This window comes from Accipiter gentilis, chromosome 19 (genome assembly GCF_929443795.1).
Source record: "Accipiter gentilis chromosome 19, bAccGen1.1, whole genome shotgun sequence".
In the NCBI taxonomy this organism is placed as follows: Eukaryota; Metazoa; Chordata; class Aves; order Accipitriformes; family Accipitridae; genus Astur; species Astur gentilis.
In genome coordinates this window covers 5119576-5237262 of record NC_064898.1, presented here as the reverse complement: position 1 = coordinate 5237262, position 117687 = coordinate 5119576, and the positions used below count along the sequence as shown (strand labels likewise).

At 43.8% G+C, this 117687-nt stretch overlaps 1 protein-coding gene across 2 annotated transcripts; it reads right to left on the bottom strand.

Annotated features, from left to right (window-relative positions):
- Window positions 1-412: 412 nt before the first annotated feature.
- On the bottom strand, window positions 413-116672 carry FLT1 (fms related receptor tyrosine kinase 1). 2 transcript variants are annotated; one of them, XM_049823257.1, is made up of 30 exons: window positions 116431-116672; window positions 100613-100709; window positions 100097-100317; window positions 90611-90735; window positions 84438-84600; window positions 84213-84349; window positions 82500-82674; window positions 80411-80528; window positions 78241-78410; window positions 77671-77830; window positions 62422-62536; window positions 53415-53523; window positions 43320-43610; window positions 38119-38265; window positions 36074-36205; window positions 30266-30372; window positions 27273-27411; window positions 20954-21058; window positions 17690-17803; window positions 16840-16928; window positions 14722-14881; window positions 14209-14306; window positions 13552-13674; window positions 12307-12418; window positions 10513-10612; window positions 9127-9232; window positions 8908-9038; window positions 8440-8524; window positions 7478-7569; window positions 413-2488 (listed from the first exon to the last, which is right to left on the bottom strand). In XM_049823257.1, the coding sequence occupies exons 1-30, from the start codon at window positions 116486-116488 to the stop codon at window positions 2284-2286; spliced, it is 3984 nt and encodes a 1327-aa protein (XP_049679214.1). In that variant the 5' UTR covers window positions 116489-116672; the 3' UTR covers window positions 413-2283. The 2 variants fall into 2 exon arrangements, with proteins under 2 accessions (XP_049679214.1, XP_049679215.1); XM_049823258.1 differs by lacking the exons at window positions 413-2488; window positions 7478-7569; window positions 8440-8524; ... (12 more) ...; window positions 36074-36205; window positions 38119-38265 and adding an exon at window positions 42156-43156.
- Window positions 116673-117687: the final 1015 nt, after the last annotated feature.

Below are 117687 nucleotides of genomic sequence, written 5' to 3'. Positions count from 1 at the left end.
TACCAGGCTTAAGGTGCTAATGGGTGTCACGGTTCAGAGCAGGCTTTGTTGGGGACACCTCGGCTCTGTTTGCTGTCCTTTGGTCTGTACCAGATCTTCTAGCTGCAGAAGTAACCGGCCATGGGGGACAGTGGAATGGATGTTCGTCAGTGGGCTGCTTTGTCTTCCCCCACCGTGAAACCTTGCCTCTTCTAGAGGCAGAGCTGAATTTTTTGCCTCTAGACAGCAGTCAGCACTTCTTAGATAAGCTGACTCCTGGGGATGGCACTCACACGGGGAGCAGTACAAGTGTCCATCGCTGTATCTGCTTTGCTGTGTGAGAAGTGTGCCTTCCGTGCAATTATTCCATGTTCTCCTTTGCTCACAAAAGTGACCCATGGGATGGATTGTTCGCCAGATGTGTTAGTGCTGCCCAGTGCTGAATCATCTGCTGCAGCAAGTGTCTGACACTGGACTAAGTCATTTGGCAGAACTCTTTGAATTCTTTCAAAAGCAAACTTTATTATGTGAATTTAGCAGTCAAATACATTATAAGAAGACAGAAAATGCAAGACAAAAGAAGAGTTATTCACATCTGAAGAAACTTATGGGATTCATATAAAAGTAATCTTTGTAGTCCATTTTCTTAAATATTTATGCACAAAAAACCATATTTATATATTTACACTGTGCAAACGTTTCCTTTGAGATGCATCATCCCATAACTATTTTTGCTCAATTGGAGTTAAGAAACAGTTAAACTTTCCTTTTGTTTTGATGAAGATCAAATATACTTTACCAGCAAGAGACAGTGCAATAGATACTTAAAACTGATGATTTCTTGGCCAGGAAGATCTGGAATTGATACTTAGCTTAGAAGTAGCAGAACATATTTCTTTTACTTGCATATCCAACAGCGTTCTTTGTAAATACATAAAAGGTCATTTACCTTCACGTCGATTAGTGGGTTAAATTCACAGCTCCTAAGCTGGGTTTTAAGAGTTCAGAACCATATTATATGTAGCATTTTAGTGAATATATATTTATATTGGACCACAAGAAACCGAGATTGGGCAGTAGTTGATTTGGAAGATGTCAGTGCTACTGTGTTAAATGGCCAACTCGTTTTAATGTTGCATTCAAAGCTGAAAGGGGATGGTGCATCCTTACATTTCTTGAACAAAGAACGCTCATGCCCTTTCTGAGACGCTATACAAAAGGTGGTTGCAAGTGAATGATACATTTTTATTCCTGTACGTATAGTGGTAACTAACCTGGAAATTCAACTGTCTTCATAGAAAAGCTGCCCTAAATTTCCAAGGAGATTGTCTTCTCGTTTCTAACTAATCTCTTCAAACTCTCTAGTGATCAATTCCTTTAAAGTATATGCAGTTTAGTAGCCATCCTGTCTTTTCAGACAGATTCCCATAAATAAAATATAATCAGTGCAGTGTTAGAAGGTCCACGAGGTTTTGTGGACAGAGCTTGGCTTTAACATATCTAGCTTGTGGTTTGGTTCCAGTGTGTGTGTGTTGGCATACTGACAAAGTGCAAAACTTCAAGAACATTTACTTGATTTCAGCAGGCTTGTCCAAACTGAATTGATATGTATTCCCTGTTGTTGCAGCTCTGGCTCTGATCTTAGTTCTCCTCTATCCTTGCCAATTATGTTTTGCAACACGCGTTTGAAATTCTTGCCTCGCAAGACTCCTTACCGTGTTCGCCATCCAAAGCGGTAGGAGCCGTGTAATGCCCCATCCCCAGCTAGCTAACCCAGCTTCCCCGGAGCATTATCCTTCCCTCAAGTTTCTCAAAGTAGAGTTTTCGCTACAAACCACAGAGCGTGGTCTGTTTCTTGTTTCTCTCTTCTTGGAGAGTCCTTTATTTTCCAGCACTACGCAGGCCCCAGCAATAGGCTGCAAATTCACCTGGTACCTGACACGGGGGGTTGAGCGGAGGCTGGGTGACCAGAGCATGAAATACCACCCTGCTGCCAGGGACCAAACAGCAAACTGGTTTTCTCCGTCGTGATGACCATTCAGGTTTTCAGAAGCACGGAGCAATTTTAGTGGCAGCTGTTGACGGTCAGCATTGGGAAAGGTAAGGCCTAAGCATTAGTATTTTGCTATATTTTGTATACGCTTGATGCAGTCTGTAGAAAAGCAGATCATTGAGATTAAGCCAATGATATCTTTTTAAATTTTAGGATAATTAAAACGGTTTGGGTCAAAGTTTTTAAACTGTCAGTGTTTCGGAAGAACCTTTTTGTATTAAATGCATATTTAATTCTTGCCCTAGAACTACTTAAACGGGTGGCTGAGAATAAAGGACGACAGAGTTGTAGTCAGGAGGGGGAGAATGGCACGCTTTCATTTTCTCCAGCACCGCATTACCGTATGTGTATCTTTGCTTGGCGTCACTGAGCTGGTCACAGCTGAAACTGCAGAAGCTTCTTGGCTTGGTTATTCCAGAAAGCACCGACTCCTTGCTCCTGCTGGCACCTTTCACGCTGTAACAGAGCAGCATCACTGTGAGCGTATTTAATATGTACGGGCATTTGTTTTAATGACTTGAGCAAAGCCACATCACAACGAGCAGCTTTGTTTATTCTCAGATGATGGGAATGGCATCGATGCAGACGGGATTGCTCAATGGGAGAGCAGAACGGAGGGCTGAAAGAGCCCTCCTGTGTCTCCCTCGAGTCCCCTTCTGACCAGAGATGCTGTGACTGAACATCTCATACTAAAGCGCTGTTTAAGTATTGAGCCTTCGCGCTTACAGGGAATATTTGATCACTCAGCCTAAGATCTATTGCTCGCTTGTAGCAGGTGCTAGGGAGTGAAATGTCATTGCAGGGCAAAGGCGGTGTGGAGCGTCTGGCATCTCTGCTGCTGCTGGGCTGTGGGTCCTCACCCTTAAATGTTCTTCCTAAGGCAACTGGGGTTTTTTTGAGCAGGAGTGAAGTAATAAAAGGTCTCAAGCCTTGGTGCAAAAGCTGCTAGCGTAGGTGTTCCCAAAGCCTAGTGCTGGGATGCATTTTTAAGATAAGTGGCTGTTGTTTGTGAGGAAGGGCACAACGTCTGGGTATCTCTTTTAGCCTTCTCTTAGCAGTAGACGTGAACTGCTGGTTTGAATTAGAGTTTTTCTTTCCCACAAAGGGCCAGTTATCCTGTAGGCTGCCTTTTATAAGATGCCCTTTACGAAAGGGGTTTAATGTCATCTCAGCTGAGCCACTCTTAAGACACTGATCGCCTCGCAGCACTTTCTCACCCGTATTCAAAGAGTGCACTGCTTGAAAGGGCTCTTTCAATAATGACGAAAGTTAAGGCAAAAAGAACTTTCACACCATTGAACTTAGATACCAAAGACTGATCTCTAGACAAAGGGCAGGCCAGAGCATTTTCCATCATCAATTATGTGTGAAATCCTAGTGTAAATATATGTTAGACCACAACACCTAAAATTAGATTCTCTCCCCTTTATTTTTCTAAGTTCATGGACGCTCCACCCCTCTCCGTTTATAAGGTCAGGAACGTTGGCAGCACTAGTCTGGAATTCCAGAGGAGACAGTCAGAACATCTGTTGAGGCTTTTGGAGCCCAGGGTTTTGTTGCTTTTCATTTTAATTTGCACTGTTAGAACTTTAAGTGAAGTGCACAGGGCCTTTCCTGATTAAGAAATGGAGAAGTAACAGCTTCTCTTAGATTTCACAGTTTCTTGAATCTTTAACTCACAAGCCTGTGTGCTTTTTAAGGAGCGTGGTGTCTGTCCTACCGTAGGAAATTAGAGGGTCCTCCCAAGACCAGCCCATTACATTTGTTTGCGGATGGATGGAGTTCATGAGGAGCCCTCATGATGAGAATTGCAGATGCATCCCATAATTCTATACTGCATCTATTGGCAGATGGACAAGTAACTGCCTTGGGATAAATTCCGTAACTATGTGACAAGGTTAGTCACAGACTCAATGGACTTTTTGCGATGGGTTTAAAGAGAACCGCTTCTGTGATGTATATTGTAGTTTTGAGTCATAGGGAGCGGTGGGCTGGCAAAAGTGGAGTGTGCATGCGAAGTCATGAGCCTTAAAATCATCATGCTTTGATCCTTTTATTCATCATCAGGCTTTTTCTTTCTGAGAATTTTCTTGTGAGCTAGACTTGGCTTCTACTTTAATTAATAAACCTTTATACCAGTAGAGCTGCATCTATTAATTTTTACCTTGAGGGCACTGGGCATACACTCCCACAGAGAGGTTTGAGGGAGCCCATGGGGCTTCATAGTCAGGCTTCATTTTGAGACTGAGCTTACAGTCAGTAAAGGCTTCTCTAGCTGTGGATTATCTCCTTTGCACTCTAAGAATGTAAATTGTCTAGTTGGTTTTTAATTGGGCTCGTTTCTTGAAGGGAACGGCTGCTGCTTTCCTGACAGATTCCAGAACTGAGTGAGGTTAGAGGCTGGCTGCAGCTCTTGAGATGCTTGTTCCAGCTCACAAGTGGTGCAGTTCTTGGCCATTTTTCTGGCTTAGCAATTTGCTTTGACTCAGAGTCAAAGATTTTGGCTTACTTGGCTTGGGCTTTTTCGCCAATACTGAAAAGCTAGAAGAGAGTTGCAACTGGGATCCTTTTGGCTTGCAAAGGAGCAGAGCTCGGAAGGTTGTTCTTTCTCTGCCCCCAAACCTTTCCCTTGGGATCTTGGGATCTTGTTACCTGAGGCCTTACGTTAGTAAAGACTCATCTCTATGCCAGTGACAGTATCACTTGTTTTCATCTCAATGGCAGTAGCAAGTCGGAGACATGCAGCAACCATTTCTGTTGTGCTCCTGGCCACCGCCTGTGCCTGAGGGGCTCCCCAAGGTTTGGGGTGATGCTCATGTCCCATAGTGAAACCAAGGGTGAGCTTCGTGTGTTGGTCTTTCCCTCCACAGCAGTGGAAATCCAAGGGGAGGGGAGTCGCCTGGGTCGGGGGGGTTACTCCTGCACTTTCAGGTAGGCTGGCTCCCCGCGCCGCTTTCCCCAGGGCTTGGCTCTTGGGTTGGTCACGTTGAGTAAGGACCGGTGCACGCACTGGCTGTCTCCTGGGCTCAACCGATTATTTTCCTCTGAAACAAAACCCTGGGTGCGCTTCTGGGGATGGGTAAGATGCACCAGCAGATGTGGCCCCGCCAAGTCCGAATCCTCTAACGCCAGGCTGCAGGGCACGCATGCACCCTTCTGCTGGTCCGAAAGCATCCCCCCTGCCTGGCTGGCTTGTGTGGGGTTTCAGATGCTTCGAAGTGAGAAAAAAACCTCAGTCATTCTGCCCTGGGCAGCAGGGAAATGCAGGAGCCCCTGGGAAGGCAGGTGAGCCAGAGGCGGGGGGGGGGAACCAGCATGGGCACAGCCCCGCAGCACCCTCAGCCTCAGCTCAGGACCCAGGCGCTGGTGCAAGGGCACGCATCTGCGTGTCTGTCCTAAACTGCAGCATTGAGGTTTGCTCAGAACCTATTTTGGGGCCGTTCTGTCGATAATCCAGTGACCTGAACCAGCTCTCCGCAAGGCAAGCCGAGCAGAAATGTCAGCGCAAGAGAGGGGGCAGGACCACAGAGAATGATGCTTGAGATGCAAGGGAGGAAGCAGGATTATGCATCTGGTTAGACCAGCTTACATGTGTCAAACCCTGCCAGGGTCTACCTTTCTACTGCTACTTTCAGGGGTATTTATTTACTGCTCCGATTTAGCCTAAGGATGCTTAGCTAAGAAGCTACCAATTTTAGCAATGTGCGCAGACTAAAGGGTCACTGCGTGCGTTCACGGACGTGAGTGCTTTTTGCTTTTTGGCATAGCGGTACAGTACCACTTGTTTAGCTTGCAACCGGATGACCTTGTATGTTCTCAGCCAACTGCTCTGTTTCCCCAAGGATTTACATTCTAGCAGCCACTGTTGAGTTTAATTTTTTTTCCTATCTAAGCATTCCTTTTCCTCCTGCAGCTGAAAATGCTCCTTAAAGTAGTTCCAGAGTGATGCTTGGGCTAGACTCCATGTATTCCATGCCACACAAAGAAAAAAAGGCATTTCATACATTTCAGTTGGGGAGATTTTGCCGTGTTGTCTCTGAGGCTAACAGCAGCCTTCAGAAATGTCACATTTACACAAAAAAAACCAGGTTAAACCACTTGCAGGAAGCATCGCATCCTTTGGAGCCATCTAATATCCACACTCATTCCAAGCTCTGTAATACCCGGCTCTTCAAAAGAGAGTATGGAAAACCGTCTCGATAAAGTCAAAGTACCAAGAAATGGCTCACAAGCCTCTTTTCTGAAATGTGAGTCGTCAAGGCAGGAGAAAGGGTTTTCCAGCACTTGTTTGGAGTGGCTTGAATCGCCCTGGCTTTGCCACGCATGAGCAGTGCTCCATTGCAGCCTCCTGCCAGCAGCACGTTTACCCCGCGCGCCGTGTATCTTGGCCGTGTGAGCGTGCACGCTCTCGTAGATGTATTTCTGCGCGTTCAACCAACGCCCTCTTAGTCACTGGAATTTTTCTCGAAGCGAGCCCTCTCTGCCTTGACCACACGTTTCAGCCAGCTCCGATTGTTCATCGAGACAATACTACACCTCCCAGCTTGCCCAGCTGCGAGTTGCTGACAAGTCCGGCACGGGCAGGATGGCGGGATGGCCTTGACCTTCTGCCAGGGTTAAGATGAACGACGGGTTGGGTCGGGCAGTCCCCGGGCTGGCTGAGAGCCGTGAGCCGAAACCAGCCACGGATGCTGCCAGCTTCACAGCGGCTGGGAACTGAGACACCGCCAGCGTTTAGAAAATAAACATTTCCCATTTACAGAGAGTTCATGTCAGTGCAACGTATTTCTTCGAGCAGCCCTAGTTCCCTGCTTGGGCAGCTGTCAGGAATTAGGTGGAGGAAGGTGGCCAATATATTACAGTGCTTAAAGGCAGGAAGAGAAGCGAGGCTCTCACATCCATCTATTGTAAAGTTGCCACTTTAGCATCCTGAGCCCATGGGTGTTAAATGGGCCGTGCTTAGCTGAGTCATGGAAAAGAAGGGCAAAAACAAGCACGGGGAGCCTTGTCTCAGCTGGGGTGCCCTTGGGGACTTGCAGAAACAACTGCAAATCCTTCACAGCCACACGTTCCTCCTCCCCCTTGCCAAGGGCTGGTTTCCTACACTTACCTACCTCTACCTCGGTTTAGTGCTCTCTGGCACTCACTTGTCCAGCCTGGCATTAAGCTGAGGATCAGGCTGATCAACAGAGCGCTAATGAGTCCTATCGGTGATGTGCCTTGAAGGGGTTGAGTGTTATTTGTTTCCTCAAAGGCATATGGAGGGTTAGGTGTGGGAGATGACTGATTGCTGACTCAACCCATCAGGGCACACCTCAGCAAGAGTGTTTGCAGGGACTGGGGACGCCTCAGCTACTTTCATTAGGCATGACTGAGCACAAGGACCTTGAATCTTCCTTCGCCCTCTAAAACATGAAGCAGAAGAAGGGAACATAAAGTACAGACCCAAAGAGCGTCCGTTTCTGCTTGCTGCCCGTCCACGTGAAGCGTTTCAGTTCTTCTGGAGGCAGCACCATCCCACTGTCTGCTTGATAATCCTTGAAGAAAAAAGAAAGATGCAATCCTGTTAGGTGCTGATTGTAGAAAGTTGCTTTTACAATGGACTCAATTCCTCCCCGGTCTGATTCCCAGCGTTCGTTTGGTCATTTATACTCGGAGAGCTCTAGGAGACAGCGGCTCCGTGCTGCTGGAGGTGCTGCAGTGCCCAGGTATTTAATGGTGCCTTTCCAAACTGTCCTTGCTTTGGGGTGCAGCAAAGACACATGCTGTTAACACAGATAGAGAGTGCAAAAAAAAAAGTGTCTACCTGCAAGGTGAAGTTCTGGCCAGCCTCTAATTCAACCCTACAAGCACAACCGTGCCTTTCCCGCCTTGTACCGCTTAATGCGTACAACTGGGTCGCTAAAAGCTTCCCCCAACCTCTCACCCGTGCGTGCCCCCACCAGGACAGTATGTGTGCCCCGTTAGTAGACATTTCCCCAGCTCGTCCACCTGATAACAGGACTTGTTCCTACTGGGGACCTCCGATGGAAACGTGACTCACAATTCTCATTTGCGCACTACTATTCAGATGAAAACACAAATCCAAGGGATTTTAAGTGGCTCTCCCACACCAGTGGGACTCAGGTGGGACTCTGGCAGCTGTACCTCGTAGGCCTACTGCCACCGGCCATTTCTTATCAGGGAAGGAGTGTTCATAGCCCATGGCACGGTTGGTCAGCAAGGATCTGCTGACCCCAGTTTGTAGGACAGTGGGATAACACTATGCTGCAAGCACAGCTAATCTTCCACCTCTTATCAGTAGAGCTGACGAAGCAGTAAAACCTCATCTTGATTCTCTCTGTATAAATCTGTCACACAAATAAAAAGAAATGAATGGTGTACCATTTGGCCCAGGAGTCACTTACATTAAATATAAGCGTTTCCTTGATGGGAAGCTCCTCAAAGGTCTTTATGCGCTGGGGTGGTTTTATTTTGAAAGTGTTTATGTATCTGTTGAACAAGAAAAGCAGGACAGTTTTCGGTGAGAGTGTGAAGTGCGTAAGCACTGGGTATTTCTCTGTTTCTTTAAGCAGTTGCCTAACTCTCGTGAGGTGGTTTACACAAAAGGGACTTGTTAACCAGACTCCACCCAAAACCTCATTCCCCAGCCCTGGGGCACGCACAGCCCCTCTCACAGCACCCAAACCCCGAGACCTGGTGGTCCCCCTGGGCTGTCCCAGCCCAACGGGATGACGGTGGTGGTGGCGGCTGGAGGGATGCTCAAGCCACGTGGGGTGTCTCTGAGGGTTTTCTCCCATCCAGGTGCAAACCAGGCTGTGCGGCAAGCTACAGTATCCAACAAACAAACTCGGTCTTAGCCTTGCTCATCTCACCTGATGTTTTCAGTGCTTCCACAACTTGAGCTTGTAACAGAAAAATTTTCATTGCACAAAGGATCAGATGCAGGGGGAAACCCGCTTTCCGTTGTAAATATCGTATTGAGGGGTATGTAGTCTTTGCCTTCCTAAATGCAAACAAGAAAGCGTTATTCCTGGGACCGTGTGGCCGGTCGCCCCAGCCATGGTTGCAGCACGTGGTCGTGATATTAGTACCTGCTGGACATTTGCCTGCAGCAGGTCGCCCAGCTTTTTCACCAGCTCGGAGAACCTTGGTCTGTCATTGGGATTGCTTCGCCAGCAGTCCAGCATGATTTGGTAGCTGTGAGGACAAAAGCAGAACGAGCACGTGGTGGGGTTACAGCTCGCTTTGATCCAAGGCAGCGCGGTCTCTGGCGGCTTGTCATCGCTAGAGTTAACTCCTGAGCCTGCCTCGTTTTACAAAGATGCTCTCCAGCACCACAGAGGCCTCTTGCTAAAAGTAGACGAGTAAACTTTCACAGAAAAAGAAAAAAACTTTCTTCCCGCAAGACACTGGGAAGACCACATCAAAGGAATAATTTAGCCAACTAGTCATACTTTCTTTTTTTATTCCTAATTAAGCATTAAACCTTTGTATTAAACATCTATTAACTGGCAATGTTTAAGTTAAGGCATCCTAAGATGACTTATATGAGTGTGTCACTTCCTTGTATTAGTTGAGTCAAGCTTTCCTTCCTGCAATAAAATATGTGGAAGAGAGAAAAAAAAAAAAAAGCTCCTATCTACTGTCACTAGGATAATAAAATTAGCCAGTGGGTAATACTCCCAGATAGGCATGGCTGGCTCGCATCCTTTTTCTTCTTCCAGAACTACTTTTTTTGGTAAGTGTTGCTATTTAGAGTCGTGACGTAGCACTCAAAAAAGCACCAAAGACACCTACACGTACTTGATTTTGCCTCCAGAGGTAAAATACCCTGGATACGTTCACGCTCCTGAATGATTTGTGCCACGGGCCGCACGTTTGCCGTCCTGCAGGTGCCTCCCCGGGCAGGGCGCTCCGTCCTGCTCCCAGGGCAGAGGGGCTGCAAACTGGGGGTCTCCTTCGGACACCCCCCCCGCCCCCAAGCCTCCAAAAAGGTGTTGGCCCTGCAGCAGCACCTGAAGACAGGGGACCGGGGAGGAACAGCTGACGTTGAGGTGGAAGGACTGAGACAAACCCTGCGGGCGACACGGGCTGGGAGGCTGCGGGTCCCCGTCACCTTCCTCTGCCATCAGACACCGTCTCCGGGAAAGGGTGGACCCGCGTCACCCCAGTGTTTGCGAGGAAGCCTCCGCCACCGCTTCCTAAGTCAAGACGATGTGAATAATGTCACATTCCTCCAGCACTTATCTGTGCGAGCGTCAGTAAATATTAAAGCCGGAGAGGAACGAATGACCTTCCTCCTCCAGGCTGCTCGCTCAGCTCCCCTCGGAGCCCAGCCCCGGTGATGCCCTGGGCTCGGGTCCACGTCCCCCCTCACCCTCTCCTACCCCACGGTGGGGCCAAGGGTCGGCGGGTGGGATGCGAGAAATGCTGACGACGGCAAGAAGATACAAGGCAAGCAGAGAAAGGCATCTTACATCTCCTCGGTCGCTTGCTCCGGGGCTCGCATTCTTGTGCCTTCCTTTAGTCTGCTGCAGAAATCCTCATCGATTTGGACGCCGGGGTAAGGAGAGGCACCTGAAGGCGACATCGGGAGAAGAGGGTCGTACGTGCCTTCGGTTGGGTACCCGTGGCCTAGCCTTGGCCCTTCGCGCCCCCCTCAAACATTTGGGGGGTGCAGCATCTGCTTGCAGAGCTGGGAGTCTGGGGTCGTGTGTGTGTCCCCCTGTAGGGTCTGGCCCCTGCCAGATGCCACAGGCAGGGAGCTGCTGCTGCTACTCCAAGCCCTGTCCTTAGAGGGGGGGGGCCAGGATCAAACCTGGCAGTATTGGTGGTCCTTACCTGGCCTGAATGCAAAAAACACACATGCATTTGACTTGAAAAGTATCCCTCAAGAAAAGCCAACCGTCGATTGGTTTGGAAGACCCCAAATTCTAGTAAGCAGAATATTAACAAACCCCAAATGCTCAAAACACCTTGAAAATAGTAAAATCATGGTTTTAAATCAGATCACAGTACATTTGCATTATTTTTCTAGTTTCTGTGTTTTTAAGATGCAGCCTGATCGTGCTGTTGGTCTTTTTTTCTGTAGGCAAAAAAAAAACATAAGGGAAAGGGAAAATGAAAGAAAGGGGGGAAAAAAAAAAAAAAAAAAAAGACCTTTCAGAGAGTCAGACAGTTGCCAGGTTCAAGGAGCTGGGGCTTTAAGAAAAAAATAGCAGGTATTATGAGGCTGACCATAAAATTACAAGAGTTGGCAGGCTGACCAGTAACACGTATTTGAACTAATAAATGATTGATTGTCCTCAGAATTGTATAGTATTGTTTCCTCTGCTGTTCGCCTCTTTTGTCAGCCTCTATGTTGAACCCAATTAAGATTCTTCTATTCTGATGGTCATTGTTGTTTCCACTCAGTGTACATCTTGTATCCTGCCTTTTCCACGTGAAAGAAAGGGGGAGGGGAGGGAAAAAAAAAAAAGCTTCACTGGGTTTTAATTTTGGATTGCATGCTCTAGTTCATCCTGTGGCATCTGTGCAGATGCTTGTTCGTCTGCTGCATCCAGCGGCCCGGGGTGAGGGGGGTGCTGGGTCCCTCTTGGACTGGGGGGACCCCCTGGTCTCAGGCTGGAAATGGGGTGACACATTCCGAGACATGCAAAAACCTCTCTGTATGTTCAGCTTCCTTGCTCCCACAAGAGAAGTAAGAAGCTTTTGAGGGAGCACCCAGCCCATGGCGCTCGGTGTCTGGACTGCGATCTGCGGCACAGGAGGCGATGCCACGGTCCCTGGCAGCTGCCAACCCAGGCCCACAGCTCCGGGTTATCCTACAGGGTTCCACATTTAATGAAAACACTTAAATATTTGCTTGATTTTCCCAGTTTGCACCATCGGTCAGACAGAACACTGTGACTGCTCTGGCTGCGCTGCCCTGCATCTCTACGAAGGGTTTCTACAAGGAAAAGAGGGAAGCCTAGGTTTTGCCCATGGCAGAAATAGGTGGTAAAGTTCTCAGATAGCTCTGCTATCCCTTAAGGCTTTCAGCCTGGCCGGTCAGCTTTCAGTGCCCTTACAAGCACCAAAATTTCCATTTCACAGGTGTGTGACACACACAGTTCTCCCCTCTACCCTCACGCCCAACCTCTGCCTGATTTAGGTCTTTTCTTATTAAAGACCTGGCAAAAGCTCATTGAAGGTAATGGATTTCTTCCCCCCGCCCCCCGACTGAAGTCCCCGCTGCTGAGTCCAGCTCCCAGGGTGCAGAGTTAACATACCCAAGGAAAATATCTCCCACAGCAAGACTCCGTAGGACCACACGTCGCTTTTTGTATTGTAGATTTTATCAAATATGGATTCTGGAGCCATCCACTTGAGAGGAAGTCGAGCCTGGAGTAAAAGGGACAAACCTGACTATTATTTTCAAAGCCTAAAAGAATTTAATCATAGATGAATCAACTATATATTGTTATGTAAATAATTACCATTCAAACAGGAACGTGTGGGATTTCCTTACAGGCAGTCAAGATAAACCCACACTCATTCAGACACTTTCTTAACAAATTGCCGGAGTAAAAGGCTGTTCTTAAAATATGTGTGGCACAAAACACCAGACATTGGAAACCTGTGACCAGGTCTTTTCTTTATGGGGATGTGGGAACAAGCAAGAGCAGAAGTATCTTGCCAGCATCGTAGAGACAGGGGAGAAAACCCTACATCCAAGCGCAAATCATTGTGTGATGGTGCCGGGAGATGTTCTCCCGGAAATTTTCAGAGCCTGAATTGCAGGAGTATATCAGCAACCCTTGAAGTCCCCTCAGCGCAGCCTGTTAGGGTCTTCTGAGTGGTACCCAAATTATGTGAACAACGTTTCCCAGCTAGTGTGTAGTGCTGTAAGTCTTGAAAGCTATTTTTGGCCAAGGGAATAGCTGGCAGGTGGGTGAGGCCTCCAGAAGGAGACTCTCTGTGTGACCCCAATGCCCACACCAAATTCCCACAGCATCGGTGGGCACAGGCACGGTTTGCTGACCCATCCTTCACGGCAGGGCTGGCAGGGGGCTTACTGCCTGCTGTTTGCAGCAGAATAAAAAAAAACAACCCAAAAAACCCAATGAGTAGGTGCTGGAGGCAGCGAGTCCAGGTCGGCTGCTTGAGGGACCACAAGTGGTGCTTGGTCCTGGCGTGGGGACATGCACCTTGTTTCGGAGGGACTGGTTTCCTTGAAGGAAATTTACTGAGTAAGGGTGTTATGCTGAGCCAGCCAAGAAACATGCCTAAAAAATATCTAAAGTCTTAACAGGGCAGAGCTGTGAAACCGTTAGCGTGTCCAAGCCTTATGCTTGAGGATAGAGATGCCTCCCAGCTCTACAACGCATCTGGATAGCTCATCTTCACATAAAAACTGTGACAGCTTTCAAGCTCTTTTAAGTTCAGGAAACGTGAATGTCTACAGAACATTCTGGTGGACAGTTTGAAATGATATGTTATAAACATTTGGGTAAATAAACAGCATCTTGACTTACATCTCCTTTTCTCACATAATCAGGATTCTTATAAATATCTCTTGCGAGGCCAAAATCACAGATCTTCACGACATTGTTCTCAGATAAAAGGATGTTTCTGGCTGCCAGGTCACGATGAATGCACTATAACAAAACAGTTTCACAATCAAACTGCATTTCCTTAATCCTGCCCACAAATTTCCTGACTGTCTCCCATATCCTTTTAAAAATTATTATTTGAGAGATCAATTTAATATTTTTTTAGGGAAGTTGACTATCGTTTACATGAAATTACTGTAAACAGTGGCAGTTCTTTTAAAAAAAAAATAAATTCCTCAGTCCAGAAATGATAAATTTTTAAGATCCTTGACATTTGCAGGGAAAGCGCTGATTCATTTGGAGCTCCCTACCTAATATATATTGAAATGAAGAAAAAACCCCACCACACCCAGAAGATCTTCCCTGAATGAATGAGCTTGACCCACTGCCTTCAGCCATGATCCTGTGTTTATGGACTATGGTGACTTGGATAAACACGCCGTTATATTTATAACGCCAAGAGGAAAGCAGCTCTTCCTTTGGGAGCTCTCCCAAGGAAGGTGTCACTAAAACATAGACGTGATTTCACCTCTGAATCCCATCCTTCTGCAGGGAAAAAATCCCCAGCGCGAAACTCACCTTTCTGGAGGAGAGAAATTCCATGCCTCTGGCCACCTGAAAGCTGTAAGAGATCAGGTCCTCCATAGTGAGGGGCAACTTGTAGAGCTCGTCAGCATCTGCAAAGGTGCAAAATGCGGTTTGTTGAGAACGCTCACAAAGCAGTTATTTTCCCCATCTCTTACTGACCCTATTACTCCCATAAATTCAGTCTTCATAGAGTAGTATTCGAAGGTCAACTCACTGTCACTGGAAACAAAAATAATGCTTGCTTTATACCCCGCGCTTTGGACACTGCTGTGTTTTCCCCAAAGATAAGGAGCAGTCAGAAGAAACAATCACACATTTTCCTGTCAGATTTAGTAACCCTGGAAATAATCTTTTTTTAAATCTTCTACCCTCTGGACATGACCCTGTGAGCGTCTCCCACGGATGTTTATTAGGGTGATAAATGAGGAAAAAAATTTCAGGGATGCACAGTATGTTGTAAAAATATCACAGACCGTGTAGGGACAGGAAGGAATTAATACCTACCCTCCTCATCCTCCTCCACATCACTCAGACTTTTATCTTCCTGGAACCCAGAGCTCGCGAAGCTCTCGCTGCTGGTGACACTGGCCAGCCTTTGTTTTTTGCCTTCCACTGGCTCAATATCCTTTTTCTCTTTCATTGGCTCTCCGTGCAGAGGGGAGTCCTTCAAACAAACAGAGGAGAAGAGGTGCTACATCAGAGCGATGGAGGGGGGTGGAAGAGGAACCGAGACAGACTTCTGTCGCCTTTCCGCCGGGAGAAGATGCTGGTCCGTGGCACGTGCGGTCACGTCTCCCATGGGTGCGGGTGTCCGGTGCCGCTGAGGCAGCCGGGGGTCGGTGGCTGGGCTGCGCTCCACCGAGGTTGCCATCCCCAGAGGGCAGAAATAAGGTGGCTTGGGAAGACCAGCACGTGATTTTGGGGCAAGCTGGGGGGTGGGCTACCTCTGATGTGGTGAGGATTTGCAGGGTCCGTGGAAGGACACGTCCGCTGGGCTGTGGCTCATCTCAGCCTGAAATGAGACATCTGAAAAGGCCTATTTCTCTCCGGTGGCCAGAGAAGGAGCACGGTGGGATGAGTTGAGAATGACGTGCCCACAGTGCAGGTGTCGCAGCCCTCTCAAACTAAAGCGTCAGATTTTTGTCCCAGGCTGCCTCTATGTCCCTGCAGAGTGCCTGGCGTGGGGCTGTAAGCCCTTCCAACGAGGAGCAAGGGCACTTCGTGTTTGAAATACAGCTCCTGTTGGAAGCAACTGCCTCTCTTTCCCAATGTCTTTATTCAATGTTTTCATGGTACGGCCAACGGCGGTTTAATGGGACACACGCAACGCTGTTTGGAAAATGCTTTCCCACTGCTACCTGGAGAGCAGCCTAGCTGCCTTGCCATGCTCTTGCCCCCTCTTCCCTTCCCTCTTGTCCTGCAGCCATCCCTCTCCCCTGTGTGTGCTGGTACAGAGCCGGGCTCCCTCCCTCCGGCCTGGGTGCCCTTCCCAAGGGTGCTGGACCACCGGGGAGAATGGGACCGACCACCCCGAGGGTGGACCCCGCACGGCCATGCTCCCCGCTGAGCCTCCTACGCCAAGAACCGCACGCTGGAGTCCAACATGGACAGTCTTGGGAACTGTAGGGATTGGCGCTCGGAAGATCTCGCGATGTACGGAAAGAGAAGGGTTAAAGGAGGCGGGATGACCGACAGACAGTATGTAAGGGCGTGACGCAGTTGAATAAACGCCATTTGCAGCATCCTCATATTGGTGTCAGTGCTCTGTGGCCCAGGGTATGGTGGACCCTGTGCCGAGTCCCACGGGGTGATCAGACGAATGTCTACAGGAACAAAGACTCAGCCAAAGGTCCTGCCAAGCATGCCCTCCTGCAGAGCCCTCCCCAAAAAACCCCCGAGATGCTGCTGAGCTTTTGGCACAGCTGAGCGGGGGTTTTAAGAACTGCCGTTCTGGGACCAGGCTCCTAAATCCCACTTCAGAGGCCTTAATCCTTTAGGGGATTTCGCTGAAAATGCAAAAGCGGGGATATAATTGGCATATTTGGGTTCAGGTTTGTAATAAGAAACACACTGTAGATTTGATTCAGAGGGCTGTGGGATTTGAGGACAAGACTCTAATCTCTTTTCCTCTTGATAGCCCTTGTCCTCACACAATAATAAGATTATTTGCAAATCTCGGAATATTAGGGTGTCTTGGAACATGAGCTGTAAATGGCATTATCTCAGTTGCGTTCCCAGCAGTACTGAAATCAGTGGGCAAAACCACTTCCTTCGGCTTCGCTGACACCAGCCTCTGAAGTGACCCCAAGCTCACGAGGAATGGGTTTGTCAGCAGTGGGGCGAGAGCATGTGGGGACACTTTGGATAGGATTCACTTCCTCTCGCTGTAGATGGCTCCATCCAAATTACTCCCAGCAGTCTCCTTGCACAGTCGGGGGAGAGAAATGAGTCCTTTCTCGGTATAACACATCCCACACCAAATATTAAAATAGGTCAAGTGAACTGCACCCAAAAGCTGTTTGTCTCCTTTGGTAGAAGGAGACTAGCTCAGAGGCTGACATCTACGTTACCGACACTTACGTTAGGTAAGATGAACCCTACCAGAGGCATCTGCCGCCTCACCTTGTTAGGGCAGAAAAAATTCCTCTTGCTCTTCAGGTAGTTTGATAAATTCCCATACTTGCAGTATTCAACAATCACCATCAGAGGCCCTGGGCAAAAGGAAAGTGCATTATGAACAGCATAAAGGACTACAAGGTGGCATCAGTTCTGAGAAGAACAGTTGTTCGTGCCTGCAGCTATAACTCGAGACCAGAATAACTAACGACGTGTCCTAATGAAGGAGAAGGCTGCTTGAAGGACACTGGACATGGTAGCAAAACAATACTGTTTCTGGAAAACAGGGAAGGGCCTAATTTTTGAAAGCTGGGTCATGAACCTGAGTCCTGAGGGACCCTCCGTTTCCTCTTCGGGCAGTCTGCGTTCAGACTGGAGTCCCGCAGCCCACACACACTTGTTGAACTAAAATAGGTGACATGTCTAAACCAAACAAGCGCTCATGCTGGCCCTTTGATTTTCTTAGTGGAATATCATGAAGGATTTTACAACAGTTGCCTTGTGATTCATTGTTCAGGCCCAGCAGTTGATATCCCTTGTTCCCAGCCTTTCCAGTTCATGTTTAACTTGAGCTTGAGCAGTGAAGTGAGTGAGATAAAGGGCAACAAGTGGCATGGTCCTAAAATCACACTTCTCGTATTAATACCAAAAGAGAGTTTAAGTAAAGAAAATGTTTAATCACTTCATTAAGTGACTAAAAATCTCTTTTTCTCTTCCTCTCTTTTTCACCAAGCACAGGACGAGCTCAAATATTTCAAGTTAATAACTTGACCTCTGGATGAAAAACAACACGGCCAACTGACTGTTATTGGGAGGTGATCCAAACCCGTTTTCAGTGCAGTGTAGATGTTTTTACCTCCATTTTTTGTGCAAGCTCCCAACAAATTCACAATATTGAGATGATGACCAATGTGGATCAGGATTTTCAGCTCAGTCATCAGTGCTTTGTACTCACTTGCAGTGGCCCCTTCTGTAAATGCAAAATAAAGTCAATGTGAAATGGTAAAGAATTGGTCCTGCTGGGCTTTACCACTTCTTGCTACTTTCCATTGAAATAAACTCCATTACTGGATGTACTTCGTGTGTTGATGCTCTTTGTCTATTCCTCCCTGCTCAGCATCCTCTTACTCGCAATAAAACCCATAAAGAGTTAGGCACTAAACTTCCTCCCAGTAGACTCTGTTATATTTAGAACGGAGAGGAATTTTTTTCACATGAATAGTTTTGTCGTTTCAGCCAAAAAATGAAAGAACAAATAAAAAGGGATTTCAAGACTATAATTAACTCTATCTAGAGTAGGTTTCAGCTGACCTGACTTCAGCTGTCTAAGGGTTATGTACTAGCCTGAACTAATCAACGTCTCAAGGAGTCAGTGGCGAGAGCAAAGCATTTCGGGAGGCTGATGCAGCCGTCAGCTTTAGCCATCTGTATAGGGAAGAGATGAGCCACCCCTTGTCGATGCTTGTCTGGTTCCGTTCAGTATAGAGGAAGCCTGGAGTAGTAAGATAGACTGGGGAGGCATATTTTAATTGGTTAAAGTTGAATGACTGCATCACACCCTTACTAGTTATGATCAATAGTAATAATAATAGTAATGATATAAGAATCCCACAACTAAACCCAAAAGATTCTACTTAGTGTTGAGTGAAACTTACAATTCCCTCTGAGAAAATGTTTTACTGCAGAGTTTTATTTTGGTATGAAAGCAAGAAAAAAACATATTGCTTTGTGTAGACCCAAAAGGACTTTTGCAGTTTAGTGACACCAAGAGTAAGAAGAACAGTCCGGTGGAAAGAACCTAGAGCTAGGTCTTAAAGGGCTTGGTTTCAACATCTGAATGGAAACGGATTTCCTTGGTGGCCCCACACAAACCTTGCCATCTACCCAGTGACCCACTATTCATCTGTATAGGTGGTGACACTTTCCCTCCACCTCTTGAGAACTCTGTGAGGACAAAGCCCGTGAATGACTGCAAAGTTCCTGGGTAATCTAATAAGGATACAAGGAGTGGGGCAGATCTCCCCTAACTTTAGGTGTCCATAGTGAAGATACCTACAGAGGGTCTTGTCACCATAGTCAGCACAGCTAAACAAGCGCTTAGCTCACCATACGCAGGGATCTGCCTTAGGATGGCATGAAATGTTGTTTCTCACCACTGACAACAAAGGGAATTTGAGCGACTATCTCAGATACAAGCATCTACCCTGCACACGCACACGTGAATTCCACCATGAAGACTTCTTGTAGCTGCCATCTGCTCCCAGCTATTCCAGGAGCAACGCCTGGTGCCTTGGTAGTGCTGGCTGGCACAAGAAGCCTGCTGATGTACATAAAGAAACATTGAATCTGGCACACCACTCTGCCAGCATGTATGTCTGCGTGTTGGCAAAACAGCTCAGTTAACCAGGGGTTAGGCAATGACCCAGGTGACAGGCCATCCACTGAACCCAGTGACACAGATGGCTATTGGCCCACTGCTGCAGAAGGTCTGGACAGGGACCAAAGCTCTAGTTTCCTCCCGTTTCCCAGCCATGCTTGCTGCAGGGTAGTTTTTCATTTTGCATTGGCCAAAGGGGTATTTCTGGTGCTTCTGGAACAAGAGAGAGGAGGAAGGTTCACAACTCTCTCAGATGCAAATTCCCTCCTTGGAGATGATCCTGGATATCACAGTAGGATGTACCACCCCCCGCAAAAGCATTTGACGTTATATTGCAGAACAAGCCTGTTGAGAACAATATCAAGAGGGCACATCCTACATGGACTACAGCTGCCAGGTCATTGCTGGCGAGAAATGGAAGCTATTTCAGGTTGAGTGTTGCAGGGACAGCCTGTAGGTCTGAAAGTATCGCACATGCCCCTCTAAGAGCTGGAAATGACATGTACAGATCTCCCGATAACTGATAAGTAAGCAGCTGTGGAGCTAGAAGCCACTGGGTAAGAGGGATGTATTCAAACTATGCCTGAACAGAGCCAACTGAGAGCATCAGGGATCCAAGCCTTGCTGGGGATGTGTCCTGGCAGAGAATGACACGGAGAAGGATTCGGGGATTAAGAGAGAGAAGCAATTCAGCATAAGTTCCCAGGGCAATGCAAAAAAAAGCCTGCTATGATCCTTAGATATATAAACATGGAAAAGCTAAGTACATAGGAAGGGATACCACCAGGACTCTGGGTTAGGGAATTCAGCCACAGCTGCTGCAGGCTAAGACTGAATATCATCGTGCCTGCTAACTTCCCAAGCGCCCTCTTCAAATTGATGAGGGTCTTTGTCCTTTCTGCTCCGATGAGAAAAGCGGCAGTGAATAGCTGGGAGATGATTTCACTTTGGGAAGAGCGCTGGTGTATGAACAGCGCTGGCAAATCCATTACACAACCCGGGTGTCAGCATCCTAAGCACCGTGTGATGAGCCTTCAGATGGTTCAGAGAGGACACACCTGCACGACAACTCCAAGATTTATACTGCTCAATCTGTTTAGCTTAATAAAAGGGCCTTTATGAAAAAAAAAAAAAAAAATCATTACATAATCTAATGGAAAGGGTTAGAATGAAAAGTGAAAGTCAGAAAAATGCAAATTAGACATAAGGCATTTGTTTTTAACAATGAGATGATCAACCATTGGAAATAATGACCAAGGAAAATAAGAAAGCTTCCACCGGAGTGTCTTCACATCAAGGTGGATACTTTATGCTTCAGCTAAATTTCATTTACGATGTTCAGTATAGGGTCAGTCTAACATAATGGTACAACATAGGGTATGCAAGAAATCTAATTGCCCCTTCTGATCCTACAAAAGTGACTCTTTCATTCTTTCTGGGATCTGAAGGATTGGAACCAGGTTTTCAAAAAAAATTAGGCAATCAGGTTCTCATTGCATCTGAAACTTTCTCCTATATCATGTGACTATTTATCACCCTTTTTACTGTGAATGTAATTTTTATTTCATACTTCTGACATTTCACTTGTGGTGGAGCTCAAATTTGGTGTACGTATTTTGGAGGCTTCAGAGAGTTATTGGTGGGGGGATAACATCACACACTCTTGCTTTTGACAGAATCATATTAGAAGAGGGACACTACATAAGGCATCATTTTTTCCAGCCCAGCTTTGCAGCAAGATACCTTTCAGCATTTTCACAGCAACTATTCTGCACGTTGGTGATTTCTTAATTCCAAAAGCAGATGCTTGTACCACCTTTCCAAAAGCTCCATGTCCAAGGGACTTTCCTGAAAAGAAAATAAATTGGAGAGATACATTCTGGTAAAAAAGAAATCTTGTCAGCAAATGGATTCATAGATAGTGACTTGAAAAATGTACTTTACAATGAGTCCCACATATATATTTCCAACATATAGGTGTTTTAGTTTTTTTAGTTTGCTGGGTTGTGGGGTCTTTTTAAGAGTAAGCAGACAAACCAGAAGACAGAGTCATCAGAGGGAGTAAGTGATGTAATTGAAAATGATGCTAAATGAATGCAACCATTTAGTGGAGGTACACTGGCTTCTGACCCAATTTTTTCAGTCTAGCTCTGCCAGAGAAAGATTTGCTCCTCTTTTCCCTGAGCACACAGCACCATGCAGCAGGCTGTGACGCTGCTAGTTATGTCCTCAATAACACAGGGCCTCTGCCTAATCTCGCACACGCACTAAGATGCAGCTCGCCACAGACTTTAGTAATTTTTACAAATTAAATTCTTCCTTCTCAAACAATGTGCCTTCAAATTATCTTCATTCCAGGGACGCAGCAGCAACTTTGCATCACAACCCCTGGAGTAGGTGCATAACCCCCTGATGCTCTTCCCTAGCAAGCCCTTGTAGGTTGAGATCGTGGAATAGTGAGAAGCTGCAAATCTGTGCAAATGAGACTTTTACATTTGCAAAATGAGGTCGGGGAGGGGAGGGATTCAGCAAGAGGGGACTCGGAGTAACAAATGATGGATTTGCTCATGGTGGGTACGATGCTTCCAGGTGTCCAAGGGCAGACATTTGTGCCGTACCATCATCCTGCTGCTGCTGAGCAGACCCCAGGAGAAGCACCCAGAGGTTCTTGAGATAAATCAGTGGGCATCAATAAAATTCTCCAGCAGTAGAAGCTGAGTGTCTTCTTCCTTCATGTTCAGAACCAGGTAAGACTCCAAGGGCACTGTTATAACTTTTCTAGAGTTCATTACATTTTCTGCCAATCTTACAATCTTCACAGCCTCCCTCATGATCTATTAGTGTTTGAAGCAGGGAGTATCGTCTACCTCTTTGACACGGTGCTCACATGGACAGGCCTGGCTGCCTCTGCCATTCTCAAGCGGCTGGCAGAGTTTTGATCAGAGACATCTTGTCAGCATATCAGCCAGCAATAAATTTTATTTCCAAGTATCTATTTTCAGATTGTATTTGTGCTTCACCTTCAGCAGAACCCAGGCACCTAAGCAGCTAGCAAGAGTATAGCAGCAGGCTTTGTGGTGTAGAGGGGAACAGAAAATAAAGGCCAGCTTTTCATATAAAAGCAAAAGATAACATGTGCCATATGTTTATTTCTCAGATATGCACATGTGATGTAGCCATCTCCGTAGGACCATTTCCTTTTCCTATGATGGACGTGTGTTTGACCACCTCTCACTTGGACATCTACCTTGTTGATGTCTAAGTGAAAGCTGAATCCTACCCAGACACTCACCAGCAGAGAAAAAGAGCTGCTGTCAGTTCTAAATTAAATAGATTCTACCTTTTATATGTGTATCACATTTCTAAACTGTAATTCTCAGTATGTCTGTCAGAAGAAGCAAACAGCATATGTTATCAAAGCAATGGAAACATGTAGTGGAATATGCTAAGCCAAAAAAACCCACCAGAAATGTATTTCCCCCCTTGATGTGCAAAAGTGTTGCATTTTTTACAACAAATAAAACCAACTAAAAACCTATTCTACGTGGCTGAAAGGCATCAACAGACTAAGCCTTGGTTTGTGAAGGGCTTGCTTAGTGTTTGACATGCAAATACAGGTGAATCACTGTACACCTTTGAAAATCTACAGTCACCTTTTTCAGTTACTGCATATAGCTTCTTCATTCAGCAGGTGTATAAGGGAAGCAACATAAAGACTAAGGTCTCAGTTTTCTTTGTGAATTGACGTTCTTAGTCCTTAATGTACTGACTCTTCATGGTTTCTACAAGATGAAGGTGCAGTTTGAGGTCCTGTAAAACCCGTCATACCTTTGTTTAATCCATAGCTTTAATCTGTTTCCATCACTGTTAACTCACTTCCCGCATTGAGACAACCTACTTAGTCACCACTTGGAAAACACACCAGTTAGCTCATAAAGCTACACAAAGCTGCTAACCTTTCATAAAGAAGAATGAGCACTGGAAACAACACTTCCTTCTCTAAACAACGCTTGTGATTTAATGAGAAACTGTAATAACACTTGATGTATTAGTCTTTGTTGCTTCGCTATTGTGTGCACCGTGCTAAATGTTAGCGCAGAATAGGGCTGCTTTACCTTTTCAGCGCGTAGATCGAACTCCACAGTTCAGTACATACATTGTGTCTATGACTATAACAGATCGCTCTTGCAAAAGCCCCTTGTGTTGACAAAGTAATTGCAAAATTATTATATGGAGCTGTTAAACAGAGGAATATTCAGTTGCCCAACCATCTGAGCAGTTGACTTGTCACAGCCTTCAAGCAACTGCACTGGCCATGTTTGGGGCAATGCTCAGGTATGAAATGTTGCAGCATTTACAACCAGACCAAGGAAGCAAAATGCTCTACTTAAATTTTCTGCACTTGACTTTGGTTTCTTGGGGCAACTCAGAACTCATTAAAGTGAACATACCCCTCGGTCAAGGAGTTTTGGATCGGGAGGTTTCCATTTCAGTCCCATTTTAGCAGGGTCCTTCAAGCATGTGAGTTGCTGGGCTGGGGCATCAGCAAAAAGCTCTTGCAAACTGCAAGTCTGTGGGAAGGCAGAGGCTCAAAGATGTGTTCATTTCTCAGGTCCTTTGCCACAATTTGTCACCCGGGTTTTCCCCACACGTGGCTTCGTATATTCCATTACGTTGTGTACAACAGCTCTGCACGTGAAGGAGAACGGAGAGCGCTCTGCTCGCTGCCAGTGCTGTGGGCTTGCAGCGCACAGGAGGGAGAGGGGCTGAGGAAGCCGTTCTACCACCAGCGTGTTTCTCATTGCACCAGAGCCATGTGGCAACACTCCCTCGGGGTCCTGCACCACAGCATCAGCAGTGTGTGACCTCTCATAGATTAGGAAGGTCAAGCCCAAGAATAAGGTGAGAAATGCACGATAGCTCAGCTAACGCGCTGGACTGCAATGTTATCACGGACCACACTGACAGTGATTTATAGCACCAGCATTTTCCTGCCTAATGAAAAGATGACATTTTGCTCCCAGTCAGACTAATCTATACTGAACGTTAATTATCCTAACTTCAGTGATGCCCATACAAAATTTTCTGTAACAAAGATCTGTAGCTCTTAGAGACGAAGAGGGAGTCGTGTTATAGAAGCGTTGCATCACAGCCATGGGCTATATGCATGCATGTTGGAGGAACACATAGCAAAGGAGATGTGGGCTGAAAGGAGAGATTTATTTGCAAAAGTTACAATAAATATGTATCCTGGAGGATAAGTAGGTGGAAAGAGAAAAACAGACATATCTGATGCTGGAAGAGGTTGCGTTTCTAAGTAAAAATATTTGAGAAGTACATTTTGTGTTTGTGAGACACTGATCCTCAAAGACTGCCAAGGTTACTCAAAGACTGAGCCAACTGCCATGTAAGCAGGACTTGCACTGAGCTAATCTAGCCTACTGCACAGACCCAACTTCTCTGAATCTGGTTCTCATTCATTGTCAGCATTCTTTATTTGTTTATACCAGTTCTTCCACTTTTAACTCATTCTCTGGGTCATCATTCCCCACCTCCAGACTCCAAAATGTGAGTTTTCCCTTGGTATTTACATTCCATTTCTGCTTGATTCTTTCCATGGGATTTACACACAAATAAAGCATCACATAAACCAGTGATCGCACTGTCTGCACATCAGGCTCTTGCTCCATCATTGTAAGAAAACTATTTGAAGATTGAAGACACTCCAGCATAAGGTTATGTTTCAGCATTCCCGGAATTTTGTATGACAATTATAAATTGCTAGCAATCTATTCCAGCTGTGCTTATCCACAGCTGGTCACCTTGTGACTTCTAACAGGTGAATTAAGTGTGATCCTAATTGTATGCATATTTTAATCACCCTCTGTCCTGGATCTCTGGAGGAAAGAAGGAGTCTGTTACAGTTCCTAGCTAAAATGTAGGGATTTTCTAGTAAGTTCTTGCTGTAAGACAAATGTAATGCATGCCTGAAAGAACAAACAGCACTATAGCAACAGGCTGAGCGTATCACTGATATTTCAATGTTGACCTTCTTGCTAAAATCTGTGTGGTTTCTGGAGGGATTCCTCACCTTCAAAATCTGGTCCCTACCCCCCTGCCCTTCTCATCAGCCCCACACTAGGCTACACAAGTAAGGAATGCTCCCAAACCCATGCCTTTCACTGGGGCATCTGTAGGCCAGCTACCTGTAGGCTCAAAGTTTCCATGGATCTTTCTTTATTTCTGGGTGGGCTCATTTGTCACATTCTTGCACTTTATGGTGCACCGATGAGAATGTTTATTAATCTGCAGCACAGAGGGGAAACAGGGAGAGTATGCTGGAGAGAGGAGGAAAAGGAGAAACAGGGAGGGGTACAGGGTAGACTGTGAGGACCCGTTTGTGCACTGGCTTTTTTCCAAATGAGTACATAACCAGGTTACAAGGGAAGAAAAGTTACAGCAAATGGCAAAGGTCAGGCTCCTGAGTCTAGAGAGAGAAGCATCCAAGCCAGTGATCTGATTTGGAAGCCTTAGTTGCCCTGTTTCTATGTTGTGTTTTAAGTAAATCAGTCTGCAAAAAATAGTGCAGCATTCTTGTCTGTATTCTCCTTCTAAGACAACATGACCCACCTAGTGGATGAGGGAAAGGCCATGGATGTTGTCTACCTGGACTTAATAAAGCCTTTGACGCCATTTCCCAGAGCATTCTCCTGGAGAAACTGGCTGCTCATGGCATGGATGGGTGTACGCTTTGCTGGGTAAAAACCTGGCTGGATGGCTGGGCCCAAAGAGTGAATGTGAATGGAGATAAATCCAGTTGGCGGCTGGTCACGAGTGGTGTTCCCCAGGGCTCAGTACTGGGGCCAGTTCTCTTTAATGTATTTATCAATGAACTGGACAAGGGGATCAAGTGCACCCTGAGTAAGTTTGCAGATGACACCAAGCTAGGCAGGAGTGTCGATATGCTGGAGGGCAGGAATGCTCTACAGAGGGATCTGGACAGGTTGGATCAATGGGTTGAGGCCAACCGTATGAGGTTCAACAAGGCCAAGTGCCGGGTCCTGCACTTGGGTCACCACAACCCCATGCAGCGCTACAGGCTTGGGGAAGAACAGCTGGAAAGCTGCCCGGTGGAGAAGGACCTGGGGATGTTGGTCAGCAGCCGGCTGAATATGAGCCAGCAGTGTGCCCAGGTGGCCAGTAATGCCAATAGCATCCTGGCCTGTATCAGAGATAGTGTGGCCAGCAGGAGCAGGGAGGTGATCGTTCCCCTGTACTCGTCACTGGTGAGGCCGCACCTCGAGTCCTGTGTTCAGTTTTGGGGCCCTCACTGCAGGAAAGACATGGAGGTGCTGGAGCGTGTCCAAAGAAGGGCAACGAAGCTGGTGAAGGGTCTAGAGCACAAGTCTTATGAGGGGCGGCTGAGAGAACCGGGATTGTTTAGCCTGGAGAAAAGGAGGCTGAGGGGAGACCTTATCGCTCTCTACGACTACCTGAAAGGGGGTTGTAGCGAGTTGGGGGGGTTGGTCTCTTCTCCCAAGTAACAAGTGATAGAACCAAAGGAAACAGCCTAAAGTTGCACCAGGGGAGGTTTAAATTGGATATTAGGAAAAATTTCTTCACTGAAAGGGTTGTCAAGCACTGGAACAGGCTGCCCAGGGAAGTGGTTGAGTCACTGTCCCTGGAGGTATTTAAAAGACATGCAGATGTGGCACTGAGAGAGATGGTTTTGTGGTGGACTTCACAGTGTAAGGTTATTGGTTGGACTTCATGATATTAAAGGTCTTTTCCAACCTAACTGATTCTATGAGTCTATGATTCTATTTTGGTTTTCCTACCCGGAGTCAAAATATGCATATGGAAAGTCAGGTAGACACAGTCAGTCAGTCCTAAATGCTGTAATTCAGTCATGGACCAGGGCACTTGCTATGGAATAGCTCACACTGAACCCGGCAGTACGCTGTGCTGTGTGTCTAAAACACACCCACCTCCTCTTCACCTGTACTTACAGGTACAACTTATTCAGTCACTGCAAACCCAATGTAAAGTATGTCAATATTACCTAGTTTAAGCCTTTCCCTTGCAATTTCCCACTTGCTGGCATCATAAGGCAGACGTTCACATTGCTCATCTAAGGGAACTTCATCAGGATCCATTATGATTGACAGATAATGGTTGGTCTTCATTTCAGAGGAATAAGGCTAGAAAACAAAAAATATTGCAAAATGAAAAAGAGGATAAGGGTATCTGTCAGCATCTTCTTGTTTGGATCAAGGGCTCCAAGTTAATTCTGTCCATGGGACTGAGTGTTTCACAGTCTAATAGATGGTTTAGTTAAGTTCCCTTTGGCTTTTTTTATATATTGCAAGACTTTTTGTGTAAAAGAAATGCCGCCTTCTAGGTTTCCTGCTATGTGACATAGCGGTTTCTTCAATGAAATCCATGTGGATCTGTATTAACATGTGGTGTTATGATACAGGCCCTCTGCGCAGTCGAGAAATATTTTCGGCAAATGACTAAACACTGCAGATAAAAATAGCTTTCCTTCATGATTGTGCAAAGCAAGAAGTGGCCATATGCAACAGATGGAGTTCAACTGCCAGTGTTTATTTTTTCCATATACCCAGCAAAGATAGGTCATATGTGGTTAGAAGTTGTGCAAGACTAGTCGTCAGGAGACTAGACATTATACATTTCAGAAACTGTTTACAAATCTTCAGAATTTTTTGTTTCTTTGGTATCATTTCTGACAAATTTACTGAAATTTATTTGAGTTTGGAGGAATTCATAAACACCCAGACTCAAACATGTAATTTCAAACAAATAATTTCAAATTAATTTGCCAGAAGTTCAGTTTCTACTGTGCAAATGGATTATCCACTTCACACGCAAAATGTAAGGAAAGATGAATGTAATTTCAAAGTTCTCTGCAGTCCCTCCATTTTGAAACATGTTTTCCTTCAAAGATCACCTTGATTGCCATTCTAATTCACTGGACTTTTCTTGACACAGGAGTACTTATATTTCTATAGAAAATGTCTAGCGTTTGCTCCAATTTCCTGGCTATTCATTGGAATTTATGGAAAATCTGTCGAACTAAGATTCTGTGCTGCTTTTCCTAAACTCATGGGAACAGCAGATGGGCACAGATACAAACACACAGATATACCTACATATTCTTTTTTTGTTGCCTTAACTGCCTCTTTTGACTTTCAACTTTCCTCTCTGCAGCTTGGAAATATGTCCCTAATACATGCATTTCCAGGCATTTGTTTGAGAAGGAAATTACTAGGTGTGTATGCTTTAATTACAAACATAACTAGACTAAAATGACAGTAGCTAATAGATCCTTTTTTAGTTGCCTTTCACCATCCCAAATAAGCAGAAAGTTAGTCTCAGGAAGGATTGCACTGATGCTTGGGGAAAAGTCAGGTGGCATAAAGCCTGGCTCCAAACCATCCACTGACCCTGGACAGGACATGGATAAGTGGGATATGGATAGAAACAGAAGCGTGTGGTGCTCCAAAAAGAGCATTTCTTGTTAAAGACTTGTGTACCAGACTGCTCCTACCACTCACTTTAGAAGAGCTTTTAAGTGGTCCCATCTCAGACAAAACAACAGGGGAGTGGGAATGTGTGGAGAGCTTCCTATGGTTCTTTATTCAGATACACTGAATACCAAATCTTTGGCACTATTAGAAATTTGAAACAATATTTTGAATGATGAAGAATTGTTAAGTATATTGTTTATCCCTGTATGCATAACAGGCAGGCTTTAAGGAAATGCTCTCAGAGAAGCACGTAAGTATTCCTTTCTGTTGTGGCAACGTAATTTGTATATGAAATTTAATTTAGAGCTAATTCCAGACACAAATCCATGAGGGTAAGGATTTGTAATAGAAACACAGAGAAGACCATAAACATAGAGCAACTCTAGCTGGACAGGCTCACCTGGAAAGAAACCTTCAGCTGTCATCTAAAGTCCCTTGTTCTACAGCAACGATTATTATTTTTTAACATTATTATTTTTTAACGATTATCTTTTAACAATCTAACAAGCACATGTCAAGTTTTGGTTTCATAACAAATAAAGTAAAAAATCTGCAGCCCTTTGCTACATTTAAAACTTACATTTTCCCAAGGGTTTGCAGTCAAGTTATGAATTGCTTCATCATTACTGGTGAGCAGTACAGAACTGGTACCCCTTGCTTTGTAATTTCTCTTTCAACTACCAAGTTTCTCCACAGCTTCTGCTGACCTCTACTTTTCTTCCCACCCCCCAAAATTCCATGCCTTTCTCCTTATGAAGGTTTGTGGCAGTAGGAAGGCAGGCAGAGCGGCTGCTGCCATGCTGCCCTGGTTGGGAGGTCTGGCCCTGCTTTCCCATTGATCAACAGAAGTTCTCAGCGTAAAACCTAAGATAGAGCCAGGCCTTAATGCAGGGTGAGATAAAATGGTCTGGCGGGCTGCAGTCAACCTTGAGCAATCCTCGCGGAGCTCGGCCAGCCGGAACGTGCTCGGCCGTGGTGGCTGTGAGCTGATCCCGGCATCACCAGATCACAGGATCATCTGCTCTAGAGGCTGCACCACCAAAACTACTTCAGTAAAACATCAATTTGGAAGTGATGTAATTACAGCAGACACTGTGTGCAAACCAGACCTCAGCGCGCTCTGTGAAGATCTGTCATTCCCACTCACTCAGATCTTCAAAGACATTAAGATGCCGAACCCCCACAGATTTTAAAGGAACGGGGATGCCTTTGGTGGGAGTCAGGCACCCAAATGCTTGTGAGTCTCAGAGCTTTGCCCCCACCCAGGCTTTTCTTCCTGGCTTACTCATACTCAGCCTTGTGAGTCATGCTTTCCTGGGCACCCATCAGCAGCCTGGTGATTGCACAGGGAACAAAGGCAAGCAGTAAGTAAATCAGATTTTTTTTTTTTTTTTTTTTTTGTGTAGACTCAGCAATCCCAGTGGCCTGGGAAGGATTTTCACACAGGAGGAAAGGGCTGGTAAGGAGATGCAGGTGCTGCCAGGAGCTCCCTGTCTGTTCTTACCCTCTTCAGCTTGCGAATGAAGAGGGTCAACAGAAGCCAAAAGAGCGTCGCAGCCACGCAGGTACAGGTCAGGGTTATCAGCTCCAGGTTTGACCTCTCCGATGTGCCTGGGAAAATCAAGCGGCAAACATTTTAGAAAATGATCTGCAAAGCAAGGGCACTTTATGTTTCTTTGCCATTAAAATAAAATACCAGGAAGGACCAGCTTCTTTTCAATGGGGTATTAATCTCTGTTTGGACTGGCTTGCAGAGCCTGGAAAAAAAAAAAAACGGTCTCCCCAGCAAAGCCGTTGTATTGAACACAGCAAAATTGCATTTGATCCACCCCTAAGTTTTTCAGTAAAAAGTCAGTTCTTCTTTGGGGCGCAGGATGTGAAGCAAACCAGGTTGAGGGTGGCCAGGCAGACAATAATTTCCTTTTGAGGTGGAAATTCAGCTGCAGGGTATTTTTAGCCAAATTTTCTCTGTGTAAGAATGTGCGTGGGCCTGTGCATGCAGTTTCACACCCCTCCCCACCCCCCAACAGCAAAACCTATCTGGCCAAGCCCACATCCAAGAGAGGAGCGGAGGTCCTGCTGCTTGGGTTTTGCTGTCCAGGATATTTCATGCTTTTCCTCGGGCACCGCGCCTGCTCTGCCCCAGCTCAGCGAGCTCCTCCGTGCTGATGGCTGAGCCTTGCAGCCCACACCTCCAACCCAGCTGCGCTGGAAACCCACCAGCCTTCACCAAAAACCTCGCTGGGGGAGAGCCGGGAGCTCCCTTGGAGGCTTGCGGTGCAGCCAGCAGGAATCCGTGAGCTCTTCTTCACGTGGTCTGGATGGATCTGGTGTGGCACCTGGGAGCTCAGCTCATACAAAGTGTGGCACGGGGATCTTGAGCCCCATCCCCACCGGGCAGGAACCTGGGGCATAGGGTCTAGTGCTCCCCCCAACCCGCTGGTCCACCAGAAGGCTCCGTGCCCTCAGGTCTCCTGCCAGTCACACCAGTAACACGGGACCAGGCTCCCCGAGGGGACATGGGACCCTCTCCTTGCCCAGCAGCCCCTCGCAGAACCCGGCTGTCAAGGAGTTGGGAGAGCTCTCCAAACCAAGGACCAGATTAAGCACAGAAAGGGAAAAAACAACAACGACGACTGAAAATGGAGCAGCAAGAAAACATGAGCATTAGAAATCTGGAGAGTATTAAAGCCCACTGACAGATCTTACAAAAAAAGCCAAAATAAAATTCACTTCAGACTGATATTTAGGAACTCATAAAATGGTTTCAAAGCGGTCTGTTTTGCAAATCTTGTGATTGTGTCAAAATACCACACTTCCCACAATATGTTTTCCATCTGATTGGTAGCAAATGCAAATGCAAAAAAAAAACCCAAACCCCTGATGCTCTGCCTCTTATTCTGATACAGCCTCCAGAGAGAGAGGAGAGGACAAGGAGGAGTAATTCTGAGCATGATTTCACAGTAGTTTTGTCAACTGCACTTGCAGCAGTTTCAGACCCCAGGCAGCTCAGTGTTACTCCTGACACATGAAAAAGGGATGACTGATATCTCACTGGTGGGTTTACCGGGTTTTAGACAAGGCTACAGAGCTTTTCTCAGAGGTTGAATTGCTTCCTGTAGCTGTAGCTTAACTAGCGTAATATCTTCCCTCTCTAGAGGTGATAATCAGACTTGTGTTCATGCCCTATATCTAAGATACCTCTGGCATGTGTATTCTGGAGCTTTGAGAATAAAGCTCATTGAAGAAAAATATGACTGCAACTACAAATGGAGATATAAAGTATCTATTTCTCAAAAATACCAAGACTGTTAATTTTTCACAAATATTTTTTTAAAGGCTTGATTTAGATATGGGTCATAGTGATGACATAAATGATACAGCCTAATACAGCTTGCCTACCCTCTGGCATCAGGTTTTCCTTTTACATATGGATACTCTTCTCTTGCTTCTGAGCAGCACCCATGCAGATGGTGAGTAATAGTTTCTGACATTTATTCAGCAAAACCTGGAGGGGCTGAAGGTTCATTTGTTGCTGCTGCTCCATATGGCAGGACTCAGAAAACACGTGAGGCACAGTATGGCCAGTCCTGGGGTAGAAGGCAGCAACTCCCTAACCTCTACTGTATGCTGCCCAGGAGCTAGCGAAGAGACGCGAAGATGCTGTCTTTGAAACATCTGAGCAAAATTAGGCAACCAGAAAGCATTTCTCCAGGCTGGGGTTGGGCTGGGTTATCAAATGCCAGATTCCTAGTCTTGCTAACAGCTTTGCAGCCTCTCAGCTGGGTAGGAAAAGGTTTGGTTTGAGGCAGAACAGGCAGGAACACTCAGAAGGTTTAGGATTAGCAGAGTTTGGAGAAGCTGTAAGCAGGACTAAAGCCCTCTCTCTGCCTGGTGGCCCAAGTTTTCTGGCTTCCCCTTACACCCCTCCCAGGCTTTTACCCCCCAGCCACCTCATCAGACACGGGCTTTCCCCTGCGTGCAGCTCTGCCCCATCCGCCTGCCTCGCTGCGGAGGTGAGTGAAGAAGTGCCACCGGCAGCACCTTCTCTCTCCCAGCAGCGACAGGAGCCACCAGGACCGCGCGGGCTCATGGGGACGAGAGCCTGGACTAATGCACTGACCCCTCCAGGCACGAGCTCAAGTTTTGGGCTGGCATGGGCTCTGTCATTAGAATTTCAGCTCTAAATATCGAGGTGAAGCTCTGTGTCAGGTGTCAATCAGGGAAAAAGCAACGCCTGGGGCACCAACACCGCTCTGCTGCACCCGAAGCATCCTTCAGGCCTACACCAATGTGATCTACCCTGCTTAATCCGTGTGATCCCATGATCACGGCAGTGCAGCACTGGGATGGGTGCTCAGATGCTGAGGAATTTCCATCCTTGGAGGTTTTCACGACCTGGCCAGACAAAGCCATCACTGACTGGATGTAGTGTTGGTGATGATCCTGGTTTGAGCTGAGGTTGAACTAGAGACTTCCAGGACTCCTTTCCAACCCCCTTGGTGGTCTTCTGAGGTAACACGAGTCTAAGTGTCCCCTGATGTTCAACTTTTCTCTTACGGTCACCCACACAACCCAGGCTGAACCTCATTCTGTAGCCGAGGAAATTCCGGTTAAACTTCATGGAAACATTCCTGATGACTGCGAAGTCAGACTGACCCAAAAGGCACAACAACTTTTTGAGATACAGAGTCAGAAAGGTAGCTAGATAGAAAACCAGGCAGTTATTTAAAAAGCAAACACCATTTTCATAGTGTTGGAATAGTTCAGTGGATGCTTAAAAAATGCAATGCTTTCCGTTTCATCAGCAGGGATCACGTTAAGTTATCGAGCATCGGCTTTAAGACAGAGCATGTTGCTGTATTCATTTGCTTGTTATACATCCGCATTTCAGTGAGCATGAGCTCTAAAAGATGCACCTTCCTTGGCCAACACAACCCCTTCAAATGGTGCAGCACCTCTGCAACTACCTCTATCGCTGGCTCCCGCTGAGGGGGAGTGTGAGGGTCCCCAGGAGGAGAAGCAGGGCAAGGCTTTCCTGGCAAGTCATCCACTCTGCAAGCAGGGCGACCCCCCGAAGGAGAGCTGCCCAAGACAGCCTGTGTTCCCCCTGTGCCCAGCAGCTTCTGTCCCCAGGCTTTTAGGGACACGCTCCTCTCCATCTGCTGGGTGCTCTGGCAGCCATTTGCTGTTCCCGTTCTGTCCTTGCAGATTCACTCCCTCTTCAGTTCCTCAGCCAAGAGCAAGAGGACAGTTTGCTCGGACATGTCCACAAACGTGGCCCCTCTCCTCCTCAGACAGCCCGGCAAGTGTGGCTTCCAAACCAAACATGGTCTGCGATTATTTAAAGACGGCCCTTTGATTCCACCATCCATTCATCCATCTTGGGTACAAAAATAACACATTGTTTTATCTGTGAGTATAAGAATGTTTTTTCAGAGGAAATAAAGAGAGCAGACGGTTTCCTTCCTGACTCATTCACAAACTACTCTTCCAATCTGCTAAACGTGGCCATCGACACGAGGCTTTGCTCCGCTCCCTTTGATCTGCAGCCCCACGCTCCGAGAGCTGCCGGGACAGAGGGAAGGCTTTGGTGCTCACAGCGGCAGTCGCGGGGTCTGTATTTCTCAGAAAGACAAGCAAGTGGCAAAGCCTAGAGAGAGCCTCACGTTTAAGCCCTGGTCTCATCCCACCAGGCTCAGGGATGGAGTGAAAGGCTGCCGGTCCCTGGCAGAGGGACAGACACTCCAGATCAGGGTAGGAATGAGTGAAAAACCCTCCAGTGACATCCCTTCATGTGGTAGGAGGAGAAAGGGTGGAAAGACGTTTTCCTCAATCATAGCAGATAAGACAAACTCTGTCTCTTTTGCTCATCCAGTCTCAAACCTATAATTTTAATAGGGTAGTCTTTCATCTCCTGCTTATTTAAAGAGGCCCCATAGGAGTCACACAAGAACATTGCCAGTGGTCCCTCAGGACATGTAACCAGAGAAGAAGCTTTCCTGGCTGCTCTCTTTTCTCTCCTCTGGACCACGCACTAGGAGATATGACTTCCTCAAAGCCATCTGACAGAATGCTTGCGGTTGTAATAAATAGCCAAGCTGCAATGCTGTTAAAAATCAATACAATAATGAATTACATTGACCAGGACTATCAATTAGTAGGATGAGTTTAGCTATTATAGCAGCTGTAAAAACCTTAGCATTATCCATAAGGAGATAGGTGGTTTTAACTCCTTGACTACAGAAGTTAGGCCAGCCCACAGGTACATATACTTATCCCTGACCTTTTAAAGCAAAAACATTATTGTATCACCAGTGATCACCATTAACTGAGACAGCTAACACACTCGTGGCAGAAAATCAATACTGATTTACTAGCTCTAATTATCTTCTGCTGTAGAGTAGTATCCAAATACTCAGTAGTATTCAGATACATTTAACAGTTGTATGAGAACCTCCACAAAGACATAATCCCAGCCTGAGAGACCTGGTGGAAGTCAAATTGTCTTCTATAAAGAGAAACTAAATGCATTTGGGACTTTTACTTAACACATGAGGCCAATAAGATAGGTTATGTCAAATTTAATTCATACATGGCACTGACTTACATGGAGAATGACAACCTACTTCTCTTATCTCATAGTATATGAACCAAAAGGGTATTCAATGAAACTGAAAAGTCACTGAATAAACTTTATTTTTATGCAATGTAAAATTACTTGATAGAAGTCACTGCCACAGGCCTGAGTCAAGCTTGGCAGAAGTCAGAACACCTCTGGACATTTAAATGAATAGCAAAATAACTCAAGCAATGGTTACAGAAAAAAGTAGATCATACCTACTTCTTACAAGTACCTTTGAAAAATGCATGTGTAACTATCACTAGGCTAAAATCTTCTAGTCCAATTTGGCAGTTCACTTTACATTGAAAATAAACAAATGAAAATATCCCAGGCCTCTAACTTCCATGGAAGTAACTTGAACTGGGAAAATGAGTGGGTAGAAGAGTGCTCCTTATTCTGTTTTTTGTTTGTTTTGACAATACTAAATTTACATTTGTCTTCTACCCTGACCTGATCTTTGTTGGGTTGAAGCAATTCTTCTCTTTAGGTCAGTGTAAACACGCTCCGAGTTAGCATTTCCTGCTAAGCTTCCTTTCCAACCTGGTATGCTTCCCTTGCTAGGACTTACTTCAAATTGCTGCCTTCAGAGATCACCACATGAGCCCCAGGTCACACCCCCACCCTTCCAGCCTCAGTAGGAACATCACCCTGGCAAGCTCGCTCTCCCCATTTAATGTCGTGCTTTACCTTGTACCGTGACATACGCCGCGCTCTCCACGGACCCTTTTAAGTTGGTAGCTATACACTGGTACAGTCCTTCATCCTCCTCTTTTACTCTTTCAATAAACAGCATTCGGCTTCCGGGCCCTAAAATTATTCCTGTGAAATGAAATATTTTGCAATGAGAGGGAGCCAGGATATAAACAAAAACAGGCCCTTGTGTAATAATATCTGCTTCAAGTTCTTCTCAAAAGAAATCTGAGCCACAGACTGCACAGCACAATGTTATCTGCAGGAAAGCCAAATATGCTTGGATGTTTTGGGAATCTTTTGGAAATCAGTGTTTACAAAGCAATTGTGTGAATGAAAAATCTCAGTCTAAAGGAGTGATCTTGGGAGCACTTGGTACTGCGTATATTGATTAGCACTGTGCCTAGACTTTCATCCTGGTGAGTTCTTCAGCATGTCTCCAGCTTTTGGAAAATGGGTGGTCTGATTACCACACTTGCAGGTGTACGTCTGCCCCAGAAGCCACTCAAGCTTAAAGCACTTCCAAGACGCAGCTTTGTGCATCCGCACTGGCCTTATGGGCAGCAGACTCGCTCCAAATCTCACTTCCATGGAACAACGGGCCCCTTCACAGAAGGACCCCAGCTAGTGCAAAGAGAGGTCCCATGAGGCGGACCCTAAAACGTAGGAGTTGTTACCCAAAGTTTTCAACATCTTGTTTATTCCAGGTAGGTCAACCCAGAAGCCAGCCTGGGCAATGCTCTGGCAAGTGAGGAAGAGGCAAGGAGCAGGTTTGGCCTCAGGACTGCCTCTAAGGCACTGTACAGCCAGGAAATGTGCAGTCAAGTACACACTTGTGTGTTTGGCTCCATCAAAACTACTGTCCCATCAAAATGTATTCCCACCAGCTATTTTAGGCACCTAACTAAAGTGCTCTGACCTACCCTCTAGAGAGATCTTCCTGGCTCCTAACTTTATGTGTTACATTACACCCAAGTTAGACATATAACATTCGGTTTAGAAGATAGTGTTAATAATGCACATTACAACGACATGGTCACTGTAAACCTTCATGGAGTCTGGTTCTAGATTATGTTCAGTGCTTGGGCTGCAAGTCTGCAGGGGCTTATAACTCACTTGGAGAATTCCTCAGAATTTTTCCCAGTTGCCTTTATTCATGCTATAGTAATCTCCAGTAACGCAGGACAGAACCATAAACACAAACTTTCTGAAACATTGTTGTTGAAGACTACACTTAAGATTCAAGTTCCCACAGACCAAACCTCCTTGAACATTTTTGCTGAGCCTGTAACACTAGCTCATTGTGTGCTTCTGATCCGAACGTGGATGAATTCCCATGAGAAAGGTTTTGCCTTTTCCCCCAACATTCATCTCCACCTGTAATCTCCAAGGAACACTTCCGTGACTGTGGTGCCAGCAGAGCTGGACATGTTGCCTTAGCTGATCTTTGAAACCACATGCCAGACACAGCTGTAAACATCTCCCAGAGTTTTGCCGTAGCTGCAGCATGACACCTGGGAAGCTGTTCCTTTCTGCTGCGCGAGACCTGGATTCCTCTGCTGCCAGCAGACGCATTTCGGTTTTGGACACCCCAGGTACGGATTTAGTCTGGTGGCTAGGTTGTGAATCAAGAGCAGACTTTGCATGCCTGACCACAGACCCACCCTGGTACTCCTACGCACATCACGCAAGCTCGGTTTTCTCCTGCCTAGTTATACGCTGGCCAAGACACGTGATCCTTAGGCTCCCTCTATAGTAAATGGAGAGAAATATGCTTCTCTGGAGATGACTCTTCTAAGATGCCAATTGAAAGCTATATTTTTTCCACTGACTCCACCACAGAGACCCGTCGTGTCTACACCTCCAGCCTGGCTGAGGTTTTGGAGTGAGACAGAATAACCCGGAGCACCCGCCGGTAATACCCGGGCAATACTCCCTCCTTACGTCTGGGTACCGATGCCAATGACTCTGCAAATGGCTACCTAAGGCAGATGGGTAAAGAAAAAGGCTGTAAAAGGTAGGCGAGTACACACAGCTCTCACCTGGTTCTTGCTGAATTTCCTCATGGTTTTTGAACCAGGATATCTGGGGCTCGGGGATGCCACGAACCTGGCACTCCAACATGGCAGAGTTACTGGTGTTCACTGTCTGATCCATAAGGTGCCGCAGCAAGGCTGGTGCCTCTTGAGCTACAAGACAAAACAACACCTCCGTTTTACATTCTTGTAACTGTGGGCGTTTAATTATTTTTCCTACCAGCATTTTACTGATGTTAGATATGGCTGTTCTACCGAGTTCATTGCTCACAGATTTTATTTACCATTCCAGTTTGCTTAACAGTGTTTGGTGTGTAAAGAGGACTCCCGTTACTCAGCGATAGCAGGTTATGATGACCAGTGAAGACCCAGTGATGACATTGTTTAAAAGTTTTCCTCAGTTCCATTACCAACCACATTCGTTTATCAAAAGCAATGAGGTTCTATGAAAGCTCAGAGTTTTGCATCAAGAGAAACAAACTGTGACACCAAAGTTTTTAACAATCAGCAGGACACCCTTGTAGCAGAGTACCTCTGCATCACTGATAGCACCATGCGGCTTTGTACACCACAATATCTGTGAATGTGACTTTTATCATTTACTTACTTTAAAGGGTACAGTTACAAATCATATTCAGTAAACTCACGTCATCTAACACCAGAAACCATAAGCACCAAAGCATTGTGTTACATGTTCCAAAGTCTTCATAAATTCTTCCGCTTTTGCGTTTCACATATTTGGCTGAACACAACAAGGCCTGGCCAAACCACACCACAGCCCAGCTGCCAAAACTGCGTCGGTGAGAAGCGCACCCACGTCCTCTGGCATCCCACAGACGCTGAAAACCCTGACGGCAGGGGCTGAAGCTGAGTGTTAGCAGGCTGCACAGCATAGCAACGCTGCTCCTGTTTTACTTTTATCTGCTGACATTCATATGAACGCAATGTAATAAAACACATTTCTGTGACAGTCAGTGACAATGAGTATTGGAAGCGCATCTCATCTGTTCTGCTTCTGCTCAAGGGCCTCCCGGAAGGGCATTTCAAAAACACTCTAAAAACATCGTGTTAAAATCATCCCTGAAAGAAGCAAAACAACGAATCTTTCTCATCCTCATTTCAACCCTTTGCTACTCCTTCCCCCATTTCATACAGAGCCGAAGGCTGTTTTAACAAAGATCAAGATATTTGCAACGTTGATGCACATTATATGGCAACATCCTTCTGTCACACTTGCAACTCTCACATCATCCTTTTTGGTATTTTGGTCCCTTTAAAGCAGTGATGGAGAATCCAGGGAGATCCTGAGCAATCTCACAGATGCCGATACTCTGCCGATTCCCTCAAATTCCCTGGTCTTGCAAGAACCAATTATTTGCAATCTTTCCCTTCAAGGACACTGCCAGGATCAGCAGTTACTAACATAGTAAGTCACACATTACAAAATATGAAAGAAAACAAAACAAAGCAGAAACCAACTCTTTGCAAATATTTTTAGACGGCAATAGATACTGATATACCAAGTTCAAGTATAATATCAGCTGAGCTTCTGACATTCTGTGTTTGGAAGATTATTCTCTATCCTTTCAGAAAAAACTATCAGACATTTCCATCTTCACCATCATTCTGTTACCAGCTGTAAATAAATACTCTGCAGAAAAATTAAGCACCTATGTACCACCAGCTTATGCAGTGTGCATGAACCCCGTGGCACTAAAAGCACTTTTAAAGCAGGCTATCTTTGCTATGCTCTTACCCCTTGAAATCAACTCCAGCATAGTCATGACCCTGCAATGACCAGTTTGGGCTTTCCTGAGCTGCAAGTCTGTAATTTCCACGAGCAACGCTATTTTTTGTTTACAGTGTAGTAGACAATTTGGTCTCTCTTCCCAAACAGTAATGCTCATGAGAGAGGCTGTAAAGTAAATTCTTCATCACATACCTACACAATGACATGGTCAACAATATTTGCCTTGCAACCAAGAAGACTGCCCTCTTCCCATTGATACCTCGCCTCAATTTTTTCACAGTTCTCATTTTTCACAACACTGTCTACAAACAGGCACCCTCTGATGCATGTCCACATCCGCACGCTGAGAAGAGCTCCATAGTTCACATTTATCAGCAGTCCCTGACGGACGCCCCAGCCCAGACAGCCAAAATGAAGGTGGACAAGATGACACAACAAAGGCAAATCACACGTTCTGCGAGTTATTTGTGATTAATTTTAATTTGTTTATAGCCATACACTAAAGATGGGGTTTCATATTAAGAAAAACTTTTTTGCTTAAAACTTAAGTCACCGTTCACATACTTTCAATAATTTCCCTGCTGCAATCAGCTGATTTTTCAAGGTCTTGGTCAACCTGAGTTTTCTCCCAGTCATTTTTGCAGTGAAGCCAAGAGGGGCAGTTTCCAACGCCCAGCTCCGCGCATCCCAAACCTGAGGGGCTGCCCTGGCCACCAGGGTGCACAGTGCAGGGCTCAGCACCCAGCGCAGCCCCCCGGGTTCGTCCCCAGCCCTCGTGCCTGCCCGTGAATGCTGCCTTGCTAGGCCAAACTCTGCTCTCAGTTACACCGAGGAACTTCATTGTAGGCAGAGTTTGGCCCAGAGGAGCGACAGGGGGGGTCACAGAGGGGAGAAGGGGATGCTGGTATCAGAGCACCACCAGGGTGGTGAGGAGGGAAAATTTGCATTTCCAAAAGCAAACAGTGGCAAACAAGGGGAAAACATTACAATTTGTTCATTGGGGGGGTTACTTTTGCGTTCTGTCCATTTTTGCCCTTTGTTATGATTATGTTGTCTGTTCGCTTATTTTTATTAATCAGTACAAAAATATAAATACAAGCTTTAGTTTTAACACTTAAAAAAAAAAAAAAGAAATATAATTCACACCTTTCTCCCTAAATAATATATTACACAACATAAGGCAGAGAAACTCCCCAAACCGATGAGATTCCCCAGTCATCTGAGGACATCAAAAGTGACATCAGCAGTTTTTATCTGGCCACCAAGAACTGCTTTCCTCAAACGTTTCCAGTGAGGTTTCTCTGTGCCTCCCAACACTGGCAGCCACATCGGGATGTTATGACACCCTCGCACAGCGTGGCCCTCCGAGCGCTGGTTGAGACCAGGCTGGTAGGACGTCCACCCACCAGTGATGCACAAATTCACATCAACTTCACAGAGGAACACTAATCACCACATCTCTTTTTTTTGACCCAAACTCATATTGCCTGGCAACTGGCTGCTACAAGTCATCGCGCTCTGGCTCCCAAGGCCGTGGAAAATTCATAATGTCCTGTCATCACCACCCACCTTGCCATCAAATGTCTTTGCACAAAATAGCCTCATAAAAAAAGGGGATTCGGTATTGTAATTCTTCTGAAGACTTGCAAATGCTAAAGAGTGCACTTGCCCCATTTTAAAGCAGTCACCAATGATTTCGCTTGCTTTTTAGGCATGGTTTAGAAAAAAAGAGAGCCAGATCCCTTTGCAAGAACACATTGTTTCTGGAAGCCATCACACTAATAATGAACAAAAGAGCTACTGTATACAAGCAGGCTATAGGTGACATTTCAAGATATAAATGATTATTCTTTTCTTTACTCTGACAACTTCCAGGTTATCAATTGTTTTCTAAGCATTTTAGGCTCCATGAAACTGGCATTATGGGGAAATGCTATTGTTTACCCTTTCACACTTGACAAAAGCAATTCCCACGTGAAAGACAAGTTTAGCCGTGGGACACAGGCTCGATACCTAAAGGAGGAAATAGTCTGGTGAGTTCCCAAGAGCAAGAAACTGTCATGTTGTCACCCTCTATTTTAAAAGCACAGCCACTTTGTTCCTTTGCTGTAGCTATTTTGGTCACTACAGTCTGTTTTGTTATGGCGTATGTAAATGCTATATAAACGATCAATCATAAATGTAACCAAAAATAATAAAAGCTATGTATTGTAAAAAAATAAAGTTATCAGATCTATTAAAAATAGTAACTTCTTCCTTATACAGAATTTATAATACACAGAAACATCTCATAGCAAAATCATGACGAAGGAAAAAAAAGGGGAAACGCTCACAAGGAAGCCTTAGGTTGCCCTTAATTCTCCTTCAGCAGTTTGGCTGGTTCTTAATCCCCATAATAAATCCAATTGTCATTTGCATACCAAAAGCAGTGAATATTTTTAATGGCTTCAATTTTGAGTTTGTATTTTAAAAAACATATTAAACAACTCACTGTGCTGGCTGCAACCTTGTCAGTCATGTTAGTGTAATATTTCTCATTTAATAAAATAATTACAACATTACAAATTCCTGAATCTTCAGGCCAGGAGCAATACTCACACTTTTATCAGTAGCTTTTTACATTAGTGCAGAACTGACTTTAAAAATTGACCAACACAGCAACCAGAAGTCTACCTGGATTTATTTGGAGAAACATGGTTCACGTCTGTCAGTTTTAAAATCATCATTATTATAAATGATATGATAGGTCTGTGCATTATATCAACATTTTTATTTCTTCCCTGCATACTTCTTTTAGAAGATACTTTTTAAGATTAATGTACTTTAGTGTAGAAAATAATTTCAAATAAATAAGCATTAGAACTTGCTCAGCAGGTAATATTTATAAGTCCATCAAGATCAGATTAAAATAAAAAATATGTAGTCCAGTCAATCTCAAACTGAATTGTGCTCATTCCGCACATTCAAGTTAACTTATTAAATGTCCATTGTTGACTGAAAACAGCAGTTTTTAAAGTTAATCAGTTTATTCAGCTTTGACACTTTTGATGAGGCCGATATCAAAGTGGAAGAAAAGATTGATCCAAAGTTTCCTTATCGCTCAGTAGGAGACAGCAAGAGAAAAAATAACAACATGCAAAATGTAGCACAGGGGATCTTCCAAACCCCAGCTTCCACGTGCCTTGTCAAAGCAGAAAACACCCGTCTGAACTCAACTGGAAGCTCATGCGTTACGATTTTGTTTGCTATTCCTCCTACGTCCAACCCATGGGGGAATGTGCACCACCTCAGGGCCTGAAAGGTAGCAACAGTAATAAAAAATCAAGATGATATGAGACACCTGTTACTGTTTAATGAGTCCTTTAATGTTTTACATTGCTTTGTGTTGTACAATCATTCCTTGTGCTTTTATATTTGAGGATCCGAGAGTAAACAGCCTTTTTGTTGCAGTGCTCACCTCTGATTGTAACGTCTTTCTTTTGAAGCACTTCTTTCCCCGTGTATATGTTCCTTGCTCGGCAGGCATAGGTGCCCGAGTGTGCCAGGGAAACGTTCTTGATGGTCAGAGTGAGGGTGACGGAGTACTCCTTGTTGAGAGACCTTTTTGCTTTCGTTTGATTGTTGACCGTCCTCGGTAAAATCCAAGCAATGTCTTTGTACAGGAATTTGTTGGCTGAACAGGACAATATCAAATTCTCTCCTTCAATGGGCATTTTTTCCAAACTAATATGGAATCCACTCGGTACATCTGTCAAAAATCAAGAACACTTTTTAGTTTATATGAAATGAATGAGCCAAAATTAACACGGCGTATATTTTCCCCTTTATCAGGAAGCCTTTGAACTGATCAATGTCGTTGTCTTCCTGCTGAAGTCTCTAATCTTTCCTCTCATATGCTAGGCTCCAGCTATTCTTATAATTTGTCTTGGAGCTATGAGACACTTGGGCTCAGACATCAGTTGGTGTAAACTGAAGTCGCTCTTGGAAGTAATGAGTTTGTATAAATGTTATGCCAAGTTAAGACAGACTGGGGCAAGGTACCAGAAGCAGAATTATTTAAAGACAGCGCAGTGGGACTATGAAAAAGGAGGCAAATTCTGATCTCAGCTCCAGCTTGTGAACTGCATGAGAGAAAATGAATCTCAAGAGCCCAGTAGAAAAATACTGCAGCTCATCACGCTTGGTTATATTGTTTTCTCGTTATTCATAAGTATTCAGACAAATTATGTCTATTTCTTAAAAATGCTTCAAACGTTGAGAAATTACTGAATCTGTGATTACACGCCTGAGATTTCCCTCGGAACAGAGGTATTTACCCTCCACGCATTTAAAGTGTGTCAGCCACCCAAGAGGAAAGCAGAAACGGTACCCTCTAGCCTGGGTGGTCGGCTGTGTGTGGGCAAGCGCTAAGATGAAGATCACTCTATTCAGGCTGCTTGGCATTAAACACAGGTGAACAATATTTCCACCTGAGAGAAATCAAGGATCGTCGCACTAACCGTTTACTAAGTTAAGTTTTCACAAGGATTTTTCAGAGCAGAGAGTTCAGGCACATAAAAAGTCATACTTGAAAAAAGTCATACTTGACACAAGTCGTGTTTGCAGTTCATTGTAAGGTTACCGCAGCTTCCTCCACCTGGGGAGCGGCGCAGACCCCCGGCCGCCTCCACCTGCGGCTCATCCCTCCAGCGAGGGAGAGTTACGCCACTGACCTCAGTGAAAGTAGGAGCAAGTTCCTGAGAGAAAGCACTTCCAAGTTTTACTCCTAGAGTGCAACCTCTTTTGGTTTATTTGTAGCCAATATTCTGATAAAGTCATTTCCTTCTTCTCGGTCAAGTGACATTGACTTTGGCCATTTTCAATTGTTCTTTCACTGCTAATTGCTACAGCACTTGGCTGTGAACTTGTCTCAAAATTGTAAGAATGGTTTTGCCTTTTGTACAGGAGAATTATGCCTTCTTTTCTTGTCTCTTAGAGCATGAACAGCCCAATGCCAACTTTCATCCCATTCCAGGCTTACCAATGTCACTTTGGGTTCAATGTCACATCAGCAGGGACACATAAAGAGTAGATCTCCAGTGCATAATATCCCACATCTTCTTTCAGTAACCTCTTTCATTGGTTGACCAATCCACCAGAAAGCTTCTCCCTAAATGTCCACAATGCAAACTGAGCTGCCTTGCCTTCCCAGGGGGACCATGAACATGACCTGCCCACTGCTGCCTTTCAAACAAAGTTCTGCCTGTTGAAGGTCTGGCATCAGTTTCTCCCCTTAATATCCTCTTTTCCGTACTTAGCCCTGAGTGTTAAGCAGAGGGTAAATGAGCTCCTGCAAGTCCTGGATTGAAATTTCCATTGACTGTTAGATGCCTTCCAGGGAGAGGCCTGATTTCTGTTGGTTGAACTCATCATGCCCTTGCAGTGGGAGCAATGTGTGTGCCTGTCATCAGCTATAGTTCACGTGTGTAGTCCAAAGATCAACCTAATGGAGGCAGTGACACTAACATATTAGATTGGATATTAAAGCCTGTGTTGACTTGTTCCTCTTACATTTCATTGGGATCCCCTTTTTTCCTCTGTCCAGCAAACAAAACTATAAGAAAATCTTTAAATTTAGTGAACTCATCTACGAGTGACTATCATCAGCATTCTTTTGGTATGTAAGAGTGCATGATGCCAGATTCTGATCTCAGTTAAGAACATGTTGACTGGAAGCGCTACTAAAATGAAACCTTCCCTTACATGGGGTGCAGCATATTTAGCCTAAGCCATCAGAAGGTTGACATCTACTTGAATATAGTTGTTTTGTGTAGGGGCAAAAGTTTATAGCCCATGGAGTGACACGGGCACCTCCAGAGGGCAATGCAACCCATCGCCTCACGATGAGTCAAATTCCAGAAATCCTGATCCCTCACGCTTAGTTATGAAGAGATTCTACGTGACCAGCTTAGGCTTAGATACCTAACTTCAAGGCTTAAGTTAGATGAAGGGAATCCTATGCTTGATCCTGTTAAAAAGCGTTGAATTCAGACACACTTAAAACCAATCAAGGCTCCAAAGTTTTAATTGTGGGTAAGTATTTGGGTGAAAGAAATTGCTGTGTCTTACCCACAGAACATCTCAAACTGTTCTGATATGTATTGGGAAAGCCAGGGTACGGGTCTGAAATACTGCTAATTTTTGGCTTTCACAGATGCCAGTACTCAGTAAAACTAGGAAGAGCCAAGCAAAACTCTTAAGATGAAACTGAAGATCCTCTGGGACTGAGGCAAATGAACTATTTTTAAAGTAAAAGGATAGCGTGCCAACAGAATAATATAGTTGCAACTACTTCCATGTTGTCAGGTCTGGAGCTCTTCCTAGATGTGGCTTCTCTGAAGAAAGACTATTTTCTGAATAAATCCAGGGACAAAAGCAAAATGCACAGGATTCCAAGAGAATCATTTGTTTAAAGGCTACAAGCCCCCTAATATATGACACCTCTCACCAATTGTTACAGGCTCAGGCTAGCTAAATAATGTAGCTGGGAATAATGTAAAAGGGTTTTATTTACTTTAGTGATTTGAAGCTTCCTGTGGAAATAGCTCCCAGGTTTCCTGATGGAAGATTTTGTTTATCTTTGCCAAGCACCATCAGGAATCTCAAAATAAAATGCGCTTAGTGACATTGGGAAACCAGGGAGATAAGGCAGAGCTGTTCCTGTTTCACCCTCTGTAATTGCAAACACACCCATAGGCCTGCTGTGTGCCAGCAAAACAGCCCAAAATGTAGGGAAAGGGGCAGGCTGGAGGGAAGGAGGCTATCACAGTTAAATTTGGCATAAAGGTGTTACAGAGACTGTTTCTGTATCAGAGAGCAGGAGGGCTTTCAGAAATCACCTTTCTACATTGCTTTTATATAAGGCTCACAGCTACTTCTGTGCCCTGAACAGAGATTTGCTTTTAGAAATAAGTCAGTGTGACAATATCCCCAAAATGCCCTTCATCTGACAGAGGCCATAGGAAAGAAAAGCTACTCCGGAGCCCTTGGACTTCATACCCTACACCCTCAGGCACAGAGTGTATAAAATTATACCACTCTCAAACCTCCCAGAAACACATACGCAAGTTGCTCTCCAAGCCCAGAAATAATGAGATTTACAATAACTTAAGAAAGGACTTGTTCTTACTGGGTCCTCTCTACTATACCTTCTTGCACTTATTTCCTCACATCCACCTTTCCCTGAAGGGGTGGAACATGCCATCGCCAAACCAGGGCTGCTGGGACAAGCTCTGCCTTCCCACCACCTTCCCAATGGTTTCTGCCTCTAGAAAAGAGACTCCTCACACCACCAGAGCCACTTCGCTGGAGCACGTGCATTTTCTCATCCCCAGGACAAGTCCTGAAGGAGATTGCCTCCGAGGAAAATCATTCCTCCTGTTCAGGACAGGCTTTGTCTCCATCTGGTCTTTGGAGTCCTTTCTGGCTTGTCCCTTTTACAGAGGGCAGCAGCCTCTCTTCCCACAAGGGATAACCGTCTCCTGCTTAGACACTTCTCTTAGACACTTAACTTTTGTGTGGTTCAGGCTGGCTTCATACGGCGCCAGCAGACCCAACAACATAAGATAAACTAGCCCCAAGCTGTCACACAAGACCTGAAGTATTGGGTTTGGACTCATCAGGAGGAAATACTTTGCAGTGTCCTGTTCACATCCATCAGAACTTAGGGGTCTCATTTTTTTATTCCCTCAATGTGTTTTTCAGCAAATGCTGGACACATTTGTTTCATTGACGTGAAACACAGGCTGCTACCCAGCCACAGCAGTTTGGGCTCAGCCCGGTGGAGAATTATGATTACACCATGCGAGCCCAACTGATGCACTGTGTGCACAAAACAGAAGCATGAGCCTAACTTGATTTTTGTAAGGACAAAACAGCAGTATCGTTTCCACTGCCCTCAATCGGTGCAACTGAGTATCAGCAGATGATCAGGACTTTCCATGTCACACAACTGAAGTGTTCAGCTCCAGGAACTCAAAGGACAAATGCATTTCATGTTCACTACCCTATACAGAAAGTTTGCCACCAGTCAAGATATTAACAATTTCCAAGCCATAATAAAGCTGCCACTCCTCTTTCTGAGCACCAGCCAATACAAGAGTCTTCATAGGAAAGTCATAATATTCTGTATGTTCTCATGCAAGCTTTGGTATCAAGGAGAGGGATTTCCTTCAATCCCTGATCAAGACCTAAGAATGTGAGATTTGAGTAGGGAAACTAACCCCTTCATGTCACTGCACTAAAATATCTGAAACCACCAGCAAAACATTGAAAGAGAGATTTGGATACAGTGAATGGGGCCCATCAAAACACAGCTTCATTTGTTTTCAGAATCTTCCATGTGGCATTTTGAAGACTGAGGACTAAGAGCTAGAGAAGGCCAAATTCAGCATCTTGCACATTAGAAGAGGAATAGCCTCGGTGAGTGACTATCAGTGACTGCTCAAAGTTACATGTCAAGTCCCCACATAAAGATGAGAATACAGTGCCATTGGCACATTAATTTATGGAGAACTATGCATTGTTGTTTAGCTTTCTGTCCAAACAGACACAACATAAGGATAGGATGAAAGCAAATCTGTGATTTGAGAGCGGGGACAGCAGTCATCTTCAAGGTGGCAAATGTTCTTGTCACATCCATTAATAGAACATGGAGATATTCTTCTTGTTTCTGTATTTTAACAAACAACCTGCTTATGTGTCACTTATCTGTGTATACGTCTCATGCTCGTTACCAAATTTCTATATTTACAGATAATTGGCACTTTCTAAATGTGGAAGTGTATTATGATATGAAGCTTTAGCCATTGTAGACACCCACGAGCAAGGTCTGCAAGGAGAAACTGTACCAGCAGCACACAGTGGATGCTGCAAAAAGAAATGATGAGTGCTCGTAGCGGGTGACTCTCTGTTAAGGGGCACTGAGGCACCCATCGGCTGGCCTGACAGGGAGTCACGAGAGGTGTGCTGCCTTCTGAGAGCTGAGGTTGGAGATATTGCTGAGAGGATGCCACAGATTGTCAAGAGCACAGACTATTATCCATAGCTAATCTTTCCTGTGGGCACAAATGACACTGCCAGATAGAACCTGGGCAGAATCAAGGAAGACTACAAAGCCCTGGGGGCGCAAGTGAAAAGTATTGGTGCCCAAGTTATCTTTTCTTCCATTTTATCAGTTAGAGGAAAGGGTGCAGCCAGAAATAGACATATAATGCAAATCAACTTCTGGCTTTTTGGCTGGTGCCGTCGTGAGGGTTTTGGCTTTTATAACAACGGGACATTCTTTAATGACTATAGCTTGTTAGGGAGGCATGGTAACCACCTGTCTAGAAGAGGCAAAGGAATCTCTGGCAGCAGGCTGGCCAACTTGGTGAGGTGGGCTTTAAACTGAAGGACTCAGGAGGTGGGATCCAAAGTGGCAATGCCCACACCATTGCAACCAACTGGGGAATAAGCCAGGCCAACCAGAGCAGTGACAAATGTTCCTTAGCTGCGTCCCAAGATGAGAACCAGAAGACCAACCACCTCAAGTGTATGTATACCAATGCACACAGCCTGGGGAACAAACAGGAGCTCCATGCCCAGTCAGAAAGTCATGATATCATAGGAATAACTGAAACATGGTGGAACAACTCACGTGACTGGAGGATTGCGATTGATGGCTATAGGCTTTTTTGTAAAGACAGGCAGGGAAGAAGAGGAAGAGGGGTTGCGCTCTATGTTAAGGAGAACCTTGAATGTATAGAAGTCAGCTACAGTGATTGTGGAAGCCCTATCGAATGCCTCTGGGTCAAGATCAGAGGGGTCGCCTCCAAGGGGGATCTTACAGTAGGCCTCCAAACCAAGATGATAAGGCCAACGAAGTAATATTTGGGTCAACAGAACCTGGTTCTTATGGGTGACTTCAACTACCCAGACTTTTGTTGGAAGAACAATACAGCAGCTCACCTGTCATCCATCAAGTTCTTGGGATGCATAGAGGGCTGCTTCATCATACAAATGTTAGATGTGCCAACCAGGAATGAAGTACTGCTGGATTTGATACTCACAAACCAAGAAAACCTGCTTTGTAATACCTCGGTAAGTGATAGCTTTGGCTGCAGTGATCACAATATTGTGGTCTGGGATCCTGCTGAGCAAGTTGAAGGTTAGTACTAAGACAAAGGTTTTAGATTTTAGAAGAGCTCAGAGCTCAGTTGGGAGGGATTCTGTGGGAAGCTTCTACGAAGGATAAAGGAGCTAGCCAGTGCTGGGACTTTTTCAAGAATGCTCTCCTGGAAGCACATCCCCTCTAAAGGTAAGGAAAGTAGGCAGAGGGCAGAGCAAGAGACCCCCCTTGGCTTAACTGTGAGCTTCCAAGTCTGCTCAAAACCAAAAGAGAAGTGTGCCAGAGATGGAAAAGTGGATGAACACACGTTGAGAACTACAAGGGCATAGCCAGGGTGTGCAGAGATGCACTCTGAAAAACAAAAGCCCAGCTCACATTGAAATTGGTCAGGCATGTCAAAAACTACAAGAAAGGGGTCTTCAAGTACATAAACTACAAGCAGAAACAGAAGGAAAATATTGGTCTGCCGTTAAACAGGAGAGGTGAATTAGTCACCAACAACACTGAGAAGGCAGAAGTTCTCACCACTTTCTTCACCTCTGTCTTTACCAGCGCTGTTGGGCCCCAGACCTTAGGAACAAAAATTGAGGTTGATGCAAACACAGACCCACTGTCAGTGAAGGAAGAGTTGGCATGTGAACTATTACAGGAGCTTGACCCCTACAAATCGATGGGCCCTGACAATATCCACCCGAGGTTGTTAAGAGAGCTGGCTGACATCGTTGCAAGGCTGCTCTCCATAATCTGTGAGAAGTCGTGGAGACTGGGGGACATCCCAGAAGACTGGAAGAAGGCTAATGTCACCCCCATCTACAAGAAGGCTTTAAAGAAAGATCCAGGAAATTATAGGCCCATCAGTCTTATTTCAGTCCCTGAAGTTATGGAATGAATCCTCCTGGGGGCTATCACAAGTCAAATGAAGCTCGTGACAGGGAAAAACCAGCACGAATTCACCAAGCATAAATCACGTTTGACAAACCTGATTGCCTTCTATGACAAAATAACCTGCTGAGTTGATGCATGGCAAGCACTGGACATTGTCTACTTGGATTTCTCCAAGGCTTTCTATACCATTTCTCACAGCCTCCTCCTAGAGAAACAGATGCGTTACAGTCTAGAGAAGTGGTCTCTGCGGTGGGTGGGGAACTGGCTGACAGGCTGCACCCAGAGGGTGGTGGTAAATAGCTCCTTTTCCAGCTGGCGACCTGTCACAAGTGGGGTCCAACGCTGTTTAATATCTTCAGAAGTGATCTGGATGATAGTGTCAAGTGTACCCTGATGAAGTTTGCTGATGATACCAAACTGAGTGGGGAAGTGGACACTTTGGAAGGGAGAGCCACCCTGCAGGAAGACCTGGATAGGCTGGAAGAGTGGGCTAACAAAAACCTTATTAAGGTAAGGTCTTGCACCTCGGAAAACATAATCCAGGAGTGCGGCACAGGCTCGGATCTGCCCAGCTGGGGAGCAGCTCTGTGGAAAGGGACCTGGGGGTCCTGGTGGACAACAGGCTCAATGAGTGAACAGCGTGCTGCTGCTGCGGCAAAGAAAGCCAAGAGGATGCTGGGTTGCATCAACACGGGCATCACCAGCAGAAATAAAGAAGTCATTGTCCCATCCTACTCAGTGCTTGTCAGGCCACACCTGGAATACTGTGTTCAGTTTTGGTCCCCACTACAGAAAAGAGACATGGACAGGCTGGAGAGGGTCCAGAGAAGGGCCACAAAGATGATTAAAGGACTGGGAAGCCTGCCATACGAGGAAAGGCTGAGAGAACCGCGTTTGTTCAGCCTTGAGAAAAGAAGGCTTAGGGGAGACCTTGTCACCATGTGCCAGTATTTAAAGGGTGGCTACAAAGAAGACAGAAGGCTCCCTTTTTACAAGGAGTCACATGGAAAAGACATGGGGTTATGGGTGCAAGTTACTCCTGGGGAGATTCTGATTGGACACAAGAGGAAGATTTTTCACCATGAGAACAATCAGCCATTGCAATAATCTCCCCAGGGAAGTGGTGGATTCCCCAACACTGGACACTTTTAAGACTTAGCTGGACAGGGTGCTGGGCCATCTTGTCTAAACCATGCTTTTGCCAAGAAAGGTTGGACCAGATGATCCTTGAGGTCTCTTCCAATTCTATGATTCTGTGATTCTATTGCAGCTAGTCAGAATATTGAAAAAATAGAAACTTTGGTCCACAAAATGGGGAGAGTGGACATTTTCTGAAGAAGTGTTCTTCCTTTTTTTTAACCAAATCTAGTGAGCATGTGTCTACGCTCTTTTGATATCTCTCACTATAGTAACAGAATGAGTTTCACTAAAATCCCTCATCAGAATGATAAGCAAGAGATTGACAACCAAAAAAACAGATAAGAGAAAGCAAAAATTAAAAGGCATCCATTAAAATTACCTTTCCTTTTCAGTTTCAAGATTTGATTTGGGGATTAAAGTCAGAATATTTTAACCTTTTTGTCTTGTCTCATATTTCCAAATGAATTACATTTCTTTAATGACCTACCCTGAAAGTTGTCATCAGCCTAAGTGCTCTATAAACTATCACTTTGCAAACAAAACCAAAATAAAATCCTTCACCAGAAAACAAATCCTCTGGAATGGTATGTGTAGACATTATGCTGCCAAGTCATGTAGCAGTTATTCTCAAAATCTCATTGTGGTTTTTTTCAGTAATTCCTGAAGTCAAACTTTTAATAATTTGTTTCTGAACCTGAAAACATCTAAACACATCTAGTAATGGAAAAATAATGGGAAGCATACTCATACATGCAGCTAACACAAGTCTTCTCAGTGCCATGGCCCAAATGACATCCAAGGTTGTCTTTCTCAGTAGAGGGAACAAAACTCTGTAGTTTGTACCCTGCCACTTTTCTAACTACAAGTTGCCATAGTCTCTGATTGCTGCTAGGGGCTGCCCAGGTACCCCAGGCATCTCTCCTCTGGCACTACACTGCCTGCAGACACCGGTGCTGCCCTGGACACTACGTTGTGAGACCTCCTGGTTGGCAGCAGGCTGAGGCTGTAGACACTGTCAATATCACACATGAAACTGGCTTACTGGCGTATGAAACTACAGTAAAATTTCACATATGGAATGACTGCAGAGACTAGGTGATTTAAAAGGGGGAATTACAGGTTGCTATATTTGTAATTTGTGTCATGCTGGATACTTGATGGAGTGATGAGTCATTCACCAAATTTGGCATCCTTCTCAGAAATCCAGACCAGCTGCTGTGAAAAACCCTTCCAGGATCACCCAAAAGCATGGTATGAGTCTACAGGTGCACACATTACAACAATTCTCGAACTGTGGTATATGAAAAAGCCACAACAGCCTAACAGTTATAACCCCAGGACCAGGAAACACGTTTGGGTCTCGTGGGGACTAGATCTTACCTGTTACAATAAAACTGACGTTTCTTTCAGCTTTTCCCACTTTATTGGATGCCACACAGCTGTAGATCCCAGAAGATTTGGCTTCAGCTACAATGAGAGTGCTAGCAGTCTGTGAAAGAAAGAAGAGGTTTAGCTCTTGTTGGCTCAGGAACTCGGTTAAAGCTTCCTTTCTCTTTTCCCTAAGTCACCGTTGACAGTCCCATGATCCACCTTCTCCATTCGTTCAGTGATGGGCACCACTGGGGCTATTTAAAGGAGATGTCACCATATACAGTTTTGGAAAGGGTGGAAGAATAACAGGAAACAAGCTCCTTGGGTGACCTTTATATTATCAGAACCATCATAACCAAAAATCTTTGAACGTGTCTTTCAGATTGATTTATCTCTTGCTGCTGATGTAATGATAAGCTACATAACATGAAGCATGACACAACATGGTTCACCCAAGGAGATAAGCAGCCTTTAGGAGAGCCAGACTGCAAAGGGAATAGGTGAGGGGTACCTCAGGCACCTGGATAATGCTGAGAAAAAGGTAACTCCGTTTGGCATTAAATGCATTTATTTCTCTCTAATTTTCTCACATATGTGTCATGTGAGAAAGGACGGAGGCAAAAGAGATGTTTACTCATCCTCTTTTGGACTGTTTCCTCTTCTTGGACTTAATATTTCTATTATTAAATAATAATATGTCAGTTTTCTTTATGTTGTATTCTATCACCACCTTAAGAGGTTCAGCATGCTAAATATTTTCACAAAGTGATATGACTTGCAAGATAAGACCTTGGAAGGCCACGGACAAACACCTGATGTGCCTTCAGAAAAATAAACCCCATCGTAAGAGTTATATCTTTGCAGTGATGGAAAGCCGTGGTCTAATGGCTTGAGCACTAAGTGAAAGAAGGGAATTATGCAGAAACAACTGAGGTGTCATTCTGATATGGAGCTGAGACATGGGGCAAGCACATGGAGCTTAGTAATGGGAGGTGCTCTCAGGTACAACTTGGTAGCTTAATTTTCTGTCTTTCTGTCTCCATTTTACTGCTTCTGTAAAACATGCTTTGGCTGGAGTTACAGACAGAGCTGGGACAGTGACGAAGGAAAATTGTGTGGCCGCAGAATTCCGTGGTTTAGAATTATTTGGCTTTTCTAAAAACCTTCAAAATCATTTTTGTGCATGCATACATACATTCTTTTAAGTCTGCCTGATCGCTGGAGTCCAGAGACAAACACAAGAGGGTGACTCAGTAATAAATAAGGACCAGTTATCTGCATTTCTGTGTAAACACTGGCTGAACATTTGCACTGCTTCTGTGTCTCCTACTCAGAGACTTCATGGCTATTCCCAAGCTCCTTGTTGAACCCCAAAATAATATAGATCTTCTGGTTTCCCAAAACATTCTTCAGTAGAAAAGAGTCTATTACTTTCCCTACTACTTGAGAAAACACAGTGGAGTCATGTAGTTTGATTTTGGCTTATTTGTTTTAGAAAGCTGCCCTATGGTAAATTTAAGACTACAGCACCTCTACCCTGTTAAGCTGTCTCAATGGTCAGCTACCTGTCTGCTAACAAACTACACCTTATTTCTAGCTAGAATTTTTCTAACCTACCTTTTTGGCTCTTCTGTAAGATGAAAGAGGCTCAGTAATACCAGATAGATAATTACAGCCCTTAAGAAAAAATTCATCCTTTTTTGCTAAATTCAGTAGGCTGACCTCTATAAACTCCTAATTATAAAGCGTGGGTCCAGCCCTGTCTATATTTTGTCATAGTCTTTGAATTCCTTCCAGTTTTTAAACATAGTTTTGTAGAGTGTGGACACAGGGCCCAGCACCAGGATTTCTGCAGCCGTTTTATCAACACGAACTCAGAACGGAAGGAAGTCCCATAACATCTGCCAGAGGGCTAACATGGGTGGTGGTTAAACACTGCTTCTGCCATCCCAGACTTTCCACCACAAAATTAGCCTTTTTTGCACTAGTTGGTATTACCTTACAGCAACTTTGCCCAGCTAAAAACGGTGACCTAAAATGCACAGTGAAGGAGAATGAAGCTCTTATCCTCTGACTCCAGGACCCTTGTCTTTATCCTATTATACCCAGAACCAGAGCACTACTGAGCCTGAAAAATACATTTCAGTTATTTCTCCCACAATTACTCCAATGGTTTGGAAAGTTTTTGGTAGTATCAAAGTGTATTTTGTCCCAACACTATCAGGTATTAGTTTTTAATGAAAAAATTGTGTCTATCTGAGTTTTAGTGCTCCAGCTCACTATGATGTGGTTATTACTTTTATTACACTGAGGATGGCACATACGGTTACACTAAAGCAGTATGACTGCAGTTACTGACCACAGTGCTTACAGATTATGCCTTTTCTTGTGTATTGAATGGCTCTAGACAACATTCCTCAGCACTGAAATTCAGTGATTTAAACTGTTAGCTTTTCCCCAGCATTGTTTTGATTTTGACCAACTTGCACTGTCCCAAATACTCCTCTAGCATGGGCCAAGGATCACTTCCAACAGGCAATTTCCATGCAACCAACGTCTTTTGGAGGTCGAGGGAGATAAATGTTATGAACACAGGCTTCAGTGCCAGAGAGCAGTCATTGGTATGTTTACTTGACTAAAGCAGAGAAAGCCTTAGTGTCTAGGAAAAAGCAAGACTGACTTTGCAACAGAACAGAGTATTTTGGAGACAACATGTCTCTGCATAAATCTTTTAGCTTATAAATTAGTCATAAGGATAAGATAACATCTCTTTACATAGTTTGTGAGCCCTCCAGTGGTGCAGTCTGTGTTCTGCATTGTGGATGCCAGCCAAAACCCACCAGAGAAGACATGTGTACAAAACTAAGCCTGGCATGTTGTTGTTTATTGAGCAATTATGGCTGTTTGAGATCAGTCGGTGCTGCATAGTTCCTCTATACAGCTCTTGCTGCAAAAGGAGCAAGAGAAAAATTCTTGCAGCCTTGTATCATCTGTCTTCACAGCAGAAAGTTTCAGGCCCTGGATTTGCAACCACATTATACACAGAAAGTCTGAATCCAGTTGCCATGAGCAGACAGAACAGGGCAAATCCTTCCTGGCATGCTCGGCATCTTGAGCATCATCTGTCCACAAACAGCATTTACCACCAGAGCTTTGATCCTTGATTCCTCCTTTCTGCACCCATCATCTCAGCTGAAGCACTATGCTACAGGCTCATCTCAAAGCCAGGGGCTAGGGAAGTAAATCTCATACTGCTGCTGCTTCTGCTGGCAAATAAAAGAGGTGTAAAGGAGAAAACCTGAGAGATGGAAGAGGAATTTATGCATTTGTTTGTGGTGGAAACTGATGACAAAAAGACTGGGGGGGGGGGGGGGGAAGAGAGTGCAAAGCAACTGGCATGATGGTTGTGATTGGAGCCAGGGTGAGCTGGTCTTTCCCCTGGTGGGTCTGCTTGAATTTCTCTTGTCTCAAAGTAGCTTAGATGATAGAGGATTCCCACTGCTCCAGCTGATGGCAGAGAAGCAAGAGGAGGTTTCAGAAAATGGTTGGCAACTTGACTGTTGCCTGACTTCTAGAAGGCCTCTGCAGACATTGACATAAACACGCTCCCTTCAGAGTCTGCTGTCCTAACTTCTCCAAACAGCCCATACATTTAAAAAGCAAAATACTGCCCTATCAACATTGAGCAAGTTAGTGCAAGTCTGCCAAATATTTTTGATTCTCTCCTAGTTATGCTTTGAAGATGTATTTGTTAAAAAAAAAACAACAAACAGAAATAAATGAAAATATGCTCTTCTCACCCCCTTGAATTTATTATTTTATATGTTATTTAGGAAGACCCATATTGAAATATTGGCAGCACACCATTGGATTGGTCTGCTTATGCCAAAGACATATGATCTGCACGCCTCACGCGTTGGCAAAGAGCATCAGTGCAAAACATCTGGGCAACACGCTTCACCTTCGGGACCGCCACAGAGCAAACACCAAAATATCTTCAAGAGCAGGACACGAATACGTGCAGAAGAGCAAGTCACCGCTGTTTAGCAAGCAGAGCTGCGGTTTCCCTCTGCATCCCATGTCGTCCCGCTCAAACAGGCCATGAGACTGAACGCAGCCAGCTGACTTGCAAGAAGACGATGCTCCGGAGAGCCGTGCCGTGGACCCCCCCGCCCTCCTCCCCAGGGCCATAGGTAGAGCGAGGCAACCCTCGATTCTCGCCTCCCTCACACGTTGATGGAGGGGATCCATTTCAGGAGCCGGAGGGAGCCGCAGCTCGGCAGAGGCAGGTGCCAAGTTCTGCTGGTTTTAATCCCACGAAGGGCTCGGCTCGGCTGGCACCTCCCAGCGATCTGTTTAATAGTGTTGACAGCGATTCTAGTAGCACTCAAGAAGGCCCCAGTGTTACAATGTGCTGAAAGAGAGGCAAGCTACGCTCCCACTTCTATCTTTAGCCTGGCTTCCTAGGAAGATCACACTGTCTGTCCATCTGTCTGCCAGTATCCTCTCCTCCCCAACGCGCTCAGTAATTTTTGAACCTATTGCCCAATTTCAACCAAAATTGACAGGCAACTCAAAGCTCGTAAAATCGCATACATTTTATGAAAACCAGCTGTTGAGTAGAGGAGAAAGATCAAAATGAGTGTTGTTGTAGTGAGCTAAACAGCTTTCTTTTCTTGCCTTGGGTTCCACACGGCCAATCGGCACAGATGTACTGGCCAGACAGCTGGCATGTGTAGGGACTGAGAACAGACACAACACATGCTTCCTCATCTCATCAGTAACTAGGGGACATGGAAGAGAGCTAGAGGTTTAGGGCTTGGGAGAGAAGATGCAGGAGATTTGGACCCGTCCTGTTTTGCATGATCACACCTTATCAGTCATGTCCAAGAAGGATTGACTCTTCTGACTATCTAGCACTCCACCTTTATGTCGGATGGTCACAGTTTTTAATACTACCTACAGTCAGCGCGTGTCAGGTCGACCCATCATTGCCAGCCAAACCAGAGATGGACAAGGGCGAGCCTAGGTTTGATCTTGCAGAATCCTGTTACAAGGCCATTATTTTCCATTTTCCCTGAAGTCAAGTGGCTGTGTCACTCGCAAGAGATGGGGCCACTAAAAACTTGTGTCAGTAAGGTATTTATTCAGTGGAAAACAAGGCCATACACATATATATACACACATACACATATGAATGACAAACCACAACTTCATGGATGACTATTCTTTATACACAGCTCCTGAAGGCATGTGCTGTGGCACAGACCCAACTTTCATGGTACCTGTTATTGTCAGTGGGACCCCAACATTTGCTAGCAGCAGAGGGATGGGGCAGTCAGGGGCCTTCTGTTCCACTTCAGGTTCTCAAGAATGTGGCTCTAGTAGGTTATTTCCCCAAAACGAGGTGGGTTTGTCCCATTCCTGCCAACTTTTCCCTGTACTCAACTGCCCTCCTGCCCTACTGTCCCCTTGGATTTATCATTCTTTCTTCTTGGCCAACACTTTGTACTCTCTTTCATCTGAACTGGCCTTCTTAGCACTCTTCTGCACATTCCCCATGCCCAGGATCTTTGTCCACCTCTCCTGCAGCTCCCTGTCCCTTGTACCTCTGAACAAGGAGTACTGACTCCTTTCAAAGCTGTTGATAAACCAGTGTGTACCTGCACACACAGAAGAGAACACGTGCCCAATATGTATGCACCGATACCAATGAATGCACCAGCTCTTTGTACCTCATTATTGCAGGTCATTCACAGATTGACATCTTAATGACCGCTGATCATGCTAAGAATAATAATAATAATAATAATCAGTATTAGCTCTGAGTTATACATAGCAATTGGCTTTAGCTCGGAACACTGAAAAGTGATGGGTTTAGCAGCTGAATGACGGGGGAGTGTCTGTGAGCTGTTTACATGATAAGCCTAAGAACAGCCCAACTTTGTAGAAAGTCACTGAAATGTCCAACAAAATAGGAATGAAAACTTTGGGTGGGGGAATCAAATCACTTCAAGAGTTGTCTTATGACTAACTATTACGGCTCATGTTACAAAGTTCTTCCATTATGCCATGCAAGTTTCTCAATGTCCGTTTAGAGAGGCTTCAACGGAAATGTTACTAAAACACTGTTGTTTTTACGTTTTCTCTGTCACCAGAAGAATAATGTAGCACAGGCTTCCTGCATTACTTTAACCGTACAGACACAGGGTCTGAGGTTTTTCTAACTTCAAAAATATACTTGTGGCTACCTTGATAACCACAGACAAACAAACAACCAATCAACCTACCACAGCGAAAAGCCAAACTGGAGGGACTCAGATGTTGCACATACAGGAAACTGGGGGAACTGGCACAATGTCTTTAAGCAAGGTGAAAACAGCTACCTTGATTGCTAAAAAAGAAACCTTTTGACCATTCCTTGTTCACCTCTTCCCTTGATTACAGTAATCTCATCCTGTGGTCACCCCCATCTCTCCTTTCATGCTAACCCATGTGCAACTTTTTGAGTTTCTTCATCCATTTCCTACCGCTTTGTCTCCCATGTCTTTGTTGTTTCCATTGAGCTTTGAGATTGTTTTTACCATGCTTACTATGCTTGGATGTGGAAGTGGGGTAGACACTCTGTTTAGATAGCAGGACTCCGTTGATGTGGAAGTGCCTCAGAGAGCTGTTCATAGCTGTTTGCAGTAGCAGAACTGCTCACAGTAGCAGTCCATCAGAGCCAGACACTTGTGATGACATGCTGCATTCAGTGAGCTCAGCACTATTAACAGTCTTACAATACCCAGCAGATGAGGAAGGGTTTTGTCTGAACTGTGTCCCTTTGAGTTTACTCCGGGAGACCAAGAATGACTCTGACTGCAAAGAGTAAAAAGCTATAGACTCTCATGGAAAAAAAAAAAAAAAAAAAAAAAATCCTGGATGCTCTAGAGCAGCTGTGCGTGCACAAATCATGCAACTCACAATTTGGCCAGGAACCCAAGCTTAGAGAGCATTTTCTACTTATAATAGCAATCCAGCTGTGCTTGAAAAGCTACGGAAGAGCAGCAGAAATGAAGAAACCTTCAAAAAGCTGTGAAAAAGCTGAGCAAAGAGATTGTTTCACTAACCTCCCCTTACCCATAGGGAGTGAACGGAATAAAGCAATGCAGAGGTAGACCTTTCTTAGTTGAAGTAAACAGCACGAAGACAAGGAATACCAAAGAGAACCACTAAGTTTCACTGCAAAACTTTCCATGCAACACATGGAGAGACCATTCCTTGGTTCATTTCTGGGCACATTTTTAAAAAGGGGCTGCTTGCCAAAGACTTCAAACAAAACCTGCGGGTCTGCTGCAGGGACCCATTATTAGCATCTTCCTCCAGGGAGGAATTTATTTGCTGTTGACTGGAAGTTGCTCTGACATTTCAGCCACTCCTCTTCCGCTGTCTCCAAAACGCATGGCACACAAGGAGAATGACATCTGGTATTAGACAGCTCCTTCTGCACCCTGTGAGCAGGTAGGACTTCAACCATAGCATGGCTAGACGCCTTCTGGAAAATAACTGGTCCTTATCATCTTTTATTCATCATTCCCCCTTCGGAATAGATTGTGTCTTCCTGTGCCTGAAATGATTTCCCTTTCCTCCTTCAAATCCCTCCTTATGTCTCATTTTTCGTGTGCTTTCCTACGATAGCCTCCCCTAGGAAGTTGTTTGCTCCCATCTTTGCCTTGATCTTTAAGCACCTAGAGGTGGCCAGCTAAATAGAGCAAATGCCTCACTGGGATCCAGCCCATTCCCATGCGCTGGAACGGCGCCACGAACACCTGTGGTACTTTCTAAATAATACAACAGCAGGAGAAAATGCAGTCCCAGGCCTGATTCTTGGCTGCACGCAAAGCCCTATTTATTCTGCGGTGTGTGAAAGGGCCCTAAGATGAGAATAACTACAGTTTATACCCATTTTCATATGCAGAAGACTGAAGGCTGCCGTCCAGGAAAGGACACCTATATCCCCAGTGCCCTCAGAATCACAAAAAGCATTTCAGTGTCCTTAAAATGACAAGCCTAGAATAAGGTATGCTTTAAAATTTATAATCTCTTCCGACATTACTGCCACAAACTGAACTACCTGTGAAACCAGATGCTGTCACAGTGGCATGGCATCGTGCATCTTCACCTGAGCATGTCTGTATCATGGGCTACCCAACCCCACCAAATCAGTCTCATGTCTAACCCAGGGAAGTGCAGCTGATCTAGGGCACCCTTCAGTAAAACATCTTGATTTGAAGGTTTTAGCTGATTGATAGACAATCCTCCGTGGCCCTGAGCAAGTTAATCTCATAGGCTTTCTCTCCCACATTAGACACCAACAAACTACAGGCTTACTCATCCTTCAGAAGTGCCTGCACCTCCCCATGGCCCATAAAGGGATGCTTGGCTTGGACTAGATACTTAACGTTTAGACGGTTAATGCCACTGGGATGAATCCCACCATGCCGTCTCTGACTGAGATCTCTCTTAAACTTTCCTTTTGTAATCTGGATTCATTTGGCCCTATAAAATTTTTATTGCAAGAAAAGACCTGGTCATCTAATAATCTAGGACTACATCTGTGAATAAAGTCTCTAATGAAAGTAAATTGTTTAATTCACATCATCATAGAAAAAAAACAACAGGAAATTGTGCAATGTCACAAAATGAAGTAAAGATGGCCTGGAACCCTGCCTCTGTGCTTCTGAGGTGCCCCAAGATATTACAGACCAGCTCTACGAGAGCAGATATGGTGAATCCCACTGATACACTCTCTTGGCATGTCACTTACCTTAATGTGACTGCATGCAGAAATAAGTACATCTCTACATCTCAGCAAATAAATACCAGGTATGAAAGTTATTTGCACATATGCAACTCTTCAAATCTAAACTATATAAAAATACTGGCGTCTTCATTGTTACCTCGATAGCATCTTACAGTGCTTTTTTAACACGTGCTGTCATACAGAAAGGTTATCTGCTCCTAGGAATCATACCTTATTTTTGCCCTCTATTACAGCCGTTCGCTCAGTGATGCTCTGGATCCTGTTTCCTATGTTGCTGCCAGCTTTCAGGATGAAAGATCCTTCGGTATAAGAGCAAAAGCCATGCCTGAAGACAACAAAAATTGAAAATTTGTTTTGGTGATAGACTTAAACATTCAACACATAAGACAAAGCAATTCTTCTGGAAAGAGTGATCAGTCAGGGAAACTGCAGGTGCTGTGATGACCAGGCAAGTATAGTTACTTTTAATTAAACCTTGAGGTTTGGGGCCTGATGATTGGATCCTCTTCTACAGCCCCTCCTTGAATATTAGCTCTCCGGAGTCAGTGTTAACATTTAACCCACTGTGGACTGGGAGGTCAGAATTTACAGTCAGAGCCTAATTATAGGGCTGTGCAAGACCAACATCCTATTTCCAATGCTCCTGTTTGCAGCCATTGTCATGGTTCAGGCTCAGCTTCAAACATGAGTTCATATTATTTTCAGCCTTGAATTCAAGCCAAGTTATATTTGTTTCAAGATTCATTCCATAATGTATTGGATGCTGTTGCACTATGTGCAGGTTCTTTTTGTTACCATGAAAAATGATGCAAGTTCTCATTTCTGAATGTTTTCTTTAGTTCAGTTTACAAAATGGCAAAATATCAATAGTGGGGTTCAATGATTACAAGACACAATAAAAATAACCATAATCCTGCAAATTAGCGAAACAAAGTTAAACAAAACTATACCTAATTGCCAAAGGGATTTAAATGTTCATTTAATCTGAAAAAAATTCCAAGTCATGTTAATGAATGGAAATCTCAGGGAAAAAATATTTTTGCCTTATGCAACAAATTGGCTTGTAATCAGAACATTCAGGTGTGGTCATGGTAGAGCTAATTTGTTTCCCAAAGCCTAATTTGGTACACATGGAAATAAACACATTGGAATGCATTTTTAATGCTGTCTGTCCCTATTCTTCTGTGGGGATATCTAGTTTTGCTTTTCATCCAAAATTTAGCTGTTTCTTGTTCAATTCCAGCTTCATCAGTAGAGCTTAACCCTTCAGCAGGGTCAAGCTCTTTCAAATACGATATGTTCCTTTGATCTTCCATGGATTTGAAAGATAATGACTGTAGTATCTGTAATCAAATAGTTCTGACATGTATATCAGTTGTTTGGAGAAATGACCTTTAAAGCCCAGTGACTGGGTAACGGCATGTGATGCAATCCTGACCAAAGAATGAGGTTCATTTCCCTTCAGCTAACTGTGCAGTTTGCTTCAACTTTGTGTTTTTTATAATATCAATGGTACGCTAACTTTACGTGCTTGTTTTTAATTGTGCAGCTTTGCGTAAAACTGGCCAGTGTCTTAGCAGCTATTACAGCTTAAAGAAATGATGATATGTAAACTAACTTGGGCTGTAATCATTAGCACAGACAGATGATTGTCTGCCCAAATTTCTTAATGTGCATCGAGAGGCTCAGTGAGCTGAAAAAGCCAGAAAACAGGAGCCGGCCATGGTCATTCATGCATGGAGACAGGACAGGGAGCAATAGCATGGCAAGAAAGCTGTATCTACACAACCAGACTCTCGTTTAAAAGCCAACTTCTAATACATGATTGTTGACGCCAGAGTGGATGAAAGACAGCTGCATTAAGACAACTGATGCATTCAGATGGGGAAAAAATGGTTAAAAATTACTCAGAAATGTAGATGCCATTTACTTTGCACATTTAATGCTTTAAGAAGTCTGGTTCTGTAACAAGGCTAGAACACAGAAGACATGATAATGTTGGCAAGCTGATAACATTTTCATGCCATAGCAGATATCAGAACTTATTTAATGCTGCCAGTACTGTAGGCACACAAACAGGCATCATCAAAGGCACATTCTTGTGACTGGATATTTGGGCAATCTCTGTCCAGGAAGACAGGGACGCCAAAATCTCATTTCACCCGTACTAAAAAGTAATTTTTAATTTTTTTCCCTTTTCCCACAGAATGAATTTATATTTCTTTGTTACAATGCTGAAAATTTGTGCTCTTTACTATAAAAGTCCTTACAGAGACACTTACTTTGGTAAAGGACAGAAAGAAGGTATAATGCATATTCAGAAACTGCTTGTGCATGTCTGAAAGGCATCTCCAATCTCCTTTCTTGCAGCTCTGGAGCCCTCAGGCTTAGTTATTATTATACTCTTCCTCATAATTCCTCAAAAAAAAGACTGTATATATTTAGGTTGCAACGTCCTATGGATGAGGATAGTGTTATGTCTTTGTTGATGCTTAGCACAATGAGGTGCTGATTACTCATTAATACCATAATACAAACCACCATCATAATTACAATAACATCCCAATAACAAGAAAAACACATGTAAAAGCCTAGATGAAATATTAGCCCTGGAGGCATATATGTGAACTCTACTGACTTCACATACCATACTATCTCCAAACTGCTGATTACAACATTAATGCAATTATAGTAGAAAATCGAATACACCTAATAGCTGTTGTCCATGGTTTTAATAAAAAAAAGGAGAAAAAGGAGTCACAATCAAGCTGAGAATACATTATCCGAAAACCCATGGTACACAGCGGGGGATGCGAGTACTGTCATACACATCGCTTCGGTTCCACGGTCTGCTGGATCAGCAAACATTTACAAATCAGTTGCAGCGTGGCTGCCAGGCAAAGTCTAGGACAAGACTCAGACTCATCCCTTTGGATGCAGAACCAGATGCTTTCTCTCCTCAGCTGCCACACGGTCTCACTTTAACCTCAAATACACTAACACGGCTTAGGGACAGCAGACGAGCCACCTCCAGTCTCTGGAGCTGGTTACTCAGGTTAGTACTCTCAGGTTAGTACTCAGGTTAGTACTCAGTCATCCTGCCCTTTGCTGCTGCCAGCGGTGCCACGTGAAGCCACTTCTTAAGCCAGCAGCATCGGGTAGAGATGGGGAACAAATGGGAGTAATTAAGAGTCCTGCCTCTTAACCTAACTTCAGCTTCTAAGGCCAGGCATTTTGTAACAGAAAGAGAAAAGGCTCTGCTGAACTTAGATGTAGTCATCAAACCAAATGTTTGTGTTAAGTGCAGATGCTTGGAAAGAAAGAGAGAAAAATGAAAATGTAAAAATTTACTCTGGCTGGGATTAAAATACACAATCATCTTCCCATTAATTCAATTGATGTTTCATTGTGTGTGTCCTCAGATAACATCAGCTACATATTTTTCTGCTTTGGAAAGAAATTACAAGTTACTTCAAACTATCCACTATGGTAAAATAGCACGGGTATCCTATTTGCAGCAAGAACTGCCTGTGTTTGCAGGGAAATCCCACTGAATTTGGGGGATCTGAATCTTACTCCTCGTATCTCCTGAGCGCGTGAATTCCTGAAATGTTTTGTTGTGGGATGAGCCGCATTGCTTTTCATCTCCAGCAAAGCTTACAGCAGGGTTACTGCCAGGTTAATGAAAAAGCACACAGTGTGCACAGAGATTGATAAACAAGCTGATAATCCGCCAGCACATTTCTAAGCACTTCTCACACCTGTTTCCCTGCAGATTCTTCCACGTCCCTACTTTGTGGGTGTGACTAGGCACGTGTAGAGATCCTATATAATAAGTGCTGGGGGGCGGAGGTGTGCAAATGTATGTTTATAAACATTAGGCAACCTCAGAGCAAGGTAATCAGACTCTGTTGTCTTAGTTGAGCGCTGGGAGAAGCCGAGTAATCAGGTTTCTCACCTCCCCAAGTCGTTTTTTTCCCGTGTGCCTGCGTGCGTGCTCGCATGTGCGTTTGCCTGCACCCACGCGCCCGCAGGCACGCTTCGTCCTTCGTGTCGAGAGCCCGGCAAATCGGCTATTCCTTCCTAACAGCAGAAGCCGTCAATTCTCCTACGGGAGAATTCCGTGGAATTCTCCGAGAGAAGCCCAGCACGGGGGAAGCTGGCAGAAGCGCGGGGCGAGCTTCGCCGGCAGACCTGCTCGCCACCCTTAGCTTTGGGGATTTACGCTTCTTTGGAAGGGCTGGGGGTGGTTTATGCAACCAGAAGTCAGTTCAGCTTTAGGAAAAGGTCTGTGATGTGCAGAGCTGGCACCGGCGGGGGCCCTGGAGAAGTAGCCTGGGGGAGGGGAGCCAGCCCGCTTCTCAAGAATACATCAAGCCCTTGAGGAAGCAGAGTGTGCCATGTTTGAAGATGCAAAGATAATCACAGTGCTGGGAACCGTCTTGTGTAGCGGAGGAAGCCAAACAACAAGAGGAAAGCAGCATATGCTCCTGATTTCGCACAGGAAGCTAGCAGCACCTCCTGCCAAAGCGAGATAAGAAAACTCCCATGGCCTATTCTGGACAAGGCCGTGGTTATCAACCTTAGCTTCACACTGTCCTCGCTCTGCTCCGCAGCCCGCTCCCTTTCCTAATGAGTTTCAGAGCCCTCACCTCTATTAGCATACAGCATGCCAAGCACAATAGCGTGGTATATTTATAACTATCGACGGGGAAAAGTTTCCAGGGTAAGAGTGTACTTCATGTCATCTTGATGTATTTTGCTGAAATCAAACTACAAACCCACTCCAAGCTAATGTCCTGCCTATGAAACCACTGGTCTCAGAAGAAAAGTGGTTTTGCGGTCACCCCAGTGATTTATAGCGGAGCATAGGAGCTGAGGTAAGGGATTCATCTCATTATTCACAGGATGGATTTGACCCTCTGTATCACAGACAATCCTAAATGAAAGCCCTAGACCCAGCTTGTCCAGACACATCTTCTTCCCCATCCTGGAGACAGTTCTGCAATTTGCAGTTCAAGTAGTACGGTGACAAATACCAGAAGAGCAGCCTCGATCCCCATATCAGTTGGAAAAATCCTCATCTTCTGTCTCCTCACCTTCTCTGCTACTCCCTCCCAAACCCTTCCGTGTGATGCCAGAAGCCATTGCAACCTTTCCCTCGTGTAACATCCCATTTAATTCTCTAAGCATTCCTCTTGGCAAAGCCACTGGCAGCCTCAATCACACTCTTCTTTACTGAGGTAGTATTTGGCAATTGCACCAGTACTAGGAGCAAGAGGAAACCATCCTGTCACTGACGGTGACCATTTTTGAGAGTGATTAATGGCAGGCACAGTATTTTTCTCAGCATCTATCCTTTTTTTAGGGCAGCAATCAATCCCTAGCAGCATCGGGGCAATGCTATTACAAATCCAAGTTGGGCTGACTCACGCCTTTCAAGAGGCGATGGTGACGACACTAACTTTAAGACAGGAACTCTGGAAATTCCTGGAATTGTAAAGAATATATAGAAACTGTTTTCCACTTGGAAGTTATCAAAAAAATCTGAATGGCATTGCCTCACCTGCTCCGTGCCTCAGCATCCAGCGCCGTGCGATTGGTAGCACGGGGCTGGCGTAGCCACGTGTCCTGGGGAATATTGAGTCGACTTGAGGCAGGAAACAGAGCAGGGAAAATAGTAGCAGGGAGCATGTACAGGTTGTGAAACGTGCTTTATGGGAGTGGAGGGGGAGAACGTGTGCTGGCCCCCCGCCAGCATGCTCCACGAGCTTTGGCTGTGGATGCGATTCTGTGATTCTAAGGAGCTATGGTCCAAGCATTCCTGCTCTAGGTCAAAAACAATCAGTTAGAGGTTGAAATGCTGGCCCCAGTGCATTTGGTGGCAAAGCTGAGGCCAGCTTGGAGTTCATCCCAAGCACCTTCCCTGATACACATGTTAGTGGGCCTAGGAGGAAATCTCCTACTACAAATGGTAGGAGCCGGATACATTTTACATCATATATTGTAGTTTGTTTATTTATATTTATTTAGGAGCTTAGTAAGGAATGCCAAACAAGAAATCCTGGTGAAAGTGGTGCAAGTTCCTCCGGTGCGTATCTCATTCGCATCTTTGCTCTCACTGTCACTGGTCCCTACTGCTTCCCACTGCAGTGTCAACACTTGCCCACCAAGAGTAGATGGGACGTCACCAGCCCATCTCACTTCAGACACGCTCATGACTCTCAAAGAGCAGCAACTCTCCATTGCCGCTCCTCAACCTCCGTTTCCAGTGCGGGAGCAACTTTTGACCAAGGACAGTATTAGCTGTGCTGAGAAGTTATTCACTGACAAGCTGCAGCGTGGCTGGAGGATTTCTCAGTGGCCTCCATGCCTTAGGCTGGGTTGGGGCCCTGGTGAACTTCTCAGTTGCCAGAGTGAGGATTGAGTTTTTTTCTGTTTTGTAGGATGCTCTGTGTCCCCACTGAGAGGAGATACGTGGAGGGAAAGCACAATCTCTAGGGGAGATGCTGGATGTCCTGAATGCCTCATCCTCCTGGTGAGTGTCTTTGAAACCAGTAGGGTATGTGGCATTTATAGCTTTGTTGCCTATTGCCATGGCTCTATGGGAAAAGAAAGTGTTTGACAGATGCACGCTGCCTTTCTTGCTGTTATCTACATGCAACCAGACAAATGGATTGTGTTTCCCTTTCACATTCATCCTTCCCAAACGTGGCTTGCCCTGAACTATTCCAGTATGCTACCACAGAAAGATGATTGACCTGAACTAGCTCAAAAGAAGCAGTAAGATCAACAGCAGTCTTACCTATTCCACATTGCAACCCTTCATCAGCCCATGCTCATATTTCCACAGTAAAAAAAAAAAATCACTTCTACATCTGCACACCTGAACACCCTGCCACACCAGCTATTCACAGCAAAAAAGGCAAATGCCTGAGGCTGAGGGTCACCAAAACCCACAGTTTGCTTCCAAATTCTTTGCCAGTACTTGAGACCCCTGCTCATTAGGGAACATAACAGCATTTAAAAGTAATTTTTCAGGTGTTTGCACATCCTGAGGTGACCTGAAATTTTCTCACCTTGAGTTTCTTATCAGATAATTACATTTTGCTTCTTGATCCTCAATTTCCCACTTCACACTGCTTAGCATTCTTCATGGACACACAATACCATCGTATTTCAGCCAATCCTTCCTTCCTTCCTTCTTGTCCGTCTCCTTTCCCTCCTTTGCTAGACTGTAATCACTCTCATCTCCCATGCAGTCATTGTGTCTCAGCCTCCACTTTCTCTGTCTGAAAGCAACAAGCATGTCCTCCACAGAGGAGCTGGATGTTGGCTGGACCTACAGAATTATCACTCAAAGCCCGAGGTTTCCACAAGCACCTAGAATTTCTTTCAGGGGAAAAAAGTGTGTGATTTTAATAGTCTATAGTACTGAAAGGAAGAGGTGTTTTCTGATTTGGCTGAGCAGTCAGAAACCTAAAGAGAAAGACCATGAAACCTCTACATACAATGTCCACCCCTGCGCTCCATTTCTTCTGTTTCCAATCTATGTTCCCTGTATATAAAGTCCAAGATATTGTTCAGACCCTTCTAGCCGAAGTTATTTTCCATGCACAAGCCACTCCTAGCAGCTCGCTTAATTTCTAGACATAACCTCACATCTATAGCCTTCCAAGATCCAGGTATCCCCAACAACTTCCTTCTCATAATGGCGAAATTCCTTTCTTTTCCTTTGCTGGTCTGACTGGATCCTCTTGGCTCTAGAAAGGAGTAACTCTTTACCAACCTATTTACGCAGTCCTTAATACTCCCTGTCTTGCTGATAAGCTGGAAGCACAACTAATGGAAGTCCCTTTCCATTTTCCAGTGATCAGCGGAGGAGATGAAAGAGCTGTTGCTGCACTGAGGTTGTGTTTTTCAAGATGATTTGTTTTCAGCTTCACTGCAAGTAGGGGTCTGAGAGCAACTCTGGGCTGACTGGAGCGAGGGACTGGAAGTGCAGGCAGAAAACAAGGAAGGGACGAGAAAGAATGGAGGGAAACATTTTTAACGGGAGAGGGGAGTTGATTAGAGGGAAAACAGGAAGAGAAAATACTGACAGATGTGGATATAAGACCAAGGATCCATCTACCCCATATCCTGTCTCAACAATGACCATAAGCAGATGGTTGGGGATGAGTAAGAGCAGGACTAACTTCAGATACTTCCTCCTAATACTCCCCCAGTCACCAATTATTATCAGCTCAGGAACTTCCCACAACGGAGGCCCTCTCTACACTGCAGTGGATTTCTCTTCCAAGACTTTGTGCAAACTTTTCAAATCCTCCGGCAAGGAGTTTCACAGATCTGCTACCCATTGCATGAAGAGCCATCCCCTCTTTCTGTGCCGAATTGTGCTCCTCCTGGCTTCCTTTAACGGCCCCTCCTTCTCGAACTGGAAAAGACATACACAACTGATCCTCAGACATGTGTGTCCTTCACAAGTCTGTAGATCTCTATCGTGTAGCCCCCCAGGTCACCTCTCTTTTGGTCTGCAGAGCCTTGACCTCCCTCCTCACTCGTCCCTCACACATTCCTCTCATTCCCTGAAATTCCTTTGATCTTTTCTGTTGCCCCTCCTGGTGTGCCTCCCAGTTTCGCTGCATCCTTTGAGATGAAAGGATCAGAAATGCTCATAGTATAAAAGATGTCAGTAATTTATTGATTTATGTGGAGTTATCATGGTGTTCTCTAGTTTGTTCTCTATTTCTTTCCTGGTAATTCCTAACACTTGATTTGCTTTTTGAGCTGCTCATGATTGTGATCGCTCTCACAAGCCTATGTGTCACAACACTCAGATCCCTCTTTGTGCTAGAAATGATCAGCCAACAACCTTTTTTACACGTACAGCCTTTTTACACTGACGTTTTACATGTACATAAGAAAAAACAATCCCGCTTTCACATCATGCGCATTTATCTTCAGTGAATTTCATCTGCCACTTTATCACTCAGATACCCAGATTCATAAAGTTCTGCATTTCTTCGCAATCAGCCCTCATCCTTACAAATCCAAATAACTTAGTATCATCAGCAAACTCTGTCACCTACTTACCACCTTTTCCAGGTTATTTCTGAACATGTTGACAAGCACAGACCCCAGAACCAGCTCCTGAAAAACTTCACTGGTCACCTCCCTACGCTGCAAGGACCGCCTGTTCCCTCTTAACCTCTGTTTTCTATTTTTTAACCGAATATTTTTTTCTGGGCACGATCTTACCGCATACGCCGTGTCTGTTCAAAGCCTTCTGCAAAGGCTTTTTGAAAGGCGCACACATAAAAGGAAAAAGGATGCTAGCTAAAGTTTGTATATTTTTGTAAAAGGTGTACTTGATCCAGTAATAGTACTCCATTCACAATCACTCCTAAGCACACACAGAGTTTGACCTGGTGCCTTCCTTTGGCCGAGAGCCCCTGCTAGCGCCGGAGCAGGTTTCTGGCCACGGGCTGGGACGTCCCACGGGCTCGGACCCTGCTCACGACGTGCAGTCACGACGTGCAGTCCCCACGTACAGCCCGTCACGCGCTTGAGTTTCTATCGGCTGGGCCGCAGTGAGTAAAAGATCAAGAAATAACATCCCACCGTCTGCGTGACCCCTACGTGTTCCTCCGCAAGGTTGGGTGTCAGACTGTCCCTTGTAAAGGCAAGAGACCACCCTGTGAAGGCAACAAAAGGAGAAAAATAGAAACTGGGGGGGGGGGGGGGGGGGGGGGGATGAGGGACAGCAAATTAAAAAAAGGTAGGCGAGTGAGGATAAAAGTGTGATACTAAAGAGAACACCCCTGATCATCTGAATCTTACTCTAGTCCTTATGCTTTAGGTTTGATCACTGACCAATTAAAAAAATTACTTGGGCAATATAATGCCTTTTGTTTTAAAACATTTCCTATTAAACTTGAAAAACTTTTCTTTAAAGTGATTTGAAAACTACCAATATCAAAATTTGAAGGCTTAAGCTTCTGATTCAGCTAAGACCCATAATCAAACCATTTACAGCTTGCAGAATAAATTCGTCAGTGTGTTACCCTGAGGACAGACTGTGGCAAACTCAATGTATAGCATGTATGTGTCAAGCTTATTTATCCATGTGTATATGCCAGGTCTGATTCATATGGCATTTTCTAAGTAAAATCTTAAAAAACATTAAAAAAATGCTGAATACTGACCGAGGATAAGGGTACAGCCCTACTAGCTGTTTTCAGAGGATAGAAGGTGTTCACAAGCAAGCATTGACTTTTGGCTCACAGTGGAAGTGCAGAATGAGATGCTTCAGCACATTGCTTGCTCAGGCTGAAGCAGATCAGATGCTATTTCACTCCTCTCTTTCTTTTGGCTTCAAATTCTCTGCAAGTCCATGCTGCTGCAATGTACACCCATGACTGTTCCTCTGCAGTTTTTGAAAGGTATGTGAAAAAGATAAGGTCTGATTTTTATTTGCACTAATCTATTTCCCCAACCGTAGCAAAATAAGGGAATAGCTAGCAAATTTTTTGATGTACTCATTTTAAGTACCTTTACGTTACTAGATCTCTGCAAGATTTTCTTGTAGTGGAGAGTGGAAGGCATGAAGGCCACCAGCCAGATCCTCAGCCAGTGTGAATTTAGAGCTGAGGATCTGGCCACATGTCAAATTAAACAAAGGCATTTTTGAACTACCTGTTTATTAATGGCATCTGACCTACTTTTACCAGCTCTAAGGACTCAGACTTCCCCTTCCCGAAAATAGAAGGTGGCATGGGGAACAAAAACAGTCACTGTGGACAAACTAATGGGCATCAATGTTTGCAGACATCCAACAATTAAATTTGGGTGGTTCAGTACATTTCTAATTAAGTACAATTAACATTTGTTCTTTACTTGTTCATTTTACATACCTCACTGATGTTCCAAATCTGGTTTCCCCTGATAATCTATCCAAGCACATCCTAATGATTCTGCCTTTCAATCCCTTATTAATACACTGACATAAACAATGCAGAAATGCAATTAGACTGCTATGCACACAGGGCCTGCCTCCTCTTTCACTGAAGCTGGTGGGAGTCTGGCCATGCACTTTCATTACGGTGGTTTCAGTCTTTCTATATCTCTGCAGAAGTTTTGAGGAAAACCTCTAGTTTTTGCCTCGCAGAGATCCACAACACGCTTCTCTTCCTCCCTCTGTAATGCTGGAGAGCTATTTCCATAGGAAATCATTCATGTGACCTTACCTTTACAATGCAGACAAGCCTCAAAGGGAGGTAGTATTCCCTTCTTATCACTCTGTGTTAAATCAACAGTGATTTCAATGAGGACCCCCCAGCATCAGAGCACTGCAGGTGTCGTGGTTTCTCGAGATGAGGTCTTTGGCAGCAGTACCAGCTTAGGCATTGCTGCACAGCCTCTGGTCTCTGCTGCCTACTTCATGTATTCAGCCCTTCATTCCCAATCCCACCGTTTTACCACCAAGAAGAGTTCATATCCTGACACCATAGTCAGGGGGGCAGAGAATCAGGTACCAGTTTTTCCAATTACTTTTTTTTTAAGGCATCTCCACATTTCTCTCTCCCTCATGCACTCACACACACACACACACACACACACAGAGAAAAAATGCAGACTGATGTGACGGCAGGGTTGTAAAATAATAATCTGATATTCAGTTTGAGGCTAAACAAAACTGATAGCTCAAGGAGAGAGGGAGGCAGCAAGGTGATGGGAGAGTTGGAACACCCAAGGTAAAATTTCAGTGTTGCATCTGTCTGCCGTTTCGGAAGGGCAAATCGGTCAAACCTTGGGCAGAGCATGATGAAGATATCTCTTGAACTGCCCACATGGAAATGTCCAGAGAGAAAAACTGCCCCTAAATGACACTGCACAACCACTGAGGAAACCAGCGCTTCCACGGAGCACCCTCAGCATCCCACGTGTCCGTCTTGGCAATCTCTGCCAGGCCATTCAAGACAAACACAAATCTGCCGAACAGATTCAGGTCAAAAACCATTTACATCAAGCACATTCCCAGCCTGCCGTCTCTCATTCGCCAACCTCGGAGCTGATGAGTTTTAGGTGGAGCCCAGCCTGGCTGGCTCCAACCCAACCTGAGCCAAAACAAGACCAGAAAGAGTAACTCCGGGGAGGTAGGGAAGAGGCCAAGGAGGCTGATGGATGCTGCACGATAAGTGTCCCACGGGCTGTCTTCTTCTATACCCACCGAGAAACTGGGGGCTGTCCAGCCTGGGAATGTATGTGTCCGCTACAGAGCAGCACAGTAAGCTGGAGGCAGATAGCACTGGAAAAAGAAGTTTCTCGCTCATTTTAGAAAGATTAGTCTTTCAATTTTTTTTAATTGCATTTTATTTCAACTCTCATTGCCTCTTCTATTGTCTTTTGCCTGCTATCTCCAAATTTACTAGCCCTGCATAAGCTTTACAAACCCCCAAAACATTTTTTGCCCCGGATAGTTTTTCTTGACTCTTCTATGTTTTCTTGCTGGGGTGCATATCAGAAGAGAATCTTTCCACCTATCCAACTAGTTAGCTACCTACCTAACAAAAGGTTATTTAATGGCAATAGAGTTGGTTTAAGCAAAGTAATTTTAACAGAAAAAAAGAACGGGGAATTTTAATGATGGTGACTCCACATTCCAAAAAGTCACATTTGTTGAGCAATTTTACAGCTTTTTTTTTTTTTTTTTTTTAGATTTACTACCAGGAAACTATGGAAACTGTTTGATTTGGCTGGCCTCCTGTAATTGGAGATTACAAGTAGAGAGGAGAGTTATGCAAATTGATTGTATCAATCACAAAGCATTAAAATTTATCTGCATTTTATTTAAAAGCAATGGAATCCATTGAGATATTTTTAGATTTTTGAAGCAGAAATACTGTCTGGAACAGAAATTGAAAGAAGCAGCCAGATAACCTAATCGTTTCTATTAAGGAGCCCATAGGCAACAGTCCTTCAAAAATAAAAATATCTAATCTATACACTATGCGTCATTCCCCAGCTTGCAGTGAGAGTACTCAAGTGATATGAAGCCAAGCACATATGTAAATCTTGGAGCAAATGGATCTGTGTACTGCAAGGTCTTTGCAGCAACAGCATCTTTTACTTGGAGTGCATGCTCTGTCCCATGGCATGGGACTGAGAAACTTGATGAGAATCCCTACTGCCATACACTGAATTATGGTAATCTGTGGGGGTTTATCAACTTAAGGTACAACATACACCTGTGCACAGAAATAGGCACTACTTGAGCACACACAAAGCAACATTTTAGCCTTGGAAACCTAATACTGGACAGGTAAATCCAAAGAAATGCTGTAATGGCAGAATAAGGTACATTTTTTTTATCTGCTGCACAAGGTACACGCACCTTGAATCTCTTGTTTAGGCAAAGCTTCCCTCACACAAAGAGGAAATTACAGGGAAATAGGTGGGATTAAAGGATTCTCCACTTCTTCAGGGAGAACACCTGAACTGGCACAGACATCAGCCTGAGCAAGGCATGCCAGCTGCCAAGGGAGTCCGCTCTGCTCCCTTCCCAGAGCAGGAGAAAAAAATGTAATTGTTCAGGTATTTCTGCCTTTCTGCAATAGTTAATTGTCACCATATTACTTAGAGGGAGTCATTCCACTCCTCTCAGCAAAGCATTAAAAATTGTGTTCTCCAGACTACTTCTTCAATGAGCATTTAAAGGAGAAGGAAGGGGAGGGGGTTAAAGAGAATCGTCACAGAACAATTATGAAGGCAATTTGGAAGCAAGTCTGGAAACAACCTTGTAACAGAGCCAATAGCTGATTCAAATTGTTACATTTCTCCTTTGATCACCTGCTCAAACACACTTCTAATTAGCATTTAATTGAGTCTACAGTTTAGCACATTATTAAACACCTGCTTGCGGATATTAATTTCTATTTCTGACGACACTCTCTCCTATGCTGTAGTGCAGATCTGTGCTTGTTAACTGAAGGAAATATTTGACAATGGACAAGCACCGCCCGAACTCCCAAAGAAGAACCAACTGTGTTATCAGTGCCACACTGTAATTTCAATCCAGAGTACACAGAGTTGTATAAACCCTTGAAAGCAACTAAAAGATTGAAAATTTTCATATACACCTTTCACAGGGTTTCTCTACTTAAAAGATATTGTGATTTCTTTTCTCTTACATCTTGCACCTATAAGCAAAAATAAATTAATACTCAGAATTCTGCAACTTGTCCTTCGAAGGTAACATAACAGATAGAGGAAATGCGGCCCTCACCTGTCCTTGAAATGGAGAATTTCAGGGTATACCTATTCCAGCAAAAAGAGAGATTGCTAGTGCCACCTCTTGGTGAGAAAGACACAGAAAGGCACCATTAGCATAATCCCAAAGCGAGGCATAACCGGAAAAGCCATGTGAGGTTCTAGGAAGTGCTGACCACTCTCTCACTGATCACAAAGCACTTACAAGCACCCTTAATTCGAAATAAGATGTTTGTCCTGTTTAATTGAATGAGGTGTCTTGTATCCCTGCAGTTAAGCATGTGCTTAAATGTTTGGCTGGACTGGCACTAAAACCCAATTCTATGAAAGCATTAAAGAAGTTAAATCCTATGTAAAGTGATTATCTTCAACTGAAACTGAGAAAGTGTTGGTTCCTAAACTTTTGTTAGGTTTTTAAATATCTTCATTGTGCCGTGATCCAAATACCTTCCATGGTTGAACCCTCCAATAGTAGCTTAATGCTAATGCCATTGTGGAGGTTGAGTGTTAATCATTAAGATTGTGTCAGATTTCATGATGCAGGAAGAGCTTTGGATAAATGAGTCAACACACAAACTTGTGATCGTAAGATACAGAGTTCAAAAGAAAGCTTAAATATAAAAGAGGATTAGTTAAGTGCCACATCAGCATCAAGTAAGCTTGTACGGTGGACACATTTGGTTTGCTGAACTGAATCTATGAGTCAACATATCATAAGAGAGTTTTGACCTTCAAAATGGAAAAAGTCTTTAAGATTATTTCCGCTGAATTTCAGAAGAAGCCACACAGGGAATCACTGTGAGTGGAGGAAAGCAAGGGGGAAAGCATGGAAACCTCCTCCATGAGAAAGCATGTGAACTCTGCAAGACATTGTCCGCATGGTTTCCCTCATAAAAATTAAAACCCAATTATCATCCCTGGACATTGCATGCATAATAGTGGTGAACTATAAATAAATCTAAGTAGCAATACAAAGTAACAAACAACTCTGCCCTCCATTTTCAAATAATGATGCAGAAAAAATTGCACTGTGCCTACATGTTGACTAAAAAATATATTGATTAAAAGTGAACAAAATCTACTAACTAAGCAGTGGTCGTGGCATGCTTTATTCTTGTAAAAAAAGTAAATACTTAAATGCAATAGTAAGGGAAGACATGCTAAATAGAAGTAAGGAAGCTGTCCTACCTTGTTTTAAAATGTTTTTTTCTACAGGGATACCACATCCATGTAATTTTAGGCTGAGGAATACCATACACGGTGCAGGTCAGCACTTGTTTGCTGCTCAGTAAATACAGATTGGGATCAGGGAATGATGATACGGCATTTTCGTATATCTGGGGTTTCACTGTAAAGGGTAAAAATTGGAAAGCGATTAAAACCAGCTCATTTCGAATGTATCATGATCATGAAAATACTACATTCCTGCAGGGTGAGTAATAAGAAAAATCTCCAGGAAAACAAAGAAAAACAGCAGGCCTAAGTCAAGTCAGATGAGCGGTTAGTAAAACATTTAAGTCATCAGGAACAAGTATGTGACCGTGGAGGACAGAAACCCTTCTAATGAAAAACAGTGTCCGTCTTCTGATTCCAAGATGGGCCTGTCACCCTGCATATGGGGCTTGGATTTGGGTCCATGAAAGTCAGTAAAGAAAACCCACAATGACCCAAACTGGGCAAGATCAACGAAAATCTAGCTCAATGAAAATTTAGCATTTACATGTTCAGGCGAAGCGTGGGAACATGCTGTAAACCTACCATTTACTGTAAGAGTGACTGTAAGATTCTTAGACAAGTTCCACTGTCGTATGCTCAATATTATAGTGTAGTTTCCAGCATCTTCCTCAGCAACATCCTTGATGATTAACGAGTAGTCTTTAACCATGTACCGGGCACACTTTTCAGCAGCAGGTAGCCCATCTTTTAACCTGTTTAAAAGAATTCCAGAAATCAAAATTTTGAAAAATGGCGTTGCTTAAACTGCCTGCATTATTTCATTTCACAACATTTCTCAATCTTTGGCCAATAACTGAATTTACAGTCTGAAATTCTGTTTACCAGAGGCTTATCCTTCCCTTACAAATAAGATTGCTGATACTTATAAAGCACTTTGGAGAATACCATTCTATATATCAAAAATTTATAAGGATCTGACAGGGCTCTAGAGTATTGGGGAGTTGCTGAAAATTGCAACTCTGTCTCTAAAGATCCCAGTTTTCCATGCTTGTGCCGCCATTTAGTCTAGAAGGCAACTGTTTTGGCCAAGTCATTCACAGAAATAAAGGTTGCATCATCCAGCACTGACCATTTCTTTATGACCTCAGAATACATCCGGGGACAAAGTATTACAGTAGCCTCAGCACAGCTGTGATTTTAGGAAGAGGAAGAGTAAGTAGATTAGATAAGCGCTTAAGAATCAGATATCCTGCTATCATGTGAATGTTTTTAAAGATAACAGAAAATCAACACAGAAAGTACTAACTGTTGCTCACACACAGATTCCTGAAGAAGCACAACATTTTTCTTCAAAGTCTAAAATACAGCATAAAGCACATTTTGGTAGGTTGCTGTATGAAGGTTGGCATGATTCTAGTAGAAGAGTGCAAAAGAGTTTCTCTCTGATGATGGACTTGATTAAAATGATTCACAGGTTTTAGCAAGTATGTACAGAAAACTATTACTGTTATTAGAGGGGCACTAAAAATTGGGTCTAAGGACTATGGATTTGGGCATTTCACCATACCTGTATTTTTAAAGAACCACAGAATAGTTGAGGCTGAAAGAGCCTCTGGAGATTGCCTAGTCCAACTCCCTGTTCAAAGCAAGGTCAGAAGCTTGCCCAAGACCATTTTCAGTCTGGTTTTGAATATCTCCAAGGACGGAGACTCCACAGCCTCTCTGGACTACTTGTTCCAGCGTTTGACCAACCTCACAGTGATAACTAACTAACTAACTAGATAAATAAATAAATAAAAATTCTTGGTTTAATGGATTTGTTTGTATTTTAGAAGTTTTGGATCCGCATGTGTAGTCAGCAAGGCCAACCATCAAAGAAACAGAAAACACTGTATGAATGGCTAGCATCAGCTCCACTTTCACCCCTTAATTTTCCATGTGGAGCTATAAATGTAAGGGTTTTGAAAAACAAAACGTTTGGAGCAAAAGTAATTTCTGGCTGTGAGTAACATGAACTCTCACTGTTCTTGTATATATGGTTTGTTTTCTTAATCAGCCTTGTCATAGACCCTTTGTTAAAGTGCAATGAATTGAGCAAGAGCTCCTGGTGTTTAAAATGATTTAAACAAAAAACCCCTTGAGATCATGAATAGATAACATTGTTTTATATAAAAGTGTTTTGGGTTAATATGAAAAACTGCTCAAAAGATTTCTTAGCACAGCATATGTGAGCCAAAGTGAACGCTCCAGTCACTAAAGTAGATCTACAACCTGCAGATCACCATATAATAAAACCAACTTCCATTGTTTTTTTAATAGATTGTGTCTGTATGACTCAACTCAGCCAGCTATTTTAATGAAAACCTTCTTTTCTTTCTCCTACTGTCTGAAAAGCAAATTCAGGTCTCATATCTAGGTCTGAGTGACCTTGGATGCAACACTTCAGTGGAGGTTGGTAGAGACATTTAGCTGTAGAGTGTCCATTTGTTTCAATAGAAGACATATCTAACGTATTTGAGGATCTGAGCTTTAAACTTTCCAGATCTTCTTTTTTGCACCTGCAAAATGGAGATAATGTTCTCATAAATTGTTAAAACCCAGGACAACCCTGAAACTTCCAGTAAAACTCCACAACTGTATTGTCTCCTGTTTGTTGCCCTTCAAGGGGTCTTATCTGAATATTTTACCAAGATATTATTTTTCACCTAAGAAGACGACCAATATGCATATGTGGAAGTAACTGTTGTCCTACCATATAACCTCTGGAGAGGGAAATGCTTTCACTTTCATTGACAAACGATAGGATTTTCTCCCAGCTACAGCCTCCAGCGCAGTTTTTCTTCGACGTTTCAAATTAATGAACATTTTATCTTAAAAAAAAAAATAAATAAATAGTGTGCTGTATTACTGATTTTCAGCCTGCAAAAAGATTTGTTCTACTAAAGAGAACAGGAATCCAAATACAAATTATCTTCAATAATTTTGGTGTTCTTACATGGCAACAGCAAGAATAAAGACTAACATCCTAGAGATGTATAAAATATATAGAGAAGAATACCACAAATATGCAAGAAACTGAGATACAGTTCCCAGGCCATGAATCTGCCTGGAGAAGATACACTCTAGCCAAATTCACATTGTTCGTCAGTCAGAAAAAAAGGCACAAGAGATAAGGTGGTTTGTGGTACATGGGAAGCTGAACTAGATGATCAGATGACCCTTCCACTCCTAAAGGCCAAGAATCAACAAACGTTCCAAAAGAAAATATTCTGCCAGAGAGAATTTAAGGGATCTTCAGAGAAACAGCAAAGGAAAAGGCAGAAACTTTCTGCATCATTGGTAAACAGCTGTTTCATGAAACAAACAAATCTTTATCACTTCATTGGAACAATCTCAACCTGCTGGAATTTGCTCTTTTCCAGTTGTACTACCCCATATTTCAAACTCTTTGGCAAGTTGATGGGTTTTACCAGAGGCAATAAAACACAATACTCATACAATACGTTGGAAAATCTCTTTCTTTTTTTTTTTCCCCCTCAAACTGCACTTGAGCAAAATAAAACATTCAAAACATGAAAAATTGTTTGAGTGTCCTTTTGATAGTACCTATGGTGCAATATTTACTCACATTATGGGCTGCATAAGGATGTTGGGTATCTATTAAACAAGTGCAATATTTAATCACACTTGCCACATACATTGAAAATAACATGCAGAGGGCAAACCAGTAGTTTAATTACACAAATCAAGTTATAAAGATACAACCCTGATTCTGCAAACCCTGATTCACACGGGCTCTTTCTAATATGGGTATCTCAGAGATGGGGCTGCTTATGTGAATAAGAGTTTAACAGCTAGCTTCAACAGTTCCAGCTTCTCTGACTTTAATTTTAATCTAAAACTTCGTTTCTGACACCTTCAGCTTATCTGTTATGAATATAATAAGTGGATATCACGATTCATCCTGTGCTCCCAGCGACTTAGTACAAGGCTTAACTAGAGAAAATGGACTTAAATACTCTCTAAGAATACCAATATGGGGTGCTTAGTCTACACAGCCAGATGAGAAAGAAAAGGTAAACCACTGAAAGCACAGAACAAATCAATATTCTGATCCATGAGTCATCTGTCATAGAAGACACCCACCAACCACTTGGTCTTTAATACCGATGATGCGCCAAAGATCCTGCGTAGCCCTAATTGTAATAGGATGGCACAAAGAAGGTAGCTTTTCATAGAGGCCCAATGCACAAAAGTCCTAATTCACATAAACTTGAAATAACACCAGAAATTTCCAGAATTCACAGAAGGCCCAGGTAGACCATAGGGAACTCATTTAAGGCTCCCACTGTAAAAGCATACTAATGAGTTGCAGTATCTTGTGCTTGTTTCATTTTTTTGAATGGTCTAGCAGCTACCTGCTCCATGTAGAGCTAGTATACCTATTTATTCTTCATTTTTCATAGAAAATAATGAATAAGTACAACAGAAGAGGAAGTGGGATTCTTCTATTTAAGTTCAGCTTATACTTTTTTTTTTTTTTTTTTTTTTTTGCAAACTATAGCTTAACTGATTGCTTCTGTCAGAGCTAACTGAGGACAGGGTCATCACAGTGTTTTGCAGACAAGAGTGATCAAACTGAATATTAACATGTCTACTGCCAACAGCACAAAACAGTCATGGAGCAAAAGGTACATAATCTCTCTGGTCTCTCTCCTTTTTCTGGCCATGACAAACGTGCTATAAATTCACTTCCATTTTGTGTCAAGATGTAAAGCTATCGTATGACTGAAGTTGGTACATGAGCATTCGGTATTGTACAAATCTGTAACACTTCTTACCATAAACAATGACTGTCGTGTTAACAGCTTTGTTTGATGGCCCGCTCTTCACATGGCAGGTATACTGGCCTTTATCAATATCACGCACTTTGTCAATGATGAGGATACTGTAAAAAATATTGGCTTCTGTATTCTTCTGGTCAATACGCTGCATTACAGAACCTCTCTTCCTTGCCTATAAAAGTAAAAATGAACAAGAAAGAGCTTAATGAAACCAATTTTCATGATTATTAAGATTTTTATTTTAAGGTAGTGCCACCATACTTAAAAAAACTAATAATCCAGTTCCCTCTGTGCAGCACAGACATGCAAAAGATGCCTAACCTTTCCAGAGGGTCAACAAGAAAAATTTTAAGTAACATTATATGTCAATTCATTATTCTCTTCACCAAAGTTGTAATAGCATCCAAACTAGTCCTTTCCAGACAAAGATCATCCCTTCCATATGGCCTGCTGTACCAACATGCCCAGATCCCTGTTGCGCCTTGTCCAGCATTGCTTGTAAAAATCCCCAAAGCCACGATATGAAAAGCAGCACATGGTTTGGTGCCTGGATTCAGTGTCCATAGACAGCAGATATATAGAAGAAGAAGGCATTAACACAAGAGGGGGAGAATTCTGGAAACGCTATAGATGGAAAAGAGACTGGATTTGGCAAGGGAATAACAGGGTGGAACTGAAGATAATGTGAGTCTGAGGAGTTATTTCCTGCAACCCCCCTTCAGCCTTTGGCCTCAAAGTTTATTTAACCCAGGACATTGTTGGTGTCTTATAAACACTGAGCACCCTTCAGTTGCCATCCAAATGAAAACAAAGCAGAATTTCACAAGTGTGGTGTCCGGCTAGGGCTTGGTAAGGCAGCAATGAGCAATATAATATATTTGGAGCATTTTTTGTTGCTAAGTTGTTTATTTCTGAGGTGAAAAAATGCCAGGGAAAATGGCTACAGTATGCAAGAAACAATTACATTAATCTTCCCTATATAATGTAATCATAATTTCAGCTTGTGATTAGGCACAATGAGTGACATAATAAATGAGCTTGACTTGAATCACCAGCATAAATCAAATTGACATGAAAGGAATGGGAGTTGTAAACCTTAAAATAATGTCAAATTTCTTATCAGCTTTACACGGACTCCCTGGCAGTTATTCTGTGAGCGACAAATATTTATGAGGATGCCCCCGATGTGAGGGGAGGTGAAGCACATTCAAGATCGTTCCTGTAGTTGTCAAAACAAGAGGATTGTTCATGTGACACTTAACAAATGAGATTTTTGCTAGCTAAATAAAAATACCTTTTCTATACATGCTCAAGTCGGGTGCCTGACTGTCTGCCAGTCTTTTAAATGGATGTGTTGAGAAAGACAGCCTCGCTGAAAACTTTCTTGTCACAAGAGTGAGCCCCTGCCTGGGACTGGGTGATAAATTTCTACCACTTCTGCAGGTCGAAAGGAAGCTCCCAGGGATGAAACAATTCTAGCGTTCGCTTGCGATTATGCAATATAACGAGAGTACATTGTGTAAACATGTTTACTTCTTCAATTAAGTACCAGAAAGAAAAAAAGAAGCCTTCAAAGACATGTCAGCAAGGGTCAAAACGATGGAATGCAAACCACAGCGAGCATTTTGAGGCGAAACTCCTCCCGGGTTGCTAGATGCAGAGTGATCTATGGGAAACCCCCGGTTTCTTCATTTCAACCACAGCACTCACCTCTCCAGGATAAGTCCACGTCATCTGCACTCTGGTGTTCCAGGCTGCGGTGACGGTGCAGTTAATTGCCAGGCTGTCTCCTTTCAGCAACTTGACAAGACGTGGGGTGCTTAACTGAACATCAAAAATTGTGTTGGCTGCGCGTGACGAAGAGAAAGAAGAGTGAATAATGTCACCAGGGCAGAGTGCTTAATGAAAAGACGGGGAGCGGAGAACACTACTTACTTTCTCGGTGCGTTAGGTACTTTGTGCTATACTTGTGTCCACCGACGGTTGTCTCGCAGCTCAGGAGCCCTATGAATTTGTAGGTTGCCTTAGGTATTCTGAAGCCTTTCATGCTGTCCCAGATTATTGTCTTGCCATCAGGAATTAGGGTTTCGCGTGGAATCTGGAAGTGTCAAACACGCATCATAAAAACAACTCATCCTCACGCCACTCTCTAATCAAAGCAGCCTAATAAAAAGGAATGGGAGAAAACACCCTAAAAAAATGCCAATCAAATTAGAAAGGACGACATTTAATTATGCAGATTTTTCAAGTCACATTTTCATCACAAAATAGAGGAAAAATCTGGGTGAAGAATGTGAATGTTTTATTTGTTTCCAAGATTTCATTATTTATAACAGGATATAATTTATGACACAATAGATTGACACTATCATTAGCCTCAGCACTTGGGCTGCTATTCTGTTGGCTCCTGGTTGGCAGCTAAAGTGCTCATCTTGGCGAACCTTTGCAATTAAGTATCCTGGTTTTACCAATGAGACGCAAATACACGTTTTTCAATGAAGGTGACAAATGGACTTAATTTGCCATCATTTTGTGGCTTTAACAAATTCCTGCCAGGATTCAATCTGATGTTTCTCACGTTTATGTTGTCTAAAGGACTGGACCGTTTTTTAAAAAAAAAATGTTAAGGACACGAATGCTTGTTCCAAAGCTGACAGGTCACAGAGTACTGTCTCTAAGTCATTACATGCGACATGAAGTGAAAATCTGAAAGCCACGAATCTTCCTTGGGCATTTTTATTGAGAACTACTGATCATACTAAATGACAAAAGTGATACTGAGTAGAGATTTTGAAAGGATGCCTTGAAACACTAAATACATCACATTTCCACAGAAAATGGAAATGTGTACATTTTAAAAATTTAGCATCTGTAAGTCCCTCAGAAGCTGAGGGACCAACAAATAATTAGTATAAAGCCATCTGGTGTTTTTAAACTTGAGACCTGAAATCTAATACAGACTAAAATATTGCCATGTGTGATCAAGTGTTCACTTTGTCAGAAGTACAAATTCTATTTTACATTAGGAGCCTTTGAGTTTTAAGCCCCATTTTAATAAGGTATCAAGAAAACCCTGAAAAGGCAAAGCATGACATAGGCATTAAAGTTCAGACAAGACCTCTTGTTTTCACATCACGGTTTTGTTGTTATGCCATATCAACGGAATAAATGCCACCGTTTGGCCAACACAGAGATCAGCCATGAGTACAAAGCCTGGATGGGACTTTACTTTTATAAAGCCTGCTTTTATGATAAAAACAACATATTTTAAAAGATGGCACATAGCAGAGTTTGAGTGAATTAATGCCCTAAGCAAAGACCTCTGGGACAACTAAGCACCTTGCAGCTCATCACCTCTCACTATGGCCTCTCCATCTCTTTCTTCCCCTTCATTTGAGCAGAGGGTTTGTACGCCGGCCAGCCCTCTCCTTCCTATGGCCAAAGCCAACATGGGTGGCTGCCAGAGGCTGGGGGAAATGTGGCTGCCCAGCACCTTCCTGCGTGGCACAGCTGCTTTCCAAAACCCGGCATCCTCGACGCTGCACGCTCAGTGTACGCCTAAAGCTACCCTTGAGATCACCTCCACTCATCTCATGCCATTTCCTCCAACAGAAATGCACGGTGAATCAAATGAACAATAATTACAGAGCAGAAAATGCTGTGGTAGAATTCCTTATCTTTACCACAACTGATAAGATGCTATAATAAGCATGCAAATCACAGGGGAAGTGTGTGTTACGCACACAAGTAAAGCCCATTACATTACAGCCTGCTGGCTACCATTCAACAATATCTTGGACTCTAAGAGCTCTGTTGCCATTCCTGTTTAAATATAACAAATATTCAAGCTTTGGTTTAACTAGTAGTTATGCTTTCAAGGGCTTCAACTGGATTTATCCTCTTGCTGCGTTGGTAGAAACCAAACTGTTTCTGCGCATATTCCTCTACAGGTTTTCATATATGCCATGAAGAAAGAGTCAAGTCAGAGCCTCAGAGCCTCCCTAGATTGACATTTCCCAGGGAATGTGTTCCCTTCACATTAATTAGTTAATTGACAGATAACTGAATTTGTATTAGCCTTACTCCAGGAATGGGAAAGTAACCAAAAGACCCAGGAAGTGTCTGGGTCTTAGAAATAAAGTGCTCATAAATACGATCCTGTTTTGCAGGATCTAATGTTGTCAGTTGTCTGTATAGCCAACAGGCTCACCTGCCCGGGAGGCAAGTCTTTGCCTGCACAGTTTATTCATCTGACACCCCTCAAAAACAGCTAGAGCTACATCTTTGAGTGTAAATTTTTGCAGCTTCGAGACCAAGAAGTCGCATGCAGTCACATATGAAAGCATAACTCCACACTTTTAAGTTACTGTAAGGAAAACTTTAGAAAACTGAATTCTATGGCTAGCAAAAGACCACTGTGACACAGCCAGTCTGTGGCTAAGTCTTTTGGAAGTGGGTGGGGAAACAAAATACTGCAACATGTCCCTTTCAGAGGGTAGAAATACCAGGATTTTGTGTCAGAAGAGAACAAGGGCGGTGGCTGGGTGCTCACCCTCACAGTTCTTCACAGCTCTCTGTACTTGCTTCAGTTTCTTACCCAGCTCTCCTCCACGCCATTCTCCTCTGCCAACCCCACCGGTTCAGATGACCTGCTTCCCATTCTCAGGGAAGCACGGTTGCTTTGTTCTGCCCTAAACCAGCTTCCAGGCCACCACCTAGAGACACAGCATCATCGCCAAGATGATCGCTGCATGGATGGTACAGGGCAGAGAATCCCAGAATCACACAATAATTTAGGTTGGAAGGGACCTCTAGATGTCCATCCCTCATGCAGAGCGGGGCCAGTGTAGTTCAGGGTCTTGTAAAAAAACTTGGCCAACTGGTCATCACTGAGAGAAGGAGAAAACCTATGAAGAAGCACAGTGCCGGAACAGTGAGATTTCCATTGAAGCAGCAGAGGATAAATCCAGCCAAAATGATAGGTTACAGATGGGTACCAGCAAATAGAAGCATTCAAAGATTCAGTTTGTTGTGACGGCTGCAGTAAACATGGAATTTATTGTCTACATACTTATCTGCATGAACCACATTGCTGTGGCTCCCAGTGCAGTCTTGGACTTTTACCTTCTTTGTACTTTGTTTCAAACTAGACTTCAGTTTCTTTTGGTATAGGCTGTGCCTCCTTCTTTGCTCAGCACCAACCACTGAACCTTTTTGGTACCTGGTGGCATTGACACAGTACTACCACAAGGTTTTGGGCATATACGTATGGTCAAGAGTATATAGTCAAGCTGTGGTTCCCCACGTCTCCAAAGGCAGATTGTATTGGAAAGACCAGCTGAAAGTGTAGTAAAAATGTGTGTTAGACTTTTGAATGCTTGTCTTTTCTTTCATGTTTCCCCTTCCATCAATTTGGGAAGGACGAAGTGACATTATTAAGAAATCAGACTGCCCACATGTGTGACTCTCAACATCCTTGGGTTTTTTTCCTCTTTTTATTCCTTATGCTGAAGCTTGTTTACCTCTATTCCCATGAATGTCATTGCTGACTTTATGATAGAGAATCCAAAAGGAGAATAAACAGAGGGATCAAACCATTGTACCAAAAGGTGGTGCTTTCTCTATTTAGCAAGATAAGAGTAAATGAAGAGGCAAGAGAAGTGCACATCTTACTTGCAATAAGGTTTATCTTATTTTAGTGATCTTGAACGAGGCTTCCAGAATTATATTGATAGGAATGATAGATCCAGAGCCTCTGGATATCTGTCTATTAAGCATTAGATCAAATCTGTTGATTGATTCCACAGGTCTTCATATGATGAGGAAGAGAAAGACACAACAGCTGTTGCAGATATAGGTTATAACAGGACCTGAAGCCTGAATTTGAAATAGGAATCAAAAGCTCTGTCCCCGTTTCCCAATCCCTGTTTTATTAGCTTCTTGATTTTTAAGACTCCTCCTATGTTGTATATGATTGCCATGCTATCGAATACAATTTGCACAGATGTTCAGCCTGGAAGTTAAGAGCAACACAGTATCTCAAAAAGGTTGACTAAGGTAAAGATGCAGTTTTAGTAAAAAACTAATTTGCAGTGTTGAAGATGGATAATAAACCTTTCCCACATCGGTCCATTAAAACCAAGAAGTAGCACTGCACAGGAACTAAATGCTGGAGGCAGTGCTCATGCATCTGTAACAAGTCCTTCCAGAAGAGAGAGATTATCAAAAAGTATTTCATATTTTTACTTCCTGGCAATAGAGAATGCAGAACCTAATGACTCTAATGCTGGGGGTTTCTTTCCAGCTCCATAGGATTGCATTATGGGGACTCTGACTTCTTCCTCTATCGCTGAATGGAAAACAGAATAGCTTTTGCCAGCTCTCCAAAAGTAGTATGCCTGCAGCTGTGAAATGCATTTAACACATCTCTTAATTGCTATGTGAGCAAAAACTTGCTGGAATCTTCATATATGGGTGCACAGATAATAATAAAGTAAGATATGATGTAATGCATTGTAGTTTACATGCTTCAGGAAATTCTGCGATTAATAAGGGAACACATTTATTTTTCCTGGAATGCAAAACATGTAAGCAACCAATCCTTTCTTTCGAGACTTGGCTCCACCTCCTCTTTCTCCTTCCCGGAGTATTACATCTGGTTTTGATGGTGTAAGGATGTGCCTTACACCACAACCTCAAGCTAAAGGCAAATTGATATGAAAAAAGAGAGTAGATATGTCTCAATCTCCTCCAAATAAGGAGAAAAAAAATATTTTTGTGTTGTTCAATAAGAGAGAAACCTGACAGGAATTTTCTCGGTTAGGAATTTAATATGCTGAGATTTCACATGCAACACTACAGTGTCCAAATAAGTTCCCACTTTACAACACCCACCTTACTGAAAGCCAAACCTCGTTTACTTTTGATTCTATAGCTACAGAATCTTGTGCTTCATCCACCCCTGGTGCACTTCTTGCAGAAGCGTGTCTGTGTGTGTGTGTTTATACACATACATATGGTAACATCCTAGGTCAGATTACTTTCTTTTTTCTGCATTGTGCTTTCTTTCACGTGATTTAATAGGTGGAAACCAAGAGGCAAAATCTGTATCTATATTAGCAAAGCAGCACTGGATAGAATTTGTAAACCTCCAGGTCAAGTTAAAACACAGGATCAAATCTGTGGCTTGTGTAAAAGTCTATATTCAAAGAGGAATCAAAGACTTGTATTGATCTAGATAAGCATCTTACAGTGGTACGATTTGGCAATTGCATGTAATCCTATAAAAAGACAAGTTTCTTTCCCTTGTGACAACGATGAGCATTTATGCCACTCTGTACAGAACTCCCTTTATTTAGAAACAAAACATCACTGGACTTCCACTTAATTTTTGAGGCAAACAAAGGAACTTTAAAAAAAGAAGCACCATTCCCTGTCTTGATAGCAGGTACTTCACTACGTACATATAGGTCAGTTACCTGTCCACGTAACTCTCAAGACACCTGGGAAAGAAATGGTTTCCCCAAAACATGAAAAATGTCTAGGTTTTCTAATACCGGCCACACCGTCTCAAACTCTGCACGATTCCCTACAAAGAGAAGCCATCCCTTGTCTGATAAGTGCACTCATATGTCAAAGGAGGCAGCAAAGTCGCTGGTGGGAGTGAGGTAGGGCAAAGGCTTGAGAGATCCTTGTACAGCCCCAGCAAATCCCCGGGGACTGCACTCACCGGCTGTTCCAGAGGACAGAAGAGGAAAGGGGAGGAAGGGCAAGGGAAGAGGTGGGAGGAAATCTCTTCTCCTAACAAGAAATTCCTTCCTGGGCTTAAGAAACCTTTGTCAGTGAAGATTTAATAAAATGGTATGAAATGTTTCATTTTCTTCAGAAAATTCTCAGCCAGTGTAAGAGATTTGATGAAGCCCTTCTGTGAGATATGAGATGAAGCCTCCAGGGATGAAATATTTCTAAACACACTGACAGCCAGAAACCTTGTTTAAGAAATACTAAGTTGTTGAAATATTTCAAAAGAATTACAATAGCTGTAAAAAAACAAACAAAAGAAGCATCATCCACAATAACACTTTCAGAGCATGCTTGGATCGAGGTACCTTTTTTAAAGTAACAGCAATGTTTGGTGCTGTGACTCTGCATGGAATGATCATTTCTCTTCCCACAGTCATGTGTATTATTTTAGGTATATCACTGTGCATCTCCACAAACGGATTGCCTGTATCTGCAGGAGAAGAAAAAGGAAAAGGTTGATATCTGAAATCTTAAGACAATGTGTAGAAATTGTAACGGTGCATACAGCCTTGAAAGAACAGACTAACCCTGTCCATGATGAAAACTAGACAAAGTCCTCCAATCAATCTTCTGTTTATTTTTATCTAAACAAGTTCAGCAAAATATTATTAAGTATTTGAAAATATATTTATCACTCAATATCAGTAGCAGTACTTTGGTATCTCCATTATAATCCAGGACAGTTGAAGTACATTTTTCCCATTACAGCATCATGTATACTGCTGAGATATATGTTTTTTATTTCAGGGCATTTCTATTTTATTATCACCAGGAGAAGTAATTATATGGGAAGTGAGCTGAACTTCACTTATCAGGAAACTGCTACACTGGACATGTTCCTGCTCTCTGCGAGGAAACTGATGGGGAAAACTCACGTTGACTTCACCAGGAGAAAGAATCTACTGTGATTATCCAGCCATATTTTCAACTCTGAGAACACGGACTAACGAGAGTTAATTATTGTCCTCCTTCCCTTCCCACTATCACAATACCTATATGTCTCTTTTTTAAGTGACAAGGTAAATGAAAATGCCAGGAAAACATTAATTCCTTTTGACTCAATAACTAAAGCTTGGCAGAGTAATTTACTGTCCCTTGAACAATCCCGGTAACAAAGGGCATTGTCATAAATAGCTTGCGCTGGGAACAGGGAACATTGCTGCTGCTATTGTTTGGGCCACTTAACAAAGAGGGGCTCAAGCCACAGGCTCTGGCTCCAAATCTTCTTTGCAGGTGTTCAGATCTGAAGGTTCAGTTTGACTCACATGGCAGATAGACTACCTCAAAATTCACATAAGGTTTGGGTTTTAACTCTTAAAAAAGTGGAACGTTCAGATCTTAGTTCTGCCCTTATCTACAGCCCCAATGTGTTTTCAGGCAAATCCTATTATTTTCAATCAGTCAAAACCTTACAAAAAACAATGGAAATCTTTCTTGGATAAGAAATGAGTAAAGCTAGCAAGAACTGACCCTTTATAGAACCTCAAATTGTAATACTTTATTCAAGTGTTCTGGTCCCAGACTTCTGCGTGTTGACCTATGTTCACTCAAGTAGTTCTTCAAATACATTACTTTTGCTTCTCTTTCAAAAGTACGATCTGCACTTCCCAGTGTCATAAAGCGGTTGTGCCCTTAGGATCTCCTTTTCTTTTTGTATGAAATAATATTTTTGTTTGAGATATCAAACAGGAAGAGAAGCAAAGTCTACTCTAATTTATACTGGGGAGAATCCTAAGGTAGAGGATCTCAAGTGTGCCCCAGGATACAGAAAAAGTTTTCCTAAAGGGGCTTAATCAAACTGTTACAAAATCTTTCTGAAATGAAAGCCACAATGCTTTATTTAATAATAGGTGTTAAATGTCCACTGAAATCGCAAAAGGAACTTATGAGTAATAGGGGATGCGTATGTAATAAAAAATACCCTAAGGACTTGTTAGGTTGACATTTCCTCTGCCGTACGATTCAAGGAAAGACCAAGAATGAACCTGTTTGTAGCATGGTGAAAAGAACCTTTTTTGTTCCAGGGGCTGCAGCCACAGAAGAGGTCACCTGCCCCTTAACATCACCAGACAAACGGATTTACTACTCCCCAAAGACTCGTTTGTCTTTGTCACAAAATTAAGAGCTCCTGCCCAAAACCAGCAAGCTTTGCAAAGTAGTTTCCTGTATCATAATCTCCAGATCATTACAAGCGTGAGGAAGAGCTGTTCTGGGGACTACCGGTGCTGTCTGCAGACACAGTGTCACCACTGACTGATGCCAATATTGAGGCAGTGGGGGCTGTGCGGCTCAGACCTCGCCGAATTCCTGCCCATCCGAAGGCAGGGACAGGAAACAAGCACAAAACACCACGATTGGCGCTTTTTTTTTTTTTTTTTTTTTTTTTCCTCCTTCTGCAATGGAAATGCACATTTGAGCTTGGAGAAGTCAATGAAGTGCTCTGTAAAAGTCAACTAAACGCCCTGGCTGCTCTCAGTAGGCTTTAAAGCTCAGTCACAGCCTTTCTTGGTAGAATCCCTGCAGTGGTACGCCAAGGCGTCTCCATGCCCCTGTTATTCGCGTGCAGAGCTCCCATTGACATCACCGGGGACTTCCGCCGTGGGCCGGAGGGCAATTGATGGCCCCAAGTGCTCCAAATGTCTTCCTGCTTTTGATTAAAAGAAATACGCATCATGTTTCCTAGCACAGTTTTGTTTTCATAATGAGTGTGGAGACTTTTCCTGATTCCCTTTGATTTTATTCTCCTTCCGTCTTAATGGCCATAAGGGGATACTCTCGGTGCCTCAAGACCAGAATCTGGTACAGACTCTACCAGCCTGGATCAGGCAAAGCCGAACCCACAGCAGAACCAGGGCAGGTTATGCCACGTTGGCAGGGTATGCCAACAATGTGGAAACCTTCTGTCCCCCAAATAATAGCACTCTTGCTTCTTTTTTTTCCTCTCTTTCCCTCCCATCCTAGTCCTAGGTATTGCCAGTAGCTCCTGCTACATTTCCTCCCAATTCCTTCCTGAGGGGAGGTAAATGCCATCCTTCCCTGAACAGCTGGCTGGCAGCACATCTGGGATGACCTAACCTCCTGCCAGCAGTCTTCTGGGCCAGCTTCACTCACTTTTATGTTCAGAAACCTCTAAACATAAAAGGAACATCATGGATTGACCTATCTTGAAGACCACATCCAAGTTACACATTCAGCTCCATCAGGATTTGGAATGGAAGATCAAAGAGGGTTGACCTTTCTTTAAAAAAATTTTTGTTTGGTTGGTTGGTTGGTTTTGCTTCTGCTTTTTTTCTTTTTTTTGCTTCAGAGCTGCCTGCAAGAGTATCAACATGAAAGATGGACAGCCAGAATATTTGCATAATCTAAAGGTTACTTTAAAAGTCAGTTTAGTGTATTTTTAAATTGTGCCTGGAATTAATGACTGTGTGCTGGTTTGACTGTGTTCCTTACAATATCTCTCAGTTACAATCACTGTGAAACCACAAAGAGCATTCATGAAATCACAAAATCCATGAAGGTCACTTGCTATATTGTTAAAGAACATAAATAGCAGCTTTTTATTAAGCTGGTTGGCAGCCAGATACAAACTTGATAGGAGGCTTAACACAAGCAATATTATGTCTGGTATCAGTAACCTGTCTAGACTATTTATGGGGTTTGCACAAACAACTAAATTAGCCAACACTTGAAATGCCAAAATCAGAAAAGGTGGAGAGGTTCTTTATTTCCACAGGCTTCAGCTACTGTTCATGGGTTTGGTTTGTTTTTAATGATCTGAACTATGTGAGTCAGAGTACTGACACATACATTTGCAAGAAGAAAAGTCTCTGCAGAAAAATCTGAGCTCCTTGAAATCTCTGAAAGTTTGTCTTCTGAAGTTCTTCCAAAATACCTACTTACACTTGGCTCATCATTAAGATTTTTTTCAGGCTAAAATAGCCAAAACAGTTTCCTCACATTCACATAACACCCTCTTCCCTCATGCACCTGAAGAGGACCAAAGTCTTCACTAAAGTACAGACATGCAAATTTCATGAAAGTTAATAGGTAAATTGCCAAATTCCCCTTTCCATTGCAGGGATTCATGCTAACTAACTTTATTTATCCCAGCTAAATTAGTAGGGCTGTTTAGAAGTAATTTGAGGAGAACCTTGCGCAGCAAGAGTGGCTCTCATCCCACTTACACATCTAAAATATAGACATTTCTCACCAAGCTACGTGGCCAAACTGTTAGTGTTGTCACCGGGGAAAACCATGGGACTCATCTGACCTGTTTTAGACATCTGTTTTACAATGAGATTAATCACACCTTAGGAAACACACCTATTCACCCTGCTCACATATAGGCTTCTATGTTCCTCAAAAAAAAAAATCCCATTTTGTATGTCTGGAAGCACACCACCCATCTGCAAGAAGGGCTTTTCCACTCTTGCCTCTTAGCCTGTAAAATAATACTCTTCAAATCCAAATGATTTCTAAACCCCGAAGGAAGGCTTGAGATATAAATTAATAATCACAGAAGTCCAGGGGAAAAAAAAAAAAAAAAAAAAAAGAAAAAGAAAAAGGCGTGGAATACTTTATATCTGGAGCACATTCAGACACAAAGCATTGCTAGCATAGCTGTACAGTGATTTTTAGGTGGGTTGGTTTGTTTTCCTTTGGGGCTAGTTATATTATGCTATCATCAATGTAGGTCCATAACGCACATAAAAAACAGTTAAAACTCTTAAGGAAAAACTTTCTTACCCCCATAAGCCAGGAAATCCACCCTAGAGCAATTACTATGTCCAGAAAGCGATGTCTAGAAATGCTACTGGGCATTAGGAACACTTTTTCAGATGTATCCCTCCCTCACGATGGTTCATCTTGGAAATATTATTTCTGTTTCAGTAGGAGGGATAAACTTTGGTGAGGAAGAAGGACCTTGGAGGGCTTAGTGCATGGCCTTTGATGCTGCCAAGACATCCATGCTCTGCTCAACACCGTGTACTGTGATGTGAAGTCCATATACACGCAATGACAAAAGCATGGCAGTTACAGGTGATTGACGTCAGCAAGTCCTAAAGGGCTCTGTTTTGTAACAGGAACCTCATTAGACACTAAAAAATGTGTCCACATACTTGATACAGCTGTAGCATAGCTTAATTTCAACTAGTTTCCTTTTCGTAACAGGAACACTATCATATTTTTGACTCTGACAGTGTAAGCCAAAACCGTACCGCTCATACGCTAAAACTGTGCCAAAAGCAAAGAGAGAAAAAAGGCACAGGGGAGGAAGAGCTTCCCAGGCCTCAGCAGGTTCTTCTGTCAGTACATTATTTCTGAATAAGAAGAAGAAAAAGGAAAAAGAAGAAAATCTCCCTTTCTGTTGGCTTTCAGGGTGTTTTGTCTTCCTGCTTTTTTCACCTGTTGAATTATTTTGATTTTGATGCTTCTGATCTTAAGAGACTCTTTAGGGGAACTCTTTTGATACTCTTACTGTTCTGCAACACAGTACCTTTGGGGTTACAGGACTCAATCCGTTCAAGCTAAATCTTAAATCCCTGTCAGTTTTGGGGCTGGATCCAGCTATCTGTCAACAAGCGGACCTCCCAAGGAGATGCCAGACGGTCAGCACTTGCAGAATACAACTCTAGAGTTCAAAAAGGCACTCAAAACCCCAGATGTTTGGGCACTTCGAAGGCTTACATTTTGAGCCACTCACTAATGCTAAAGCCCTTCATTTTGGACTGTCCAATCTGAGACACATCTCAAGCCAAATATCCAAAACTAGTGGACATGTTTGACATTCCAGGCATTGGTGAGTCAAGTACTCTCAGGACTTGTACCTCTAATTACCCAGCTCTGATTTATGTCACCTGACTTAAATCATCTCCAAGCAAGACATCTATTCTAAGCTTGTTCTCCAGATGCCTTGTAAAGTCAGTGATGAGAAATACGTACCAGAAGGTCCTTCTCTCTGTTAAGCACAGAAAGAGAATAGACAACTCACTCAGCCTAGAGGTCTGATTTTAAAATGGTATATTTTGAACGGTGCTTGATTGAAGTACCAGTACATGTCTCATTTTGCAAGGAAAAGTGTGCGGTCAGAAGGCAGGCACAGCAGGAGTGTGAGGAGAGACAAGGAGAGGGAGAACATTCACTAAGAAATGAGCTAATACCCTAGTACAACTTCACTTAGAGAAGAATTCTCTGTTGCAACAGAATTAAGATATTACTCTTGTATATTAATAGCTGAAAGCTGTCTTCATCACAGGAAGTAGCAACACTTCAACTTGAATCGAAGTTTGTTTAAATTCTTGCAAAAATCTAACCTTGATATATCAGTGTAATTGAACCTATCTGCTTTTTCTCTGTCACACCATGGGAACAATCGATCAAAGGCAAGAGATTATGACAGAATGAAGAGAACGGCACGTTTTTGAAGAAAGCAATGAACTCCAGCGACTGGAAGAGAGTGTCTTGGAGATACCAGGCAGGCAGAAATAAAAGCCTTTAGCACTGTCCCCAGGGAAATCTACAGAGGTTTCAAAACAGCCTGCTGATAATTTGGTGTTTCTTGACTGTCTTTATTCCATAATTATCTCTTTTCAAGCAGAAAATTCCCTATGCCTCACTCCAACATACGCAGTGAGTGTTCATTACAAATCTTTCCATTTTACTACCACTAAACGCTGCAGTTGTGTAACAAAACGACGATCCAAGCAGTTTTGGGTCCGAGATAGTAGAGAAATTGGCAAAGAGGCTTTGCTTCATTTCAGATTTTTTCCCATGCCTTGTGGTGGAAGTCAGGCCATCAGTTTTCTCAGAGCAAAGTCCAAGGCTCTTAAGAGAATTCATTTCCCTCACTTGATGTCTCAATTCCTGAGCTGTGTGTGGTCAAGAGTTGCTGCAGCACATACTGCGCGCTCACTCCCCCGTGCAACTCAGTAGTGACCTCTCCAGCTGAAAGAAGGGTGGTGTCAGGACTAGCTCCCGCAAGAGAAGTCACCAGCCTGCCCGTTCTCGATCACCCAAACACAGAGCTTCTTCAGAAACGTTTCGAGTCATCCTGGGGCACTGGGACTTGCATTCTCCTTCCCATCGTTCTGCGTCTTGGTTTTGTCTACAGAAGCTCATCTTCTGCCATAGCATACACTCCTTACTGACCCAAAGGACTTACTGGGTTTATTGTTGGTTTGTGGGGTTTTTTTTAAATCCAGTTCATATTCAGTATCACTCTAATTACGGAAATGAATAACATTTTTAAAACAATAAGTGATGACTTCCTGTACAAACAATATCAACTTTCCTGATTCGGATTCTGTGTTTGTAAATAGCAACTATTTGTTCTCATCTGCAGCATGCTAAGACATGGGAAACAGGCACCTCGGTGATCCACATGGAGCTAATATGGGAAATGGACTGACACAACGTCCTGCCACAGGAAACAATACAAAACTAGGAGGGACCCAAATTTTACAAATGTTTATTTCCTAAGCACCCACAAATTCATTTAAAATAAAACTAGACTCAAGAACGGTAGTCTTGACAGAGGATTTTGTCACTCCCATCTCACCTCCACTTGTGCCAGATAACTGGATTTCATGCATGTTCACAGGAACAATGACTTACATTAAGAGATTCCTTAAGTATTTCCTTTCCAAATGCTAACACCACACTGATCAGAAAGGGTGAGTTTGGGTACTCGGTATCTTGTATCTTTTCAACTTACTCAACAATTCTTCCTGAAATTGTAAATTTTTGGAGGCCTAGTATCCCTTTCCCCACCTTAGGACAAAGTGACACTTTCAATAGGCATTAAATGAGCAGTTACCTTGCAGCCTCCCTCGTTATCAGGGGTTCGCCCTAACTCTCATATGTGCTTAGTAGGACACAATCAACACTTAAGTGTTAAGAAATTGGTTTTCAAGCAAAAGGATTGTCAAATTCAGAAAATTAAGATGCCAAAGAGGTCTAAGCTTAATACAGGTTTGTCCCTTAAACATTTTACTGGTTTTTGGCAACTAAGGTAGGAGGAGAAACGTAATCTAATCCTAATTCAACAGTGACATCAACATTTAATGACTGAATGTCCTTGAAAAATCAACAAAAATAAGACATCCAGGAGGTCTTATTTAACTGGGGGGGGGGGGCTGTACAAAAAAAAAACTTATTTCCCCATTTCTCCAATGATGTGTTTCTCTTCCATCACCATGCAAATCAGGCAGATAACCTTGGTTCACATACATCTAATTGAGGATCTCTTTCAGATGTAAGCAAGCTACATACAATTTGGGAAGCAGTCAAGAGTTAGAAAGACTGGTTGTGTCTTCCATTTGTAAAAATTCAGGATCCAGAAAAATTAACACTTCATACAGGAAAGGGAGCAAGAGAACGTAAAGGAATATCTTATATTGTAAAGTGGGTTTAGCAGAGAGGTTCTCAGTCAGAGATACAACTATCCTTGCTCTTCTCATGTGGTGAATGGAGAGGATTGTGGGTAGATCTCAGATAGAGATGACATCCAAGGTGGGAGGTTCAAGAAGGTCCCATGATGGGAAACTTGCAAAAGTCATCCAAGAAAAGTGTAAGTTTTCCTAGGCAGTGGGAAATGGTCACTAAATGAATAACCTACTTTGGTTATGCTTCCATGGATGCATCTGTAGTTGGATATCCAGTGAATTATATGGAAATAGTTGGGTGAGAAACACACTGCAGTATATTTCAGATGAAAGAAAGCAGGACGAACATTATGAATTATTCAATAATTCTCAATAAAGCAACACACAATAATGGGGGGAGCTATCTTATTTCCTATCACTGTAGTGAGAGGTCCACTTCATTCTGCTTTTTCACAGCACCAGTCCCACTCTTTGTGTCACAAAATGAAAACAAAGGCTAATTCACTCTGATGTGAACTCGTTAGAAGCAGCAGACACATAATTTGGAGAAATTCCAGTTGCACATTCTCTGTAATATGGGCTTTCAAAATCTGTGAATCCCGATATCTTGCAGTAATCTATTAATTTTATTCTGTAAAAATCAAGAAAAACTAAAATATAAAATTAAAATAAATCCCTGCTGTGTTTATAATTTTTTTCTTTTATTATTGTGTCTATTGCATTCAGCTATTCTGGGAGGTGTCTGATTAATATCCTGGAAGAAAACAGGACCAGAAAGCAATTTCTGTTATAGCCTAACTGACCTAATTCCAGCATTTCCCATACATTACATGATACTTGTTTGCTGAACACAATTCTGTGCTTAGTTTGATTCCATTTATTCTAGATTTTTACAATCTGTGTAACATGGACTACAGAGTACATTTTGGAACGTGACTTAATAAGCAAATACTAACTTTCCACAGCATGAGACAATTCAGTGATCTGGATAGACAGCTTTGGCATCCTTCAGCTGCCTAGAAATCTAGAATCTTACCCAGACAGGTTAAAGTGGACGTTGTACCAGTTATATGATTTTCATCAGTCATCCTCTGATTCTGTAAGGTATGATTTCTCTGATACCCATTTCACAGAGTCACTTCTAGCCTACTTCCATGTGGAGCAATATTTACTCCAGTAAACTGGTTGGATTGGGTCTTTGTCTTTCTTCATTTTTCTTCCTAACAGATAAAACTCTAGCATCTGTATTTGCAAGCTCTGAGAAAGCAGATTTAATACATTAATTGGTAAATTATCATGACATTTTGCAAGGCTGAAAACATCATTCAAAACCCTGAACTGCCTTATTTGTCCATTTTGCTGTATTGAAGTGCAAGTACCAAGAAGTGTTAAAAAACATAAACTTACCGTTAATAAATACATAGACTGTAGATTCCTTCTTCTTTTTCGCTGGACTTGTTGGGTATTTGCAGCTATAGTTTCCAGTGTCACTTGCTTGAGTTCTGCTCAAGGTCAGACTGCTGCAGGACTGCTTCCCATTCCTTCCACAGGCATATTTAATTACTTTCAGCCTTTTGCTATCCTTACTTAGAGTTTCAGGCAAAGACCATGAATGAACCATTTCCCCCCTGCAAATACAGATAAGGAAGCAGAAACAATTATGTTGGGCTGCAATTATATAGCTCCAGTTCCCAAGCTTTCTTTTTATTATATCAGGCTATTTCTGGGGTTCTCTTTTATCTTGTTTTCCAAAAACAACAACAGAAACAACAAAGAACTATTAAACAATTGCCATTGAAGTTCATTCCCCACCTTTCCCCACAACATAAGGTTTCATTTTTTTCTAATTTCAGTTACAAAAAAAGAAAGTGTCAGGTGTATGAACTCCCAGCCAAATTATCAGAATCCAACTCAGCTGGTTACCTGCAGGTGAGATTTAAAGTCTGGCCTGCTTGAACAACGTGCTGTGTGCCATTTATACTCAGCTCAGGAACTTTTAATTTTGATCCTGAACTAGGTCCTAGAAAAACAAAGAAAAAAAAAAAAACATTAACAATGACAAATCATCCTGTTCCCAGTCCACTCACATTTATGATGTTATACTGGAAGGGGAAAGCAAAGAAAATGGGTTGCCCCACCCCCCCCCACCCCCCCCCCCATGCTTTCTTCCTCTGAGCAAAATCCCACTGTCCTGACTCAGGTCTCCCATAATCTTCCATGAGAATTACTCAGGAAAGAAAGTAGAAAGCAAGCTATGCAAGTTTCGGTCAAACGCTTTGCTCTCAAATTGTTCACTGAGCATACCCTGAAGAAAGTTCAGGACCTTGCGGCTACACATCTAACCGAGGAAGCGTGCCCTCAAGCACCACCGGCTGCATTTCCTTAGGAAACACCACCATGGCAGCCCCTTCAATGGGAAGGGCAAAAGTCAGTCTCTTCCACGGCAAGAGCCACATATTGACCTCTAAGATAGCGAACTCTCACTCAAACAACTTGCTGCAAGGCTGGAACTGCTCTGGAAGGAGTGAAATGGGATTGAGGATCTTCCCTTCCTGACTGGAGGTCACAGCACTGTTGCCTACGGTCCCTCACTAGCTGCAGGCTTCCTTCCAGTGAAGTGGTGTCAAAAGGTAACTGGACAGCTCTACAATAAATTTTGACAACAAGATCGAGGCAACTCCAGACCAGATTTGCTGCTTTTTGAGAAGGCAAGTATGCCAACATGGCCCCAGTCATGGCCAGACCATTCTGGTACGGGTGAAACCCAGGTATCGGTATAACACGAGGTGGCTTAGGACACTTGAAAACATCCAGGCAGGCTTCTCACAGGCCATGTGAAGGCAATTTTTAGGAATTCCATGAAAAAAACCCATGGTCAGAAGACTAGAGGAATACCAGACCTTCCCTCTCATCAAGCCAGCAAGTGCTCGAAAGGCAAAATGTTTTATCTTTGACCCATAATAGCTATTGCCACAAAAGCTTTCATGGCAAGCAGACAGAAGCTCATGCCTTAGGGAAGAAACAGTCTCCGATCCATCCCATCGCCCTCACACTGACAACGAAGTGTTCCAGAAGCTAGGAACATAACAAGAAAATCTTTTGAAACAATTAAAGTTGAAAACCAGTTTAAGTCTGAATCTAGACCCTAGTGCAATGTGTGAAGATTTCAGTGTTGGGAGAGAGGAGCAGAGAGTAGCTCAGATCACTTTACTCCAAGAGAAAGTATTTGTCAACATATGAGGGAAGCAGCATCATGTAACCAAGGGTAATGCAGATTTTCCACTAGAAGTCAGTCAAATACAGTTTCAGTTTAGCTATTTTAAGCCCTTCCAAGAGGTCCCTGCCACAGCCAAATATGAACAGCTGTATGCACCAAACATAGTAGAAATACGTGAAGCTTATTTGGCTGCTATGGATCACCCACTGGAAAGGCCTCCCTCTTTTGTTGACTATAGAAGGAACTTTTGGACACCAACTCCGGCTGAGATTGGCCACTAAATTTCAGCTGTATAAACCCTCCAAAGTCAATGGCTGCTCCAAATTTAGCAGCTTTCACGCAGCAGCAGCTGTAGCCTCAGATTAAAGGCTGAATATCAAAACTTTGTTCTGTGATGTGGACTTGAACTCCTTCAGTCCAAGAAAGGCCTAGAAGCCAAGACTCCACTTATGGCAAGAGATGCTAAAAGTACAAGGGTTTTGTACAAAAGGTAAAGAGGCACTGCCCTCATCTGCTGGGTTTTGAGTTGGTTTTTTTTGAAGAGCTGGCTGTGCTCCATTTGTATTTCCTACTGATTCCCTGTAACATTGGTAGAGACAAGAGGTCTAAATCACCATCTGGGACTACCTAGCACAATCCATGAAAAGAAGCAAATAGCTGACGATTAGGTCGGCAAAACTGTTTGCTAGAAGTCTTCAGAGACCTGTTCTCTTCCTTAGCAATACACGAAATGTACACTGTAGGGGTTAACTAACTTTCAACTAACCTTTGGCATCTAGGTTAGTTACATTTATCTGCATTTTTCTTTTTAGCCCTGTATATCTTATTTAAGTTGTGGCTCCAATGGTTTTCCTGTATATACTATCATCCATCCCTCTTCAAAACAAGATTTAAAGGGTACACTTAAACATAGACGTAAACTAAATTATAGCTCACTTGAACAGGCTTCAAGCAAGGGCATAAGAAGTTTTCAAAATAAAGAGGTCCTCTGAACTGCACCACAAATATTACTAGAAATTTGAATGATGATACCATACAAATACACAGACTTCCTCTGCGATTTGTCTAGACAATCATACTTCTAACAAGAAATGAATATATGCTTCTAGCTGTTAAGAGGGGAGAAAAAAGATGCAGAAAATCTTTGAAGAAGCAATTTGTTATGTGATATATTGCAAACATACATTTTTCTCACCCACCATTTACGGATGTCATCTCTGAAACACTGGGTCTCCCAAAGAGTGCACGTGATTTTATGGGATAGTCTCCCATAGATGCTTACAGTCTCTGAGTCTACTCATTTGCCGTTCTGAAATAATGTTCCTGAGGCTAAACGCTGAGAAATTGAGATAAAACTTTACAAGAGCTTAGGCAGCTTCTTGAAGAGCAGCACAAGCACTTTGGTTCAGAGGGTTTGCCAATGTCCTCCAACTAAACAATCTGACAGTTTCATGAAACTACCATGTTCCTGCATTTCATTCATATTCCTCTTGTCACCCCAGAATTAGAGGCTCACATGCTCTCCCAAGAGGGCAGCATTTATATCCAGCGTTATGAACCTTGTTCCTTACTTCAGGGGGGAACCTGGCCTCAAGCTTCCCTGAACCGTTCCTTATTTCAGGCTCTAGAAAAGCTGAAAGCACGCAACGATGTTTACAAACAGTTCAATAAGTATGAAAAAACCATCAGTAATGTTCTGCCAGAGGAACCCACCGGGATCATAGCCCAGCTGTTAGAGTTGCAACACTCAACCCAGTTGCTGGAGAGCAACACGTAGGTTGCTTCCAGCATAAAACTGATGGAAAGGTGGAAAATCCATGTGAGTGACAGGCACTGAGAGCAAGGCAGGAGAGCAAGTCTGTGGTGCCCGGTCATGACTGGGGTGCTGAGTGTTTGGCTTTGCTCAGCACCGGCACCGGCACCCTGCCCAGGAGCAAAGCCAGCCACGCAGCACCGTACCCCATGCCAAGACCAGGAGAACAGCCCTGGGAATGTGGGCTGCTGTTGTTTTCAAAGTCTGCCAGAGGTGAAGGGCAAGAAACCATTATAAATATTACAAACTTTTCTCTTGACAACTCTACAGTGACGTAAGCAAAGCCATCCCCATGAAAATCTCAAGATCCATCTTAAATTAAGCATACAAACCAAGACAGCCTGGAAGCCCATATGTCAGAAGGTCTGCCCCAGAGTTATTAAAATCAAATGAAAAAAACAACCCAGATCTTTTCATCTCATCCTGCAGGCAAAAAAAGAAACCCAGATATACTGGATACATATTCAAGCTTTTGCCCTTTTACACATACTACGTATATCTAAAAGACACCGCAGTATTTGCAAATATTGTGGGTGGCATCTTAAGGAGTGCTTAGTGTTTGTCTAACTTTGCTCCCATTGATAAAAGCCAGAGTTTCATAATTGATTTCAAGTACATTTTAGACACTTAACTCCAGTAGTTAATCATATTAATATTCAAGAGCTAACATCAATGTGTTTGGCATGAGGTATCAGATTTGTTATATATTCATTTATTTTGTTTTTCACTGACAAAAAGCTGAAGTAAAAGACCTTATTTCAAGCCAATATTGATGCTTTTACAAGTATGCGAGACAACACTTTTACCAGCAAGCTAAGTCTTGAAGAAAAATAGCTTTATTTGACATCCTATCTATTCATGGGTCATTAGCTTCCTTACGTTTTTAAATGCTTCAAAACTGATGCAGAGTACAAATGCGATAGAGTTTGACATGTTTACCAGGAAAGAAAAAGGAAGGAGAATAGCAGGGAAATTCCTACTGTCAATATTTAGAAGCGGATTATGCCTTCTATGTACCTTCTCTGGGCATTTTACTTGACACTGTCTTTTCTGAAGGGTCATGGCTCAACAGGACACGTTCACTTATCATTGTGCCTGTCACTAAGCGACCATCAGCAGCCTACCCTCACACTGACCTACATTGGGGGGTGCAACTTCTTTTCATGTGACAACAAGAGAACTAATTAATCCTGATAACTGAGGAATCTCCTCCCATAGGGAAAGGGGTGATTTGGGGGGGCATATTCTATTTGTTTCGGAAGGCTTATTAGATACATGTGAAAGTCAGTCACCAGGGTTGCTTAATTAATGAGCAAACATGAATTTAGATTGAGAAAGTTAGCCATTCTGTCTAAAATAAGGGAAGGACAAATATTTTTTTTTTTAAGAAAGCAGAGGTTATAATCTGCAATTTACAAGGGAACAAAAGAATAAACTTTCTTCAGTTATTTTCTGCCTTGCAAAAAAAGGTGATCCTCTTCCTGAATGAAGTAAACGAAAATTTGAATTATCTGTTAATCAAAAACACTGATTACAATTAATTAAGAAAAAAAAAAGATAAAATAAATTAACATGCATACGTTTTTCCAATATGATGTGTGAGTCAGTTCTACAGACAAATGAGTAACCATGCACACGTGATCAGCCTTCCACTGATTTCAGCTAGAATCTTGATTCCTCTTAAAAGTATAGATCTGCTGAACTCAAAATCGGGACCATGTTCTGGATTATTATCGCCATTCTGATTTTTCCAGCTTTTACTTTTAAATTTCCTTTCATTCATACTGAATTTGTGCTACTTTTGACTAAAGAAAGTAAACCCAAAAGCTAGCTTTAAGGCTTAGTTTAAAAAAAACATACAGTATTAGAAGTTATTAGAAATTTCCTTGAAGTTAACAGGCTTGGTGGCTTTTTACTTTTAACATCTTTTTCATAATTTGAGGCTGAGTGACTGTCTTCCAAGCACTCCAGTTATCCTGAACATGTTGACTAATCTTTTTTCACCTGCACAACGAGAGGTTAAGGAGAATGATCAGTTTATCTTTGCAACTTCAGTGTATACAAGGAATCTGACCTTCTGGGTTTAAAGTGCCATCTGTGGGCAATAAAGTTATCCATCATGAAGTAATTGTTTCAGTCATTGTTAGATTTGCACATGTTTTAAGGCTTGTTAAACATAACCGACCCTTTGTGGTTTTTACCATCGAATATCATTTCCTCCTGATTCAAACACATTCAGCAAAAATGTATTTTGCAGAGGACACTCCTGCACTGGAAAGAGAGTGCACGTGATTTCTTAGTAGGGTCTTCACCTCCCTCTGCTCCTTAAAATGTGGGTCATTCAGTTCAAATGCAGCCCAGGACTTTACTCTTGCTTATAAGCATTTCCTTATGAGTCATCCCATGGAAGGGAATGGGAATACCCACATGTGCGCAACTAAGAAGCAATTGCAGAATCCAGACGAAATGCTTAGGAGCATGGTAATACCCAGTGGGTTGACCTTCAGCGCGTCTCCAGTGAAAATGAGCTGACTCTGATCTGCAGCACCGGCTTAACCAGAACATGTCCACCAGCTAACCTCATGTGGGATATACGGCTTTACTCCATTTTGTAAGGAAACCTGGGATATCAGTAGTTTTCTTTATTTCAGACCTCTTCCTGACAAGCTATTGTATTACCATCTCTTCTAAAGGTACTTCAGGCCACTCTGAAAGTAAATATAACTTTTTTTTGGTCAAACAGTTGTACCCATCTATAATAATTCCAATTACATCATTAAAACAAATCACTCTATTTTTATTTTTTTTTTAAAAAAAAGAGCGAAAAAGGAACTTGTGGTCAACTCTGAAGGGCCATTTAAAGTTTTGATTTACATCTGACCATAAAGAGTAATGGTGACCAACAGGTCCTCCTAGCTTTATCAACACTGAGATTCTCATCAGCATCAATACTTGCATTTATAAGACAGGAAAACTTTTAGGCAGAGTTATCTCAAAATTTGGGTGGTGATTGGAAAAAATTTTATTTTTTTTCCTGCTTGAAGTGTGAATGTCTGGCCTGGTCCTGCTACAGGACTAGAGAGAGAAGGGATCACCCTGGATAACGAAACTGTCTACTTCTGTGACTGCTGGTGGCTGGGGAGAACCGCTATTGGAAGAAGTCACTCTATCTCCACGGCAGCAATAGCCTCCGTCTCATCTACGTCACCTGGATTTCCAGTGCTCAGGCACAGGCAAAGCAGGCAGCACAGTCTGGTTCCTGCACCTAGAGGTAAAAGCACCATCTCCGTTGCCTGTACTTAGAAACAGCCCCTAGGAAAGACCTACAGCGCCAAACCGTGAGCCACCCTGAGATTCAAAGCAGTATCTGCAGGTCTTTCATGTGCCACCTAGGTCCCCATTCTAAAAGGGAGCTCACGGTCCTTCATACATCTAATTTCACACCACTTCTCTGAAGCAAATCCAAGCATCACCCCTGAAGCCTGCAGAAGAGAAACCAGGACAGCTTATCTGTGAGAGAACAAGGAGGTATGCCTTCGTCCCACGCCGACGTTGACAATTGTCCAGATGCACAAGCTCATGAAGCAGCAAAATGTAACCACTATTTCTGCCGAAGCAGAACTTTGCAGGGCAATTAATGGCCACGGGGACTTGCAAGAGTTAACAGACACAGGTCCTTGGACTGCCAGGTTGCTTTGTCCCTGTTTTCTGCCGGCTCTTGTGCAAAGAGAGGCACCGCGTGTGCTAATACACAGCTGGCAAACAGAAACACGCTCCGGGCAGAAGACGCAGCTCAAGCTGTCTCACTCCTCAACGGATCTATCACTCACACGTGCCTCTGTTGTGACTGAAAGGTGTTCTCGTTTGCTTTCAAGATCAAGAAACTTGTCGGAAGCTATTACAAAGTACACACCAATGCATCAAAATCATCAAATCATTGGTTTGTCCCTTTCAGGTCCAGAAGGGACATTCCGATTATCCAGTCTGATTTCCTACAACACATGCCAAGTGGTTTCTGGATCAAATGCTTAAGTCTGATTAATCTCAACTGTAATTTAAGAATTGAAAGTACCATTAGGACATATCAGCCAGCCAAGAAAATGGACAGGTTAATGGATGAGAAAGCTGGGCTGTTGTGTGATACAGCACCGTAATAGAGTCTGAACAGCATAAGGTTTATCACAGTATGTTACAAGAGCCCTGGGCAGGCCTTGACCCTGACTCCATGCCCTGGAACTAAAAATCAGTCAGCAGGGCAAACGGGTATGCTACTGCCCAAGAAAGGCCTTCACAGGCACAGAAAGATGTGTATGTCTGTTATTTGAGCAAGTGCATCCTTTCCCTCTCAGTTCTGGATCTCAGAGCAAGCGATAAGAGTCTATTTACTATCTGCATATATTTGCTGTCCTAGATGTGTATACACACTGATATAAGAATAGATGCTATAGAGGCAAAGCAAAACACCCCGTAGCTAAAAACAGAGCAAGTACAATTCTGATAGCACTTCATTAACACCTCTGAGCAGCACACGCTATCAGGCCAATATGGTCAATAGCTGTAAATATAAACAACTATGTATTTCCCCAATAATTCCCAAATGTTTTGCCAGTATTTGCCCTAGCTAAGTCATGCTGTTCTTGCAGAAGTCTGTGATAAAGCCATTTTATTAAAGAGCAGAGGACTTTGTTCATTTAAAAATTTATATGTAGAAAACTAACAAGCTGAAATCACAGTTGGTAATTTGAAATAAATCTGGCTCCAGCTTCTACCAATAGAAATTATTACCATTTCTCATCATACCTGGGCAGCCAAGGCCATGCAGTTCAGTGCGCTGTGCCCACACAACACCTGCTTGAAGGCACTTGCATCACCAGCTCATCAGAAGATTGTGTCCTGTCTGCCCTAAAGTCACCAGGTGACTTCTGGGCATGAGCACAGGCACTTTACGTAATGCCAGTTAAAAATTAAATTTCAAAATTTAACATTCAGAGAACCTGAAAGGAAAAAAAATTCTTAGTTTCCTCTCTTATCCATCCAATTTTAATAACTCTACAAACTTAGCATCTGAAATGAGCACCTTTGCCACTATCTAGGCTGGCGAAGGTGCTCATTTCATTAGCTAGACAAGGAGAAAGCAATTACAGAGAAGTAAAACCAGCTATAATCACAAACTTTTTATTTCCCATTGGGCATATGGATTTGAAAATGGGAATCCAAATGTACAGTTTAACGCATTCGTTATGAACCCTCATGGGATCATCACTTTGGTAAACTACACCAAGGGGGCAAAACGCACATCTATATGGTGTGCGTTGAGAAATATCACTCCAACAGAGTGAATGCCCAGCTCAAAAAAAAAACAAAACAGGTCTGCTGAGGCTGTTCTCAGCAAGAAGTGGTTATAGCAGAGCTATGCTGTAGCAATACTTCCACAGCCACATTCGGCATAGGTGCGTGTGGGTCACGTACCCCTCCACCTTGATGTCCCTGAACTGGTCCCTACGGGGACATCCTGCTCAGGCCATTGCAGATGAGAAGTGGTCGTGAGTCCATCATCCCATCCAAAACTGACGCCGTGTGATCGGCCACCGGCATTCACCCAGGAGTATGGTTTCGTGCCTCCGCACACAATTAAGCCTGTGCTGCCTACAGGAGTGTAGGTAGCCCTGCCCGTATCACATCTGTGAGCCACCAGATCTACCCTATCCCTTACCGACATGTGTCAGCAACCGCTGCACCTCTGCTCTAATCCCACCATGACCGGTCCCAGCACATAATCATCAGTTCAATATTTTTTGAGGAAAGTTTATTCCATTAACTAGTGTAGTAGGAAAGCATTGATATGGTATAAAGACAAAGCAAGTACATTAAAAACAGACACAAAAAATAATTTAGAATTCCTATATAGAGTAAGGAGTACATTTTCTTGACCAAATTAAATTTCTTTACCAACTTGATACTTAAGATTTGTTACAGATTCCCTGGCAGGACAAATTCAGCAATATAATAGGATTGAATTGGAAGACTATTTTATATAGACAGACAAACTGCCTACCTGCCCATAACCTGCCAACTCAGCCAGCTACGCAGGCCTGTCAAATTCATCTAGGGCTATACTATTCATTAAGCTGTGCACACAGAAATAAATTAGGAACTATATAAAAGAAAATGTAAAGCAAATTTGCAATATTTCCACTTTGCTGAAGGCTGCCAATACTATTTCTGATGTTCCTGTAACACATTTGTCTGGCTAAACTGTCCTGCAATGCTCCAAGACACAACAAAAAAAAAAAAAAAAAAAAAAAAAAAAAAAGACAAAGTTAGGAACTAACTTTCCATCCACCCTACTTAAACTTGTAAAACAGCACTATAAGCAAACGCCTTGGGTTCAAAACAAGAGAAAATAATTAATGCAACACAACAGTTTAAAGTAGAGAGGTGAGAAGAACCAGAACAGTCTGCACAGAGGACTCCCTTGCAATGGCTCAAGAGGCTAAATCCATTCCGCAGTTAAATGACATCTAAGCCACAAAGTCTAAGGTAGGTGCACGTGCAGAAAGCTTCTGGCAAGCTTGCCTATGGCTCAGTTTACATTGGGAAATTATAATCCTTAATACTTATAAAATAGATTAGGATGAACGTTAATTACAGCACTGCATGAAACACAGAAAGGTGAGGTTTCACCCCAAACGCCACCAGCACAACAGACGAAGAAAATTCTCTGTATTATACAATACAATGCAATTTAATCCCACTATGTTATATCCATTTGCCATAAACATAGACAACACCTAAATTTTTGCAGACACTAATTTTAGCTTCCTTGACCCTCAATCCCACGGTTTCTCAGTAAATAATAGTGGATTTTAGATCATACTACAAAAAAATTTCCTCTCTGGAGAATTTTATCAGATAACTGCTTCCTGCAAGGTTCCTTGAACCTCCCCTGAAGATCAGATGTTGGACACTGCCGGAGACATGACACGCAGCTAAATAGAGCCCTTGTCTGATCCAGGACGGCAACTCTCACGCTTCTGTTAACATTAGTCCACGGCGATCCTGATGAGAGGTTTCTCCACAGAGGAACGACAATGGGAACAAAAGGGGCAAATTCCTTCGCTCCGTGGCAGGGAAGAATCCCACAGGAAGGACGCTTAAGCGAACTATGTGAAATTGTGAAATGCCTCTCATGAAACGCCCTCACGCTCATCCCTCGCCGCTCCCCACGCACTAAGCAGGGGGTCCCGTTCCCAGAGCACGGGCTTCCTGAGGGAACTTCTGAGGAGCGGAGACATCTGCTCACGGGTCCCCGGCTCTGTGAGGGCAACCGTGCCCTGCCCGCTCCACCCCTGCCTCCGGGCACGGCGCGGAAATAATGTCACTGCATTGCCACAGCATCTTCAACCCACTGGAGTGCTAGGAACAGCTTCCTTCTAACCACTTCCCCATCCTTCAGCTGCTCCAACGGCAAAGAGCACCTTGTTTCAAGGCCATGGCTCCAAAAGAGGGAATACGACTTAAAAGGGGTTGCATTTAGGAGTGCTTAGTGCCACGTTATCAGTGAATGTTGGAAGAGCGGCCCCACCATCTAGAAAAGTCACGCAAACAGAAATCAGTGTCAACCGCATCGCGCTGGGTTGTGCTCTGCCTAAATACGTTACAGGGGTGACTTAACGTTGTGGATACGGAAAAATTGATTTTGGTAATGAAAATCAACTGGGATTTGATGGAAAAACAAGAGGTAGTAAAATCAGGTCATCGTGAACGTCAACCTTTTGCTTCTCCCTTAACACAAGCCAAACAGAAGCCTGGGAAAGATGATGAATAAATCGGTTACTGTTTCACAAACATCTATAATGGTCTTGAATAATACAGATGCATCACGAGCAAAATCATCCTCCTCTTCATCTTTAGTACGGCACATTTCCACCCAGCGTGCCACAAAAAAAAACCCCAAATACCAAACATGACTTATTACAGAAGAAACAGTCATCCACACTCCCAGTCCAAGTTTCTCCATACATCTCAATGGCTCAAGACTTCGGTTTCAGGCAAAAGTACCTCTGAAATGTAGAGTTTCAAATCTCTTCCCCCACACCCTCGTGTTTCTCAATCTGCTGTGGCTTTGCTTAGTTCCAGGATGAATTCATTCTGCCGGTCACAAAAGGCATGACACCGTGCCACGGTTGGCTTTGGAGAGAGCACTAATGTCTGTATTTTCACTTTTCAAACTGCTGCTTGCAGCAACTCTTTTTCTTTTAACCAGCAGGATTTATGCAGTGGTGACCTCCAACTGTGAGGGAATGAAACTGAACTTCAGCATCTCGATAGGAGAAAACTGTGTGGGCACCTTCCTGACAATTACTGGACCAATTTCAGGATGAGCAGTTCCCACATGGTAGATTAAGAAATCAGGCCATTCCCAGCTGGGAATGCTTGGGAAAGGTTGTTTCTCCGTTGCAGGAATATGTGTAGTAAGGGTGCACAAGGGCAAAGAGAAAAGAGCCTGATGCTGTCCATGGGTGGAATTCGTACTCAAATATACACAGAAACGTTTCCCCACATTCTTACAAATATTGACGGAGGAAAAAAAGATACTGCTAGGGGGAAAGTGAGATCTAAAGATACAGCATGTCTGCGGAGGGAGCAGTTTGCTTCTTGCAGGTCTCATACCAATAGGAGAAACTTAACTCTGAGAGCAGAAGTGACTGTGGTTGGGCATCCTACGTTTCATGGCAAAGCTACTCTTGCAGCAGTCTCGGTTTCCATTCCCTCTGGGGCAGCAGCAGGAAGTCCCAACCCATAACTTTGGGGGATTCAAAGGCACAACTTTGCTGATAAAGCCCCACCACAGCCCTGCTGGACACAGACTTCTGAAACGCCAAACCTTAACATTCATCTGCTGAGCTTCTTCCTTTCCCAATCTCAGTCGGACATGAAAACTAGCAAGTTGATAAACATTGTGCTTGAAGTTTCCAAACCACATTAAAGTCTAAGGACTCAGCAACTGTCCTGAAAATCTGGACAATTTCCTTTTGTCCTACACACCCACGCAGCATGAAGGGCTACTGGTTTCAGTCTTTGAAGCATCTGACAAAAAATAGGCTCGGCTTGTTTGTTATTGCTCACATGTAAAAAAACCCAACTCACCACCACCAAAAAAATCCTCAAATCTCCCCAATGGCAAATTTTTAGGGGTTTAAATGTACCAGGTGCTTCTGGATATGAAGATCTTTTCTAGGGCACAGGCCCTGATTTCCTCCAGCATGAGCCATAAATCTAGAAGATGCTAGCCTAGCCCAATAGAATTGTTCCAGATTTACACCAGCTATAAGAGAATGAAATCTCGCTTTGTGTAGAGCATACGAGCAAAACACCTGTCTGGTAAAAAATCAGTAAGCGATGTAAGTGATTTTCTTTAGCAATGCCAGAAGGTGTGATACTTAAACCCCATGTATACATTTTCTAAAAACCTGTGTTATACAGCAGGGTCTAACTCTTCTGCCTTATCTGAATGTAGTCTGGAATTTTGACGGGAGCCCAGTCTCCACAAAGATCCAGCAGAAGTGGGAAACCCAGTTTTTCTGGACTCCATTAAGATCTCCAGCCCTAATCCTGAATTAGACCACTGCAGCTGTGTGTCTGTGCAGCTGTTTCCGTGAGTACTCAAATCAAATTGAAACCTTTATGTATGAACTTCCATCTGAATAGCACTTTCAGAGAAGTCAGGTGAGTTATTGCAAGAAATTAACCTCAGTGCTGATTAGATTTGACCTGGAATTTCTTCCTTCATTTTTTCCAGCTGACCGTGAAATTGAAAAGTCCATCGTTCGCTGGGGATTTTGATGATCTAGTTCCAACTGGAATAACTGAGATTTGTATAGCACTGTTCACAGATAAGATTGTAATAGAGTCTCTTTGCTTTCTAGCCGCTAATTGTGAGGTGTTGCTTCCGTGTGGAAAACTGGAAATACAGCCAAATTATCAGCTTATGTTTCTGGAAATGTGGCCACATAATCCTCGATCCAGGCTGCGGAATCTGATCTTTTCAGGGTTTAAAACCAGTCCTTCACATTCCCTAAAACTACCAATTAAAATTATTTTCACACAAAGTCTAGGATTGGGAGATTGAACTTAATACGGCAACGACATTTTGCATGTTGACCATTGTATGTACAGTCTTCAGCATAAATGTATGCAATACAATTTGTGGAATAAATACATACGTGCTATAAAGGAAATATATGGAAGTACTATGCAAAAACCAGAAAAAAGTATTGCTCTTTCCCATGATAGCCAAAACACGCACATGCACAGAAATACAAGCGAGCCAAAGAGCCCAACACTCATATGTCAAAGAAACATAATTTTCTTCATCTCATTTTTCAAATGGGGACTCTCATAGCTTGTAGCTTGCATGTTGCTTTGGAGAAATTTAAATTATTAAATAGACATATAAAAGCTAGAAGTTCTCCTTCTGTTGCTTCCTTACGAAGCTCTCTGCAGTAACTCCTGAACCGCTGACTATTTCTGTGAATCTCCTCTAGTACCTGTCACTAAATGGAAGCTCAGCAGGTGCTGAATTACAAGAGTGGACCATACGGCGGTGATGAATCTAGTTTCATCAAGAACACTTGAAACGGGAAGTGCTGGACAGCCTGAGTAAGCGTTTTAGGTAAATAGGCAGTAAAAGAGGGAGAAATGGGAAGAAAAGCATAGAGAGATGCATGGTACAAAACATCCCGCCGCTTCACCAATAACTTTGAAACTCTCCGTGCGAATACAAGTATGGAGAGTTCTACCACTGACCCAGAAGAAGCATGATCAACCTAGCTGGGTTGTCCCAACGAAGCTGTGCAAGGATAATTTTCTTTCCCAAAAAAAGAAAATGGAACAAAAGCAAAGAGTTTGAAAAAGTCTAAATTCTTGTGTACGTTTAAGGGAGGGGATATGAATTTCCAGCAAAGCAGTTGTAAAAGCACTCAGCCCAACTACGGAGAAGCATCTTTCCGGTGCCGACCCCGGGATGTACGTTCCCAGCACCCAGAGCTCCAGGTTTTCCACTAAACTTTTTTTCCCATTGGAATTGGTCTAGGGTGCGCATGTCCCTGACAGTCCCTGGAACAGGAAGGTGAACCGGGGTCTCTTACAGCCCCTGGCTCACAGAGTCCACCTTCTCCCCGGGCAGTGGGTTTGCCATGATTTTGCACAATGGAAAACCTTTCCAACAGGAAAGAGGAAGCCGGTCCCGTAGCATAGCTGGTCACTGCAGGAGCCCATGTGGGAGCGGGACGCCGAAGTTCAAGCTCAAGCTGTGAAGGAAGCCTGGCAAGGATTTGAACCCACATTTCCTGTATCCAGGGTGGGTGTCCCATGCCCGTGCCTATTTCATCCTGGGCATAAGAACCTCCTTGGCAGAGACAAATAATGTGGGGAAATTAGCGCTTTCCTGGGGAAAAAAAAGGGTAAAAAAAAAAAAAAAAAACACCTATATGTCTATATCAAAGTTGATGAATCAGCACTTCCCGAGCAGGAAAACGTCTCGTCGGAGCGGCCCCGCCAACTCTCCGCCCCGGGCAGCTTCGGGCACCGCGCCGGGGCCGCCCCCGCGGACCGACCCGCCGCCGCGGAGCCGACCGAGCCCCCGGGGAAATCGGAGCCTGTCCCGGGGCGGGGAGGGGGGGTGAAGGAACTCGGGTGTTTTCTTCCCCACCCGGGATTTGCTCTCGCTGCCAGCCGAGGCCGGCGATGCTGCCGAGTGTCGTCCCCGTCCCCGTCCCCCCCCCGCCCCGAGGAAGATTTCCGCGGCCGCGCAACGAGCACGATCGCTCCCCCCGGGGGGGGGAACACGGGGAACCCCAACGCGAAAGGGCTCCGCGGGGCAGCCCCACGGGTCGCTGGATCCGATGGGGTCCGATGAACCCACGCGGGACCGGCCCTTGCCCGGTGTGTGTGTCCGTGTCCCCCCCCCACGCAGCGCTGCTCCCAGGTAACCAGCCACGCAAGGCTGGGACGCGCTCCCCTCCCCGGACCGTCAAGTCAAACTTCCTTAAGAAAAGCAAATCTGAGCTGATTCATCCCGGCACACGCAGCTCTCCATCCCGCTCTCCGCGGGGACCCACGCCGGGTACCGGAGCGCTTCATCCCCCACCGATGCTCCGCCGTCCTGCCCGGGCGGGAGGCAGATTTTTTTTATTTTTTTTTTTTTTTGCGAAAGAAAGAAGCACTTTTTCCGCTTCAGGGGCAGAATTGGGAGAGGCTGACACTTCGAAACAAAACGGGCAGGAGAGAAGCCTGCCCTACAAGCCAAGATTTGCTGCTTTTTCTTTTCTTTTCCTTTCTTTTCTTTTCTTTTCTTTTTTTTTTTTTTTCCGTGATGCACCGATTCGGACATCTCCCGGAACGGCTGGTCCCCGGTGCCCGCGGGAGGCTCGCCTCCCCGTGGGCATCTCCGCCCTGCCCGGAGGAGGGCAGACACCCCCCCGGGGGTGAGGTGGGGGTCTGCTCCCGGGTCACACCGCCCCGGGATCCGGAGGCTTTCGCCACTTTCTGAAAAGCGGCGATCGCTTACCCCCGACCCCGGGGGAGATGGAGACGGAGGGTGAGAGGCAGGTGCCCGCCGGCTCCAGCCGACAAGCCGGCACCGGGTAGGGGCACGTCGCGGAGAATTCGGGAGCTGGACGGGTCAACGGGGTCCCGGCGGCCCCTTACCTGCGAGGAGGAGGGCTGCTCCCAGTAGCACGATCCCTGAGAGCAACTGGAGGGGCATGATCCTGCCCGCGGGAACGCAGGGCTCTTCCCCTGCCGACGGCAGCGAGGAGGAGGCGGAGGGGCCGGTTGGGCTCCGACGGCTTCTCTTCGCTACCGGGCTCCTCCGGCGGTGGCGGAGATAACGGCGTAAAGCGGCGGGGGATCCGCATCCAGCAGCCCCCGAGCCCTCCCCGCCCGCCCCGCTCCGCGGAAAGGGAGTGTCCGCTGCCGAGCCGCCCCGCCAGCTTCACCTCCCGCGGACATCAGTTACCAACCAGCCCCAGCTCGGCTGATTTATAACTTCTCCACCCCTCACCCAGCACCCCTCCGCCTCCCCCCCCCCCCCCCCCCAACCACCACCCACCACTCCGGCCCACATCCTCCCCGCCGGGAGCACGCCCTCCCCGGGACGCGTCCGTCCGTCCGTCCGTCCGTCCGTCCCCCCCCCGCCCGCCCGGGGAAGGCGGGTAGATGATTTGGGATTCCCGAATCTAAGGGTTTGAACGCTGGGAGGGGTCCCCTTCAAGACCCCGGTAGCCCCCCGCATGCCATTGGCGGCTCCCCGGGTCGGGCCGGTGCTGCCACAGCTTTTTCCCCGGTTGCAGGGAACGATGCTCGGAGCGCCCCAAAAAGCTGGTCATGCCCCCCACCCCCCACCCCCCGGGGGGGTCCCCCTCTCCGTCTTCACCCCGGGGAGGGGGAGGAAGCCAGGAAAGGGCAGCACTGGCTAAGGATGCTGCAGGAATCTGCCCTGCCAGGGCGGCCGCTGGCCTTCCCTGACCCCGTGCCATCCAGGACTAGCCTAGAAATGTATTTCTCCTCCCTGTGCACTTACCTCACGTTTTCCGTACGTGTTTTATTTCGTGGAAGACCAGAAGAGAGCCCGTGACGGCAAAACTCAAGCCCCGTGTTGCTACTTTTCCCCTGTGTAGCCAGAGAAAGGCTACTGGGTGAGTCAGGTCTTTGGTTTCACCCGGTATGGCCCTTCCTATATTTTTGTGCTATGAAATAAGTCGCAAGAGTGTCTGCACGGGGCAGGTAAATGTGATCACCCCCATTTTACAGAGAAGGAAATGGAGGCACGTAGAGAGATTAGGCGGCTTGTCCAAGGTCATAGGAAGCTGGGGACAAGGGCCAGAAATAGAACTCAGATCTCCTGTGTCCCACCAGACCATCCTGTGCAAGAAAAAAGATGAGAAGTTGGTGTTGTTTTTAACT

What these genes read in the sequence shown, in the direction of transcription:
- FLT1 (XM_049823257.1), bottom strand. Translation starts at nt 116,488, where the DNA reads ATGCCCCTCCAGTTGCTCTCAGGGATCGTGCTACTGGGAGCAGCCCTC. An exon ending in AATTTCTCTCCTCCAGAAAG is followed by an intron (nt 13,675 to 14,208) that starts GTGAGTTTCGCG and finishes GTTTTGTTATAG; the next exon opens with TGCATTCATCGTGACCTGGC. An exon ending in GGAAGCACTGAAAACATCAG is followed by an intron (nt 8,525 to 8,907) that starts GTGAGATGAGCA and finishes CTTGTTCAACAG; the next exon opens with ATACATAAACACTTTCAAAA.